Source organism: Pinus tabuliformis, chromosome J (genome assembly GCF_031772625.1).
Source record: "Pinus tabuliformis cultivar Carrire ecotype Pingquan chromosome J, CPIR1, whole genome shotgun sequence".
Taxonomy (NCBI): Eukaryota; Viridiplantae; Streptophyta; class Pinopsida; order Pinales; family Pinaceae; genus Pinus; species Pinus tabuliformis.
In genome coordinates this window covers 761,527,339-761,671,517 of record NC_142295.1, presented here as the reverse complement: position 1 = coordinate 761,671,517, position 144,179 = coordinate 761,527,339, and the positions used below count along the sequence as shown (strand labels likewise).

At 36.6% G+C, this 144,179-nt stretch overlaps 1 protein-coding gene across 1 annotated transcript; it reads left to right on the top strand.

The window, feature by feature from the left end:
• Nucleotides 1-52,034: 52,034 nt before the first annotated feature.
• LOC149228951 (wax ester synthase/diacylglycerol acyltransferase 11-like) lies at nucleotides 52,035-130,538 on the top strand. Its single transcript, XM_089380915.1, has 12 exons — nucleotides 52,035-52,208; nucleotides 53,057-53,377; nucleotides 59,758-59,973; nucleotides 60,190-60,263; nucleotides 60,381-60,456; nucleotides 62,222-62,431; nucleotides 62,515-62,652; nucleotides 62,792-62,938; nucleotides 125,914-125,936; nucleotides 126,042-126,129; nucleotides 130,391-130,413; nucleotides 130,472-130,538. Exons 1-12 carry the CDS (start codon nucleotides 52,035-52,037, stop codon nucleotides 130,536-130,538), a joined length of 1,557 nt encoding a protein of 518 aa, XP_089237041.1.
• The last annotated feature ends 13,641 nt before the right edge of the window (nucleotides 130,539-144,179 follow it).

The following is a 144,179-nucleotide window of genomic DNA, read 5'->3' as shown; positions in this document are numbered from 1 at the left end:
TGCTCAGGGACAGATTAGCTTCAATACATCCCTTCAAAACTTTTTCAAGATTCGTTAATGCATGCTCAAATGAATCACCATACACTGAAAAATCATCCATGTAAACTTCAACACAATCATGAACTAAATCAGCAAAAATAGCTAATACAGCTCTCTGAAATGTAGCTGGAGCATTAAAAAGTCCAAATGGCAAAACATTATAAGCATAAGTGCCCCAGGGACAACTAAAAGTGGTTTTGTCTTGGTCCTCTAAGGCTATCCTGATCTGGTTGTAGCCACTGAAACCATCAAGAAAAGAGAATGATGATTTCCCAACTAATGTGTCTAGAACTTGGTCAATAAATGGTAGTGGGAATAGTCTTTGAGCGTTGCTTTGTTCAATTGTCAGTAATCAACACAAATCCACCACTTGCCATTTTTCTTGGGCACGACTACCAATGGTGATACCCACTGACTGTCAGAGATAGGATAGATAAAATTGACTTTCAACAGTTTTTGTAATTCCTCTCTAACAATATCCTGAAGCATGGGATTCATTCGTCTCTGCGATTGCCTCACTGGTTTGATATTACTATCGGTATAAATATGGTGAGTGCATGTTTCAGGGTGAATCCCGTGCATATCGGTGTAGTCCCAAGCAAATGCTTTCTGGTATTTTCTCAATAATTGAATCAATTTCTCTTCCTGAGATGAGTCTACGTGAGTGCCAATATTCAAAGTTTTTCCTGGACTACTCTCTATGGTCTTACTTTGTGTGTTTGTGATGGATTGGATAGGAAAAATGTTGTGAAATGTTGTTTGCAAGGAATGAATGGTGCATGTTTCCTGAAAATTTTGTGTCAAAAGTTCATCTGCAACATGGTATTGGTCATTTCTCAATTCTTCATAAACATTAGGTTGAGAAAGGAACAATTCTATCAAATCATCATTATTATGTTCTTGAAAATCATAGATTTGATTAATGCTGAAAACAAATTGAACTTCTTCCTTATCATTGTATTTATTGTCAAGCCATAAATTGTGTGCTACTACTGGTGATTGTGCTGATGGGTAAAGAGTGAGTTTTTTTCTTTCAGTTCCTCGTGAAATAATCATATTACCTGATCTACATCCTATGAATGCATCAGCAATTGCTAACCATGGTCTACCAAGGATGATGGGGTGTCCTCCTAAATTGGATTTTGGCTGAAGAACTAAAAACTCCACTGGATACTCCCAAGAGTCCAGTGAAACAATTATGTCCTCCAAAATCCCTTCAGGAATCACTTTAGACCTATCAGCAAGTTCTAGAACAATTGTTGTGTGCTGCAAGTTTGTGAGCTGGAATGTTTTCATGGTTTCAAGAGTCGTCACATTTATTGCGGCCCCAAGATCAATTAAGGTGTTTGGAATATGTATGTTGTTAATGATTGTAGTGACTCTGGTAATACCAGGATCAACATACTTTTCCATTGAGATGGTGTTTGTCATAAGGCCAGCTAAATGTCCGATAACATGAATGGTTTGTGGATCAACCCTTTTCCTAGTAGGCGTCTTAAGGCACAGTTCTTTGATGGCTTTAGTATATATGGGAATGTCTTTTATGGCTTGTAGTAGTGGAATTTTTATATAGAGATTCTTTAGCTCATCTAAAACATCAAACTGTGGTATAGACATGGGAAGTTTTGTTTGGACCAATCAGTCTGGAAAAGGTGGTGGATGCAACGGTTGCATTTGTTTATTTTTGATGTCATCATTTTGTTTCTTTTGAATTGGAGTTTCACTTTCATTTTCTTCGTTTTCTTCTTATTTATCAGCTGCTGGAAATTCTTTATGAAGTATCTTTCCAGACCTCAAATTGATATTTTGCAAGGGTAATGTGGGATATGAGGTTCCCTAATCTACATTGTAGGCTGGTCTCTCTGCTCTGTTATTTGGATTTGGTACAGGTTGAGCAGGGATTTGAGTAGGTCTAGGAGGTTGTGGGTTAGATGGAAGTTGTAATTGTGGTGGATTTATTGGTGGAGGAGCAGGCAATGCTTGTTGAGTGGGTTGGGGTTGATGTGGGTAAACAACTTGCTGCTGAGGATATTGTTGATATGATTGAGGATATGGCGAATATGGCTGATGGTATTGTTGATATGGCTGTGAATATGGTTGGTATGGTTGAGGGTATGGTTGATATTGTTGATAGTATTGCTGAGATGGTCTCCATTGATGTTGTGGGTAATTTTGGTGCTTCCATGGCATGGGTACATTCCATGAATTCTGAGCATACATCTGATCATGTGCAGGAAATTGCAAATTCTGGTTTGGGAACATACCTTGAGGTGCAGGTTTTGGCTGCCATGGTCTCTTTGCACCCATGAAATACACATTTTCCATATCTTTGTTAGCTGCCACATTACAATTCTGCAAAATATTGACTTTAGAGCAATGAAATATATCATGATTTTCAGTACAAAAGGCACAAACTTGAATGTTTTCTAATGGGCAGTCTTTTAAGGAATGTTTCTTCTGGCATTTTGGACAAAAGATAGCCATCATTTGATCTTCCTCTTCTTGTATTTTCTTAGCTTTGAGAGTGTTAATTTGAGTTCCTAAGGTACTCAATAGATCTGTTTTGAATTCTTCTAACAGGTTTCCTATTTCAGCTCTTGTGACACTTGCTGAAGCAGATTTTGTGGCTTTGGATGATATGGTTCTTTTTCCAATTTTGGCTTTGCTCCTAGAATACTTTTCACATAACTCAGCAATTTCTTCAAAAGGTAAAGTGGAAATATCACCTTTGCCCATCAAATTAAGAACATCTAAGTATTCCTCTCAAATGCCCTTCAAAAATATTGTTCGAATCAGATCAAGAGGCATGGTTCTGTGTTTTGATTTTTGTAAATTGTAAACAAACCGCTCTAAGTACTCCTCTAAATTTTCATCCTCTTGTTGGTTCATCCTAAAGATATCATCTTTGGAATCTTTTGATCTACAATAAGGTTGGTATTTCTTTAGGAATATTCTTCTCATGCCATCCCAATCAGTTATCGCATGTTCACCAAGCCCCATGAACCATCTTAATGCTGATGCTTTTAATGTTGTTGGGAAGAGTCTAAGCCTATGGGCATCATCTGTGTAACCATATGTTTGACATACAATGTCAAACTCAAACAAGAATGAATCTGGGTCTTCTGAATCCATGCCATAAAAGTTTGGTAGCATAGATGGAGGTATGTTTTTCATTTTTATTTCGTCATCCTCTTCTAGTTCTTGGATAGGAAATTTAAAGGTTGACTCTTCCTTCTGACCTTGATTTGGTGGTCCTCTTTCTGATCCATGTCCTTCTTCAGCCATTTTGATAGGTTCCTCTGTTGATTTAATTTCTTGTTCAGTGTCACTTGTTTCAAAGAGAAGTTCAAGGAAAGATTGTTGAGTTACGGTGCTACTTTCTCCTTTTGTAGAGGATTCAGGGAAATGTTTCTTTTGTGATTTATGTGCTAATAGAATTTGCCTCTCGATGAGTGTGAGTATTTGCCCTGATTTCTGTTTATCCTATAATTTTTGTATGGTGACTTCCTCAGCTGATGTTGTGTGTTCAACGTTTCCTAAAGGGTCTGCTCCTGATGGTAGGTTAGTTTTTGGATGGGGGGTTTTTATGAAGCTACCTTTATTATCTCTAGATCTAGGCATAAGCAAGCATGACTTCTAAAATGATAATTAAAATTAAATCTGTTTTTGCTTGTTTTTTTTATTTTTATTTTTTATATTTTGATTTTTTTCGAAATCCTCTAACTACGCCTCCCCGGCAACAGCGCCAAAATGTAGTGGCCAATCTAGGGTGCTAGATTAGACTAGATTTATTATCAACCAGGGTAAGTAAACTTTGAGGCATGTGTCTAAATTCTATAGACATAAAGGATTCCTAACTAAGTGTTTATTGTGATAGGCTACAGTACTCTTTTACAGAAGGTTAAGATATGTTTCCTTTCACCTTAACACTCAGATCACCTAACTTATTTAACTGTCCTAAGGATACAGCGTATTACTAGACTGAGATTTTAATCCTCTTACAAGGATGCTATGCACAAAAGCTCTGTCTAGTTAACACTTAAGCATTCATGAAAAATCAAAAGCACACTAAAGTTTAAATGCATGAAAACAGAGTCTATGGAGATGCTTTAAAATATAACGATGGATCAAATCTCTTACAAGATATGGTTCAATGATCTAACGATAAAATCTTCATGCTATCACCATAAATACCATTTGTGAGAATTTCTAATCAAATCGACAAAGTCATAAACATGGAAATAACACTAAACACTATGTGTTCTATTCAAATTCAAAAACTGCTAAGGAAATGAAATTAACAGTATACCAATCCACGCAGGGCCCGTCCACGTTTCAATGGTACACTGAAGTAAACTCAAGCAACGAGAGTATTAATGCATAAACACTGCTGGAGTAAAACTGTGACTATATTTAAGTGTTGAAGATTGCAATCACATACAAGAGTTCTGTTCTCAAACAATGCACAGAGATAATAATCGTAACTGTTCTTGAAAACAAAATAATACGCAGTCTTTATCTTCTTGTTCCTATCTGAATCGAATGTACATTCATTAAGCATATGTTTCTGCTTTTACAATGGAATGATTTTTGGTCATTTCTAATCTAAACCGATTTCCAAAGAAACAAAACGAAATCGGTTTGGGAAACCATGGCTTTTACTGCCTTTGTAACCAAAAGGCTGGGGTTTGACTAGCGTGAACCGCATAACCAGGAGCTTTTGATTTGCTGTAGAATCGATTTTTCACCATGCATGTACATTCCAAGTCTCGTTCCTATCCATTGCTTTGGCTTGCCTATCATTCCACGTGTCAGATGATAAACCATTTACAGGATGTTATGACTTCCTGTAATATTTTTATTGAAAATTCCTAATTTCTAACATAAAAATTCATAAATTAACTTTAATGCAAACTAACAACTATAATGCTATTAATTAATCAATTTCGATGGATATAAGGGGTCTATGGAGGAAAAAGGTAGACAAATGATGGTGTTTCTAAAGAAAAATATGGTAATGGAATGGTACCAATAGAGCTTGAAACATGCGAATGTCGAAGCTAAGGAGATAGTGAATTTTGAGTTTGGCACCAAAGACTTCAATCTATATGATCCCCACAGTATTTTCAAGGACCACTATGCGAAGGTGTACTATCCATGGATCCACAGGACATGTCATTGGACAGAGGAGGACCCTTGGAGGTATTTTTAAAACTACTCCAAGCTCAATGAACTAGTCAATATGGCCAAAACATGGAAATATTCTCTATAGGAAGCAACACCACAGGAAGAAACAACAACAACAGTTATAAGCAGCAAACCAATGTAGCACAAGGGTAAGAGGAAGATTTTCGAGAACCCAGAGGCTAAGCAAAGCTATAAGTTCAAAAAAGTTCCTATCACTAAGAAAGCAGTTTTGGTAGTGGAGGCAAAGAGGGAGTGGCGGCTAAAGAGAGTAGAGAGAAGGAAGAGAGAAAATCAAAGGTTGGAGGAAGTAGAAAGAAAGTTGAAGGAAATAGAGAAGAAGTTGAAATAAGAACAGGGGCTAAAAAGGAAAGAGAGGGAAGAGAAGAAGAAACAGGAACAAGAAGAAGGGCAAGGGATGCTGACAGAGTAAAATGTGCCTATACAAGTTGAGGAGTCAAAACAACCAGCAGAGGAAGAATAGGGTGAGAAAATGCAGGATTGATAGCTTGCTCAGCAGATTGAGAAAATGGTTGAAGTCTCTACATCTGAATTGAGCAGAACACATGTAGAGACTTCTAGAGCTTTTTCCATCATCTATAAATATGTATTTTTGCTCAACTTGAGAAACCCAAGCAAGACAAGGCCTGAAGCGTAATGAAAATCTTGTGATTTCTTCTCCATTGTTGCTTTTTCTCTCTGTTTTGTGTTCTTCCCATTTTTGTGTGTTCAGTTGTCTCTGATTAGATTTGAATCCTTTGATTCCATCAACTAGTATTAGAGTCAGGCCAAGGCCATCTAGCTTCTCCTGACCGTGTAAAGAACATGTGAGGGATTCTCTTTACTGCTAGGACTTCCCCATGGCTTTGTACATTCTCCCGTAATCAGAATACTTCCCCGTGGCCTTCTACATGTTCCTGTAATGATCTTTTCCCAAAAGTCTCTAGTTGCTAACACTGCCAACTGCATGCTTGGGTTGTTTCGTATTTATGGAAGTTTGATGATGCTCAAGCTACTAAGCACCTCCGCGATTATGTCGAAGGCTAATAATAAGATCAAATGGCGATGTTGGTGTAGAGAAGAAGTGTGAGGGCATGTTTTTATGGAACACTTCAGGACTCCACAGTTGATAGAGACGCCAATTTAAAATTAAACCTGCATTTTTTAAATGTTAAGCCGTTTTTAGTGTTAGAAAGAAGATTGGAGTGTTTTTTATCATAATCGTTCTCCTTATATTATCATGAAACATGTATAATTATATGTGTTTTATAATTACCATGAAATATGTTAAGTTTGGTATTCTTTTAATTAATTAAAAAATAAAAAGAGGAAGGTCATCATTAGTTTTTTATATGTGAAGGATAACAAATTTTTTTAAAGGAGGTTGATTTTTGGCACTTTATTTTTAAAAAAAGGTATCATAATTAAAGCTTTATTTTGTAAGTGTAATTTTGATTTTTGGGGTGTGAATTTTATTGAGAGTGGAGAAAACAACATTAACTGACAAGGAGAAGTTGAGCGGGGCTAATTTTTCCCTATGGAGATCACAGTTGGAGGATGTACTGATTTCAAAAGATTAGAAATTTTTGATTAAGGATATAGAAAAGAAACCCTAATTGATGACGAATGGAGAATGGATTAAGCTCTATAGGAAGGTTATTGCAACAATCCGACAATATCTCGCAAAGAATGTGTATTTCAATGTGTCTAGAGAAAAGATGATAGAAGGATTATGGAAGAAGCTCCATGATCTATATGAGAATAAGACAACATCAAAGAAAGTGTTCTTGATGAATAACATTTATAATCCCAAGATAAAGGAGGGTTCTTCAGTTGTTGAGCACTTGAATGAATTTAAGATTATTACTAGTCAACGTGCCTCTGTTAAAACCATTCTAGATGATGAAATTAGAGTTATCTTGTTAATGTGTTCTATGCCAGTCAACCAGGAAAAATTAATTGTAGCTATGAGCACTTCAACATCTTTAGGGACCCTAAATTTTGGTGATGTCAGCAACGTTTAATGAATGAGGAGTTGCAATGCAAGTCCATTTCATAAAACTAGGGAGAAGAAGCTCTAGCTATAGTTGATTATGGTAGGAGATTGATCGAGGCTGACAAGGGTGTTCAAGATCAAGAGGTTGGTCGAAATCAAGGAGGGTAAGGCTCACTTTTTTCATTGTGGTAAAATGGGTCACATAAAGAAAGAGTGTCAAGTTTGGAAGAAAGGAAAAAAGGATCAGAAACCGACCAATAAAAATCACAAGTCATCCAACACAGATGAAGGTGAGAATATTGTTGTAGTCATATATGGCAATGTGTTATTTATTGTTTCAGTAGAGGATGCATGTTTATACACATCTAGCAGTAGCTTTGATTGGATCCTTGACTCTAGGGCATCTCACCATGTAACCCCATGCAAAAATAGTTTTGTTGCATATAATCCTGGTGATTGTGGTAGAGTGCATTTGGGGAACAATAATTTTTGCAGTATTGTTGGAGTGGGAGATGTACAGATCAAGATGAAGAATGGACAAGAAATATTTTTGAAACAAGTTAGGCATGTATCAGAAATGTGCATGAGTTTGATCTTTGTGGGACGGCTGGATGATGGAGGCTATTACACAAGCTTTAGAAAAGGAGGTTGGAAAATTAGCAAAGGAGCATTGGTCATAGCTAGAGGACCTAAGACAAGAACATTATATACATTAAAGGCAATGATAGGAAAATCAAATTTGGTTGTTGTCACAAAAGAAGGAAATTCAGTAGATCTTAGCAAAAGCGCTTAGGTAAATTGAGCGAGAAGGGCTTAAAAATCCTTGTTGGTAAAAATTTACTGCTAGGTTTGAAATCCTATCATCTTGATATTTGTGAGCATTATATATATGGTAGAAAAAAAATGGTTTCATGCCTTAAAGGTGGCCATGATAGAAAGAAAAATTTGTTAGAATTGATACACTCATATGTGTTTGGGCCTATTAACATTAAGTCATTAGGAGGAGCATCATATTTTGTAACATTTATATATTATGCATATAGGAAGGTTTGGGCCTACCCTATGAAAAGTAAAATTCAAGTGTTTGAAATATTTCAAAAAATCCATGTTGTTGTTGAAAGAGAGGCTAAGAAATTGCTCAAGTGTTTAAGAACAGATATGATGGAGAATATTTCTCAAAAGCATTCAAAGAATATTGTAGTAAGTTTGGCATAAAGCATGAGAAGACTGTGCTTGGTACTCCTCAACATAATGGTGTTATAGAAAGGATGAATTTCATCATTATGGAGAAAGTGAGTATGTTGTCAAATTCTAGTTTGGAGGAGCATTTTTGGGTAGAAGTAGTAAGGACAAGTCATTATCTTATAAATTGATCTCCTACTACAACCTTGGATGGTGGCCTTCTTGAAGAAGTTTGGATTAGTAAGAAGTTGAATAATTTTCATTTGAAAATCTTTAGATGTGAAGCATTTGTACATATTCCCAAATAAAATAGAACTAAGCTAGATGATAAATCTATGAAATGCATATTTCTGGGATATGCGAATAAAGAATTTGGTTATTGTCCATAGGGTCCAGTCAAACATAAAATTATTAGAAGTAGGGATGTTATATTTAATGAGTCAAAAATGTTTAAGAGGTTAGTAGATGATTTGGCGATAAATAAAGTTATTGGCATGTTTGAATAACAACAAGAAAACATCCCACCAACACAAGAAAATGGATAACAAATTCAAGAGCAGGAAAGACAACAAGTGGAAAATGATGAACATCAAGAAGAAAGAATCTTATAGGAACCTTTACAGTAGATTCAACCCAATAATGCACCACCACAGTTGGTTCATAGATCTTCTAGACCTCACAAGCCTTCACAAAGGTATCCTCCTTCAAACTATATCCTATTAACTAATGAAGGTGAGCCTAATTGTTTTCAAGAGGCTTGTAAATTTTAGCACAGTAAAGAATGGAAGAAAGAAATGGAGGAAGAAATGAACTCTTTGCTGGAAAATAAAAATTGGTAATTGGTAAAGCTCCCAAAAGGTATAAAGGCCTTACAAAACAAATGGGTATATAGGATTAAGCATGAAGGTGAAGAAAAGAATGAGAGGTATAAAGCAAGGATAGTAGTGAAGGGATTTTCCCAAAAAGAAGGTATTGACTTCACTAAAATATTCTCACCCATTGTCAAAATGTCATCCATCAGAGTCATTCTTGGTCTTGTTGCTGCTATAGACTTAGAATGTGAACAATTAGATGTAAAAATGTCTTTCCTTCATGGTGAATTAGAGGGAGAAATGTATATGTAGCACCCAGAAGGCTTCATAGAAAAAGGAAAAGAAGACCTAGTTCATAGGTTGAAGAAGAGCCTCTACCGGTTGAAACAGACACCTCGGCAATGGTATAAGAAATTTGATTCATTCATGTTGAAACATGGTTTTCATAGGTTGGAAGCCCACCATTGTGTCTATATCAAGAGGTATGATCAAGGAAAGTATATACTATTATTGTTATATGTCGATGTCATGCTGATTGTTTGGCATGATAAGAATAGATCAATAGGTTGAAGCAAAATTTGGGTAGCGAATTTGCAAAGAAGTATTTGGGTCCAGCACAACAAATATTGGGCATGAGGATTATGTGTGATAGGAAAAACAAAAGGTTGTGGTTGTGACAAGAAAAATATATCAAGAAGGTGCTTGACAAGTTTAATATGAAGGATGCTAAGACAATTGGTACACCCCTTGAAACCCACTTAAAGTTGAGTACTGATCTATGTCCTAATGATGACAAAGAGAAGGAAGAAATGAGCAAGATTCCTTATGCTTCAATAGTTGGCAACTTGATGTATGCCACGGTATGTACATGACTTGACGTTGCATATTCAGTGGGAGTAGTGAGCAGGTTCCTTGCCAATCCAAGCAAACAACATTGGAAAGCAGTAAAATGGATTTTGAAGTATCTCAAGGATAATAGCCATTATTGTTTATGTTTTGGTCATAATGATATTGTGCTTGAAGTGTTTAGATATGCAAATATGGTTAGAGATATGGACACAAAAAATTCCACTACAGGTTATTTGTATTACAGGTGCAACAATATCTTGGGTGTTAAGGCTACAAAGAATAATAGTTATCTCTACAACAGAGGTGAAGTACATAACTACAACAACATATTATAAATAGATGTTGTGGATGCAATGATTCCTAGGAGAGATATGAACAAAGCAAGAAAAGTATGCGATATATTGTGATAGTCAAGGTGCCATTCACTTGGTGAAAAATCGTTCATTTGACTCAAAAAACAAGCACATTTACCTAAGGTAGCATTAGATTTGACATGTGTTGGAGGAAGGAAAATTATCCTTGGAAAATATCCCTACAAATAAGAACCTTGCTGATATTCTCACTAAGATTCTACCAAGAAATAAACATGCGTTATGTAGAGGCATGGTAATTCTTGGTGTGACTTGATTCATGATTCTTCATTTGGAATCAAGTGGGAGAACCAACCATGTCAGCTACTGCCAACAATCCATCATCCATTAACTTCTAATTTCATTGTGCAATCATTAAATACACATGCAGAGAATTCTAGAGCTTTTTCCATCATCTATAAATATGTATTTTGCCTCATCTTGAGCAACCCAAGCAAGGCAAGGCTTGTAGTGTAATGAAAAGCTTTTGATTTCTTCTCCATTGTTGCTTTTTCTCTTTGTCTTGTCTTCTTCCCATTTATGTTAAATTCAATTGTCTTTGATTATAATTGAATCCTATTATTCCATTATTATAGGCATTTAATGCCAGGGTTTTTGGTCAGTGAATGACTAGGTTCTCAAAATTAGGCTCAAAACTAAAATTGGAAGAATCTTGATAAACTCGGCTACAGATCTAAGTGCTCATCATCTTGATTCCAATGGTGTGAATGAAACTCGAATCCGAGCTCATATGAAGAAATTAGAGAAATTCAAAGTTCAAGTTTGACTTGGACACATGGCACGAGTGGATGACATGGTAGGACCCTTCAGTGAATGGGGAAGTGCCAAGTGGCAGGCCACCATTGGCCCTGCATTTCACAAATCGCATGTCGCAGGTGGGTCGACGTTAAAGAATTGGCCCTAGAACAAGCCAAGGTGTGATGTGATGAATTGGCCCCCAACGTACCCGGGTTGCGATGTAATAATCGCAATCGCACATCAAAGAAGTGTAGAGTCCCATATATCTGTTACCCCCCTGACTCCACCAATTGTGAATTGCGATGGATCCTAGATGTGATAATATTATGGATTCCAGTTAATAGTTCTGTCGAGTCTGTCATATCACAATCCCGCATTGCCCCGTCACGTTCACAGACCATAAGACCATCGGTTCTCTGCCAATTGCAGTTTGCAATGGAACAGTCAGTGCCAATAGATTATGGACCACTAAGCGGCGAAATTTTCACCCAATTAGCGCAATTTTGGAGCGAAATTGTAGGTTCATGCCAAAAATGGTGCAATTTGTGGAGCGAATATTTTGAGAACCAGGAGAGGTCATAACTTCTTCAGTTTTCCACCAAATTGGTGAAAAATGAGGCTAGATAGCCATTTTTGGACATGTTGGACTCATTGGAGAAGGTTTCAAAAGCATTTGAGCATTGTAAACACATCTTTTTACATTTTTGAGCATAAAAAATCATCATTTCACTTGCAAAAATTCATGAATCCTTAAGCACAATGAAAACATTTTGTTTCTAATCTGAGGAGGATATTAGCATAGCAATCTAATATTCTAAATCATATAATTTTGGTATCAGAGCACTAGATTTTCTTTGTGAATGAAGGATTTAATTGTTTTCAAGTTTATGCCATGCTTACAAGGTTAAAACTCAAAAGATGAGAAGGGAAGTTTGTTGGAAGCCCTGAAGTTAGATCAAGGGGAAGGAGAACAAGGTTGCCACAATCTCCAACACCAGTTCAGCCTCAAGTTGCAGTTGACAGTCCAAAGATCATGTCTCATGAAGGAGAACCTACAAACATGGTAGAAGATGAGAATACCTTTAGAAACGCTTTCTTTGATATGACATATTGGTAAAGGTCCTCTATGAAGAGAGGAATACCAAGTTGCAAGGGGAAGTTCCAAACCTCCCAAAGGAGAAGGCTCTTCAGGAGGAGTAATGGAAAAGGAGGTAATGGAAATGGAGACAAACCTCCACCATCTCCACTATCTTCTTCATCTTCTTCTTCACAAGCATCTTCACCCTCTTCCACTAACACAACCCTTACTCATACTCGTCAACGTACTTCAAAAGGAACTAAAACTTGATGTTAAATTTGAGCTGCCCATGTATAATGGTGAAGTGAATGTAGAGAAGCTTGATAATTGGATTCGTTAGTTGAAGGTCTATTTCAGGATTCAAAACCTTCAAGAGTATGACATAAAGATTCAGTTAACTTCCTTGAGAATGGAGGGTGCAACACTGGTATGGTGGGAATCAAAGACCGAAGAGGAGATTAAAAAACATGGTAAGATGTAAATTTCTTGGAATGATTTCATTGTTGCAATCAAAAGACAATTCTACCCTCTAGCTTATATGCAGGAATCCATCATGAATTGGAAAAACTTTAGACAGCTTAAAGGTCAAAATGTGCAAGATTACACCCAAGAATGTAGGAAAAAAGGTCTTTGATGTTAGGTGTAGATTTGCAATCACAGGACACATTGTTGAAGTACATAGGGGGTTTACAAAATTACCTTAGGCATACTATCTTAATGTTTAATCCCAATAATCTAGATGATGTGTGTGTGCAAGCCACTCATCTTGAGGCAAGAGGGAAAAACACCCCAGAAGAAGGTAGTAAAAAGCCATTTAAGAGTAAAGGAAAGGAAAAGGCTTTCAAAGGGAAGGTAAATAAAAATGTGTCTATCAAAAATAAGGAGAGAAAAATACATGCAAAAATTGGTCAAAGAGGGTCATGTTGAAGCTCATTGTTGGAAGCTTCATCCTGAAATGAGACCAAAGAAAAACAACAACAAGGGAAAACAAAAGACAGCTGCAACCACTCAACAAGATTTGAGATCTGATTCGTGTGATGAAACTAAAATCACGACCATGGGGTTAAAAGGAAAAGAATCCATTGCTAGCACTAGTTCTTCAAACTCTCAAAATGAAACTCCAAACGAAAAGAAGAGAATATAACTTTTTTCACATAAGGGTGATCTCAAAAAATAACAAGATTGATATGATTTTCGATAGTGGCTCTCAATCCAATCTTATTTATAAAAACATTGTCAAAATTTTAAACTTGGAAAGTGTTCCACATCATAAAGCATATCCACTTGGATGGGTGTGTGAAAATGCGCAATTACAGGTTACTAGAAAGTGTAAACTAAAATTCGCCATTACTACAAATTTCATAGATGAAGTGGAGCTTGATGTTGTGTCGTTAGATATCTGTGGCATAGTTTTGGGCAACCCATACCTTTATGACAGAAAAGCTATCTTCCATAGACATGAAAACAAATATCATTTATTCAAAGATGGAGTAGAATATATTGTGAGAGATCATAGCAAGAAAACATATATTTCACTTCTTAATGTAGGTCAGATGAAAATACTAGTGAATTCGAGCAAGAATTTTGTACTTCTAATGATCAAACCAAAAAATGATGTTGATAATGACGCTTTTAAATGTTGTGATTCAAATTTGAAATCTAAATTGGTTAATGTAGTTAACCAATATGACAAGATGTCTCAGGAACCAAAGGGATTACCTCCCAAGAGAGGAATCCAACATGAGATATAGTTGTAGAAATATTGTCCTCTTCCTAACATTGGCACGTACAGGATGTCAGTGATAAAAAGAGCAGAAATTAAGAAGCAAATTCAAGAGTTGTTGAATAAATGGATCATCAGACCATCTTCCTTGCCATGTGGTTCACCTATTGTCTTGGTGCCAAAGAAGGATGGAACATGGCGCATGTGTGTGGACTTCCGTGCATTGAACATAATTACAGTAAAGAACTGTTACCCACTGCCTAGAATAGATGATTTAATGGATCAATTGAAAGATGTAAAGTATTTGACGAAGCTAGACTTAAGAAGTGGCTACCATAAAATTAGAATAGTTGAAGGAGACATTTGGAAGACAACATTCAAAACAAAACAAGGTTGGTTTGAATGGCTAGTTATGTCGTTTGGTTTATGTAATGCTCCCACTACATTCATGTGTATGATGAATGATGTGTTGAGGCCATTTCTTGATGAGTTGGTTATAGTCTACTTAGATGGCATCGTAATTTTTAGTAAATCTTGTGATGAATATGTCATGCATGTAAGAAAATTACTTGATGTATTGAAAAAAGAACCGTTACCCATTGCCTAGAATAGATTATTTAATTAATCAATTGAAAGATGCAAAGTATTTTACTAAGCTGGACTTAAGAAGTGGCTACCATCAAATTAGAATAGTTGAAGGATACATTTGGAAGACAGCATTCAAAGCAAAAAAAAGGTTTGTTTGAATGGCTAGTTATGTCGTTTGGTTTATGTAATGCTCCTGCTACATTCGTGTGTATGATGAATAATGTGTTGATGTCATTTCTTGATGAGTTTTTCATAGTCTACTTAGATGAAATCTTAATTTTTAGTAAGTCTTGTGATGAACATGTCATGCATGTAAGAAAAGCACTTGATGTATTGAAAAAAGAACAATTGTTTCTTAAGATATCATAGTGCGAGTTTGGAAAAACTTCTTTAGTTTACTTTGGTCATATTGTTGGAGGAGGTGAGTTGAAAATATATCCCTCCAAGGTTGATGTCATTATGAATTGGACAAGGCCTAGGAAATTTACTAAGGTAAGAAGTTTTTGGGGAGCAACCCAATATTGGAGAAAATTAATTCCTAATTTTTCTCTTATAGTTGCTCATTTGCATGCGTTGACAAGTGTGAAAAAGGTTTTTCAGTGGGGAGGAAAACAGCAAAAGGCCTTTGGTGCATTGAAGGAAAAGATCAGTACAGCTCCAGTAATTGCACTTCCCAACTTGAGACAGTCATTTGAGAGTTAGACTGATGCTAGTGACTATGCTATGGGTGCAATCCTCATGAAACATGGTAAGCCTATCTATTTTCATTCGAAAACTTTTAATGGTGCAGGTTTAACTATTCTACATATGACAAGGAATTGTATGCATTGGTGCAAAGTGTGAAAAAATGGAAGCACACTACTTGATGGGTAAGGAAACCATCATTCAGATTGATCATCAACCATTTGAATACTTGCAATTGTTATAGACAATTTTGTGCCTTACAGCAACAGGCATGAATTGTCAATAATCCAAGGGATCCAAAGTTCCCTAAACATGATGTTCCTACCCCTAGAGGAACAAGGTCAGCAAACCAACAGCTCTCAGATCAGTTCTCCACCTGAAAACACTCAAAAACAAGCAATCCTGAAATCAAAGCAGGTGCTCCACTAGGCTTCTGCGCTGAAACTCAGATCCTCCATGGTGTACCTGCGTTGCAAAGCAAGTGGAACAAAGGCCACCTGCGCTGAGCGAGATGGGACAAGTGGCACACTGAGTCATTGTTCCAAAAATGACACTTGGATCAGGGATTTCGCCTTGTGATGAGTCAGAGGCTCTGTTTCTCCAAGTGGAAGCAAGGTTCTCCAAGTGGACTCAAGAACTGAAGATCAACTAAAGATTAACTGAAGAGAGAGAGGACACAAGGCAGCTACACATCAGTTGCAAGCTGACTCATCCTTTCTCAATTCATCTATATATTGAGCTCTCTCCTATGAGCTCAGAAGGCTAGAATTTTGTGCAAAGTAATGCTATGTTGTTGGTTTCACTATAGAGCTATTGGGTGATTGCTTGAGGGAGGTGAAGAGGAGAAATTCTTTCTGCTGGGAGGTGTTGCTGGATTAGGACCTTCAATGGTTGTAACACTCTCAGAACCTTTACTTCTTCATTAATAAAAGCTATTGAGGTTCTTCTATATGCATTTGTTCCAATGATGTTTTGTGATAATTGTATATTTGGTTTATGCTAATCCGTGAATCAGTTATGATTGCATGCCTCTTGTAGTCTCCTTCTTTGTCATTTTGCAGGATCTCATTGTAGCTGGGCCGGCAAAAGAGCAAAGAGCTGGGAGCAAGCGGCCATAGAGAAGAGTTTGGATTCGACATTAAGCGCAAGGCAACGGTTAGTGCATTTATCCACTCTCTTTTGCTTTCATAAAGAAGTAAACCTTAAGTAGTTTTCTTTACAGTTGTTGCCGAGGTACTATCACCCTTAGAGTGGGATAGGGTCATCCGAGTCGGATACTTTTCCCTACAACAAACTGGCGACTCCGCTGGGGATCATATCTGTTTGATTGTTTGTAGTATTTTGCTATTCATTTCCTGAACAAAAGAGTACCAAATCGAAAAGCTTTTGACTATATCAAAAGCGAAGTAGAGGGCAACTACTCTAGCTCATTTCTGAGCATGTTCATGATTTGAAGAGCTGATCTACAAGGATCCTTGTAAGCTCTTAGTGATAGCTTTTCATCCTCCTAATCATCCCTTTGAGTGTGCTTGACTGATTGCTTCTGATTTGAGCAAAAACTGTGCATTTTTCAGAAAATTATGACCCGGAAACTGTGAAAACGCAACTTTCGTTTTCCAAAGCAGGTAGTACACAGGCTACCTGCTTTGCAACGCAGGTCCCGAAGGGGCTACCTGCGCTGAGAGCCAGACTGGCTGTGCAGCACCTGCGTTGGCCCAATTTTGCCTAGTGCTGTTGGGGTTTCCTCCTTTTCTCTTGCCTGTTTTCACTATAGATTTGGCAGCCAGTTACCAGTCTTGTACCTGTTCTGAAACCAACCTTACTTGCCATCATTCCACCTCTGTTATATAACGAAATTGTACTTGTTCTTTGTATTTCTTACTCATTTACAATTTCCCATAACGAAGAGTAAACTAGTCTTGCTTTTGGCCTCTTAGATCTGAACCTGTGTTAGGCATTTTGCTGGTCTAAAGAGTTAGCTTGTTTGCTGTCCATAGTTGATTAGTCATTTTACTTTCATCATTATGGTTTGATTTCATGCATTTCCAGTGATTAAGCAAGTAAATCTTAAGGTGTCTTTTGATTTTGGACAAGCTTGTTTGTTTTCACTTTAAATCGAAATCAAAGTTATATAACAACTTTCTTTTTGTAACCCATCTACATTAAGAAAGGGAAAAGAAAATACATGCATTGTGCATTTTGCATTTGACTGTTTGCTTGACGATTTAGGAAAAATTTGCATTTAGTGTGTGCTCTATGATCTGTGTGAAAAGATTTTCCTTTCTTTTCCCTCAGTAGTTAAGGTTTTCAAAGTTGAAAGATTGAAAAGTTTGTTTCTCATCTTAGACTGCATTCAGGAATTTGTTACATACATCTCGTGGTGATCCTTAAAGGCAAACTGCTAAGCAAGATCAACATTAAAATAAATTCAATTTACATAACAACGCTTTGAAACATAACGCAAACACATAGAGGTCTAGGTAGAGACGTGTTCCGGCGTCGTTAAACATAGTGACTGTCGATCTCTACGAAGGTGGGTGATTCCTCCTGAGAGTCGGTGGCACTAATACGGACTTGTGCTCCCACGTACCGTCGCGTATATATTGGGAGACCCCTATAGGAAATTATCCTTTATCCATAGGAAGTCGTGTCGGCCGCCCTACTGATCGCGATGCAGTGAACACAGCATTCACGAAGATCGACCACCCGTACCGTAAAACGTATTCTGTGGTTTCGCGAAAAGTTTGGCACACCCTCTGCCTAGAACTCCAGAGAAGTTTCTTTTGGCCTTTTTCAAACTCTATAACTGAAAAAGTCCATCCGAGCATTTGTCACTTCGGGCTCGTTAAAACATCGAAGGCGACTAGAGTCATCTTTAGCTTTTTCTCGACTCTTAAAACATGAAAAAGCAAGTTTGTGTCTAAAAGCGTCGTTAATAAAACTTATTTTAAACGGAACATAATCACCTGTTATTCCCACGTCGATCTTTCAGTTGAAAAGTATGGAGCCCACCAACCAAGGAAGTAACCTTGGCGGAAGTCCAAATCCCTTCTCCTCTTGGGGAGATGTTGGTGCGCCTCATATGGCCACATTGTCACTTCCAGGATTGACAATTGGCCTACCTGTATGGCTCTTTTCAACTAATGTAGTTCAGATCGCCACTAATACTGAGCAGTCGAATCAACAGTCAGACCAGTCTAGAACTACCCAACAGCCTTCCACTTCTTATAATTCTCCCTCTGATCCTTCATCTTCACAAGGTAGAGCCGGCAAAAGTCAGCCTCCCATGGAGAAGAAGGAAAAGAAGAAGAGAGAAAAGAAGCAGAAGGGGCCTATGGCGAAGGCGACTGGGGGCAAGCAAAAGACAGCTGACAAAAACCCACACACTGCACCGACCGGGCCTAAATCGCCATGTGTCATTTGCAAAGGGGCCCACTTCCATCGTGATTGTCCTTGTATTCCCCGGATACTAAGGGACTGGTCCCCAAGGTTGCACAATCCGGTAGCATCAACCTCTGGTAGTCATGTTGATTGCAGTCCGTCAACTAGCGAGAGTGAAGGACGAAGAGGGAGACCAAGATCACCCTGTATGCTGTGTGAAGGCGATCACGCCATCCACCGATGTCCATTCTTAGATGAGGCGAAGAGAGTTTTGGAAGATCGTCCGGTATCACCGTTACGACTTCCTCCTGGATACCAAAAACTCGTGCCTAATCCCTCGATAGTTGAAAATCCAGCTGGCCCGCTCAAGTGGTCAGCTGAAGTGTCGGTCATTGAGAATGAACCTACTGAATCCAGACCAGACGAAAGTCTAAAGGTCAAAACGGCAGTTGACCCGGTTCTTCCTTCAGAGGTTTCATCCTCAAATGACACCGTCATTGAAGATTCATCTTCAAATGACACTCTCACTGAAGAGGATAAGGATGACACCGTCCATATTTTTTCATCAACACAGACTCTGATGAGCATCAGGGCAATGCGCCCATTCCTTTATCGCAGGAAGGAACATCGTCAGGGTCGTATCCGGCCATATATTCGGTCCCACCACCAAGCAACCTAGTTGTATCCTTTGATTGGAATCAACTAGGCAGACCCCGGTTACCAGCCAGTATCCCATTCAGAATCATCGTCCAAATCTACAGAATGGTGATGGCTGGAACTATCATTGATGAAGGGGCATCTGTGAGTATCCTTTCCTCTATTGCTTGGAAAGCACTGGGTTCCCCGGCGCTTTTACCTAAGATAAGAAATCTATCAGGTTTTGATAAAGGAACCAGTCACCCGTTAGGGATTCTCCCCAATGTTCCAGTTACATTGAAAGGGAAGACAGTTCATATGAACATCATGGTCGTCCAGGGACCCTTGGTTTATAACTTACTCCTTGGACGAGACTATATATATTGCATGGAGGCAATAGTGTCCTCGCTCTTTAGAGTCATGTGTTTTCCGCACGAAGGAAGAATGGTCAAGCTCGTAGACCAACTTTCATTTCCAGGATTACGCATCGCAAATAGTCAAATACCATCCCTTAACGGTTTATTCACTCAAGGAATGCCACCACCCCCGGTTCTACTTCTCGATGAATGCGAGTGATTCGGAAAGAAAGAACTGGGACCCAGGGGGCATACACCCTGGCCTGCCTTGGGCAGAGAAAACCTTGGGTATAAAGTTAATTTCCGCAGAAGAATAGACTAGTCCGTACCCCGTCCGAAAAAGGAAGAGAGGGTTGTTCTAGGATCAAATTCTTTTGTCAAAGTTATGTGAGCGAAAAGGATCGTCTCCCTTTGTCTAAAAAAGTAGGCTCTCCTAAGGAGGAGATCCATTTGTGGCAGCAAGTAGCCACCATCTTTGAATGTCAAGCCTCACCCATTAAAACAATATGTTTTGAAGGATAAGTAGGGGCAGTCTCCAAAGAAAGAGATGAAATTGCTGAAACAAGTAGTCACCATCCTTAGCAACCTAATGATAGACACCGCCGAAAAGAGAGTTTAGTCTGCGGCAGCAAACAAAACCATTTTTCGGATAATAAGTAAGAGGGCCTCCCTCCGTAACACCAATGTTTTATCTGTTGCGATCTTGCAAAATCAAAAAGTGAACTGATGGGAAGACAAGTACCGTCGGCACCGAAAAATAACGAGAAGACAAGTATCGTTAAAAATATAGCAAGACGACAATTAGAAAAACAGAGGTGGGACAGGGGAGGGGCAGCCTTGAAATTATACTTTATACCTGGGGGCATGCAATCCTTTTGGAGTGCAAGCACGGGACGACTATTTATTTTTTAAATTTTTAGGTCCTCCCTTTAAACCTGTAGGTCTAACCCGTTAAACTCGTAGGATTAGCCATTTCCAGCTTGCATAAAGAAAGGATGAAGGGCAAAAGTTAAAACCTACCAAATTGGAGTAATTAGTGAGGTATCGCTCCTTAAATAAGATTACCTCACCTAAGGCATTCCTTGTATTAAGACTGGTAAATCGAGCAGTTTTAGCAATGTTCATGCTCGTTAAAAAAATAAACGCAAGAATTCGAGCAGTTTTTGTACAGAGTTCATGCTCGTTAAAAAATAAACATAAATTGTGAGCAATCTTTCCCTACAGTTCAAGCTCATCCAGAAAAATGAACCGGTAAATAACCTTGAGAAATGTAACCGTTGATAGCCATATTAAAAGCCCTTGGTCGTGTTTATATGCCATCACCTCCATCCGTTCATTTGGCAAATCGTTCATCTCCATATGTTTGTTTACCCATTTTGAGGAACAGTTGCGAAGAGTGATTTCACTTAGCCATCCTTGTGACACTGCCGTGATTGGAAAATTCCAACCTGTACCTGGAATCTGTTGCTATCCCTGTTTATCACTCGTTCCTCAAAAGACGAGTCTTCTTTGAGCTCTTTTCACTGACTCGTAAAATATGAAAAGTTTGCCGAGTTTTGGCCTTCCAGCTCGTTAAAAGGACCGGAAGAGCTATCCCTCCTCTAGATTTTAATCTTTTTGGACCTGAGGGATTATTGCACAAAAAGATCGAGCGCTTGTTTTGTTCGGCTCGTTAAAGAAATCGAAAATTCATCCCTTTTGTATTGTTTTATACTTTTTCGGACTTAAGGGATTAGATGACGAAAAAGGAATTTTGGAGTTAACTTTCCGTACCTTTTCAGGCTCTCTAAAAATGAAAAGGACCGAGTTTTCCTTGTCATTAGACTCGTTAAAATGATTAAATAGCGACAAACTTGTCTTTAGACGAGAACGAGTTTCCCTATCGCTAGGCTCGTTAAAACATAGCGATGGGCTTGCCCGAAGGGCAGGTTATAGAACAAGCATATGTTATCCTCCTCAAGCTTGACAAAAATAAAGAGGTACTGGTCAGCAATGACTGGGGAAAAATTGGGAGAACCTCACAGCATTAATGGTAGCAAGTCGCTCTTGAACATGACACTTTGTCCTCCGTATCACATCGGGTTGGGTTGTTTCATTCACCGGTCTCATAACCATGGTCCTCGCCACACCATCCACAATTGGGGTAATGCTACCAATCCATCACATCAGTGTCGTTATATGTTCAAGAGATGTGGTTCTGCAAAGAGTCAACCGTGTCCCATCCACTGCCATACATTATCCTTCATCCACTTCATGGCCGCCACCCTGAATCATACAGTTTGTTTTCACCTCATCACAATCACTAGCTCCGTTCCGTGTCACTGATGTGGGATTCATTAAGGCCCTCCTTTGACGGATCGCTCCTTGTTGACATCAGCTCATTATCCAAGGAGTTGATCTAGGAACAACCCCTTCAGTACTTTGAAGCTTGCATGCCTCAATGGCAAGTTTCTCACTTCCGGCGACAGGTATACATCAATGACCTTCGACCAGAAGATTTTGCATGGTGGTCGACGCCAAGTCCTTTATTCCCACCATGTGAATTGTACTGCCGTACCTTGAGGGTCATCATCCTTATCGGTGATTCCTCTCGCGCTTGTTAACGGTTTACATCATTGACCGGTAATCAAGCGATGTCTTTCCATGTTCGACTTCAAGAAATTCTCACATGGATCGACTTGTACATCGAGTGAAGATCGGAAGAGATTGAAGACCCCGGATCTAGTTTCATCCATCCGGGCTGCGATATATATTCAGGACATAAAGACATTTGATATGTACATCATTACAGCAGATGATCATCCTTCTCAAAGGATGATAATTTCAGCAGAGAATTATCAGTCTACAATCAGACGATCGTCTGTTCTATGTACGAAAATGTATTTATAAATCTGAGCATGGGAATGCCCGCCTCAGCTAGATCATGAAAATGTATGAAAAATAATGTATTGTATTGTATCTTATTACAGGACACTTCTCAGCAGATTGAATGAACTTCGGATCCTCTCAATAAAGCATTTCACCCGATAAACGACCTCATACTTTAGGGGGCATCTGTTATAGACAATTTTGTGCCTTACAGCAACAGGCATGAATTGTCAATAATCCAAGGGATCCAAAGTTCCCTAAACATGATGTTCCTACCCCTAGAGGAACAAGGTCAGCAAACCAACAGCTCTCAGATCAGCTCTCCACCTGAAAACACTCAAAAACAAGCAATCCTGAAATCAAAGCAGGTGCTCCACTAGGCTTCTGCGCTGAAACTCAGATCCTCCATGGTGTACCTGCGTTGCAAAGCAAGTGGAACAAAGGCCACCTGCGCTGAGCGAGATGGGACAAGTGGCACACTGAGTCATTGTTCCAAAAATGACACTTGGATCAGGGATTTCGCCTTGTGATGAGTCAGAGGCTCTGTTTCTCCAAGTGGAAGCAAGGTTCTCCAAGTGGACTCAAGAACTGAAGATCAACTAAAGATTAACTGAAGAGAGAGAGGACACAAGGCAGCTACACATCAGTTGCAAGCTGACTCATCCTTTCTCAATTCATCTATATATTGAGCTCTCTCCTATGAGCTCAGAAGGCTGGAATTTTGTGCAAAGTAATGCTATGCTGTTGGTTTCACTATAGAGCTATTGGGTGATTGCTTGAGGGAGGTGAAGAGGAGAAATTCTTTCTGCTGGGAGGTGTTGCTGGATTAGGACCTTCAATGGTTGTAACATTCTCAGAACCTTTACTTCTTCATTAATAAAAGCTATTGAGGTTCTTCTATATGCATTTGTTCCAATGATGTTTTGTGATAATTGTATATTTGGTTTATGCTAATCCGTGAATCAGTTATGATTGCATGCCTCTTGTAGTCTCCTTCTTTGTCATTTTGCAGGATCTCATTGTAGCTGGGCCGACAAAAGAGCAAAGAGCTGGGAGCAAGCGGCCATAGAGAAGAGTTTGGATTCGACATTAAGCGCAAGGCAACAGTTAGTGCATTTATCCACTCTCTTTTGCTTTCATAAAGAAGTAAACCTTAAGTAGTTTTCTTTACAGTTGTTGCCGAGGTACTATCACCCTTAGAGTGGGATAGGGTCATCCGAGTCGGATACTTTTCCCTACAACAGCAATCTAAATCAAAGTTGCAGCAATCAAGGCACTTCCGATGGATGGGTTTTCTTCAACAATTCACTTGGTAATCAAGTATAAGAAAGGTATCTACAATAAAGTTGTTGATATGCTTTCTAGGCCTATTGTTAGTGCAACTACTTTACTCAAGCATAATTCAGTTTTACATGAAAGTTATATTGAGAAATATGCATTAGATAATGACTTTCAAAATGTTTATGCAAGATTGAGTCAAGGTAACCAAGTAAAGGAATTGGATTACCATTTGCATGATAACTTGTTGTACCATCTTGGCAAGTTGTGTATTCCATAGAGAGAAAGAGTTAGCATCATAAGAGAGGCACATACTTCTCTTATTGTTGGTCATTTCGGTGTAAGTAAGATGATGGCATATCTACAGAGGTATTGTTATTGGCCTTGTATGCTTGAAAGTGTGTCTCATTTTATTAAAGGAAATTCATTATGTGCAATCAATAAGCCTAGAAATAGGAAGTTAGGATTGTACACACCACTTCCAGTTCCTTCACGACCATGGGAGAGTGTTTCTATGGATTTTGTAGGAGGTCTTCCATTGTCAAAAAGAGGTCATGATTATTTGTATGTAGTTGTGGATAGGTTCAGCAAAATGTGTATTTTGATGCCATGTAAAAAGAAAGTTACAGCTGAACAAATTGCTCAGTTATTCTTTCAGAATGTTTGGGTGCATTTTGGATTGCCCACATCCATTGTTAGTGATCGAGATTCTCACTTTGTTGGGAATTTTTGGTCAAGCTTGTGGGGATTCATGGACACCAAATTGAAAAAGAGTACAGCTTTCATCCACAAATAGATGGTCAAACAGAAGTGGTGAACAGAACAATGATACATCTTCTTCATGGGTATTGCAGCAAGCATCCTAAGTTGTGGGATGAACATTTGCACTATATTCAACATGCTTACAACCGAGCCAAGTGTTGAGTCTTGAAAATTTCATTCATTTCCATTACACTTTCACTATTATGTCCATTATATCACCTCCATTTCACTACTATGTCACCACATTCATTATCATTGGGCCACATTTATGTTTTTCCAATCTTTATTAATTCTAAGCCTTTTAAGTGAATTTGTGGTTAAAAATTAGAAAATAATGTGCATATGCCTATACCTAACAAATGGGTTGAGATTGTTGACATGTGTAGGTTGAAAGGAGACTTCTAGAAGACCCTTATGTGGCACTCTAAAGCCAAATTCGAATTTGAGTGGAAAGAATCATGGGATCATGAGGATATGTGTCACATCTCCTAATTGTATTGTAACTCTAAGAAGACATGTGTCTTATCAGTTCCTATTTTGATTAGGACTCTAGAGGTAGAGGGAGAGATTCATGGACTCCCATTAATGAGATGGCTTCTCATCTTTTTGTATAAATAGGAGATCTCTCTCCTTCATTTATTAGCTTAGGGTTTGGAGTTCTTAAGTCTTTTTAGCTTGTGAGTTTGTAGTTATTCCTTGATGGCTTTTGAAAGCTTTGGAAAGCTTTGTTGTACTTTGTAATTTTGAAGAATTTGAATAAATCTTTGATGTTCTCAACATGGAAGGAGATGTGAAGTAGATGTCATGGAGCATATTAGAATGTAAGGTAGAGTAGATTTCATTTTGTAAATTTTGCTTTGATTTCATTATGTCATTTGATTGCTTTCAAGTTTGATACATTAGATTTTTCATTCATGCAATTTTAATTCATGCAAGTGTGTTCATCCGGTTGATTGTAGATTAGTAATGCATATAGCTTTTTAATGACTAATGACATGATGGAATCATCTTGTCCTTCTGCTGATTTATTTTCTGAGTTCTAATTCCAGCATTGTTATTTCTTTCAGTTTTGTTTTGTTCATTTACTTTCATGCAATTTTAGATATCATATTACTCCATTTGTTTATGATTACCTTCCTATAGCCAAGCGAATCAAATAGTGAGGAATCAGAATATTATTTGATGTAGTATGATTTAGTTTCATTTTATGTAATTTCATTTCATGCGATTTAGATATCATATTACTCCATTTGTTTATGATTACCTTCCTATAGCCAAGCGACTCAAATAGTGAGGAATCAGAATATTATTTGATGTAATATGATTTAGTTTACTTTTCTGCAAGTTAGTGATTAGATTACTCATGTCGTTTTTGGTTACCTCCTATAGCCAGAGCGAGTCGAAAGGTGAGGGATTGAAGTATGAATGCGTAGTTTGATCTTAGTTTCATTTTATGCAATTTAGATATCAGATTACTCAATTTGTTTATGATTGCCTCCTATAGCCAGAGCGAGTCGAAAGGTGAGGGGTCAGAATATGGGTTGATGTAATATGATTTAGTTTACTTTGCTTACAGTTTTTGAATTGCTTTAAGTTCAATTTTATTTTTATACAGCAGCAAGGATACTGGGTTTCATAGTCACTAGCTCATTGATTGGTTGTTGCATTCCATTTTGATTGAAGTAGCTGCATATTTACACTTTTGTTTAAGTACTAATTCCATCAATAAAATGTTTTGAGATCTTTTGAAGTGTTAAGTTTTGGAAGTTAAGATTAGGGACATAGGCCTTGTCTTGAAATCTTTATCCATACTTGTCATTTAAAAGTATTCTTAAGACCTTAGAATAGGATTTCCATTTGCATTAGACACTTTAGGAAACCAACAAAAACAAAACCCCAAAACAAAATAAAATCTATAAAACAACAAAGTAAGAAAAATGTTAACTAAGCACATATGGTGCACCACACTTCATCAGTTTACGATACCTGGATTGATAATTTATGTAGAGCAATTTAAGACATTAAATTGACTAGACATTTTGGCGCTGTTGCCAGGGAAGTGTAATTAGGAGACCTTATTTCTTACATCTAAAAAAAAAAAAAATTAATAATTCTTGAGTATGGTCTCCTCCTGCACTTTGTGTGATTTGGAGGATCAAAAAAATGATTGTTATGTAAAAAAAAAAATTAATAATTATTGAGTATGCTCTCCTCCTGCACTTTGTGTGATCTGGAGGATCAGAAAAAAGAATTGTTATGTAAAAAGAAAAAAAAAAAAGAGACAAAATAAACTTCATCATTTCATTTGATTCAAAAAAAAAAAAATGGAATTCAACTGCTTTAATAGGTTCAAATTGTCCAAAATTGACTGGTTATGGTTTGTAGTGGTCCTTAAAACACTGTATCCTGTTTTAATAAGGTTTTGCAACTTAGCTGCGGAAAGTGCCCTGATTTCGCAGCTAGTTGAGAATTCCGCAGTTGTTTCAAGGTTTAGCAGGTTACAAATGTCCAATGAAAAAACTGACCACATGGGCATCTCTAGAATTGTCCCGACATGGATCCTATCCTAGTCACCCAACTCAGATCGATGAAAAACCAACCTAAGACCTCAGTTAAAGTCCTGTTTTTAGCATGTTTTTCTTGAAGTCTTTGCTGTCTGAAATTAAAAATCATTAATCCTTATTATAAAAACTTACAATTTCAGAGAAAAAAAATAAAAATTAAAAAATAAAAATAAATAAATAAATAAAACCTATGGCTATCTTGAATCCTAGCTTTCATTGTGGCTTCAACAAGAAGATTTGCCTCCCTGTTCAAGCTTTGGCCTGAAACAAACCTGCAACATAAATAAATAAATAAAAAATGCACTGTATATATGAAAAAAAACCAAGGGATCGAATGTTAAACAATTAGGTAACAATGAGGAGGTGAATGCAAATTTGTAGAATCCATGTTAACTCCATCAAGGGGCCTTGGCATTTCTTTTTAGAGGCTGAAATTTATTTCAGTGTTGAACTCCTTGTTTGAGGACCGAATCGTGCATTTTTGGAGATAACGCTCCAGGTGTGTCACTTCCTCTAAAGCTAAGTTCCATGCCCTGTCTCTCTTCAGCGTGCACCTCAAAGCGCCCTTTCTAATCCATAATCAAATCTGCAGGCGAGGTACATCAACATCCAAAGTAATCCATCTGAGAGAGAAATAGAGAAAGAAAAAGCTCTTCGAGGGAGGGGTAGCTTGTTGGATGGGAGACTATCGTGTCTGCTTCCGCTGGCCCTGTAATCCTATCAATTAAGCCAATCAATCCTGTTTGTCCTTCCTGCCCATGCCATGCCATTTATCAATACGCAACAAGATGTGTGTATTGTTCTATGCATTCATTTTTTTTTAGACTGTCAGCATAATCAATTTGTGGAATGTTCACTCCTGCTCGGTGAAGGTGGACCACCATTAGTGACAAGCACAACTAAGGAAATTACGCAGAAAATCAAACCAAAAGGCCGAATGCAACAATTCGTAATAATGCAGAACAGTAAAAAATGTTAACTCAGGAAAAACGCAAAACATTGAAAAACGTCAAATTTAAAAGGTGTGATTTTCCCAAACGGAGGTGAATTTGAAGAAAAAAAAACATGGGTTTTTTCGCCAACTGGGTCAATTAGATAATCCAGAAACTGTTTGAAGAAATTTGTGGCGGTCTGGGAGAAATCCTCAGTTCTTTGGAGCCCATTTTTGCCTGCCGCGTGTAAAAAAACGGAATTCCAATTAAATGAACAGACTGTGTTAATTCGGCGTGCCTGAGAAAGGGGAATTCTAATTTGGTTATGTGCTGGCACCTACTCTACTACATCTTCCACCCTTTGCCACCACGTCTCCTGCCTTTTTATTGCCACCCGTTGACAACAATCCTAATTGAATACGGCTCTCCATTACGTGAACCAGTCCAAACTGATCTGGAAATTTCAATCGAACTTCACTACTCTGCTCCATTCCTGCCACTTGTTCTTTGTTTCTCCATTTACCATCACCGGATTTTTCTCCATAAAACCATGTTAATTCCCCGTTAACACACAATGAATTTTCTTCATCCATCATTCACGCAGACGAATTGTTAGAACAAGAAGGAAAGAATGGGTCTGTTGTTGAGGGCAGAACCGGAAGGGCCCAAGTTTATGGAAGGGCCTAATGGTTATGGTTATAGGCTGTTTATCAAACTATAGTTGAAGTTTTGTAGCTCAGAAGTCTGATATAACTGCTACAACAGTGTAATTTTCGAAGTTTGGTCCTGAAAATAAATCCTCATACACTCAAAGGCTCAATAAGTATTATCTTGTTTGTTTTTCAAGTGAGATTTTGGGATTGTTTGCATGCTAATTGTGGGCTGATATGAATCATATCAAAGTCTGGTGCATTATAATGGTATTCTTGAAATCATTGGTTTTCGTTTGACCTTGAAAATAATCTATCATTTCTGCATACTAGCTCTTTCATATTTGCACTCTTGCATAAGCATCTTTTTGATAGTCGAAGTGCTCTAAAATTGTTCCCATGCCTAATTGCTAAGTAACCAAAAGATTAAATTCATCTTCAAGGTTTATGATTCAGAAGGCAGTAGGAAAATGACACTTCAGGTATATTTAAAAAAAAAATGAGCAGCATAAGAGTAGGTACCCTAGTATTCCATTTTCATCGCTAAAACTGCTTTGCTCCATATGCCATTACCATTCACAGAGTTCCTACATGCAGGCAATGAAGAAAGTAATTTAAATCAAAAAATTGATGATTCAACTTTTTGCAACTGATTCAACTTTCCGCAGCTGTTTTGTTAAACTCTAGGTTGCAGGTGTCATCAAGCAAAACAAGCCACATGGGTAGCTGGGGGAATGTCAGTACATGGATGGTGTCCTATTCATTTGGTCAAATTTGATGAAAAAGACCCCGGTCAAAGGGAAGTCAAGTTGAGTGTTATCATAAGGTCGCCACACTAAGTCGCTGCATGTCAAGAAAAAAATAATAATTTTGAATCAATGAAATGAATAAGTTATTTGCTCACTTTTCTGAAGGTATTGATTAATTTTGGACTGATGATGAAAGATGAATGGCTAACTTTGTATCCAAGATTTTTAGCTACAGAATCGTGCACACTCCGCAGCTAAAGTCCAATTCCGCAGCCAGAAAAACCTCATTGTTCAAATCAGCCTATCTTTCTCATACAAAATCAGATTTTGATGAATTAAGTATCGTTGGAAAGATCCCAACAAGATCTACACAATGAGAAATCTATCATTAGAGTTTGAAATGGCAAATAATGAAATAAATTGCTGAAAAGAAGCAACATTCAACTTTGGGCACTAATTCCAAAGCAGATATAAATTCTTTTGATTTTTCCTTTGAGAACTTGTTTCATTAATACAAATTTTTTGTTTTGTGTGTAAATATCATAACTAGAGAGATTGATCACCTCTCTCCTTTGATAATCTTACATTCCATTGCAGAAGAAGTATTAGTTTTTTTTTTACAGGTTCCAGGAGGAAGGACAAATGACTACAAGAGAATGGTGTCTCTCTGAGAGACCAATTTGTTTCATAAGAGGATGATCAACAACAAAGAGGAAATATGTTGATGCAAAATCAGATCCAAACACTTGAAAAACTTTCAGATATTATTGTCTCTATCACATCCATACTTCATAATAAACTATTCATCTCATTTTCCTCCATAGTTTCCATTTACATTCACATACACTTTCCATCTCTTTTTCTCCATTCATAACCCACAAATAAAAGCAAGAGGCTCATTCATATGCTTATTTCCCATTGCCATTTCTACTCTCCATTGCCATTTTCCATTTTCATCTTCCATTCCTTGTCATTTTCATTCCGCAAATAATCCCTGCTTCAATGCAAATTATTGAGTCCATAGTCCTTTGAGTCTAAGTTCTTTGTAAAAACACCTTGAGACTTGCATGCCTTAATGGCAATTCCTCATGCTGACAAACAATGGGAATACATTAACGTCCCTTGTTTGTCAGATCTTCTAGGTGACTCGACTTCGGCAAATTCATTCATACCTAGCAAGATGTGTTTGGGCATCTTGACTCTCATTGTCATCAATGGGGAGAGTTCTCGTGTTGACTAGTGGCATCCATTAATGGTCACTACGCCAACAATTTCCTACTATGTTCGACATCAGAACATCTTTTCACATAGTAGGAATTGTGCCAATGAGTTTTGAAGACATGAAGACTATTATTTTCAGCATTTTGGAGCAGATTCAGCAAGTTTTAGTAGAAACAATAAAAAGTCATCTTATCTCTCTATCCATGACTCCTCTTGTTCAGCCACTTGAAGAAGAATATGATCAGAAATTTTCAGCCACTACACATACAACTCATCCATTCCAAAGGGTAAGTGAAGGTACGTCATTTTCTAACTTTTGACCATAAAATTCCATAAAAAGCTAGAATGATAATTGTTGGAAAAACATTTCTCTTCCTCATTTCATAAAATTGCCAATACCATCAGTTGGGGGGCGGGAATACATTCATATTCATATCTTGCCATGTCCATATCATATTCAGGAGCCCACATACTTCCAACATATATTAATTATTACATTGCTATTATGAGCATACAATGGCTTTTGAAAAAGTGCTTAAAGGATAAATTGGATACAAACAAAATCATGGTTGTCACACAAGAACCAACCATCATGCAATCCAATAAAGATATACTTTGCAACAATAATCAAAATATCATTATGCAAAGTTCAAAGATCAAAATAGAAGGCAACAAAAAAAAAATGGTTGTAACACATGAACCATCCATGTTGCAATTCAAGTGAAACACTTTGCAAAAATATGAAGTTATCAAATGATATCATGCAAAGTTAAGCCAAAGCTCAAGGATCAAAAGAGTTAATGTAATATATATTGCATGAGGACATGCAATAGCTTTAGTTGGGGGGTATGTTGAGTCTTGAAAATGTCATTTATTTCCATTACACTTTCACTATTATGTCCATTATATTACCTCCATTTCGCTACTATGTCACCACATTCATTATCATTGGGCCACATTTATGTTTTTCCAATCTTTATTAATTCTAAGCCTTTTAAGTGAATTTGTGGTTAAAAATTAGAAAATAATGTGCATATGCTTATACCTAACAAATGGGTTGATATTGTTGACATGTGTAAGTTGAAAGGAGGCTTCTAGAAGACCCTTATGTGGCACTCTAAGGCCAAATTCGAATTTGAGTGGAAAGAATCATGGGATCATGAGGATATGTGTCACATCTCCTAATTGTATTGTAACTCTAAGAAGACATGTGTCTTATCAGTTCCTATTTTGATTAGGACTCTAGAGGTAAAGGGAGAGATTCATGGACTCTCATTAATGAGATGGCTTCTCATCTTTTTGTATAAATAGGAGATCTCTCTCCTTCATTTGTTAGCTTAGAGTTTGGAGTTCTTAAGTCTTTTTAGCTTGTGAGTTTGTAGTTCTTCCTTGATGGCTTTTGAAAGCTTTGGAGAGCTTTGTTGTACTTTGTAATTTTGAAGAATTTGAATAAAGCTTTGATGTTCTCAACATGGAAGGAGATGTGAAGTAGATGTCATGGAGCATATTAGAATGTAAGGTAGAGTAGATTTCATTTTGTAAATTTTGCTTTGATTTCATTATGTCATTTGATTGCTTTCAAGTTTGATAGATTAGATTTTTCATTCATGCAATTTTAATTCATGCAAGTGTGTTCAACCGGTTGATTGTAGATTACTAATGCATATAGCTTTTTAATGACTAATGACATGATGGAATCATCTTGTCCTTCTGCTGATTTATTTTCTGAGTTCTAATTCCAGCATTGTTATTTCTTTCAGTTTTGTTTTGCTCATTTACTTTCATGCAAATTTAGATATCATATTACTCCATTTGTTTATGATTACCTTCCTATAGCCAAGCGACTCAAATAGTGAGGAATCAGAATATTATTTGATGTAGTATGATTTAGTTTCATTTTATGCAATTTCATTTCATGCAATTTAGATATCATATTACTCCATTTGTTTATGATTACCTTCCTATAGCCAAGCGACTCAAATAGTGAAGAATCAGAATATTATTTGATGTAATATGATTTAGTTTACTTTTCTGCAAGTTAGTGATTAGATTACTCATGTCATTTTCGGTTACCTCCTATAGCCAGAGCGAGTCGAAAGGTGAGGGATTGAAGTATGAATGCGTAGTTTGATCTTAGTTTCATTTTATGCAATTTAGATATCAGATTACTCAATTTGTTTATGATTGCCTCCTATAGCCAGAGCGAGTCAAAAGGTGAGGGGTCAGAATATGGGTTGATGTAATATGGTTTAGTTTACTTTGCTTACAGTTTTTGAATTGCTTTAAGTTCAGTTTTCTTTTTATACAGCAGCAAGGATATTGGGTTTCATAGTCACTAGCTCATTAATTGGTTGTTGCATTCCATTTTGATTGAAGTAGCTGCATATTTACACTTTTGTTTAAGTACTAATTCCATCAATAACATGTTTTGAGATCTTTTGAAGTGCTAAGTTTTGGAAGTTACCATTAGGGACATAGGCATTGTCTTGAAATATTTATCCATACTTGTCCTTTAAAAGTATTCTTAAGACCTTAGAATAGGATTTCCATTTGCATTAGACACTTTAGGAAACCAACAAAAACAAAACCCCAAAACAAAATAAAATCTATAAACAACGAAGTAAGAAAAAGGTTAACTAAGCACATATGGTGCATCACACTTCATCAGTTTACGATACCCGGATTGATAATTTATGTAGAGAAATTTAAGACATTAAATTGACTAGACACCAAGCACTCTTCAACTCAAACTTCACCATTTGAGGCATGCATGGGATACTTGCCTAAATCTCCTTTGGATTTTATTTTTGGAAAATATGTTGCTATTGTAGGTCATAGTGACATAGACAAAGTAAGAAAGTTCATTGAACAAATCTAATTAGTACACCAAAAGGTTCAAGAACAGCTTTAGAAAAGCCAAGGAAAGTACAAAGCAAGGCACGACAAGAAACGTCAAGATCACAAGTTCCAAGTTGGTGATAAAGTTTGGCTTCACATTAACAAAGAGAGGCTCCAAGGAGAAGGTAAAAGGCTAAAACCAATTAGATATGGTACATTCAGAATTTGGAAAAGATTGGTAACAGTGCCTTCAGGTTGGATTTCCTTCATATATGCAAATTTATGTTGTTGTTAATGTTGAGAATTTAAGGTTGTATGAGCCTCCTTTGATTGAAGATCAATGAGAGAATATTCAAATTCCATATATTGAAGACTTTTCTCCAGAATTCCTTGATGAGCTTCAGCAAGACACTATACTTGACAGAAGAATAAGGACATCAAAAATGGGAAGTATTGATTATATTCGAGTGGGGCTCAAGGGTACAAATCCTTTAAAATCCAAATGGATAGAGGTTGGAAAGGTGAGATAATTGTACCCTCCCCTTCTAGACAATTGAAAGTGATCATTTTGGGGTCCAAAAGGCTTCTAGTGGGGAGGAGTGATTAGGTGCTCAAAATTAGGCTCAAAAATTAAGGTGAAAGAATCTCGAAAAAACTCAACTTCATATCGAAGTTCTCATCATCCTGACTCCAACGGTGTGAATGGAACTCGAATCCGAGCTCATATGAGGAAGTTAGAGAAAGTCAAAGTTCAGGTTTGACTTGGACACATGGCAAGAGTGGATGACATGGCAGGACCCTTCAGCGAATGGGGAAGCGCCAAGTGGCAGGCTGCCATTGGCCTCGCATTTCACAAATCGCATGTCGCAGGTGGGTCAGTGTTAAAGAATAGGCCCCAGAACAAGCCAGGGTGTGATGCGATGAATCGGCTCCCACTGTAGCCGGATTGCGATGCGATGAATCATCTCCCAGCATACCCGGGTTGTGATGTGATTATCGCAATCGCATATCAAAGAAGTGCAGAGTCCCATATATCTGTTACCCCCTGACTCCGTCTATTGCGAATTACAATGGATCTCAGATGTGATAAGATCATGGGTTCCACTTAATAGTTTCGTCGGGTCTGCCGTATCGCAATCGCACATCGCCCTGCCGCGTTCACAGACCATAAGATTGTCGGTTCTCCGCCAATTGCGATTTGTGATGAAGATAAGTAATGGACCACCGCGCAGTGAAATTTTCGCCTTGTTAGCACAATTTTGGAGCGAAATTGTAGGTTCATGCCGAAAGTGGTGCAATTTGTGGAGCGAATATTGGGAGAACTGGGAGAGGTCATAAATTCTTCAGTTTTCCACCAAATTGGATGCAAAAAGAGGCTAGATAGCCATTTTTGGACATATTGGACTCATTGGAGCAGGTTTCAGAAGAATTTGAACATTGTAAACACACCTTTTTACATTTTTGAACATAATATAGAGGCCCAAGCCATTAGAAGCTAGACCAAGGAGACATAGCCCAAGACCAGTGAAATCCTTTATCATGTTCCTATTGTAATGTGTTTTTTAATGATGTTCTGTACATGTTTATGTTGTTGTTAAATCTCTTATTTATGATAAATTGCTCATAAAATTAACATAAAAACTCATCATTTCACTTGCAAAAATTCATGAAGCCTTAAGCACAATGAAAGCATTTTGTTTCTAATCTGAGGAGAATCTTAGCACAGCAATATAATATTCTAAATCAGATCAGTGGAATAGCTCTATGATTGACCTTCTCATTAAGCTCTCGCGGAAATCTGATGTGTTGTAGCCACACACAATTTCTAGATCTAGTGGTATGCTGCCTCGGTTTACAAAAGTAGGGTTAACACTAGGAAACACAACCAACAAAGTGGAAATATTTCACGACACCAAAAAAACTATAGCTGACGTATCCATGGAGCATGAGCTCAAGATTGAAACCATGATCCACTATCAGATCAAAGAAATTATCAGCAATAAGCCTCAACAATATGATATAAAAAAAAATACTCCCAACCCCAATTGTGGCAAATTCTTTATTAAACTTGCATATCTCTTTCTATACAATAAAAAGAATTTCGATTAATAAAATAAAATGTCACAGATCAGGGATGTGCAAACCCTCAACTGCCAACAACTTCGCTCAAGAAGTAGGCTATAGGATTCCACCATGATTTGCAACAGATCTGACCATCATTAAAAGGAAGATCTACATATTGCCTTGTTGTGATCTGAAACAAAACCACAAATCCATGACTGTAACAAGAATGCATTCAAGATCCACATTAGATTGAAACCATTATCACTCAAACATATCTATAGATCTCAAAAGAAATTTGGAGACCTCCCTAAAACAGAAACGACATTCAGATCATAAAAAAAAATATTAAACTCAAAAAATAATTCGAGAGGGATGGAATCGCCCGCTCTGATACCCTGAAAGAGTATTCTGTTACTCACAAATGTCATGTAAAAGTACATAGAAGGCCTCCATTATATAGCAATGGAGGAGGCCCAATGTCGATTAAGGATAATTATGACAAGTGGGCAGATGCAAGTCCCTATGTGAACTTACAACCCACCATACTTAGCTCATACGGAAATGAAGCAATTGAAAAGCCAACTCTAACAGTTTTTGATTGATTTCTTAAATAAAATCATTGAGTTCACTTCATTGCTTTACATCATTTTTTCATTCTAGATATTTTGGTGGACTTTTAATATATGTAATTAAATTTAATATTACTATTATATAATATTTAAATGATAAGTTAAAAAGAAATCAAATTGATTATTAATTTTAATAATAATAATATTTTTTTATTATTATTAAAAATCCCTGGGGTTAGCTCAGTTGGTCGAGCTTCCTTTGCTAAGTACCTTGCGAGTTAGGAGGTCATGGGTCAAATCTCCTTGGCACCCTTGGGGTTAGGTTGTGGATGTAGAGCCACCCAATATCCGTGAATGACCACTAAAATAATATTATAAAATAAACTTATTAAATTCATTTCATTTCTTTACTATTATTATTATTATAAAAAAATTCATCTCCACACACTACTAAAATTTAAGAAAACAATATATATATTCTACCTCCTATAATTAAATATATAGAATTTGATATATATATATATATATATATATATATATATAAAATCAAATTATATATATATATTCTAAATTATATTCTAAATTTTTAGACTTGCTCAATATATATAGCAATATATTCCATTGCATCATCTAAACTTTCCTAACTATAGTCAAAATAAAAACCTAGTATCAACTCGACATATCGCTATATATTCCATTGCATCATCTAAATGTTCCTAACTATAGTAAAAATTAGAACCAGTATCAACTCGACATATCCTGCGACATAAAGGAGAATAAGACGTATTAGTTAATGTACCATATCTTTAAAAAAGTAGCAATTAATTAGTTTTAAACTGGAAACAAATAACAAATTGGTTGATCACGGCGGAAATACTTTTGTTTCAAACGCACACAATTTGGTTGTGCAATTAATCCATAATGATAAATTTCTGGATAATTACATTTATAAATGTGTTTATATTAGAAATCTTTACACACGGATTCTCAGAAACCTAACAATTAATGGGACAAACGCTAAACCTCATTCTCCTCGTTTATTATTATCGTGAAATTAAGGTCTCATTTATTGTTGCGTAAAAAAAAATCGAAAAAATTCAGGCCCCGGACTGTTACTATTAACAGAACATAATGGATCTATTTTCTGTACATGCCGGCTGGTCACATACATGTACACCCTTTTATTATTTCATTTTCCACCTCTGAAACCAACTTAACCTCTGAATTTTGGGTGGTATGTTTCCATCAAATTGTACTGTGACTGCTTTTTGCCAGAGAATGGTAACTTGGAATCTGGATTGTCGGTCCGGTTTCGAATCCGTTAAAGTCCTTTGTGAACCCAAAATAAATTGCCAGCAAATTATTCGGTTGATCAAATTGCAATTGATGTGCAAAGCCCACCCTGCGATGAATTCCGACGTGAACGCTTGAGGATGTGACGTTTCCAATCAACATAAATCCATCCACTCTACATCGAACTTAACTCGAGCTTTGTTCATCGTATGATCGTCATGGGTGATGATGGAGAACCCGTGAGCCCTGCAACCTGTTTTCTGAACACTCGTGTGGTGTCTCTGTGTGTCCATGGTATCTTCGAATTCGAACGGCCAATCGACGTCTCCCATGCCAAAAAAGCCACGGTTCTCATGCATCATTGTGAGCAAGCTAACTGGTCTGCTTTTTCAGGAATTTCACTAATTGGCTCCTGCCGCAACTTCGAATTCTGTGTTTTATTTTTTTAATGTCGTTGTACTAGCTACTTCTATGTGGATGAATCAACTAGATAATTGGGTAATCTCAATGTAGATTGCTATTCCCCAGTGGGAATGATTATTGATGGATATGGTAGTGGTCAATTATTTGATCGCCTCATATTGTTTAGATTTTGGAATATTGTTTAGATTTTGGAATATTTTGGGAATCATAAACTCAAGAGATAAGTAGGTATTATATTAATTATCACCTAAATAATTAGGTTATAAATAAAAATGTTATTTTATAAAAATTGTTTTTTTTAAGAATTTTACTAATGGGTTTTTGTCAATTTTCTAATTCTGTATTTTTTAAATATGATTTATTTTTATTTTGATAAATAAAGGTAAATAATTAGGTATTGTACTAGCTAGTTCTATTTCGAGAAATCATGATAGATAATTGGGTTACAAACAAAGGTGTCATGAGATGACAAGTCTATTTTTTCAATTTTTTCAAGAATCTCACTCTGCCACAACTTCTAATTCTGTGTTTTTTTAAATGTGATTTATTGTATAAATCTAATACTAAACCTGTCCTCGGATGAGTTTAGAACTTCGGTGGGGAAGAAGACAACAGACCGTTCCACCACGCAACCCACAATTGCTTGACAACTTCTAATTCTGTTCTTGATTTTGGGAACTGGTGTAGGCTGAAGACGCTAAGGGTGCGGTGCGCTGGAAGAAAACCGAGGTGAAAATCGACGATCACATAACGATTCCTCAATTTCCGGGTGACCAAGATGAATGCGATGAGTTGGTGAATGAGTATATATGCAATGTTCACCTTATGCCCCTCGCTCACTCTCGGCCTCCTTGGCAATTCCATTTGCTCAATTATAAGACCAGCAAGGCCGCAGCAGTACTGATTATAAGCCTCCACCATACTCTCGGAGACAGTATTTCTCTCATGTCTTTATTGTTGTCGTGCGTCACCCGAGCTGATAATCGCGACCTCCTTCCCACTTTTCCAGTTTCTTCCAAATCTCACCTATTCCCCTGTGCACAAATTACCTTGGGGTTTACACAGTTACCTTGGGCATACTATCTTAATGTTTAATCCAATAATCTAGATGATGTGTGTGTGCAAGAAACTCATCTTGAGGCAAGAGGGAAAAAAACCCCAGAAGAAGGTAGTAAAAAGCCATTTAAGAGTAATGGAAAGGAAAAGGCTTTCAAAGGGAAGGAAAATAAAAATGTGTCTATCAAAAAAGGAGAGAAAATTACATGAAAAAATTGGTCAGAGAGGGTCATGATGAAGCTCATTGTTGGAAGCTTCATCCTGAATGAGACCAAAGCAAAACAACAACAAGGGAAAACAAAAGACAACTGCAACCACTCAACAAGATTTGAGATCCGATTTGGGTAATGAAACTAAAATCACAACCATGGGGTTAAAATGAAAAGAATCCATTTCTAGCACTAGTTCTTCAAACTCACAAAATGAAACTCCAAACGAAAAGAGGAGAATAGAAATTTTTCACATAAGGGTGATCTCAAAAAATAACAAGATTGATACGATTTTCGATAGTGGCTCTCAAGCCAATCTTATTTATAAAAACATTATCAGAATTTTAAACTTGGAAAGCGTTCCACATCATAAACCATATCCACTTGGATGGGCGTGTGACAATGCACAATTACAGGTTACTAGAAAGTGTAAACTGAAATTTGCCATTACTAAAAATATCATAGATGAAGTGGAGCTTGATGCTGTGTCGTTAGATATCTGTGGCATAGTTTTGGGTAGCCTATACCTTTATGACAGAAAAGCTATCTTCCATAGACATGAAAACAAATATCGTTTATTCAAAGATGGAGTAGAATATACTGTGAGAGATAATAGCAAGAAAACATATATTTCACTTCTTAATGCAGGTCAGATGAAAAGACTAGTGAATTCGAGCAAGAATTTTGTACTTCTAATGATCAAACCCAAAAATGATGTTGATAATGACACTTTTAAATGTTGTGATTCAAATTTGAAATCTGAATTGGTTAACGTAATTAACCAATATGACAAGATGTTTAAGGAACCAAAAGGATTACCTCCCAAGAGAGGAATCCAACATGAGATATAGTTGTAGCAAGATTGTCCTCTTCCTAACATTGGCATGTACTGGATGTCAGTGATAAAAAGTGCAAAAATTAAGAAGAAAATTCGAGAGTTGTTGAATAAATGAATCATCAGACCATCTTCCTTTCCATGTGGTTCACCTATTGTCTTGGTGCCAAAGAAGGATGGAACATGGCGCATGTGTGTGGACTTTCGTGCATTGAACAAAATTATGGTAAAGAACTGTTACCCACTTCCTAGAATAGATGATTTAATTGATCAATTGAAAGATGCAAAGTATTTGACTAAGCTAGACTTAAGAAGTGGCTACCATAAAATTAGAATAGTTGAAGGAGACATTTGGAAGACAACATTCAAAACAAAACAAGGTTTGTTTGAATGGCTAGTTATGTCGTTTGGTTTATGTAAGCTCCCGCTACATTCATGTGTATGATGAATGATGTGTTGAGGCCATTTCTTGATGAGTTTGTTATAGTCTACTTAGATGGCATCTTAATTTTTAGTAAATCTTGTGATGAACATGTCATGCATGTAACAAAATTACTTGATGTATTGAAAAAAGAACCGTTACCCACTGCCTAGAATAGATTTTTAATTAATCAATTGAAAGATGCAAAGTATTTTACTAAGCTGGACTTAAGAAGTGGCTACCATCAAATTAGAATAGTTGAAGGATACATTTGGAAGAGAGCATTCAAAGCAAAACAAGGTTTGTTTGAATGGCTAGTTATGTCGTTTGGTTTATGTAATGCTCTCGCTACATTCATGTGTATGATGAATAATGTGTTGATGTCATTTCTTGATGAGTTTTTCATAGTCTACTTAGATGAAATCTTAATTTTTAGTAAATCTTGTGATGACCATGTCATGCATGTAAGAAAAGCACTTGATGTATTGAAAAAAAGAACAGTTGTATCTTAAGATATCAAAGTGCGAGTTTGGAAAAACTTCTTTAGTTTACTTGGGTCAAATTGTTGGAGGAGGTGAGTTGAAAATAGATCCCTCCAAGGTTGATGTCATTGTGAATTGGACAAGGCCTAGGAAATTTACTGAGGTAAGAAACTTTTTGGGAGCAACCCAATATTGGAGAAAATTAATTCCTAATTTTTCTCTTATAGTCGCTCCTTTGCATGCGTTGACAAGTGTGAAAAAGGTTTTTCAGTGGGGAGGAAAGCAGAAAAAGGCCTTTGATGCATTGAAGGAAAAGATCAGTACAGCTCCAGTGCTTGCACTTCCCGACTTGAGACAGTCATTTGAGATTTAGACTGATGCTAGTGACTACACTATGGGTGAAATCCTCATGAAACATGGTAAGCTTATCTATTTTCATTCGAAAACTTTTAATGGTGCAGTGATTAACTATCCTACATATGACAAGGAATTCTATGCATTGGTGAAAAGTGTGAAAAAATTGAAGCACACTACTTGATTGGTAAGGAAACCATCATTCACACTGATCATCAACCATTTGAATACTTGCAATCTAAATCAAAGTTGCAGCAATCAAGGCACTTCCGATGGATGGGTTTTCTTCAACAATTCACTTGGTAATCAGGTATAAGAAAGGTATCTACAATAAAGTTGTTGATATTCTTTCTAGGCCTATTGTTAGTGCAACTACTTTACTCAAGCATAATTCAGTTTTACATGAAATTTATATTGAGCAATATGCATTAGATAATGACTTTCAAAATGTTTATGCAAGATTGAGTCAAGGTAACCAAGTAGAGGAATTATATTACCATTTGCATGATAACTTGTTGTAACATCTTGGCAAGTTGTGTATTCCACACGGAGAAAGAGTTAGCATCATAAGAGAGGCACATACTTCTCTTATTGTTGGTCATTTCAGTGCAAGTAAGATGATGGCATATCTACAGAGGTATTGTTATTGGCCTCATATGCTTGAAAGTGTGTCTCATTTTATTAAAGGAAATTCATTATGTGCAATCAATAAGCCTAGAAATAGGAAGTTAGGATTGTACACACCACTTCCAGTTCCTTCACAAACATGGGAGAGTGTTTCTATGGATTTTGTAGGAGGTCTTCCATTGTCAAAAATAGGTCATGATTATTTGTATGTAGTTGTGGATAGGTTCAGAAAAATGTGTATTTTGATGCCATGTAAAAAGCAAGTTACAACTGAACAAACTGCTCAGTTCTTCTTTGAGAATGTTTGGGTGCATTTTGGATTGCCCACATCGATTGTTAGTGTCAGGCCAGGTTAGCTCAGAAATTAATGAGCGCAAGAAACAACTGAATGATTTTATTCATTAGACTATTATTATTTATACATATACAAAACGAATCAGTTCATCTTCTAGATGGTTGTCCAGCTTCACCTCATCCGTTTCGGATTAGGTGTCAACATTCCCCCCCTTAATCTGAAGGGATGTTGGTGAGTCCAAGCATCGTTCTGAATCTTTCAAGCTTTTCTCTTCCAAGCGCTTTGGTGGAGATGTCTGCAATTTGCTCGTTTGTGGAACAATGATGGAGATGGATTGTTTTGGCCTCAACATGATGTCGGATCAGATGATATTTAGTATTGATGTGCTTAGTACGATCATGGAACTTTGGGTTCTTGGCCAACTTTATTGCAGAGGTGTTATCAATCATGAGTGGAGTAGATTGTATTTGTTTTACTTGCAAATCTTCAAGAATTTTCCTAAGCCACACAATTTCTTTCGTTGCTTCAGCTGCTGCCACGTATTCTGCTTCTGTTGTGGAATCTGCTGGTACTGATTGTTTGCGTGATCTCCAGGAGACAGCTCCCGATCCAAGACTCATAGCATATCCTGAAGTAGATACCCCAGTTTCTTTGTCTCCATCGAAGTCTGAATCAGAGTATCCAATCAAGTTGAAGTCGTCCACCTGTGTATACTTGATTCCAAGGTCTTGAGTTCCCTTCAAGTACCTTAGAACTCTTTTTGCAGCAGACCAATGTCCCTCACAAGGCTTTTGCATAAACCTGGAGAGGATTCCAACAGCAAATGAAATGTCTGGTCTGGTAGTAGTGAGGTAGATGAGACTTCCTACAAGCTGTCTATACTTTGTTGCATCCTCAAATTCCTTTCCTTCAATAGATGTGAGCTTCAAGTTTTGTTCCATTGGAGTAGAAAGGGGATTGCACTCTGTCATGCCAAATATGTTTAACAAATCTCCAATGTATTTCTTTTGAGAAAGAAATATGGACTTTGGATGTTGGGTTACTTCAATGCCAAGATAGTAATGAACATAGCCCAAATCAGTCATTTCAAAAAATTTTCCTAATTCTTTCTTTATGGATGCAATATAGCTTTCATTGTTCCCTGTCATTAAAAGATCATCTACATATACCACAAGATATACAACTGTTTTGCCAACTTTCTTGACAAATAAAGTTGCATCATCAAGATCAAAATGTTTGAAGTTGAGTTTCAGAAGATGCTCAGTTAGTTTTTCATACCAGGCTCGTGGTGCTTGTTTGAGGCCATACAAGGACTTCACAAGTTTGCATACTTTGTGTTCATGTCCTTTCACAGCAAATCCTTCAGGTTGGGACATAAAAACATTCTCTTTTAGATCTCCATTCAAGAATGCAGTTTTTACATCCATTTGATGGACTTTCCAACCGTTCTGAGCAGCTAGTGCAAAGAGTGTCCGGATGGTGGCCCATTTTGCTGTGGGAGCAAAAGTTTCCTCATAATCGACCCCTTCCTTCTGTGCAAAACCTTTTGCCACAAGCCTAGCTTTGTGCTTGTCAAGTGAGCCATCAGCTTTGTACTTGTTCTTGTAGACCCACTTGCAGCCAATTGGTTTGGTTCCAAATGGAGGATCAACCAGCTTCCAAGTGCCATTCTTTATGAGGGCATCATACTCCTTCTGCATCGCTTCTTTCCATTCATCATGAGAACCAGCTTCTTTGAAGGAAGTTGGTTCAAAATCTGTAGACAAGTTCAATTCACAATCATAAGTAACATCCATATCAACAGGTGAATTAGAGTTATCTACATGACCTCCATATTGTCGGTTTGAATTTCTGGTTCCTGTTTTTCCAATTTCATCAGGATGAACACTTTCAAGTGTCTTTGTCAGCCACTTTTGGGGACCTTTCTGAGATGGTCCAGGCTGTTCTGTTGATTGAGTTGGGTCTGAATCAAGATTGAGTCTCCCAATTCTATCAATTACATCACTTAAAGCATCATCCGTTGTTGGAGTGTCATGCAGGGGAGATTGTTCTTCAGAAGAAGATTCCACATGTTGATCTAGTATAGGAATCCCCCCTTCAAGATGTGGAATCTGATTATCAAACTCTTGAAATGATTTCGGTTTTGTGAATCTATCCAAGCGATCAAGTTGCCGCTCAACAACACTGTCAGATTTGGATGATTCAAGAAAAATGACATCTCTAGATAAAACAAACTTTTTATTTACTTCATCATAAAGGCGGTATGCTTTAGATGTGTTTGAATACCCCAGGAAGATACACTTACGACTTCTAGCACCAAGTTTGTTTTGATGTACCTTTGGTATTAAAGCATAACAGGTGGAACCAAATATCCTGAGATGTTTTACCGAAGGAACATGTCCATACCACAATTCATAAGGAGTCTTGTTTCTTATAGCACTAGATGGACATCTATTCTTTATATATGCAGCACATAGAACAGCATCAGCCCAAAACATTGTCTTTACATTTTTGAAGAAAAGCATGGATCGTACCATATTCAAAATTGTTCTGTTCATTCTTTCAGCTACACCATTCTGTTGAGGATTATAAGGCACAGTTGTTTGATGTTTAATCCCATGTTGGCAAAGATAGTGTTCAAATTCATTTGATGTATATTCTTTTCCATTATCAGTGCGAATAGACCCAATATGAGATTGTGCATCATTTTCAATCCACTTATGAAAATTCTTGAATGTTTGAAAAGCATCAGATTTGTTCTTCAATAAATAAACCCAACACATTCTGGTGTAATCATCAATAAATGTCATGATATACTTATTTCCATTTGCAGAAGGAACAGGCATTGGACCACATAAATCTGAATGAATAAGTTCAAGCTTCCTATGTGCTCTTGAATGTGAATCATGAAAAGACTGTTTGCTATGCTTTCCTAGAATGCAAGCATCACATTGTTTATGTTTTCTAGGAATTGTAGGCAAACCAGCAACACCATTTTTCTTCAACAAGCGGAGACTATCATAGTTTAAATGTCCAAATCTAGCATGCCATAATAGACTTGATGGAAGTGTACCTTCATCATGATGAGAGATATATGAAAAATGTTGTGCATGAGCAGAGGTTCCTTGCAGTTTAAGAAGTCTTTCTTCTTCTATACCCCTCATGACAAGTGAATGGTCAGATGCCTTTCTTACCTCAAGCTTTCCATCAAACATATGAATGGAGTGACCTTGTTGGCGGATGTGGACCAGGGACAGCAAGTTTCTCTTGAGCTGTGGGAGATATAGAACATGATCCAGAAGAAAGTCTGGAAGACCAGGCAGTTTAAGCCTGACTGTGCCAAGCCCTGATGGCTTGATTTTTGACTGATCTGCAAAGTATACTGCTCCATCAACATTATCAGTGAAATCTTCAAAAAAATCTTTCCTATGAGTCATATGACAGGTTGCTCCTGAATCAAGCAACCAATCATTTTTCGAAGAAGTAAGTGAAGCATTAAACAGATCTTCATTTACTCCAATGTTACATTGTGCCTCAATATAGTGAGCGGATTCAGGTGCTTTACCTTTGTCTGTGTCATCAGTTTTACCTTTCTGCTGATTTCTTCTTTGCTCAATCTTATCCCATGGTAGCTTGCATGTAGAAGCATCATGAGATCCTTTTTGTTTGCAGCGAATGCAATGTAAGTCTGCCTTTTCTGCTTGAGAATGTCTACCCCCCCTGCCTCTGAAGTATCTTCTTCTTTCTCTTGAAGGCATACTGTAACAAAAAACTTCTGCTGATAGAAAAAAATTTCTGCTGAGAAAAAAAACTTTATGCCACTGCCTTATGCACTTTATTTTCTTCTAACATTTGCATCAGCATTCCTTATATCAGCATTTCTTATATGAGTAATATTACTATGTTTTGAGAGAAAAAAAATTCTCAAGGATCACTTCAATATATATCACTATATCATGCAATACTACACATGCTTTGATACTCTGACTGATATAAACACTCTGATCGATATATAAACACTCTGACTGCTTTTGAAAACTGCAAAATGTGAAACTCTTCAGGCCAGGTTGAACCTCAGTCATACCCACATCCACATCAACATGCAACAGCAACTTTGCATGCGATGACCTGACCTTGTTTTGACATGCCGAGGGTTATATAGACAGAAACGGAGATCAACTGAATGGATATAGCACGTATATTGATTACCATATAAAACTCAAACCGCCAGCACAAAACTGATTGCTATACAATACTCAAACCGTGGTCAATATAACCACTGCGTTAATGCGCATATACCCACAGCTTAATGCGTATATAACGATGGTCAACAGGGCTTGGCTTGAATATAACGCAGTCTTCATTAAAATAAGGACGCAACCACCATTACAAAAATGCAGTCACCTTTACAAAAAACGCAGTCTTCATGTCATCAATACAACGCAATCTTCATGTACAGGCTTCAGTCATTTTTCAAAAAGAAATGCATCAACGCAGTCTTCAATACCATAAAACGCAGGCAATAAAGCATACAAAAAATCGCATTACTCCGCATCTCCACAAACAGGCCCGTTCTACAGAAGTTTTCGGACAGTTGTAGGTTATGCCACCATTACAAAAACGCAGAATAAAAAACGCAGTCACCATACAACGCTTCAATAAAAAACGCAGGCCTCAATACACTACAACGCAGGCCTCAACACAATACAACGCAGCTTCAATACAACGCTGATGTATAAACATTTGTATATACGGATGACAATACTCTGCTCATACAGCAATTCCATGCAAAACGCAGCGATACCAATAGAGCGATACCACAGTGCAGCGTAACCACAGTTCTTACAAAAATAGAGCGATACCACAGTGCAGCGTAACGCAGTCTATACCACAGTCTTTACAAAAAAAACAATACCTCAGTTTTCAACGCAGCCACCATTGCAGTTGCCATTAAAAAACGCAGTCATGGTTCGACAGCAGAGCTTCAATGCAGCGTTCCAGGGAATACATGAACGCATCAGGCTCAGAAACGCATCAACGCTCAGGTAAGAAAAACGCACATCAATTACTCCTGGTCAGAGGGCGCAGTCTCCAGAGGCGCTCAGGACAGAGGTTTCATGAGGCAGCAGAAACCTGGCAGAGGCAGGAGTTATTTCTGGGACCTGTGCTCTGATACCATGTCAGGCCAGGTTAGCTCAGAAACTAATGAGCGCAAGAAACAACTGGATGATTTTATTCATTAGACTATTATTATTTATACATATACAAAACGGATCAGTTCATCTTCTAGATGACTGTCCAGCTTCACCTCATCCGTTTCGGATTAGGTGTCAACAGTTAGTGATCGAGATTCTCACTTTGTTGGGAATTTTTGGTCAAGCTTGTGGGGATTCATGGACACCAAATTGAAAAAGAGTACAGCGTTCATCCACAAATAGATGGTAAAACAAAAGTGGTGAACAGAACAGTGATACATCTTCTTCGTGGGTATTGCAGCAAGCATCCTAAGTTGTGGGATGAACATTTGCACTATATTCAACATGCTTACAACTAAGCCAAGCACTCTTCAACTCAAACTTCGCCATTTGAGGCATGCTTGGGATACTTGCCTAAATCTCCTTTGGATTTTATTTTTGGAAAATATGTTGTTATTGAAGGTCATAGCGACATAGACAAAGTAAGAAAGTTCATTGAACAAATCCAATTAGTACACCAAAAGGTTCAAGAACAGCTTGAGAAAAGCCAAGGAATGTACAAAGCAAGGCATGACAAGAAAGATCACAAGTTCCAAGTTGGTGATAAAGTTTGGCTTCACATTAACAAAGAGAGGCTCCAAGGAGAAGGTAAAATGTTAAAACCAATTAGATATGGTACATTCAAAATTTGGAAAAACTTGGTAACAATGCCTTCAAGTTGGATTTTCATTCATATATGCAAATTTATGTTGTTGTTAATGTTGAAAATTTAAGGTTGTATGAGCCTCCTTTGATTGAAGATCAATGAGAGAATATTCAAATTCCATATATTGAAGACTTTTCTCCAGAATTCCTTGATGAGCTTTAGCAAGACACTATACTTGACAGAAGAATAAGGACATCAAAAAGGGGAAGTATTGATTATATTTGAGTGGGGCTCAAGGGTACAAATCCTTTAAAATCCAAATGGATAGAGGTTTGAAAGGTGAGATAATTGTACCCTCCCCTTCTGGACAATTGAAAGTGATCTTTTTGGGGTCCAAAAGGCTTCCAGTGGGGAGGAGTGATCAGGTGCTCAAAATTAGGCTCGCAAATTAAAGTGGAAGAATCTCGAAAAACTCAACTTCATATCGAAGTGCTCATCACCCTGATTCCAACGGTGTGAACGGAACTCGAATCTGAGCTCATATGAAGAAGTTAGAGAAAGTCAAAGTTCAGGTTTGACTTAGACACATGGCAAGAGTGGATGACATGGCAGGACCCTTCAGCGAATGGGGAAGCGCCAAGTGGCAGGCCACCATTGGCCTCGCATTTCACAAATCGCATGTCGCAGGTGGGTCGGTGTTAAAGAATAGGCCCCAGAACAAGCCAGGGTGTGATGCGATGAATCGGCTCCCACCGTACCCGGGTTGCGATGTGATGAATTGTGTCCTAGTGTACCCAGGGTGCGATGCGATTATCGCAATCGCATATCGCAGAAGTGCAGAGTCCCATATATCTATTACCCCCTAACTTCGTCGATTGCGAATTGCAATGGATCTCGGATGCGATAAGATTATGGGTTCCAGTTAATAGTTTTGTCGGGTTTTCCGTATCGCAATCGCACATCACCCTGCCGCGTTCACAGACCATAAGATTGTCGGTTCTCCGCCAATTGCGATTTGTGATGAAATAGTCAGTGCCAATAAGTTATGGACCACCGCGCGATGAAATTTTCGCCCAATTAGCACAATTTTGGAGCGAAATTGTAGGTTCATGCCGAAAATGGTGTAATTTGTGGAGCGAATATTGGGAGAACTAGGAGAGGTCATAAATTCTTCAGTTTTCCACCAAATTGGATGCAAAAAGAGGCTAGATAGCCATTTTTGGACATATTGGACTCATTGGAGCAGTTTTCAGAAGCATTTGAGCATTGTAAACACACCTTTTTACATTTTTAAACATAATAGAGAGGTCCAAGCCATTAGAAGCTGGACCAAGGAGACATAGCCCAGGACCGGTGAAATCCTTTATCATGTTCCTATTATAATGTGTTTTTTAATGATGTTCTGTACATGTTTATGTTGTTGTTTAATCTCTTATTTATGATAAATTTCTCATAAAATTAACATAAAAACTCATCATTTCACTTGCAAAAATTCATGAAGCCTTAACCACAATGAAAGCATTTTGTTTCTAATCTGAGGAGGATCTTAGCATAGCAATATAATATTCTAAATCAGATCAATGGAATAGCTCTATGATCGAGCTTCTCGTTAAGCTCTCGCAGAAATCTGATGTGTTGCAACCACACACAATTTCTAGATCTAGTGGTATGCTGCCTCGGTTTACAAAAGTAGGGTTAACACTAGGAAACACAACCAACAAAGTGGAAATATTTCACGACACCAAAAAAACTAGAGCTGACGTATCCATGGAGCATGAGCTCGAGATTGAAACCATGATCCACTATCAGATCAAAAAAATTATCAGCAGTAAGCCTCAACAATATGATGTAAAAAAAAAAAATACTCCCAACCCCAATTGTGTCAGATTCTTCATTAAACTTGCATATCTCTTTCTATACAATAAAAAGAAGTTCGATCAATAGAATAAAATGTCACAGATCAGGGATGTGCAAACCCTCAACTACCAACAACTTTGCTCAAGAAGTAGGCTGTAGGATTCCACCATGATTTGCAACAGATCCGACCGTCACTAAAAGGAAGATCTACATATTTCCTTGTTGTGATCTAAAACAAAACCACAAATCCATGACAGTAGTGAGAATGCATTCAAGATCCACATTAGATCGAAACCATTATCACTCAATCATATCTATAGATCTCAAAAGAAATTTGGAGACCTCCCTAAAACAGAAACGACATTCAGATCATAAAAAAATTATTAAGCTCAAAAAATAATTCAAGAGGGATGGAATCGCCTGCTCTGATACCCTGAAAGAGTATTGTATTACTCACAAATTTTATGTAAAAGTACATAGAAGGCCTCCATTATATAGCAATGGAGGAGGCCCAATGTCGGTTAAGGATAATTATGACAAGTGGGCAGATGCAGGTCCCTATGTGAACTTACAACCCACCATACTTAGCTCATACGGAAATGAAACAATTGAAAAGCCAACTCTAACAGTTCCCTATGTGAACTTACAACCCGCCATACTTAGCTCATACGGAAATGAAGCAATTGAAAAGCCAACTCTAACAGTTTCTGATTGATTTCTTAAATAAAATCATTGAGTTCACTTCATTGCTTTACATCTTTTTTTCATTCTAGATATTTTGGTGGGCTTTTAATATATGTAATTAAATTTAATATTACTATTATATAATATTTAAATGATAAGTTAAAAAGAAATGAAATTGATTATTAATTTTATTAATAATAATATTTTTATTATTAAGTACCTTGCGAATTAGAAGGTCAGCCACCCAGTATCCATGCACCACCACTAAAATAACATTATAAAATAAACTTATTAAATTCATTTCATTTCTTTACTATTATTATTATAAAAAAATTCATCTCCACACACTACTAAAATTTAAGAAACAATATATATATTTTACCTCCTATAATTAAATATATAAAATTTGATATATATATATATATATATATATATATATATATATATATAATTTAAATCAAATTTTATATATATAAAATCAAATTATATATATATATATATATATAATCAAATTTTATATATATAAAATAAAATTATATATATATATATATATATATATATATATATATATATATATATAATTTAAATCTATATATATATATTCTAAATTATTAGACTTGCTCAAAATATATAACAATATATTCCATTGCATCATCTAAACTTTCCTAACTATAGTCAAAATAAGAACCTAGTATCAACTCGACATATCGCTATATATTCCATTGCATCATCTAAATTTTCCTAACTATAGTAAAAATTAGAACCAGTATCAACTCGACATATCCTGCGATATAAAGGAGAATAAGACGTATTAGTTAATGTACCATATCTTTAAAAAATAGCAATTAATTAGTTTTAAGCCGGAAACAAATAACAAATTGGCAATGGAAATACTTTTGTTTCACTTTCCCTTACAATTAGAGAAACACACACAATTTGGTTGTGCAATTAATCCATAATGATAAATTTCTGCATAATTACATTAATAAATGTGTTTATATTAGAAATCTTTACACCCGGATTCTCAGAAACCTAACAATTAATGGGACAAACGCTAAACCTCATTCTCCTCGTTTATTATTATCGTGAAATTAAGGTCTCATTTATTGTTGCGTAAAAAAGATCGAAAAATTTCAGGCCCCGTGACTGTTACTATTAACAGAACATAATGGATCTATTTTCTGTACATGCCGACTGGTCACATACATGTACACCCTTTTTATTATTTCATTTTCCATATCTGAAACCAACTTAACCTCTAAGTTTTGGGTGGTATGTTTCCATCAAATTGTACTGTGACTGCTTTTTGCCAGAGAATGGTAACTTGGAATCTGGGTTGTCGGTCCGGTTTCGAATCCGTTAAAGTCCTTTGTGAACCCAAAATGAAACGCCAGCAAATTATTCGGTTGATCAAATGGCAATTGATGTGCAAAGCCCACCGATGAATTCCGACGTGAACACTTGAGGATGTGACGTTTCCAATCAACATAAATCCATCCACTCTACATCGAACTTAGCTCCAGCTTTCTTCATCGTATGATCGTCATGGGTATTGATGGAGAACCCGTGAGCCCTGCAACCTGTTTTCTGAACACTCGTGTGGTGTCTCTGTGTGTCCATGGTATCTTCGAATTCGAACGGCCAATCGACGTCTCCCATGCCAAAAAAGCCCTCAGCGAAATTCTCTTGCCTCGAATACCACGGTTCTCATGCATCATTGTGAGCGAGCTAACTGGTCTGCTTTTTCAGGAATTTCACTAATTGGCTCCTGCCGCAACTTCGAATTCTGTGTTTTATTTTTTTAATGCCGTTGTACTAGCTACTTCTATGTGATGAATCAACTAGATAATTGGGGAATCTCAATGGAGATTGCTATTCCCCAATAGGAATGATGGACCTATGATGGATATGGTCGTGGTTAATTATTTGATTGCCCTCATATGGTTTGATTTTGGGAATCAGTATAAAGTCAACAGATAATTAGGTATTATATTATTTATCAAGTAAATAATTAGGTTATAAATAAAAATGTCATTTTATAAAACTGGAAGTTTGTTTTTTAAAAACCTTACTAATGGGCTCTTGCCAATTTTCTAATTTTGTATTTTTTAAAATGTGATTTATTTCTATTTTGATAAATAAAGGTAAATAATTAGGTATTGTATTAGCTACTTCTATTTGGAGAAATTGGGTTACAAACAAAAGTGTAATGAGATGACAAGTCTATTTTTTCAATTTTTTCAAGAATCTCTCTCTGCCACATCTTCTAATTCTGTGTTTTTTTTAAGATGAGAAGTCCATTTTTTTCGAGAATCTCACTATGCCACAACTTCTAATTATGTGTTTTTTAAGATGAGAAGTCTATTTTTTCAAGAATCTCACTCTGCCACAACTTCTAATTCTGTGTTTTTTAAATGTGATTTATTGTATAAATCTAATACCAAGCCTGTCCTGGGATGAGATTAGAACTTCGGTGGGGAAGAAGGCAACAGGCCGTTCCACCATGCAACCCACCACAATTGCTTGACAACTTCTAATTCTGTTCTTGATTTTGGGAACTGGTGTAGGCTGAAGACGCTAAGGGCGCGGCGCGCTGGAAGAAAACCGAGGTGAAAATCGACGATCACATAACGATTCCTCAATTTCCGGGTGACCAAGATGAATACGATGAGTTGGTGAATGAGTATATATGCAATGTTCACCTTACGCCCCTCGCTCACTGTCGGCCTCCTTGGCAATTCCATTTGCTCAATTATAAGACCAGCAAGGCCGCAGCAGTACTGATTATAAGCCTCCACCATACTCTCGGAGACGGTATTTCTCTCATGTCTTTACTGCTGTCGTGCATCACCCGAGCTGATAATCCCGACCTCCTTCCCACTTTTCCAGTTTCTTCCAAATCTTGCCTATTCTGTTGAAATCTAATTTCAACGCAGCTGCCAGAAACCGGTCAATAAACCTCGCCGGAAAGCTCTCGGGTTGATTTCAGGCAGAAGGGATTTTCCGATGATCGAACCCAATTTTGGAGTCGACACGTGGTTCAGCCCTGACGTAACGCAACGTAAGAATCTCGGGAGTTAATGTTCAGCATATGTTGGCCTTCCGATATTGTTCTCCACCGTTGGATTTGCTCCCGTGTTCTCCGTCGTTGATCGATTGAACCTGCATACGACTAGCATCAAATCAAATTAAATTCATGGCGTGGAGTAAATCTAAGTTTTGTTGACCATACGTTTAATTAATGAAATGTCATAGTGGTAGGTAGTATATTGAAGTTTTCATATATTGCACGTAAGTTTTTTTTAATCGGAGGTATGGGCGCATATGCTCATTAAGTAAATTTCGTATGGGGTATTGGTACTTGGTAATTTTTTTATATTTTTGTAGTTGACTTTTTTGTAATAGAGAGAGCTCGTGAGGCCGAAAAAAAAAAAACAATGTGTGGTATGTATTGAACGCACAGCAGTGCGAGAAAATATAGGAAGAACAGAGTGGTAATGTTTTGAGGGGCATTTTTGTAAAACACAGGTGTAAGAAAAACCATGTGTGGTTTTTGCACAGCAGTGCATAAAGAAAATGGTGGAGCGAATTTTGTAAGCCTGTGTAAGTTTTGCTTTTACAGCAGTATGTAAAATTGTTTTACACCAGTAAATGTGAATGGAGGTTTTACAGCAGTAAATGTTAATGGGAATTTTTCCAGCAGTGTAAATTCTCATATGGAGACAGAGTGAATGTTTTTTTTGTTTTAATGAATAGAAATATTTTATGGTGAAATACTCTGTTCCTCAGTGAAATTTTTTTTGTCTTCCTCTGCACAAAAAGATCCTGGAGTAAAGTGAAACAGAGCATTGCCTCTGTGTTTTATTTTCTTGGTTTTTGGTATTTTCCCCATTGAAAAATACCCAACAGTGGTATCAGAGCAGGCTCAGGCTCTTTAAAGAAGTTAAAGAAGCTGAAGGGAGAAGGTTGTTGCTGCAGCAAAACTTCTCAGGCAGACAGAAGACTCAGACATCAAAGGATTCAGGTATTTCAAAAGTTTTTTTTGTGTTGCTGAAGAAACAGTCAGTTGTTTTTAAACATACACAGTCAAGGAATGGCCAGCACAAGCACTGGTATGGGTATGTTTAATACCCAGCTCCCACAGTTTAATGGGAAGAACTATGACTACTGGTCAATAACTATGAAAGCCTTGCTTGCTTCCCAAGACTTATGGGAAATAGTTGAAGATGGTTTTGAAGAACCAGCAGATGAAACTGAGTTCAATGCATTAACTCAGGGAGAGAAGGATCTGTTGAAGAGCAATAGGAAGAAGGATTCAAAAGCCCGTGTGTTGTTGTATCTAGCAGTAGACCAGAGTATATTTCCAAGGTTAGCAGCAGCTAAGACATCCAATGAAGCATGGGAAACCCTTAAGACAGCCTATCAAGGCATGGAGAGAGTGAAGACAGCAAAACTACAATTGCTGAGAAAGGATTTTGAGAATCTGTGCATGAAGGAGTCAGATAACATTGACTCATTCTTCACTCATGTGATTGGTGTAATCACACAAATGAGAACTCATGGAGAAACCATTGAAGACAGAAGGATTGTGGAGAAAATATTGAGGGTCTTACCCTCAAAGTTTGATGCCATAGTCACCACCATTGAAGAGACAAAGGATCTCTCAAACTACTCAGTTGATGAGCTACATGCATCACTGATAACACATGAGCAGAGGTTGAGTAGGAATGAAAACTCATCTCTTGAGCAAGCCTTCAAGACCCAGATGTCCTTTGGAAGAGGAAGGGGTCAAGGAAGAGGAAACCAAAGAGGAAGAGGCAGAAGCCAGAACAGAGGTGGAAGGAACAGCCCATCAAATGCACAAGGAAGAGGCAGCAATCCAAATCAGAACCAAGGCCAAGGCAGCAGCCAACAAGGAGGACAACATCATGCTCAAGGACAAAGGTATGATAAATCTAATGTTCAATGCTATTATTGCAAAAAGTATGGACATTATGCTAGTGATTGTAGAAAGAAACAGCATGATATGAACAGTAGACAAAATGCAAATGTTACAAGAGAAAACAGCAGTCAAAATAATGTCCTGTTAGCTTGTAACATGGCTGAAACACATAGTGAAGACATATGGTTTTTAGACTCAGGTTGCAGCAACCATATGACAGGGAATATAGCCCTCTTTTCAGCCTTAAATCAGAATTTGAAATCAGAGGTCACACTAGGAACTGATTGTAAAGTATCTGTTATGGGAAAAGGGGAGATAAAAATATTTACAAAACAAGGAGAAAGGAAAACCATAGCAGATGTCTACTATGTCCCCGGAATGAGATGTAACCTATTGAGTGTTGGACAGCTTATCCAAAAGGGTTACAATGTTTACTTTGTAAATGATGAGTGCACCATCATGGATATACCACCCAGCAAAAGATGCATTGCTGAAGTGAAGATGACAAGGAACAGGATGTTCCCTCTCCGGATCAGGGCAGACATGAAGAACAAAAGGGAAATGGCAGCAGTCACCCAAGAGGCCTTTCAAAGCGTGCCAAAGGATGAGAACTGGTTATGGCACTTGAGATTCGGGCATCTAAATTTTGGAGGTCTAAACTTATTGAGCAGAAAAGGAATGGTAAAGGGATTACCATTGATAGAGAAGCCGGACAGCCTTTGTGAAGGTTGTATATTGGGCAAACAACATAGAGAAAGTTTTCCATCAGGGAAAAGCATAAGGGAAAAGACACCCTTAGAGATTATCCACTCAGATTTGTGTGGACCAATGCAAGCTCCATCATTAGCTGGCAGCCTATATTTCTTAACATTCATTGATGACTATACAAGAAAGACTTGGATATATTTCCTTAAAAACAAAAGTGAAGTGTTTGAGAAATTCCAAAATTTCAAGGCATTTGTTGAAAACCAAAGCGGGCTGCACATTAAAGTTTTGAGAACTGATAGAGGAGGTGAGTATATCTCCAAGGAATTCCTAAGATTTTGTAGAGAAAATGGAATTCATAAACAGTTTACAGCAAGGTACACTCCGCAGCAAAATGGAGTTGCTGAAAGGAAGAACAGGACCATCATGGATATGGCAAGGAGCATGCTGAAGGCAAAGCATTTGCCAAATGAGTATTGGGTTGAAGCTGTACATTGTGCAGTTTATATATTGAACAGGTGTCCTACAAAAGCAGTCTTGAACAAAGTGCCAGAAGAGGCATGGAGTGGGAGAAAGCAAGGAGTCACCCACATGAGAGTTTTTGGGTGTGTGGCCTATGCACACATTCCAGATCAGCTAAGGAGGAAGTTGGACAGTAAAGGGGAGAAATGCATCTTCATTGGATACAGTGATGAATCCAAAGCCTACAGGCTGTACATTCCATCTACCAAGAAGTTCTTTGTCAGCAGGGATGTTCAATTCATTGAAGAGGAAGCTTGGGATGGAAGCATAGAGAAAACAGTGAATGTCAAGAACTGTTTGTCTCATGATGAAGATGAAGAGGAGGTGGCTGAAATGCATCCCCAAACAGCAGCGCCAACACAAGGACAGCAAGGGACACCATTGAGGATAAATGAGAGTGCTTCTCCAAGCACACCACAAGGAGGAAATTCAAGTGCGTCTTCAAGCACTTGCACACCAAGTGAAAGAGGTAAGAAATTTAGAAATCTAAGTGACATTTATGATGAAGGAATGAATTCCTTATTTGCCTTGTATTGTCATGTTGATGATCCTATTCATTTCGAGGATGCAATTAAAGATAGGAAATGGATAGAAGCTATGGATGAGGAGATGAATGCCATAGAGAGAAACAAAACATGGGATTTGGTTGAGTTACCAAAAGGCAAAGAAGTCATTGGTGTGAAATGGGTCTATAAGACCAAGAGCAATGCTGAAGGCAAGATAGAAAGGCACAAGGCAAGGCTGGTTGTCAAAGGCTACAAGCAGCAGTATGGAAGAGATTATGAGGAGACTTTCGCCCCGGTTGCAAGAATGGAAACCGTGAGAGCAGTGCTGTCCATAGCAGCACAAAACAAATGGAAAGTCTACCAAATGGATGTGAAATCAGCATTCCTAAATGGAGTGTTAATGGAAGAGGTCTATGTGGAACAGCCTCTCGGATATGAGAAGAAAGGTGAAGAGCACAAAGTGTGCAAATTGAAGAAAGCTCTTTATGGGTTGAAGCAAGCGCCAAGAGCATGGTACAGCAGAATAGATTCATATCTATTGGATAATGAATTTGACAAGTGTGAAGGAGAGCCCACAGTCTACATCAAGGAAAAGGATGGTAAAATTTTAATTGTTGTCTTGTATGTAGATGATGTTATTTTCACTGGAAATGATATTTATCTTATTGAGAATTTTAAATCAGTCATGAAGGATGAATTTGAAATGACTGACATGGGTTTGTTGAGATACTTCTTAGGCATAGAAGTAGATCAAAATGAAAAAGGAATTTTTATATCTCAAGCAAGATATGTAAATCAAGTTTTGGGCAGATTTAAGATGGAAGAATGCAAGGCAGCCATCACTCCCACAGTGATGGGATTAAAACTCAGCAGAGAGGACAGCAGCAAGGATTTTGATCCTAGTTTATACAAGAGTATTGTAGGCAGCCTTATGTATTTAACAGCAACTAGGCCTGATTTAATGTATGCTGTTAGTTTAATTTCCATATTCATGGAGAGGCCAAAGGAGGCACATTGGCAAGCAGCAAAGAGGATTTTGAGGTATGTCAAAGGCACCAAAATGTTTGGAATTTTATATCATGCCTCAGAACATTCAGATTTGGTTGGATACACAGACAGCGATTGGGCTGGAAGTGTAGATGATCGGAAGAGCACTTCCGGTTATGTTTTTCATATGGGTTCAGGAGCCATCTCATGGGCTTCTAAGAAGCAGTCCATTGTAGCATTGTCTACAGCAGAGGCTGAATATGTGGCAGCTACAGCAGCAGCATGTCAAGCAGTGTGGATGAGAAGAATGTTGAGAAGCTTAGGCCAAGAGCAGGCAAAAGCGACAGTGATTTTTTGTGACAATAGCTCAGCTATTGCATTGTCAAAGAATTCAGTGTTTCATAAGAGAACGAAACACATTGATACCAGGTTTCACTACATCAGAGAATTGGTGAACAATGGAGAAATTGTCTTAGAACATTGCAGGACTCAAGAACAGGTTGCAGACATCTTGACAAAGCCACTGGATCAGAAGAGCTTTGAATTTTTGAGAAAGTGTCTGGGTATGACCGAATGCCCAGCTGTTGAAATTAAAGGGGAGTGTTGAAATCTAATTTCAACGCAGCTGCCAGAAACCGGTCAATAAACCTCGCCGGAAAGCTCTCGGGTTGATTTCAGGCAGAAGGGATTTTCCGATGATCGAACCCGAGAAATTTTGGAGCCGACACGTGGTTCAGCCCTAACGTAACACAACGTAAGAATCTCGGGAGTTAATGTTCAGCATATGTTGGCCTTCCGATATTGTTCTCCACCGTTGGATTTGCTCCCGTGTTCTCCGTCGTTGATCGATTGAACCTGCATACGACTAGCATCAAATCAAATTAAATTCATGGCGTGGAGTAAATCTAAGTTTTGTTGACCATACGTTTAATTAATGAAATGTCATAGTGGTAGGTAGTATATTGAAGTTTTCATATATTGCACGTAAGTTTTTTTTAATCGGAGGTATGGGCGCATATGCTCATTAAGTAAATTTCGTATGGGGTATTGGTACTTGGTAATTTTTTTATATTTTTGTAGTTGACTTTTTTGTAATAGAGAGAGCTCGTGAGGCCGAAAAAAAAAAACAATGTGTGGTATGTATTGAACGCACAGCAGTGCGAGAAAATATAGGAAGAACAGAGTGGTAATGTTTTGAGGGGCATTTTTTTGTAAAACACAGGTGTAAGAAAAACCGTGTGGTTTTTGCACAGCAGTGCATAAAGAAAATGGTGGAGCGAATTTTGTAAGCGTGTGTAAGTTTTGCTTTTACAGCAGTATGTAAAATTGTTTTACACCAGTAAATGTGAATGGAAGTTTTACAGCGGTAAATGTTAATGGGAATTTCTCATATGGAGACAGATTGAATGTTTTTTTTGTTTTAATGAATAGAAATATTTTATGGTGAAATACTCTGTTCCTCAGTGAAATTTTTTTTGTCTTCCTTTGCACAAAAAGATCTTGGAGTAAAGTGAAACAGAGCATTCCCTCTGTGTTTTATTTTCTTGGTTTTTGGTATTTTCACCATTGAAAAATACCCAACATATTCCCCTGTGCACAAATTAAGGCCCCCCGCCGATTTCTATACAAATTGTGGCACCTCTTATCGATAGCGTGGTATACAGGGTGTGAGTTGATTAGTAGTTTAGTGCAGCTGAAATGGATTGAGGATAGCGAGCTGCCTATTCGAGGACCCCCTGGAGTGGAACTCCTGCCGAGAGTGATGTCTCATGTCACTTTCAAACTCGACGAGATTAGACAGATCAAGAAGCACGTAGGAGGAGTAAGTTAATGGTCGTTCATTAAATGGAATATTTCAGAATCTATGAATAATACATTTTATTCAAATTTGATAAATAGTAATGAAATTAATCGTTTCATTTTGCAGTGAAGTTAACGGTTTCACTTTACACTGGTTTATTAGTTTTTTAAAATATTCCAAAATCTATAAACATCTGGCAAACATACCCTTATGGTCACTGATATTATTTGATTGCAGACTGTGAACGATGTCGTAACGGGCATAATTTTTTATGGGTTTCACCGATACTTGTTCACTATTCTATCTGGTATGCATGTAATTAATATTCAGTGCGCATCGATTTGGTTTTTCTTCATAATTTCGGAGATGTCATGAAATTTTATGGGACTGCTTTCAGGCAAAATGAATTCTGAATCAAACGACGCCAGCGTTCTGGACCAAATGGAGAACTTAAGAGTCACAGCGTTGGCTCTGATAAACACGAGATTGCTCTCTGGAATTCAGGTGCACCGTCCACTCGCCCACAGAAATTTGCCTTATTTTTACACGCAGAATGTTGATGATAGCCTTATTTTTAGACGCACAGTATTAGTGATACGGTTGTATGGTGATAATTATTTTGATGGTAAATTTTGAAATATTTTTAAAAATGGAGAAATTTTGTTGGCAAAACTGTGACACTCCATTCATGGTTAGGAACCTGAAAATTAAATCATCATACAGTTCTTTCAATATGAATTTCTCTCACTAAACACTCTCATATTTCAGTTCTGTACAAATATACACTCTCATATTTCAAAAATTATTATAAAGAGATCATTTTAATTGTTTCATTTTTAAAATTTTAAAATATTTTCATAATTTACAATAAAATAAAACAGGAATTTTAGAATTTTCATAATTGTTTTTGGTTAAGGGTTAGTTTTATATATTAATTTTAAAATATGTGAAAATATTAATTATAATTATTATTATTATTAATTATATAATTAAAAAAACAATAATAGAATATATTATAATCTAAAAACTTTATTACAAAATATATAGGATTTGTTTATATTGAACTTATTTAGTTATATAAATAAAATGTTTTTAAGTTAAATTTTTATTTTTTTATTAAATTAAATGATATAATTTTTAACGAAATTATTATTTTTTAATATGTTTTTGAATATAAATAAATTCTGGTTAAAGGCTCTAAATTTGTAAATAATTAGTTTTTTTAGTTTATATGAGTTCAAGTTTTTAAAGACATTTTGTAATTGGGTTTTTGGATTTTAGCTTGAGTGGTTTGGTGAACAATTTGTTTTCCCAACTATATGGGTTCAAGTCTCTGAAGACATGTTGTAGTTGGCCTTTTGTGACATTTATGAAATAGTTATTAAGCCAAGAGACTCATTGATATGTAATTAGAAGTAAAAAAATGTGAGAGTAAGATGTTAACTAATTTATGTAGATATTTCAAGTGGTCTTAGTATTTTACGCTTCCGTCATTTTTAGGTATATGTTTTTTTAGAAATCCAAGAAAAAAAATTTGGACTTACAAGTTTAAGTTATGTACTCTATATAGCATTCAATAATACAATATAAATAATGAAAAATTACACATTGTATTTTTCATCTAAATTTCTTTTATTCCTCTCATGTTAAGATGGATCTACATTGGTATCAAGATGTGATTGAAGTTTCTCATTCTCTAAAAATTCTCAATTCTGAATTGTAAAACACCCTTCAAATATTCCATTTGCACTAATTTAAAAACTCGATTTTTTCATTTCAATAAATTAAACTCCATTCACAAATTTAACAACCCAATTATTTCATTTCAATCAATTTTGATTCCATTTCTAGTAAAGTTCATGACAAAATATATGGACAAAGAGCATTACATTTATTATCAATCACTATATAATTTCAAGAGTTTTTTTTTTGGTTTAGCTCAATTTAAACGTTAAATCTCATAATTTACATAATACTTCATAATACAATAAAATTATATTTAATATAAATTCAGTGATCAGCTATCACTAAATAAACTACCCAACTTTAATAATAATCATTTTACTTGTAAATACAAATCTAATCATAAAAAAATTGATGTAGTGTAAATTAATTATGATGCCAAATAATTTTGAATACATAAATATTACTTAATAACTATTTTTTAATCCCAAGTTAACAAAACTGAAAAACACAATAATAAAATTAAAAAAAAAAAAAAAACCATCTTTGACCACTTTTTGAAAATATTTTCATTATACTTGTGCAGAACATAGAAGAGATGCTAAAACTCCACAGTGAAACTCCGTGGGGCAACCATTTCGAATTTTTACAGTCCAGAATACCGCTGGGGAAGTACGATAATCCTTTGGAATTTGTGCAAAGAGCAAAAAATATCCTAGAGAGGAAGAAAATGTCCCGAGCAGTCTTCCTTACAAGCAAAATGCTGTCCTATCTAACAAGATCCAAAGGAGCAAAGGTAGAATTATATATGGACAATCGGTATAATTTTATTTGTTCAGTCGACCAATTTTCATATGCTAATCCCATCTAAATAATCAGGCTTCTGCTAAAATTATATACAATATGGGTGCCAAAACGACCCTGGCAATATCGAATATGGTTGGACCGTTGGAGAAGGTGGCCATGGCTGGAAACCCGGTCAAGGATTTCTTTTTCTCTTTATCTGGCGCTCCTCAGGTGTGTCTGTAACTTAATTTTCTTATTGTGTTTGAATTTAATTGAAGAAATAATTCGTTCTGCAATGTATGCCAATTAGAACATGAGAAAAATCATTCAAAAGTTTTTGATAAATATTATAAATTTGGATGGTGTGCAGACTCTCTTTGTGGGAATTTTGAGCTACGCGGGCAGACTGAGGGTGCAAGCCATAGGCACCAAAGGTTACATAGAGGCAGATATACTTTCTAAGTGTTTTGCTGAGGCTTTTGAAGAAATCAAAGAGGCTTCTGTTCCATTGCATCAGGTAGCCGAGAGGTCAATACAAATATGAGCAATAAACTTGCATTTTTAAATCATAACAGTATGTTAGCAAATAATTTAACAAGGAATATTCTGAAATAGAATTTCATTGAACTTCCATTTTAATTAGGCAACATATAATATGTAAAACAATGTTATGAAGTTTGAAGCACATAATAATAATATAATAGTTTTTTTTAAGTATAATAAAATTATTTTGAATTTTAAATCTTCTATAAAAAAAATTGGTAATAACACTGTATTTTTTTATATTTAAAATATATTTTTAATATATAAATAAATTCAATACTAAAAAATTAATAACATTTACATTTTAATTATACAAATTTCGCAACCTAGCTTTCAGATTTAAAATAAAAATGACCCTACCCAAAAAGAGATTTAGAATACCACTTATATCAGTGCAGTTATATCCATTGCTAGATATCAAAGTTTTATCATTTTTATGGGAGTCTTCACTACATTTTAATTATACAAATTTCGCAACTTAGCTTTCAAATTTAAAATAAAAATGACCCGACTACCACTTATATCACTGCAGTTATATTCATTGCAATATATCAAAGTTTTATCATTTTTATGGGAGAGTCTTCACTACATCAAAATATCAATGTTGGCTTTATTGCGCTTCCATATCTCGCCTTAGTAGAGAATGCTCTTTTGTATTTATAGCACCCTCTCTTCCATAAGAGAGATCCAAATTTTATTTCTCTTCTTCCACTTCAAAATATTAAACTAAGTATAGCATTTATTAAAAAAAAAAATTTGTTAAAATATAATGTGATGATTATGATAATTAAAATGCACTAAAATTTATATAATTTATTAAATTTTAAGAATGTAAGAGATTAATTATAAATTTTTAATATTTTATTTTTATCTTTAAAAAGAAAGTGAGAAAAGTGCTTTAGTTTCACTGAGTTAAAAGGACAAGTAAGAAGATTGATAGTGTGACAAGTAATTTGACAATTAGATAGAATGTGAATAAAAGATGGATAATTTTAGAGAAAGTGTTTTTCATTTTCAACCCTCATAAAATGGCACAAGCTACAAATTCATTCATTATATGGTGTTTTGAGAATTAACCAATACCCCATATATATATATATATATATATATTATTGTCAGGCATTCCAACTCAATATGGCAAAGATGTTGTAAGGTTATGTTATCTAAACATTTTGACCAGTAGAATTAAATAACAATAATAATACAAATAAAATATAAAAATAAAATTAATAATTATAATTATTAACTAAAACATTATGACTAGGTCAAATTACATAAAAATGAAAATAAAATAATATAAAATAAAATTATCAATTAATAATAATTAAACCAGCATATATCCATCTTAACTGGATCAAGTATCTTGATGTGTAAGCATCTTTCCAAATGAAAAGGGATTTGATCCCTCTCCGCCCTTGGTAGATCAGAGTTAAGTTGGATCTAGATTCTTTAATTAATAATTTGATTATAATAAATTTTATATTTTTTCAATACAAATAAATAAATAAATAACATAATGGCATAATCTAACTTATAGACAAAATGGCCTTTTTTCACGACATTTTTTTCTGATTAATTTTAATCGAAATCCGACAGAGATTTTTTTAAAAATGAGTTTAAGTTGTTTAAAGACAAAGTTGTGATAGCACAATTTGGGCCTCCTTCCAAAATAGAGCAGCAAGATGATAATAAAAAAGAGGCAACAAACTCTTCAACAAGAAATCGGGAAGCAAGGTCAGTATGGGAAAACAAGGACAAAGACTCAAATGTGAGTCTTGCATGTCAAAATAAATAGCAATCAAGTCATACCTAGGTTTCCTTAAGATTAGTTTGTTGGAACTACAGAGGTTACCCATGGAGACGAGGACCTGGGTTAGGTCCTATTGCGAAAGAGAGAGACATAATTTGCCTCATAGAAACACATGAGCATGAAGGGTGCAAGACACCTCTGTTTGAAGGATACTAGAAGATGGCAGTGTGGAACAAGGCAACAGGGAATGGCAAAGGGCATGGGAGTATCATGGTTTTAGTGAGGGAGAAAGAAGTTCGTCTCATTTAGTTAGAAAAAGAAGACTCAAATAAGAAATTCATTTGGTTTAAAATATCAGAAAATGGAAACCACATCAGAATTGCAGTATGCTATTTTGCGCCGCAAGTTTCAAAAATCTACAAAGGTAGATGGCTTGACCACAAAGATCCATTTGCAGCCTTAAAAGCAGATATCGCAACATATTCTTAGCTAGGTGAAGTCCTTATAGTGGGTGATTTCAATGCTAGGACTGCAAGTGAGCAAGCTAGCATTCTTTGTTGTAAAGAAGATTACGACCCTATTTGGCTTACAGAAGAGAGTAATCATCAGTGGGAAAGAATTTCAGAGGACAAGGGTTGCAATCTCTTTGGTGAACAATTGCTTACTCTATGTGGGGCCTTTGATTTAGTCATTTGTAATGGCTTGACTAGATGAGAAAAGTTTAGTAATTTCACTTGCCATACTTACAATTGAGCAAGTGTAGTAGATTATGTAATTTTCTAGCATGGTTTGTGTGAGAAAATGGAGGAATTTTTTATTGGAGATCAGCTGTGGAACTTATAATCAGATCACAAACCAATTTATTTAAGTCTCTCTTGGACTGGAGAGAAACAAATAGAGTCAAAAATTCATCATGTCCAACAAAATCTCCCACGGGGCAGAATTCTTTTGACTCCATAAAATTGTAATAGCTTCAAAATGATGCTAGAGAGGCTCTTCGAGAAGGAGAAAATCAAAATTCACGACCTTCATAGTCACGAATTAACACATTTAATTCAATTGCACTTGCAAACTGCAAAAGAGAAAAAACTAATAAGTCTTAAACAAATTGCTTTCTGGTTAATGCTTGGTTTGACGATGAATGCAAAAAGGCAAGGAGAATGTGGAAAGATTCAAACAAGGATAACATAAAGCTCAAATCTTACAAGTAGTTATTAAGCAAGAAAAAGGCCAATTTTATGGTTTCAAGGAGGGAAGAGCTAATCTTCCTTGGGAAAAATAATCCCAAATTATTTTGGAAGGAGCTCCAACCAAGAAAGATACAAACTAGAAATAGTATTACAGCTTCTTAATGGTTTGACTCTGTAAGACAACTCTATGAGCAAGATCCCAAGGTTGACCCTCCCCACTTGGTCAACACTGATACTAAACTCTTCACGGTGCAAGAGGTAGAGATGGGTATCAAGAAGGGTGTTGAAAAAGAAAAATACTTAGTTGAACTCCAAGCAAAATATCTAAAGTGGGGCTCAAAGATCCTTGCACCTCACATTACAAAAATTTTCAACAACATCATACAACAGGGGATCCCCACAAATTGGACAACTAGTCTGGAAATACCTCTTTTCAAGAGCGGTGACGTCAATTTTCCCTCCAATTATAGGACCATCATGATAAACCCTTTGTTTAAAAAGTTATTTGGAAGCATGTTAGAAAATAAAATTAGCAAGTGGGCAGAAGAAAGAGATAAGCGTGCTAAAGGGAAAGCAGGTTTTAGACCTAAACATTCCACGGTTTATCATTATATAACTTTAAGGCGCATCATTGAAAATTTTTGGGATAAAAATGAAGAAGTCTTTTGTTGCTTTGTTGATTTCAGAAAAGTGTTTAACACGGTCCCTAGGGATAAGCATTGTCACACAATGGAGGAACTTGGGGTTCCTAAACATTTGAGAGCGGTTGTGCATAAGTTGTATGAAGAAGTGAAAGTCAAAATTAGAACTTCAGTAGGCATTTCTGAAAGTTTTAGAAGCGATATCGGGGTCAAGCAAGGTTTCCAACTTTCTCCTACGCTTTTTGGTTTATATATCGACAAGCTTGAGGAGTGGTTAAATTCGCAAGGACATGATGGTATCTATTTGGTCAAGTTTGTTATAAGGTTTATTTTGTATGCAACTAACCTTATTCTGATTGCTAAATCGGCTCTTGATTTGCAAGAGAACTTACTATCCCTTTAGCATTTTTGTAGAAATGTGGGGATGCAAGTCAATATCATCAAAACGAAAGTAGTGGTTTTCTCTAAAAAAAGAAAACATAACCAGCATAAGTTCTACTTTGAAGGAAACATTCTGGAAGAAGTTGAAGATTACAAATACCTCGGAATTGACTTCAACAAAAATCCAAGTTGGGATGGTTGTAGAAAGAAAAGAACTCTGGGGGGTTAGAAATCATTTTATGCTTTTCAAAATAGGTGTAGAGAGGCAGAGTTATGGGACTGGAAAACCACTCAAACTCGTTTTGGTCTTCTAGTGATTCTGGTGATTCTCTATCGTTGTGAACTATGGACCAGCAATATATCCGACATGCAGTGGAGACAAATTGAGAACATTTAGAAGTGTTTGATTACAAACAAATTCAAGATTAAAAGTACAGTTCATTATGCTATCTTGTTAAGTGAAACAGGGGCTGCTCCTATTGAAGCAATTGCTATGGTGCGAGTCATAAGATATTTAAAAAAAAATTGAACAAATGGAAGAGGGTAGATGGCCTAAGGTTGTCTTTAATGACAAGTTGTGCAACAAAAAAAAAAAACCTTGGATGCACCAAAATAACAAATGGTTTAGTGAATGGGGTATTTGCTTGAACACGTGTCCCATAAACAGCAAAGAGATGAAAGCTTTTGTTATGGATAAATTCCACAAGCGTACTTGGTACAAGGAGCTAGGAAGAAAGAAAAAAATACTATATTGAAGTGTTTAATCTTGCTCATAGTCATCAACCAAAAGCATACATAGAGGCCAATATCTCTTGGAGACCCAAATTTCTTATTGCTCAGTTAAGGACTAATTTTCATCAACTTTGTTGTGAAACAGGGTGCTGGAAAAGGAAAAAAGAAGTGTGGGAGGAAAGAGTATGCATTTTTTGTTCTTCCGGAAAAGTGGAAACAGAAAAGCATTTCATTTTAGAATGTGAGGTCTTCAAAGACAACAAGGAAATTTATGCAGATATGTTGGCCACTAGCTCTTGGGCTTATTTATTTAGCAAGGGGTTTGTCGAGAAGTTGGGAGCATTTATTGTGAAACTTCACAGAAAAAGGGTTGAATACATCAAGCAGATGAAGAAGCAATCTATCCCATATGTTATCTTTAGTCTCGTGGATGTCAAAACAATTTCTTTCTTTCTTTCTTTCTATCATATTCTTTCTTGAAATTGTTTTGTGGGATTCCCGTGAAAAAAAACTATTTCGTCTATAAGTTAGACTACGCCTAACATCATAAAATTTTTACCATATTATTAAAAAAGTAATTTAAAAACATTCATTAAAAATATAATTCTATTTAAAATAATAATAATAATAATATAAAACAATAAACACAATGATTATAAGTTATGTTAAAATAATATTTTTATATTTGACAATGTAGAATCTAATGTGTTATATTTATCTTTAGGAATGTGGAGATTGAAAATGTTGTTTCAAATTATAATGTTTTTATTGTTGGTTTGATCCACTGAGATTTGAATTTTGAATTTCATGTTTTACACAATACTTCATAACACAACAATCACCAATTGAGTTGTTATTTTACTATTAATTTTTTTGGGAAATATTAATATTTTTATGAATTTCTGATATTTATTTTCTATGAATGTGGAGATTAAAAATGTTGTTTTGAATTATAATGTTATATTATTTTAATATTATTTTTTTGGGAAATATTAATATTTTTATGAATTTGTGATATTTATTTTCTTAATAATGTACATCTTTTGGACATGTAGCCTTGATTCTTTAAAATTATGAATTGAAAATATTGTTTTAAAAGTAATATAGCAACAACAAAAAATTGGAATATTGATTGCACTCATGTCTGCAACAACTAGGGTTTTCCCTAGCTTCGTGTGTGCCTCCTCCCTTGGCATCAAGCTTCCAAAATCACCTCCAATTATAGCACCTCTCCTATTGTCCCTCTCCTCGTAGCAGTACTCTTATCCTTCGTGGATGCCCTCCATTTCTTCTTCCTATACAAACCTTATTAGGCCTGCACCTCCATTTGGCATGCCTCCTCATGTTTGGTTGATGCCTAATCTCATGTCTCCTCATGATTTTCCTAGACTATATCTAATCATGGGCTCTCCTAGAGTTATCACTTTCAAGAATGTTGTGCTTCAACAATTTTCTGCATGTTATTCCTAAATTTTGGTTCACAAAGCTCCCTCCATTTTCATCCCCATTGGCTCAAAAGTTTACAAGGAAGAAATTTTCATTAGATATGGTAGTTTGATCTTTTTTTCTTTCAGTTTTGGCTAAGGCTTGCAGATCTTCAAGCCTAGCTTGTGAAAATTGGTGCTCTATGTTTAAGCAATACATTTTCATCCACCCTTGCGTAAAGGGATTTTTTTGTTATCGAGTTTGAAAGTGCTAAAGACAGGGATTTGATCTTTAACTCAAATCTTTGGATTTGGGGTAAATCGGCCTATTCTTTAAGCCTTGGTCTCCCTCTTTCAATCCATTGACAGAAGTACTAACTTAAACTCTTGTTTGGGTGTGGCTTCCAAATTTACCACTGCATCTATGGGGTTTTCCCTCTCTCCATGTCATTGGATCTAGTTTAAGAAAGCTCCATTTTGTCTCTCATGAAAATCAATAGAGAAGTATCACTGCTTATGCTAAAATCTATGTAGAAATGGACTTTAGTCTCGAGTTCCCAACAGACATTATTTTGACTGGAAAATATGTTTTGTATACTCAAAAAATAGATTATGAGAGTGTCTTCTTGAGGTGTAGGGCTTGTTTTGATACAGATCGTATAGCTTCTCATTATCCAAATGGGTCAAATAACTGTAAAAAGAAGCAACGAAAATCATTCTAGTCGGTATGTTCCTTTGAGGATCATCAACTAGTTCTATGAGATAAATCTCATCTAACTCCTCCACCTCAAGTGACTCCAGTATCTCAAGAAAAACAATAAGATTAGGTTTCTCAAAGTCATTAAAAAGCATATCAAATCCCATAGGACCAGGGCCATGAACGTAAGTCATGCCCTTGGACAACAAAAAGTTGGGCATATCAAGCTAATAAAGACGAATCTTGAGAACTAGAAGAATCCTAAACAAAAGACACTCTGGGTCTAAATGAACTATAAAGCACTCCACCTACTTCAAAACAATTTTGGACAAAAAAGGAAAGAAGAAGAAACCTCCAGTAGAATCCCACCCAATGGTCATAAGAAGTCATATCCAAAAACTAGATTAATCATGTATTTATTTTGTCTATTATTATGTAATCGATTTGTGAGAATATATTAATGTGAGAAATGTTAGACTATAAACCTCTTAAGTATTTGGAAAATTAATTCAACCACGTTCTTCTTAGGCATGTTGACAATATCTAAATTGAACTTTCATACATCAAAATTGTGTTAAGATATAAATTTTTAGTGTAACGTTATTAAACTTCGTAGATTTTTCTCAATAGAATTCTACACCCCCACAACCCCCCTCCCCCAAAAAGTAATATGGTAACCATATAAATGAAAAGGGATAAAGTTCTTTGGAATCCTAATTATAATTATCATGTTACTTGGAGTTAATCGAGTTTATCCTCCTAATAATGCTAGAACTTGTGGTCGTGATTTTGATAAATTAAAAAACTTGAACTTATCATGTTTAGTGGAGTATAATTTTCACAAGATATTATGCCATTTTAAGTTTAAGTAATGTAATTTTCATCATTTTTTTAACTAATTTGTTGATATATTATAAGGGTGGCAGGTTGGGGGGGTGGGGTTGTTAGTGCACCCTAATGGACAAATTGAATTATCCTTTTCCTAGAGCTCAGGACAAACCACCAATAACTAGATAGAGGTGCATACCCTCTTTCAAGGTATGCACTAATAAATTCCACTTAAATATTAATAAATTGATCATTGTGGGGGACTTCATGGTCATAATTCATCATCTCCACCTAGGATATTCCTTGCTAAACCTTAATCTTACAATTCTTTTCAAAAGGATTAAAACCATGTTGAGTTCTATGATTGAAGTCAAATGGATCCATGCTATTTGATAAAACAACATTATTATTGATCAATTAGCAAACAACACAACACATATGGAAATTTGCACCCTTTAAGTGAATGATCAGGTTAGTCACTTCCCCATACCATGATTTAATGACAAGTGTAGGTGGGTGATTATTTGGTCTAAGGGAAGAATTAATTATTTTTATGCAATCTATAAATGTTGGCATGTCGATCCATGTGACTTCAACATTGAAACTTGTGGGAATTGTGACTCACATCACCATGAAAATCCTGGACTAATATGGTTTACCATGCAAGTAGTTATGGATTGATACGATTGGAAGGACATTATGGAATCATCCCACACTATTGGGAATGAGATTAGCTCCCATTGAAGACAAAATCAAAAGAATGAATGTTGACAACTAGTTTCCCATTCAAATTAGGGATGACAGATGAGCTCGGAAGTATATGTTGCAAAATTTGTGAAAGAACTCGGGTCTACATGGTAGTCTTTTCTTAATAGGTTGGAATTTTGTCAATTCTTTGGAGTGTTGGGATGATTTGTTTCTCTTCAACTCCCTTAATATGATACCTTATGGATTGGATCTTACATAGGGATTGCATGTTGATCCTGGGAGGGAAATAAGAATTTGCATACATAGATTAGGTTTTTAGGCAAGACTAGTTGATTCTTCTCAATGCAAAGTGGAATTTTGGAGATGTTGACTAAGATTGTGGCAGAATTCAAAGGGAGTATTCCTGTTGCGGAAATAGGGGAGCATGCCTTCATAGAAATTACAAAAATAAAGAGTAATATCTTTGTAATGGAACAAGAAATCAAGGAGCTTCAGGAAGCCATACTTCAATCAAGCTTTACTATAACCACTTGGTGCCAGAATTTACTACCGCTATAAACATTCTCTTTGATCATTAGATGAAGATTCAATGGGCTAAGGATGAGATAGGTTACATCAAAGGAAAATTTGATGCATTACAATAGGTCTCTTCTTAGGATACTCAATATTCTCTCTCTCTTCATCTCTTTCTATTAGTGCTTCTAGTTACCTTGTTCCATATTTGAATGTAATAACTCTAGTTGTGGAGCAAGAGGAATTTCAGGAGAAGAGAATTATAGTAACATGAGTTAGGTTTATATGGAATTCAATTTTTTCTTTATATTAGTATTTTTTTGACATGTCTATACTAATAGGACATATAGTATAGTAGTTTTGTTGCTAAAATTTTCTTATGACATTAGGAAACTTGAATATATGGAAGTTGTTAACCTACATACTTGACTTATTGTATATATGACGCAACGTTGCATACCCAGATATATATATTTTTTTAATATAATATTTCCACTATAGCTAAAATAAAAAAAATATATATATAAAAAAAAAAAATATATATATATATATATATATATTGTAGATTGTAGGGTATATGATCATTGAATAAAATGAACAAAATAGATGTTGAAGGACCTCACTACACCCTTTCCTGGTGTGTGATCAGGTCTAGGAACTCACTACACTCTTTCTGGTGTGTGATTAGGTCCAAATACTAACAAGCCTCTCCACACCCTATCTTGGTATGTGATTGGGTCCCGAACTTAGTCAACCCTTCATGGTGAGTAATCGAGTCTCCTCCAAGAGGGACTCACTCAACCCTACCTGGTGAGGACTCTGGGCCTCTCAAACCATTCTTCCCTTCAGGAGAATGTCCATCCATGTTGTTATCAAGTTAGAACTCTCTCTCAATGAGAGAGGTAATCTCCACAAGCCTCAGCTTGTATCTGAAGTACATGAACTTCTCTTTGGGCAACGACTTTGTCATAACATCAATTGTATTCTCATTGGTGGAGATGTACTTAAGCCTTATCGTTCTCCTTTGTACCATGTCACAAATATAGTGGTACATGATCTCGATATGCTTCAACCTATCATGGAACACGGGATTCTATGAAATCTTCATGTAGCTTTGATTATCACAATATATCACAGTCAGTTCCAACTCTTAGTTAAAGAATCCTACAAACAACTTTCAAAGCCACATTGCTTTTGTACATGCTTCATTTGCTGCAATATATTACTTCTGCAATGTTGAGTGTGACAAATATCTACTTCTTTCTCATCCAAGATATCATAGTGGATCCCATGCTGAAGCATACCCCTGAAGTGTTCTTCCTATCATCAACACTTCCTGCCCAATTATCATATGTATACCCCTAAAGTTATACATCCTTGTTCACAACATATCTCAAACCATAGTTTACATTACGACATAGTTATCTCATAATGTGCTTTGCTATAGTCCAATGCTCATGTCTCGGTTCACAAAATAGATGTTCGGACCAGTGTTAACCAAATACATCAACGACCCAATCAATCGTCAGTACATCGATGTATCTACCAAACTGGATTCAGAGCCTCTTAACTTCTTCAAGATAGTCACCATGGGAGTAGCCATGGATTTATACCATTATACCAAACTTTTGAAGGATCTCAATAATATACTTTCCTTGACCAAGGAAGACATCGTTAGGTTTCTGCCATACTTCCATCCCCAAATAATAATACATCAGCCCAAATCCTTCATATAAAATTCAAAATCCAACTACTTCTTACATTTAATGATGAGAGGCTCATCACCTTTCAGAAAAATTCATCAACTCATAATAAAAGTGTCACAAGTGAATTCTTCACAACCTTAAAATAAAGGTTTGGATCGGCATCACTCTTGGTAAATCCCAATCTCTTCAAATAGTTGGCAATACAAGCATACCAAGCTATTGAAGCTTACTTGAATCCATACAAGACCTTATTTAACCTGCAAACATGAGATTCCTTTCCATGCACCTCAAAACATTGAGGTTTCTCTATGTACACATATTCCTCAATCACACCATTGAGGAAAGTTGTCTTCACATCCATCTAATGTAAGTTCCATCCCAATGAAGTAGCAAGAGAAATTATGGATAACATGGAGGTGTAATTGGAAACTGGAGAAAAAGTCTCATCATAATATTCTCCCTCTTTCTGGGAGTTCTCTAGCCACAAATCACGCCTTGTACTTGTCAATACTTTCATTTTCAGCATGCTTGATCTTGTATTTCCACTTGGAATTCACCATTGACTTCCCTTCTCGCCTAGGAACAATCTCCCAAATATCATTCTTCATGATCGATTAATATTCTTCATTCATGACCTCCTTCTGCAGTTGCTGGCTAGCTTCTTCTTCACAAGTGGAAGGCTCCATGTTAATCAGGTTAGTCATGAGAGTTGCATAGCTAGAAAACCTCTTAGGTTTCTTAATTTCTTTGGATTTTCCATCAGTAGCTACATGCCCTTCTACTTCTTCCAATGTAAATCTAAGCCATGTAGGTATTTTTCTATTCTCTTGAGCAACAATTGTTTCCACTAGTTCACGAGGCCCTTCTAGCTCTACAAGACCTTCTGTAGAACTTGAATGCTCATCCTCATGCTTTAATTCATCATAGGAATCCAGGGAAACTTCCTTGGACTTACAATATGCCACTTTCTCATCAAAAGTGACATCCTCGTTGACTTCAATCCTTCACTTCTCTAGAATGTAGACTCTATATGCCTTTGATGATTCATTGTAACCAACAAATATGCCTTTCTTTCCTAAAGGTTCAAGCTTGTTTTTCATATGCTTAGGAACATGAATGTAGATAAGAAAACCAAAGATTCTCATGTGTCCAACCTCTGGCTTCCTTCTAAATAATGCTTCTTCAAGATTCATATCTTCCAGAATTTGATGAGGACTTATATTTTGAATATATACAACTTCCAATGATGTTTATCCCTATAAGAACAACAACAAATCCTTGATCATGCATCATACCCTTGAAATATTCTTCAATGGGCCTGTTATTTCATTCTATTATGCCATTATGTTGTGGATTATAGGGGACAATCAAATCCTTCTTAATCCAAGCTTTCTTATAGAAAGTAACAAGTTCTTTTTGGGTGTACTTTCGTCCATTGTCAGGTCTCAAAATCTTGATCTTCTTACCTATCAATTTCTCCACTTTAGCCTTGAATTCCTAAAATCTTGTGAAGACTTCGTCCTTTTTCTTCATGAGATAAGTCCATGTCTTGCGAGAGAATTCATTGATAAATGTCACACAATACAATGAACATCCAAACAATCTTACAGGCATTGGACCACATACATCAAAATGAATCAAATCTAAAACTTCTTTAGATATATTATCACTACTTGGAAATGGTTTCTTGATGTTCTTTCCAAGAGCACAACCTTTGCATACACCTTCATGTTCTATCTAAAATTTAGGAACACCTTAAACTATTTGGTTCAATTCAGGTAATGATCTATAATGAAGCTGACCATAGCTTCCATGCCATAACTTACTTGGATTGATTTCATCATGTACTAGGGCTTGAGTTGATTGAATCATGAGTCTATACAATCTTCCTTCATGAATCTCAATAACCCTAGCATCATCTATACTAGAGCCCTTGGACCATACAAGTATTTTTCCATCAACAAAAGCTACACTATCTCCTTTATCTTCTAAAATATGAACTAGAGACTATATTATTTTTCAAACATGGTACATATAGAGCATTGCTACGATGCACATTGTTACCAAATTCGAGCTCTATGGATGCCTTTCCAACTACTTTCACTGCATAGTTGTGGTTGTCTCCAAGCTGTACCCTTTGGGACAACCTCTTTTCCATAATTCTAGAGAGACTGCCATGATCTTTGGTCATATGTCTTTAGGCATGCCTATCTACTAACCATTGGTCATTATCATCTTCAATAGAACGTGTTAGAGCAAAAAAGTAAAAGGAGTCTTTGTCACCTTTGAGATTCTTTGGGTGTTCATCTTCAACATTAGCTTTGGAAGCATGTTGTTTTCCTTTTCTCTTCTCATTATTTCTCATCTCAGGACAACCCCAATTAAAATGCCCAAATTTCTGACAACCATAAAATTGAACCTTTGACATGTCCTTCTTCTTTAACTTCTTGTGTTGAGAGCCAGTCTTCTTCTTTCATTTGTTTTTGAAGCGAGTGCAAGTGCTTTATAAGCATATTCTTTCTTTTCTCTTGACATAAGCCTTTATTTGTCTTGAGCACAAGAGGTCCATAGTTGTTTAAATGAAAGGGATTCCTTCCAATTGCTTATACCCACTGCAAATGCATCCCATGATCCAGGTAGACCATTGAGTCTTGTAGTCACAAGTTTGTTCTCCGAGAAAGTTTCTCCAATTGCTTAAATTTGGTCCTTTATTTGAGAAATCCTTATGAAATAGGAAGTTACATTGTCATCATTCGTCACATCACAAAGTTCATTCTTCAAACTCATGGCTTGACCAACATTCTTGATAATGAATAAATTGGGTAGGGCATCATTTATCTTCTTGGAAGTATCAAGCTTTGAAATGTAAGGAACAATATGATCTCTAGTGGAGTCCACAATAAGAATCATAACAGTAATTTCATCCTCCTTAAACTTCTCCTTTCCTATTGTGTCTTCTAGTTCTACCACTTTTCCTGTCACGATATCCAAAACTTTGCTCTTTGCAAGAATAAGATCAATTCTAAGCTTCCAAGCTCTAAAGTTTGAGGCTCCTTCCAACTTGTTCTCAGATTTAATAGATGAATCCATGGATGTGAATCAACATGAATGACTTCAAAAATAGAATCTCAAAGTATGGTTTCTTCAAAGGTGATCCCAATGTTTTCTCCTTCACCAAGGCTCTGATACCATGTTGATTTTCTAAGTGCAATATAGACTAGCACATTGTTTATGAAACATTGATGATTACTTTTGATGTTGATCTTCTTATAAATTATTCTAATATATCATTCACAAATTATACTTCAAAAATTAAACCATACAAGAACAGTAGAATAGTAGAGATCACAATGCACAAAGACAAGACAAGACTTACCCTAGGAAAACCCATCAACCTTTTCAATAGATAAATTATTTTGTTCAACAAGAGACACACCTGGACCTATGGTAAAACTTGGCCAACCCATCCAATTAAAGTCTCCTAATCTAATCCATAATTACACTCTACCAGATCTTACCCATAATTTTGGCCCTCCTGCAGCTTCCAGTTACCCCAGAATTTCAACCCCTGCAATTACTTAGAATTTCAGCCCCCTACAATAAAACTACCCAGAAAAAATGTGAACCAAAGAGAGAGATTCTATCCACAAGTGTGAGCTTGAGAAAGAAAGAAAGAGATGTAATTCATCTTCTTTTTTTATCCTCCTTATCCTTCTTGATCTTTGTTGAGATGCCTAGAAAATGTCTCCTTGAGGAAGTGTGAATTGGTGCCAAGAGAATGAGTTCAAGCTACCTTTATATAGTGGTATGTTGGGTCGAATGGGTGTTTCCTTTGCCCTGGGCCAACTTGAATTGGAGGGAGGATGACTTGAAAATTTTGGAGCCAAAAGTTACAATTTCAAAATTGAAATTTCTTCTTTTAAAAGTTGCAATGGGACTTTGACTCAAAATAAATTTTCTTTTGACTCTAGCATTTAAAACATGCTTTACAATAATCAATATAAGTACATCAAGTGGAAAAATATGCATTATGAAGACCAACCATAGTTACAAATTCAACAACTTTCATGTTTCATTTGAAATAAATAATTTTATTTATTATCTATTTCACTAACTATTTGTCCCTTTTGACTTAATTAAATGTCAACTTTTTAACCAATATTTTCTTTAAAATAAAAATGTTATATTGATTCTTATTATTGTTATTTCCCAAATAAAACATGGGGTCTTATTGGAGGCTTCACCCCTCCCAATGTATTGTTTTATTTTCTATTAATAAACTTGGATAACCTAAGTTTTTAGGCCACATATGATTCCTTTAATTTTCGTATGGATATGCTAGATACATACACTTCATATTATATGTTGGATGCATTTCATATTATTTTGGCTAACCTAAATTTTTAGGCCACATATGATTCCTTTAACCTTCATATGAATATGCTAGATATATATAGTTCAAGATACATTTCATATTATTTTTTATTTACCATGTTGCCACACTTGTCCTCTATTGTCACACGACACCCCACCATGTAACACACTATTTTAGTTACCCCCTCTATAAATATTTTTATGTACTCTTGTAAATAATTATGAATATAAAAATGATTAGACTTGGAGAGGACACAGATTTACAATTATGGGAGGAGAAGTTGTTTGGGAATTGCTTGGGGAGATAGCCAAGCTCAAAAGTGGCATTTAGTTGGCCACCTATCTCCTTGATGAATGAAGGAAAAGATGGTACATGCATTAAAAATGTGTATGGGTAAGAGGACAAGCCAATCCTCTCTCGAGAGACGTGTTGGACTTAGTCAGAATGCAACAAAAAAGATGGAAAAAGAGAGTATGTTGGGTAGATGGGGAGCCCAACAGAGGGTTAAGAGGAGATGGGAAGCTCGACAGAGTAGCAAGAGGAGTGTTGGTACCATTCCTTGACCTCATTTTTCCTCTTGAAACACATCGTTTGCCTACCTTTTTCCTTCATACATCTCTTAGACCCCTTGAAATTGATTAGTTAACAGTATTATAGTTGTTAAATGCATTAGAATTGATTTATGAGTTTTATGTTAAAGAATTAGGGATTTTTGATAAAAAGACTACAGGAAGTTGCAACATCCTGTAATTGGTTTATTGTTTGACATATGGCATGACAGCTAAGCTAGAGCAAAGGGTAGAGATGAAAAATAGAATGTACAAGCATGGACAAACACCTATCCTACAGCAGAACCAACACTCCCGAATGCGCGGTCAATGATGGTCAAAGCACAGCATGTTGGCGACAAAAGCAACAACAGCATAGGGTTCTAAACCAATTTAGTTTTGTTCCTTTTTGAAATCGGTTCAGAATGGAAACAACTTAAAAACTATGCCATAACAAAAGCGGCAACAGCCGCATAATGAATGTACATTCGTTCCGAAATGTAAACGTTGTAAAACATATGTAAACACAATTATGTGTTGTTAGTTAAGGGTTATCATTGTATCGTTTTGAAAATAGAGCTTTTGAACTTAATACCAAAAACACGGTTGCAGTCACGATTTCATTGTTGTGTTGATTCTATAGTTGCTTGAGCACAGTCCAGTATACCTTTGAAACGCGGACGGGCCCTGCGTGGAATGGGTATACTGTCATTTCATTTCATTTGCAACTTCTGAATATTCAATAGTATGCACAGTGATTAGAGTTTGGTTTATGCTTTCATTGATTTAATTAGAAATTTGTATGAGTAATGTTTATGATGGTAGCTTGAAGGATTCATCACTGAGATCGTTGAATTGTATCCTGTAAGGGATCTGATCTTTTCGTTATTTTTAAAAGCATCTTCATGAACCCTGTTTCTCATATATTTGAATTTTAAGTGTGCTTATGATTTTAGTATGTTTCAATCTTTCATGAATGATAAACATTGAATGTTGAGTGTTCACTGAACAGGGGTTTTATGCACAGCATCCTCGTAAGGGGATTGAAATCTTGGTTTAAGCAATACACAGTGTTCTTAGAACAGGTAGATGAATTGAGTGACCTGAGTGTCCAGGCGATAGGGAGCATACCTCAACCTTCCGTAAGGAAGTTCTGTAACCTACCATCACAAACACTTAGTTAGGAATCCTTTATGTCTATAGATTGTAGACGCATGATTGTTTTATCTCAGAGGGACCTGGTTAAAAACATTATGCAGGGGGACCTGTTATGTCCAGAAGACCATGTTACCAACACCAGCAGTAATGGGACCTGTTTAAGATACATAAAAGGGACCTGTTAAGAGACTGTTACTTCAAGATTACTTCAACAAAGCTTCATCAAGTTTCAACAAGGATCCACAGGTTGCTGGGCACCAAGACTTCATCAAATACCAAAGATCAAGGAACCTGTATACATATAATTCTTTTTCCGGATTTCAAAGAAGCTGCATGAACATTTTCAAGATCTCAGAGGGACCTGTTGCATTCGAATCTATCTCAGGGGACCTGTTATGAACAGCAAAGAATAGTCAAAAGAGACTAGTCCTACCTAGCATGCCAATGCAACGCTTGAACAACCAACAAAAGTGTAATGTATTCCTTATTCTTAACATTTAAATTCTTAGATTAATTTTTAATGTTAAATTTAATAACTGTGACTGCTACAATCAATTTCAGAGACACCTCCATACCTATCACTCCTTATCCTATTGTTAATCCCTATCATCTTCCAATACTCCAACCCATCTCATACTTATATGATTTTGTTAATCCCCTCTCATATCACCTTTTCAATCTCTGTTACCAACCAATTAGACCCTACAACCATCCCAACATTTCTATTTGGCCGGGTACCAACAGAAGCAGGACACGTGGTGAATTGTTTGGAAACAAAATGTTATGCGGGCTTGTTCATTATGTTTGAAACGGCCGAATTATGATTTAACCACCCGACGAAGCCAAATGATGCAAACGACTACCTGAAATCATATCCCAGTACTTCATATATGCTTCTAGCGCTTCTATGATGGCATCCATACTACCAGTACAACCATTCCTCTGTTTCAAAAGATGAATATGCTATGAATTGAGTTAAGCCGGTTATTTCATTATCATTTTCAGTTGTTCTATGTTAGCATTCGACTCCTGTGACTTCAACAGTAAAGACTGAAAGTAGCAAGCGCCACGAAAGGAAAATGTAGTTAATTGGGTTCGACCTCCATTACAAGACAGTCAATCGAGCATCGCTCGGGTTACTAAAGGAGCTAGTGTTAAAGAGCCGAGGACGCCACCAGGTCAGCAGTATTGGGGCGGAAGACAAAAGGTAACAAATCAAAACTTCTTTGTTGAATTTTCAAAACATAAACAAAGAAGAGTTAGAGCACAACTCTCTGCCAAAATGACCAATAGGGTCGAACCAAGCATATTCGACAGTTCCCAGTATCACGAAGATTGCATTTCAATTCTTAAAGAAATACAGTGGCTGCCCTTTTTAGAGAAATTTCGTGGAAGTAATGAAGAGGTCACCAAACAGTTCGCTTTTACATTCAACGGAGAGAAAGCTCTGATAGGTAATTTTTCATTCAGAGTTTCGGAAGACACCATAGCTCAGTCCCTAGGGATCAGCCCAGAAGGGGAGAAGTACTTCAAGACAAAGCAATTTAAAGAGAAATCATGGACTCAATTTATGTCCAGATCCAGGGTTTCATCCGTTAATTGGAAGAAAGGCGTCCCAAGGAGTTGGCTGGTGCATCCCTGGGACGAGATGGTCTATATCATCCAAAAGTTTGTGACTTGTGAAGGCCACTACAGTATTGTTTACTTGTACCATATCAAGTTACTATTACATTAGAAAGGGCAGTGTGTTATCAGTCTGCCATAATTCCTCTTGCAAATCCTAACCAAAATGTCGAAGACCATCCAAAAGCAGAAAGGTAACGAAGACAAGAGCTTATATCACTTTGGGATAATTAAAATTCTTATTGAGTATGAATTACAGAGAAGAGAGAAAACGTGAAAGGAGTTCTTGGCTACTAACCAAATTAAAGAAGAAGAGGACAAGGAAGAACCACAGGAAAACTCAGGATTTATGAATGATATCGATGAAGAGATTCCTATACACAAAGAAAGAAAGGTACCTCCACCTGTTAGCAGTATAAGGATGAGGAAAATGAGAAAAGAGGATGCTCGGAAAGCAGAGCAAGATAAAAATTTTACCACCTATTCAAGAAGAACCAGGAGAACATCAAAGGCCCAGCTACAAGAAGACCAGCCTGAATCAAATGCACCTATGCCGATGGATATTGAAAGTAGTGCCCACTCACAACCTGGACCAGGAGTTGAGATGGAGGTTGAAAGCAATAACAGGCAAGAGAAAGATTCACCACCTGCCATAAAGAAACAGAAGAAACTGGAGAAGCAAATTGAGAAGTTAAAGGAAGAACTAATGGAGGCCAATATGCTGGAAAAAGTTATCAAGAAAGAAAATGAAATGCTCAGAGCACAGAGTAAAGAGACTCAACAGAAAAATGAAAAGTTAAGGGAACAAATTAAGGAACTTGAAGCTGAACAAACAGATATTTGTAAGTGGGCCACTAAATGGTACAACCAAAAGAAGGTCCTCAAGGAGAAGTACAAGAGTTTAAACCATGAGCTCCATGGTCATAAAGATGCCCAGGTGAAGAAGAATGTGGATACATTGTTGAAGGCAGCAGAGGTATAGGCAAGGACAGAGTTCAGAGGAAGCACATCGGGGTTAGCATGAGGTCAAGCTAATTCATTAAGTCGGGGAGAGATGTTGGTACCATTCCTTAAACTCCTTTTTCCTCTTGAAACACATCGTTTGCCTACCTTTTTCCTTCATACATCTCTTAGACCCCTTGAAATTGATTAGTTAACAGTATTATAGTTGTTAAATGCATTAGAATTGATTTATGAGTTTTATGTTAAAGAATTAGGGATTTTTTGATAAAAAGACTACAAGAAGTTGCAACATCCTGTAATTGGTTTATTGTTTGACATATGGCATGACAGCTAAGGTAGAGCAAAGGGTAGAGATGAAAAATAGAATGTACAAGCATGGACGAACACCTATCCTACAGCAGAACCAACACTCCTGAATGCGCGGTCAATGATGGTCAAAGCACAGCATGTTGGCGACAAAAGCAGCAACAGCATAGGGTTCTAAACCAATTTAGTTTTGTTCCTTTTTTAAATCGGTTCATAATGGAAACAACTTAAAAACTATGCCATAACAAAAGCGGCAACAGCCGCATAACGAATGTACATTCGTTCCGAAATGTAAACGTTGTAAAACATATGTAAACACAGTTATGTGTTGTTAGTTAAGGGTTATCAATGTATCGTTTTGAAAACAGAGCTTTTGAACTTAATACCAAAAACACGGTTGCAGTCACGATTTCATTGTTGCGTTGATTCTATAGTTGCTTGAGCACAGTCCAATATACCTTTGAAACGCAGACGGGCCCTACGTGGAACGGGTATACTGTCATTTCATTTCATTTGCAACTTCTGAATATTCAATAGTATGCACAGTGATTAGAGTTTGGTTTATGCTTTCATTGATTTAATTAGAAATTTGTATGAGTAATGTTTATGATGGTAGCTTGAAGGATTCATCGCTGAGATCGTTGAATTGTATCCTGTAAGGGATCTGATCTTTTCGTTATTTTTAAAAGCATCTTCATGGACCCTGTTTCTCATATATTTGAATTTTAAGTGTGCTTATGATTTTAGTATGTTTCAATCTTTCATGAATGATAAAAATTGAATGCTGAGTGTTCACTGAACAGGGGTTTTATGCACAGCATCCTCGTAAGGGGATTGAAATCTTGGTTTAAGTAATACACAGTGTGCTTAGAACAGGTAGATGAATTGAGTGACCTGAGTGTCCAGGCGATAGGGAGCATACCTCAACCTTCCGTAAGGAAGTTCTGTAACCTACCATCACAAACACTTAGTTAGGAATCCTTTATGTCTATAGATTGTAGACGCATTATTGTTTTATCTTAGAGGGACCTGGTTAAAAACATTATGCAGGGGGACCTGTTCTGTCCAGAAGACCATGTTATCAACACCAGCAGTAATGGGACCTGTTTAAGATACATAAAAGGGACCTGTTAAGAGACTGTTACTTCAAGATTACTTCAACAAAGCTTCATCAAGTTTCAACAAGGATCCACAGGTTGTTGGGCACCAAGACTTCATCAAATACCAAAGATCAAGGAACCTGTATACATATAATTATTTTTCCGGATTTCAAAGAAGCTGCATGAACATTTTGAAGATCTCAGAGGGACCTGTTGCATTCGAATCTATCTCAGGGGACCTGTTATGAATAGCAAAGAATAGTCAAAAGAGACTAGTCCTACCTAGCATGCCAATGCAACGCTTGAACAACCAACAAAAGTGTAATGTATTCCTTATTCTTAACATTTAAATTCTTAGATTAATTTTTAATGTTAAATTTAATAACTGTGACTGCTACGATCAATTTCAAAGACACCTCCATACCTATCACTCCTTATCCTATTGTTAATCCCTATCATCTTCCAATACTCCAACCCATCTCATACTTATATGATTTTGTTAATCCCCTCTCATATCACCTTTTCAATCTCTGTTACCAACCAATTAGACCCTACAGCCATTCCAACATTTCTATTTGGCCGGGTACCAACAGAAGCAGGACACGTGGTGAATTGTTTGGAAACCAAATGTTATGCGGGCTTGTTCATTATGTTTGAAACGGCCGAATTATGATTTAACCACCCGACGAAGCCAAATGATGCAAACGACTACCTGAAATCATATCCCAGTACTTCATATATGCTTCTAGCGCTTCTATGATGGCATCCATACGACCAGTACAGCCATTCCTCTGTTTCAAAAGATGAATATGTTATGAATTGAGTTAAGCCGGTTATTTCATTATCATTTTCAGTTGTTCTATGTTAGCATTCGACTCTTGTGACTTCAACAGTAAAGACTGAAAGTAGCAAGCGCCACGAAAGGAAAATGTAGTTAATTGGGTTCGACCTCCATTACAAGACAGTCAATCGAGCATCGCTTGGGTTACTAAAGGAGCTAGTGTTAAAGAGCCGAGGACGCCACCAGGTCAGCAGTATTGGGGCGGAAGACAAAAGGTAACAAATCAAAACTTCTTTGTTGAATTTGCAAAACATAAACAAAGAAGAGTTAGAGCACAACTCTCTGCCAAAATGACCAATAGGGTCGAACCAAGCATATTCGACAGTTCCCAGTATCATGAAGATTGCATTTCAATTCTTAAAGAAATACAATGGCTGCCCTTTTTGGAGAAATTTCGTGGAAGTAATGAAGAGGTCACCAAACAGTTCGCTTTTACATTCAACGGAGAGAAAGCTCTGATAGGTAATTTTTCATTCAGAGTTTCGGAAGACACCATAGCTCAGTCCCTAGGGATCAGCCCAGAAGGGGAGAAGTACTTCAAGACAAAGCAATTTAAAGAGAAATCATGGACTCAATTTATGTCCAGATCCAGGGTTTCATCCGTTAATTGGAAGAAAGGCGTCCCAAGGAGTTGGCTGGTGCATCCCTGGGACGAGATGGTCTATATCATCCAAAAGTTTGTGACTTGTGAAGGCCGCTACAGTATTGTTTACTTGTACCATATCAAGTTACTGTTACATTTGAAAGGGCAGTGTGTTATCAGTCTGCCATACTTCCTCTTGCAAAACCTAACCAAAATGTCGAAGACCATCCAAAAGCAGAAAGGTAACGAAGACAAGAGCTTATATCACTTTGGGCTAATTAAAATTCTTATTGAGTATGAATTACAGAGAAGAGGGAAAACGTGGAAGGAGTTCTTGGCTGCTAACCAAATTAAAGACGAAGAGGACAAGGAAGAACCACAGGAAAACTCAAGATTTATGAATGATATCGATGAAGAGATTCCTATACACAAAGCAAGCAAGGTACCTCCACCTGTTAGCAGTATAAGGACGAGGAAAATGAGAAAAGAGGATGCTCGGAAAGCAGAGCAAGATAAAAATTTTACCAACTATTCAAGAAGAACTAGGAGAACATCAAAGACCCAGCTACAAGAAGACCAGCCTAAATCAAATGCACCTATGTCGATGGATATTGAAAGTAGTGCCCACTCACAACCTGGACGAGGAGCTGAGATGGAGGTTGAAAGCAATAACAGGCAAGAAAAAGATTCACCACCTGCCATAAAGAAACAGAAGAAACTGGAGAAGCAAATTGAGAAGGTAAAGGAAGAACTAATGGAGGCCAATATGCTGGAAAAAGTTATCAAGAAAGAAAATGAAATGCTCAGAGCACAGAGTAAAGATACTCAACAGAAAAATGAAAAGTTAAGGGAACAAATTAAGGAACTTGAAGCTGAACAAACAGATATTTGTAAGTGGTCCACTAAATGGTACAACCAAAAGAAGGTCCTCAAGGAGAAGTACAAGAGTTTAAAGCATGAGCTCCATGGTCAGAAAGATGCCTAGGTGAAGAAGAATGTGGATACATTGTTGAAGGCAGCAAAGGTACAGGCAAGGACAGAGTTCAGAGGAAGCACACCGGGGTTAGCATGAGGTCATGCTAATTCATTAAGTCAGGGAGAGATGTCGGTACCATTCCTTGACCTCCTTTTTCCTCTTGAAACACATCATTTGCCTACCTTTTTCCTTCATACATCTCTTAGACCCCTTGAAATTGATTAGTTAACAGTATTATAGTTGTTAAATGCATTAAAATTGATTTATGAGTTTTATGTTAAAGAATTAGGGATTTTTTGATAAAAAGACTACAGGAAGTTGCAACATCCTGTAATTGGTTTATTGTTTGACATATGGCATGAAAGCTAAGCTAGAGCAAAGGGTAGAGATGAAAAATAGAATGTACAAGCATGGACGAACACCTATCCTACAGCAGAACCAACACTCCTGAATGCGCGGTCAATGATGGTCAAAGCACAGCATGTTGGCGACAAAAGCAGCAACAGCATAGGGTTCTAAACCGATTTAGTTTTGTTCCTTTTTGAAATCGGTTCAGAATGGAAACAACTTAAAAACTATGCCATAACAAAAGCGGCAACAGCCGCATAACGAATGTACATTCGTTCCGAAATGTAAACGTTGTAAAACATATGTAAACACAGTTATGTGTTGTTAGTTAAGGGTTATCATTGTATCGTTTTGAAAACAGAGCTTTTGAACTTAATACCAAAAACACGGTTGTAGTCACGATTTCATTGTTGCGTTGATTCTATAGTTGCTTGAGAACAGTCCAGTATACCTTTGAAATGCGGACGGGCCCTGCGTGGAACGGGTATACTGTCATTTCATTTCATTTGCAACTTCTGAATATTCAATAGTATGCACAGTGATTAGAGTTTGGTTTATGATTTCATTGATTTAATTAGAAATTTGTATGAGTAATGTTTATGATGGTAGCTTGAAGGATTCATCGCTGAGATCGTTGAATTGTATCCTGTAAGGGATCTGATCTTTTCGTTATTTTTAAAAGCATCTTCATGAACCCTGTTTCTCATATATTTGAATTTTAAGTGTGCTTATGATTTTAGTATGTTTCAATCTTTCATGAATGATAAACATTGAATGCTGAGTGTTCACTGAACAGGGGTTTTATGCACAGCATCCTCGTAAGGGGATTGAAATCTTGGTTTAAGTAATACACAGTGTTTTTAAAACAGGTAGATGAATTGAGTGACCTGAGTGTCCAGGCGATAGGGAGCATACCTCAACCTTCCGTAAGGAAGTTCTGTAACCTACCATCACGAACACTTAGTTAGGAATCCTTTATGTCTATAGATTGTAGACACATGCCTCGAAGTTTACTGACCATGGTCGATAATAAATATAGCCTAATCTAGCACCCTAGATAGGACACTACAAGGAGACAATGAGAAAAAAAACTCTCGCAAAGAAGAGCACTCAGAAAAGAAGATTTGTGTGTGTGGTTTCATAAGACACGTTGAAGAAGGAATGAGATACTCAAGTGCGGGATAGCACAACATTAAGAAATACTACATAGCAATAGTGCATGAGAAGTACTAGAATAACTTTGTGGGAGCTCAGGCTGAAGTGTGGTGTTGAGAAGGTAGAGTGACAATAGACATTAGACTCCTACTTAGCAGGTGGAGACACAAGGAACTTTGGGACTTTTATTCGTGTTTTATCAGGTGGAGACCCTAAAGGTGGACTTTGGATTCCCATGAAAACTATCAGGTGGAGGCATTGTGGGATCTAGATTCCTGTAGCATGAATTGGGTGGAGACACCATGGGCTCTGGATTCTTGTAAGTGAATATTAGGTGGAGACATGGTGTGCTCTAGAATCCTATCAGATTGTAGGTGGGGGCACTGTGTGCTCTAGATTTTTTGAAGTCAATATTGGGTAGAGACACAATGATCTCTAGACTCCTATCATATTGTAGGTGGTGGCACTGTGTGCTCTGATTCCCATGTGTTGCGAATTATTGGTGTGAATTTCTCTTGAGAACTTCACTCCTCATACTCTAAATCTAGCTTGGGGGTGGTTAGTTGCAAGAAAGGGTAGCAGTGCAATTGGACCACAGTTGGGAGGAGAGTTGAAGGCTCTCTCTTAGTTTCCAATCACATGAAGATAATAAGATAAGTTGTCTACTTTTGTTGCACTTGAATATCAAATGTTGTTGTTAGATAACAATGAGTGTATCAACATTTTTAATGAAGGAATGTGTGCTTCTATTTGTGGTGGAAATGAGATGTGTTGCATGATTTTCCTCGTGAAATGAGGGACTTGTAGCTCCCTATAATTGCTAATATACTTTATGATTTGTATAATTATTCACATAACTATTGATGATTATTTAAGAATATAGTTGAATTGCTATGGTGTGTGAAATTTAATGGTTTAGCTACTATAATTACTAAAGGATCTTTTTCTTTTAGAATTAGATAATTTTGTTGTTTAAACAACTATATGTGGCCTATTATGAATTGACATGGATCCTTATTGTGTCTAATGTATTGTTACTTTCCTTACTTTCAAATCAATGAATGAAATAATGCATTTACAAATGGATATGCCAAGGGTAACGATGGAATTATTAATGACCTATTCTAGATAGGTATGATATTATTGTAGTTAGAGTTACAAAGTAATGTAGCCATGGGTTTGGATTGATCATAATGCCTGAGTAGAAGGAAAACTTACATCATAATGAATGTGTTCTATTTATGTTCAACACTTGAAGTTCATCGTATTGATGTATGGGTGTGAATTCTAGTGGTTTTGCATGTTTGGGTAGAACCAAGCTCATCGGAGAACCTTGGCCTAATCCTTGAAATGATTGAACAAAACCTAGAAAGTCATTCTAGACTATCAAGGCATAAATCACCTTCTATTCAGATTTAGACTTGGGTTCGTCTGAACAAGTTTGGGAGTCTAAATGTTTGGGTGAAATGTTTGGCGATAAGCTATTGCAGGGCCAGATTACAAATGAGCCAAACATAATTCGATGTGGATGCTTAGTAAACTGAATAAGTCATGTCTGGAATGGGGCCCTTCTTGGGAAATACTATTATATAAGTTGGGGTCAGATCCCATATCAATTCATAATGCAATGAAGTCTGGGGTGTGACTTGCTAATGGAGAAGTGGCACAAGTCCAAGAGTCTCGATGTTGGAGAGTCTAGGAACATCCAGAGGTGTGGACGAAGTTGAAGTCTAGGAGACCCATACTGCATTATGGATCATGGTGGTCATAATAAATCAGGGAGTCTGGGATTCTAAAATTTTTTCCAAGAGAAAAGTGCTTGCACGCCTTGATATCCCTTGACATGGATATAAAGGGAAATTCATGAATGCACCCTAGAATTTGGGCCAAGTGGGACACAAGGGTGATGCTAATGTGGCAGTTGGCATGAAACAAGCTAACGAAGCCACGTAAGCGACGTAAGAGAAATGTAGTTGATGTAACCAAAACTCATAAGTTTTGTATGAGTGCCATGTGGCAAACCAACTGATGTGGCAGGAGTTAAATAACAAGTCTTCGATAGGCATAAATTTTGATTCGGGCATCAGATCGAGATAAAGTTTATATTGTTGAAAAGCTCTTGATGAGCTAAACACAATGGTGTTATCTAAATTTAATTCCACTAACTTTGGATAGGGAGGAATTTTGCAAACCCATTTCCATAATGAGACCATGGAGATCAGTTTAAAACAAAGTAACACCTCCCATTTGACATAGAAGGATTTAGGGAGTGGGAGGGAGCGTTACAAGGTGGTATTATAGTTGAAAGTTCAGTAGTGGACCTTTGGAGATAAAATTTGGTACTATGATGTAGAATTATAATATGTTAGTGTTTTGTTATTGAGTAATGATAGAGCATCTAGGTTGAACACTTGGGCTAGGTGGGCCTAGGAGGATGATTCTTAAAATCATGTTACAAAGTGTAGTATTTATTTGATTGTTTGTTGTGTGATTCCTATAGCACTTTATTGCGGATTGCATATTGTATGTTAGCATTGATTTTGATATGGTTATTATTTTCTAACAGGCATGCTAAGTTGAGATTTGGTGTTTTAGATAGCCATACATCAGCAAACTTATTGCAGTAGAGCCAAGGTGATGGTAAATATGGTTACTTATATTTTGATTGGTTAACAGTTGTATGTGTATGACAACACATAAAATGAAACTTAAGGTAGATACAAAGAGTAAAATGAATGAGTAGCGGAATGGTGTAGTATAGCACTAATAGATCTTAGCATGGTCATGAAGAGGATTCAATAGAGAAAAGGAGAGAGGAAAACTCCCCTGACTGGATGGACAATCTTAGATGTATAAGAACTAAATTAAGAAGTTGCAAGTATGACAATGAAAATATTGTTAGAGCTCAAGAAATGCGGGAAGAAGTGAATGTAGTTATAATTTCCTATCAAATCTACAAAGATAAAAGCAGAATTAGGATCCAACTACAAGTATATGCATAATTCATCACTTTGAAAGCAAGAATTAGGAAACGATGGTGCGAAAGGCAACAAGTATAAGAAGAGACATAGGCACACAAGTGAATATATGTGAGAGGTGGAACTCCTATAAGTACTCCAGAGAGGAGGACAGATAGTCATGAACAGTTTCTAGTGTTGCCACTAGAAGATATTATTAGCAGAAAAGGAAGGAGAAAGAATTCATGCCAGAAGAATTCTAGTAGGAAAATCCTCCTACGTTTGATGGAGAAGTGAAGAAGGTTAAGGAAGCATAGGAATGGATGTTGGGAATGAAGAATTACTTCCAAGTGCATAATTACTTTGAAAATTTGCAGGCAAGAGTAGCTATTTTCATCCTAAAGGGTAAGGCTAATTTTTGGTGGGAAGATCTAAAGAATGTAAAAGATATCAAAGATAAAGAATTGTCCTGGAGGATATTTGAAAAATGTTTCAGGGAAAAGAACCTATCCGAGAGGTACTATAACGGAAAGGCTAAGGATGTTTATGAGAACAAACTAGGGCAACTGACAGTTGATGAATATACAACTAGATTTTTGGAGCTACTAAGGTATGTACCCTATATTAAGGATAATAATGTGAAAATATAAAAGTACTTTAGTGGGTTTCCACAGGAATTCAAGGACAAAATAGAATTTGGTTAACCTAAAACATTGTAGGATTCCTTCAAGAAGATGAAGTACTACTACAAATAATCCAAGCATAAGTATGATTCCATGACTAGTTGGAGGGCAAAAGGAAAACCTAGTTTTAAAGGGAAAGGAAAGAAGTCTATAGGACATCGGCCATGAAGAGTAAATGTGAAGTTTACTACTATTTATGATAAGGAACTAATTACGAGGCCTGCAGGAGAGGAATCTGAGAGGTCTAGAGGACTGTTGATATGGCATTGGACTTGCGAAGAGAACTATAGGCAGAGGAATTTTCCCTAGAGACAACCAAGTGGTTTGAGGCTATACAATGTACAAGAAGCAGATATCATGAAGGATGTGGCTCAGAGCATGCCATGGATTTATGTTGCTTTGGATAACCGAAAGTGGATCACCAAGAATCCATGATTAATATGGAAGGTACGATCAATAACCAGGTTGTTTCAATTTTGATTGACCTCGGTTCAAATTTTAGCAATATGAGTCCTCAAATTGCAGAGAAGTGTGCATTATTGAATAAAGCACATGAGGAATTGCGGTTAGTCTAGTTAGACATGATGACTAATAAATGGGTCGAAATGTGGTGAATTCATGTCCATTTATAATAGAAAGCATGTCCACGTCACCTCATTTGAACCTACTACCATTAGGCTCATATGGTGTGCTAATCGACATTGACTGGTTGGCAAGGAATAGGACCAAAGTCGATTTCTTCAAAAATTCAATTGAATTTCTCAACAATATAGGGGAAAAGGTAACATTGCAAGTAAAATTAAATATCGTGACAGTTTGATGAATAACAATGCTATAGTTGAAGTAGTGTAGTCGAAGGGGATGTAATTTGTTCGTTGTCCAAGTGACCAACAACTCAAAAATTAGTGGAAACATCATGGAAGAGCACCGTGTTTTAAAACAATTTGAAGATGTGTTCCCTGAGGATATTCTAGGATTACTGCCAATAGGGAAATCAATATCTCCATAGAATTATTGCCACTGTCAGTGCCAGTTTTGAAGGCATCATACTGAATGAGTACACCAAAATTGATCAAGATTAAATTACAACTAAATGAGATGTTTGAAAAGGGATACATCAAACCCATCATATCACCCAGGGGAGCTCTAGTGTTGCTCATGAAGAAGAAGGATGGCACATTAAGGTCGTGCATTGATTATATGTAGCTCAATAAAGCCAAAATCAAGAACATATATCCTTTGTTAAGTATTGATGATTTACTTGACCAACTGAGGGGAGTTGTGGCATTCTTGAAGATCAACTTTATATTTGGGTACCATTAGGTACAAATCAAAGACGAGGATATTCACCAAACAACACTTAGTACCAAGTATAAACACTATGAGTATGTTGTCGTACTATTTGGATGCACAAACAACCTAGAGAATTTCATGTGTTCAATGAATAATGCACTTAGTTCATATTTGGACCAATTTGTACTAGTTTTTGTTGATGACATCATGATTTATTCAAAAATTGAGGAACACGAAAAAAAAAATTGGAAGTTGTATTACAATTGCTAAGAGAGCAAAAACTCTATGCAAAACTTAGCAAGTGTGACTTCTTCTAGTCATAGATTCACTTTTTTGGACACATTGTTTCCAAGGAAGGAGTGGCAGTATATCCAAAAAAGATCAAACCCAACATGGAGTGGCCTACTCCTCATAATGTGGAAAAATTTAGATCCTGTATGGGATTGGTTGGTTACTATTGCAGGTTTATTTGGAATTTCTCAAATATTGGGCACCAATCAGAAAGCTGCAAAAGAAAGGAATTAAATTTCAATGGACAACTAAGTGTGCAACTGGTTCTTAGAAACTAAAATATTTTCTCACACGTGCACCTATATTGAGGATAGCAGACCCAAAAATAATGCTTTGTGGTGTGCATATATTCTTACAAGGAAGGGCTTAGTGGAGTCCTAATGTAAGAAGGACAGATGATCTCCTACGAGTCAATAACGTTGAATGAGCATGAGTGAAATTACATCACTCGTGACTTGGAGTTAGCAGCAATAATGTATGCATTAAAAATGTGGAGGAATTACCTCCTCGGAAGGAATTTTATCTTGATGTCAAATCATGGAGGGTTGAGGTACCTAGTCAACCATCCCAAGCTGAATGCAAGACAGGAAAGGTAGCTACCCTTCATTCATGAGTCTGGTTTTGAAATCAGATACGTCAAAGTAAGGAAAACAAGGTAGCTGATGCACTTAGCAGAAGGCTACAAATAGCTCATGTAGCAACTATAAGTTCTTGTGAAGTTAACATCCAATAAAATATTAAATCAGAAATGCAACAGGATGAGCACTGCCAACAAATAAAAGAATGCTTGCAACAAGAACCAGGAGATGCACTAAGAAAAACTACTCTGTCATGGAGGATGGATTGTTAAATTCCAAAAACAAGTGTTCTGATGAGCTTCATAAAATACCATATTCAGGTCATCTAGATTGTAAAAACATGATAACAACTATGAAAAGGATATATTATTGGCCAGACATGAAAAAGGATGTAGCTGAATATATTGCTAAATGCTTGGAGTGCCAACAAGTATAAGTGGAATGTATACATTCAATGGAATTTCTCCAACCAAACCCCATTCCAAAATGTAAGTAGGAAGCTATTTCCGTGGATTTCATCACGTGGTTTCCGAGGACAACCATGCAACATGATGCCATAATGGTGGTGGTAGATAATTTGAGCAAGGTAATTAATTTTGTAGTCAAATCCACTCACCAAGCAAGCGCCATTGCTCATATTTTCATAAAGGAAATAGTAATATTACATGGTGTACCCAAGAACATCATCTTGGATAGAGATGCTAAGTTCAACTCTAGTTTTGGAAAGAGTTGTTTGTTGGTTTTGGGATAGAATTATATTTCAAGACAACTTACCATCCTCAAACAGATGGAAATACTGAAAGAGTCAACAAAGTGATGGAAGACATGCTCATAATGTATGTCATGCATCATCCTAATAGATGGGAAGAGTACCTACCTTTGGTAAAGTTTTCCAACAACAATGGGTACCAGGAATCATTAAATATGAGTCCATTTGAGGCTCTTTATGGAAGGAAACATAATACACCTATCAACTAGAATGATCTAATGAATAAGGTACATATTGCGCTAGATATGATGAAGGAAATGGAATAAGAAGTAATTTCCATCAAGCAATAATTGAAAACATCTTAGCACATGCAAAAGAGCTATGCAGGTCAGCAAAGGATGCACAAAGAGTTCCAAGTGAGGGAATACGTTTACCGCTGCATCAAACCAAGGGAAAGTTCATTAAATATTAGATCTTGTGCCAAGTTTTCACCAATGTTTTGTGGACCATTTCAAATCTTAGAGAGAGTGGGGTCAGTGGCCTATAAATTGGCCTTGTCACCTACAGTGAAATCACATGATGTTTTCCATATTTATTTTCTTAAAAGGTATGTGCATGATAATCATGGTGTTGATTGGTGATATAGGTGGAATCTGGGGGAGAATTCTAGCGAGAGCCATTGTGCATTCTAGAGAAAAGGCAGATCGAGCTCTGAAGTCGATTAATCGAGCAAGTCAAGGTGCAGTGGAAGAAATTTGGACTGGATGAAGCCGCTTGGGTAATTTCCAATCAAATGAGGGTATCATGCCCATTTTTTTTTGCTAGATGAGAAAATGTAATTGTACATGTAAAAGTAAAAGAGTTGTGTATATAAAGCTTGTTATAAATTTTGTGTTCATGTATTGAACACCAAGGATGATGTTCCTTTAAGGGGTTGGGATCTTTAACAATCCTTTTTTGTTAACCCCATTGTAAATATTTTTATGTACACTTATAAATAATTATAAATATAAAAATGACTTGACTGAGAGAGGGCACATATTCAAAGTTATCGAAGGAGAAGATGCTTGGGAATTTCTTGGGGAAATAACCAAGCTCAAAAGTGACATTTAATTGGCCACCTATCTCCTTGATGAATTGAAGGAAAATCTGGTACATGCATTAAAAATGTGTAGGAATAAGTGGACAATCAAATCTAATCTCAAAAGACACGTTGGCCTTAGTCAACATGCAACAGGAAAGATGGAAAACAAGAGTATGTTGGGCCAACAGGGATCCCAATAGAGGGTTAAGAAGATATGGGGATCCCAACAAAGGAATAAGAGGAGAAAACAAGAGAAACAATCTCGCAAAGAAGATCACTCAGACAAGAATATTTGTGAGTGTGCTATCAACAAACACATTAAAAAGGGAACGAAAGACTCAAGTGCATGATAGTATAGTAACAAGAAAGAATATGTAGCAACAATGTGTTAGAAGCACTAGAACAACTTAGTGGGATATCAGGCTGAAGTGTGGTGTTGATAATCTAGAGCAACAATGTACTCTAGACTCCTGCTAATCAGGTGGGGACACTAGGCACACTAGGAATTAACTTATTGTTTTTACAGATGGAGACCCTGAAGGGGGACTCTAGATTCCCATGAAAGCTATTAGGTGGAGGCATGGTATGTTGTGGATTTATGTCGGATTGCAAGTGGAGGCATTGTGTGATCTAGATTCCTAGAGTGTGAATTGGGTGGAGACACTGTGGGCTCTAGATTCCTATAAGTGATTGTTGGGTGGAGACATTGTGTGATCTAGGCTCCTGCCAAATTGCAGGTGGAGGCACTGTGTGCTTTGGATTCCCATAATTGACTATTAGGTGGAGACACTATGATCTCTAGACTCTTGCTATATTGCAAGTGGAAGCATTGTGTCCTTTGGATTCCCATGTGTTGTAAATGACTGGTGTGAATTTCCCTTGAGAAATTCACTCCTTAAAATTTGAATCTATTTCAATGGAGGTTAACTACAAGAAAGAATAGCAGGGATATTTGCCTAAAGTTGGGAGGAGAGTTGAAGTCCCTCTCTCAATTTCCAGACACTTGAAGATAATGAGATAAGTTGTCTACTTGTATACTTGTTGCACTTGAATATTTAATATTGTTTTTAGATAACAATGAGTGTATCAAATCTATTAATGAAGGAATGTGTATTCCTGTATGTGGTGGCAATGAGACACATCTCATTGGCATGAGGGACTTGTTGCTCCCTATATTTATTGAATACTTTTTTATTTGCAGAATTATTTGCATGATTATTGATGATTGTTTAAAAATCTAGTTGAACTACTATAGTGTGTGAAATTCCATGGTTTAATTACTATAATTCCTAGAGGATATTTATGTTTGAGCATTCAGGAGGTTTGTTGTTTAAATGATCGTATGTGGCTTATTATGAATTGACATGGATCCTTGTTGCATGTAATTGATTATTGTTTTCCTTACTTTCATATCAATGAATGAAATAGTTCATTTACGCATGGATATGCCAAGCGGCGCAATGGAATTATTCGTGACCAATTTTGGATAGGGTTTGGTATTACTGCAATTAGAGTTATATATTATCGTAGCCATGGGTTTGTCTTGATCTTAATACCTGAGTGCAAGGCATATAATTTTACAGTGTCGTGAATGTGTTCTATTTATGGTTAGCACTTGAAGTTCATTGTGTTGATGTACAAATGTGAACTTTGGTTGTTGTGCATGTTTGGGTAGAACAAATCTCATAGGTGAACCTTGGTCTAATCTCTAAAATGATTCAAGAAAAACAAGAAAGTCATAATGGACTGTTAAGGAAAAAAACACCTTGTATTCAGAGTCGGAATTGGGTTAGTCTGGACGTGATCAGATGCTCGAGAGAAATGGCCACCAATAAGTCGCTATAGGGTCAAATTCTGAATGGTCCCAACATAGTTTGATGTGGATGTTTAGTAAACCAGATAAGTCATGTCCGACATGGTGCCATTCTTGGGTGATAAGTTATAGAAGTCGGGGGTAGAACCCATCATAAGACAGAATGCAATGAAGTCCAAGGTGGGACTCACTAATGGAGAAGTGGTGCAAGTTCAATAGTCCAAATGTTCGGGAGTTTTGGGACATCCAGAGGTGTGAACAAAGTTGAGGTCTAGGAACCCTGAATGTGGGCCAAGATTAGACTAAATTATAGATTATGGTGGTTTGGATACATCTGTGATTCCAAGGGTCTAGAATTTTTGCCAAGCACAAAGATCTTACGCAACTGCATGTCCCTCTAACTGGATGTAAAGGGAACGTAAGGGGAATATCCCTTAAGTTAGATAATAGTACTATGATATAATGCTATTATTATTAATATAATAATAATAATAATATGATGATTATCATTATGATTATTAATATAATAAAAATAATATTATTATTATAAGAAAGGGAGGGAATAAAGAAGAGAAAAAGGAAGGGATATGGAAGAAAGGGGAGGGGGCCAATTTGTTTGAAAAGGGGAAATGGGGGAGAATACCAAAGTCAGAGAAAAGGGGATTGGAGGAGAGGAGAATATGAGGGGTACAAAGTGGAATAGGGGAGTAAAGGGCAAGAGGCATAAAAGTGAGATATCTTAAGAAGGTTGATAAAGGGGACCTAGTTGTCACTGACCTCTAATCCATTGTCCCTATTTAGATTGTTAGGGTTTTTGATAACTCTAGAGCTTCCCTAAAGCGTATTTTAAAGTAATGTCTTTTTTTGGCAATAATTTCAATGTTCTCAAGACCTATATGATGTTTGGTTTTGAGGGAGTGTTCAGTAAAGGCAGAAGAGTGTATGCTCTCATGTCTTATATCAGTTGCATGTTCCTTAATCCTAGTTTTAAATGGTCTACCAGTTTCTCGAATGTAGCATTTTCCACAAGAACAAGTTATTTTATAGATTCCTTTGTGTTGTTGTGGATTTATGTCATCCTTGACAGGCCTCATTTCCTGAGGATGAAGTCTATCAAGGATGACATAAACCCACAACAACACAAAGGAATCTATAAAATAACTTGTTCTTATGGAAAATGCTAAATAGAAGAAACCAGTAGGTTATTTAAAACTAGGATGAAGGAACACGGTGTTTATATAAGCAATGAGCAGATACACTCTTCTTCATGTTATCACTCTATAATTTCCCTTGCATGTGGAGAGAAACACAGAGGTAACCACAAAACCACTTACAAAGCTGGGATCTAACCCTTCCAGCTTCAGAGAGGGATCTCTCTATCTTATTTAAATTCTGTCTTAAGGTATTAAGCTAGTTATTGAGTTCTAAGGTTGGTTTTTCAAATATTTGGTTGAAAATTGTAGGTAAAGTACATTGGGAATGGATTCATGAGTCTTTGGGTGATCAAATACAAAAATGACAAAGTAGTTGTAACAGGGCAGGATAGGCAAGCTTTTTGATCTTTTAAAGTATTTGGTGGAGTGAATAGGGTGAATATGATTTAGAGTCAATTAAATATAGAGCATGTTAAGATGAATTATATACTTAACATCAAATTGAAAACATTAATATTATTTGCAAACCAAAGAAAAATGTACTTAAACAAATTCGGCCCTTTATCTTCTTGAAACAATAGAGATAGAAAAAACATATGGAAAACTAAGGAAATAACAATTTCACATGAGAAGGAACATCACCAATTGCTTGACATGGGAATCCTGGAATCACTTCAATACAATGGCACAACTTACATCAAAATGTATGCCTTCTTCATACAAGTTCCAACCCATTCTAAGTCTTATTACAACATATTTATAGAATTTTTGCTAAACTAACTTCAGATTCCAAAAAGGAACTGATTACAAAATAATATCTCACAATTTTTGGAAAATATGAATAATAAACCAAAGATAAAATCAATCACTGGAAAACTGCAGGAAATCTAGAACTACTGGAAAATCTTCAGCCTTCAAATCAGGAAATTGGTTTTTAAATGTCGATCCTCTGCTTTGGAATCTGGAGAGGTTGAAGTTCTCTTCACAAAACTTGCTAGCTGCCCTCTCAACTCTGATTAACTTTTCCACCTGTATCAACTAGTTGTCCCTTTGACTATTATTTCTAAGCCAACAAATTTGAAAATAATTGCCTATTTGTTGATGTTTTCCACCTAGTTGATCAATAAATTATTTATATTTTGGAGTTAAACAAAATTTATGTGTCAAACATTCTTTTCCTAGTATTTGCCTTTGTAATAGCCCTAGTGAAAATTCCATGTAATAAATGTTAAAAACAATAACCATGGATGACTGGGACACTTATTCCAAGCTAAATGTTGGGCAAGACATACTAGGGGGTGTTCATTTGGTTGTTTATGGCTAAGGAAAATGGCAGAGCCAATGGCTAAGGCATTAAAATGCATTTTGGCACATTTATGTATAAAAATAATGGAAATTAGGAGAAAAAGGAGGTGAAAGGTCACAGATTTCATGTGAGGAGGAAATAAAGGAAAATAATGGAAAATGAAGAAATTAGAGGCCTTATTAATAAAAAGGCTTCTGAGGATCAATTGGTACCTTTTTTTCAATTTAGTGTTGGAGCTCTTTCTCATTATTCTCCCACTCATACTCTTGGATACTTAGACTTTTCTGGGAACACTATTGGAGGGTGTGGCATACTTGGATTCTTGGAGCAAGAAGGCAAAGGAAGAGCAGGACACCACAAGAAGGCATCGCCATTAGCAGCTACATCAAACTTGCTTGCAGGTATCGAGTTGCATATATGATTTCTTCACTAGTTTTCGCATGCATGGCATATGCATGTGGTTTCTTAGTTGTAATTTTTCATTGGCGTGGAGGATTGCCTAGATCGCTAATGCATTGCCTAGCCTTGCCATTTCTTGGATAGCCAAGGTGGTTGTGGGTTTACTTTCATTGCTTGTTTTTGGTTGGTTCTCGGGTTTCCTTAGCTTGGGTTAAGTTACTAGTCATGGAGCCTTGGTTGGAAAAACACTATGGAGCCCTTGGTGGGTTGAGTTACTAGTCCTGGAGCTTTGGTTGGACAAACTCTCTGGAGCCCGGTATAAGTTGTGGGTTGAGTTACTAGTCCTGGAGCCTTGGTTGAATAAACACTCTGGAGCCCGATATAAGATGCGGGTTGAGTTACTAGTCCTGGAGCCTTGGTTGGACAAACACTCTAGAGCCCTGGAAGGCTTGGATAGAGACTGATCTAATGATGGTTTTGTGATGTCTGACCATGAGGTGGAATCATTGTTTGATGGGTTGAGGTGGATGGCCTCTGGAAGCCCTGGATGAGTTTTGATTGATGTGTTTTATGAGATCCCACATTCATGCTTGGAATATGGCATGAGGGTGAACGGCTGAAGAGAGATTTGGCTCAACCATTCTAGGGTTTGGTTGAACGTGGTAATCCCATCTCTGGTTGGTTCATTGCATTCATTAATGAGAAATCCATTCCCTTGATTTTCATGTGTAAAGGTACTTATGTATTTATGGATTTGATGGCTGATATGTTTATTGTATTTATGTTCCTATTATGCTGGTTATATGCACATTTTATTGCAGCAGCTATTTATGGCTCTCAGCATGTTTTTACTTGTATATGAATGGAGAATATTTCTGTGAACTAATAGAGGATAACGCAGCAAATGGCATGAGGGAACAATGGTTCATAGCGTTTTTTAGATAAGTATGAGATACCTACACTTAACTTTGTAATTTACACCTATATATTACATGTCGATGATATATTTTACGAAATGTCTATCATGGCTAGTAGGGATCTAGTCAAGGTCTTGAACAAGTACTTGCTCTAGTACTTTCATTTACATGATACTTTACTGATTTGAAGAGATGGATCAATTATGGTCAGTATCCTGGGCTCTGGGGCTGAAAAATTGGCTCAAATCTCAGATTCGTTGGCACAACACTGGCAATTTTGATCCACAGTCACTAGCAGGTAGGCTTGTGAGAGTGACTTTAGGATTTTGGTCACTCCCTTTCCCATAGCATGAGAATGACTATGGCCCAAGAGACCTAAAACAACAGTGGGACCCAGGGACAGGTTGTCTGAGTGGCTGACTTTTCTTCTGAGGGTTTTGTTGATGATGTTGGATGTTTGTATGGTGTGTTTCCATCGGTTCCACTTCCTTAAGGTGACTTAGGAGGTTGAATCATATCATAGTGGCCTCTCGTCGCATGTTTACCCTAGCTGGTTAGTTGCTTGGGTAGATGTCGTAGGAGGGTGTTAGAGAGTGGTATCAGAGGATGGTTCACCCCTTGGACTGGATGGGCTATGTGTTGGTCATGCATGCATGTCAATTACAGGAAGATAAAACTAATGGTGCATACGATAGTAGGTCGCATGGTGGTCATCGATCAAATAGAGATGTTACAGATAGAGATGGAAGATTGTTGGACAGTCCAGAGAGGAGAAGGAATAGACACATGTATGATTCTAGTTCTGACTCAGATAGACACTATGATCGTCATGAGTATCATCCTTACAGGAGGAATGATAGGGGGTATTTTCCAGATGAATTTAAGAAGGAAAATCCACCTAATTTTGATGGAGAGATAAAGAGATCATGGGATGCAGAGGCATGGTTGCTTGGCATGAAGAAATTCTTTAGGTTGCATGACTACTCGAAGAACATGAAAGCTAGAGTGGCTACTTTCAGTCTTAAAGGTAAAGCAGACATCTGGTGGGAAGATGTGAATAATGTTGGGGACATAAATGAGGAAGATATGACTTGGAGTGACTTTGAGCAACTATTCAAGAAGAAGTTTTTGTCATAGAGATACTTTGATGATAGGAAAAAATAATTCTATGACCTAAATATGGGATCCATGACAGATGATGAGTACACTAGTAAGTTCTTGGAACTGTTGAGATATGTGCCTTACCTCAAGGAGGAGAAGCATAATATTCAGAGATTCATTAGTGGGTTACTGATTGCACTCAAAGATAAGATTGAATTCAATGAGCCTAGATCATTGGAGGAGGCCATTCGAAAGCTAAAGCATTGCTATGAACAATCGAAGTGCAAAACCGATACTAAGTCAAACTGGAGAGGTGATGTAAAGAACAAAGGAAAATGGTATAAAATGTGAGAAAGGCCACAAAGTACAGATAACAATGATAATTTTGCACCGCCTAAGAAGTTCAATACATCAGATAGAGGACAGAGACATTAGCCTCAAGAGAAAAGTAAGGAGCCCGTGTGTTGTAGGACTTGTGGCAAAGACCACCTTAGGAGAGATTGTTCGCAACATCAGAGTATTCCCCGTATATATGCAGTCATGGACAACAGCCAGGTCGAACATTAGGCATCTATCATTGAGATGGACGGTAAGCTCTGTGATCAAGTTATTTCTATTTTGATTGACCTTGGATCTAATTATAGCTATGTTAGTCCTGATTTGGTGGATAAGTGTGGACAACAGGCAGGTCGAACATCAGGCATCTATCATTGAGATGGACGGTAAGCTCTGTGATCAAGTTATTTCTATTTTAATTGACCTTGGATCTAATTATAGCTATGTTAGTCCTGAATAAGTAGTTGCATGCAGAGTCTTGGTTAGTGCAGTTGGCTATAGGTACAAAGAAGCAAGTTCATCATTGGGTAAGAGCTTGCGCATTTGACTTAAATGGTATTCCTACGACAGCAAATTTGAATATATTACTGTAGGGTTCATATAGTATGTTATTGGGCATGGATTGGTTGTATTTACATAGAACCAAGGTTGAATTCTATGACAAAGCTATTGAGTGTATTGATGAAAATGGAGAACCAAGAGTCTTGCAAGGTAAGAAGAAAGCCACAACAGTTAGGATAGTGAAAGTTATGCAAGCAAAGTGTAGCAGCAGGAAAGGGTGCAAGTTATATGCAATACATATTTCTAGTGATAAGGGTAAGGAGGTTGAGGCAGATGTGTTGAACAAGTACCCAATGTTGCAGCAGTTCAAGGGTATATTTCCTAAGGACATTACAGAGTTTCCACCTCATAGGGAGGTAGACTTTTCTATTGAGTTAGTGCCAGGGGTAGCTCCAACATCTAAAGCACCTTACAGGATGAGCACACCTGAATTGGTTGAGTTAAAGTTGCAGCTGAAAGAAATGTTGGACAACGGGTACATTAGGCTAAGTGTATCACCTTGGGGCGCACAAGTCTTGTTTGAGAAGAAGAAAGATTGTACCCTCAGATTATGCATTGATTACAGGTAATTGAACAAAGTGACTATCAAGGACAGATATCCTTTGTCGAGGATTAATGACTTGTTCAATCAGTTGAAGGGAGTAGTAGTGTTCTTGAAGATTGATTTGAGATTTGGATACCATTAGGTACGCATCAAAGATGAGGAAATTTACAAGGTTGTGTTCAGGACCAGGTATGGGCATTATGAGTTTGTTGTTGCTCCATTTGGGATAACGAATGCTCCAGCTACATTCATGTGTTTGATGAATAGTGTGTTGCGTCCATATTTGGATAAGTTTGTTATTGTGGTTATTGGTGATATACTGGTATATTCTACGAATGAGGAAAAGCATGTCGATCACTTAACAGTAGTGTTGAGGTTGTTGAGAGAGCATCAGTTGTATGCTAAGCTCATCAAATGTAGTTTCTCTCATATGGAGGTACACTACTTGGGACATGTTGGCTCCAAGGAGGGCATTACAGTGGATCCAGAGAAGATAAGGGCCATCATGGAGTGGGTAGCTCCTTAGTGTGTGGATGAGGTGAGATCTTTCATGGGTCTGGCAGGCTATTATAGGAGGCTCATGAGGAACTTATCACATATTTCTTACCCCATCACATCATTGCAGAGGAAAGGTAAGAAGTTCAAATGGACTGAAGAGTGTGAGACTAACTTTGAGTAGCTTAAGCAGTTGCTAACACATGCACCAGTACTACAAATTGCAGATCCAGATGAATATTTTGTGGTATGTACATATGCTTGCAAGAGAGGGTTTGGTGGAGTCCTTATGCAGGAAGGACAAGTGGTGTGTTATGAGTCCCATAAAATAAATGAGCACGACCAGAACTATCCCATGTGTGATATCGAGTTGGCGGTGATTATACATGCACTGAAGATGTGGAGGCACTATCTTCTTGGCAGGTAGTTTGTGCTTATGAGTGATCACATTGGGTTGAGATATTTGTTTGACCAGTCGAATCTGAATGCCAGGCAAGCTAGATGGTTGGCCATGATCAACGAGTTTGATTTCGAGATCAGGTACATCAAAGGCAAGGAGAACAGAGTGGCAGATGCTCTTAGCAGGCGGGTATAAGTGAATCACTTAGCAGTTATGAGCTCTTATGGGACATATTTACAGGACAAGATCTTGCAGGCAAGACATCAGGATGTGAGATATATGGAGATTGTGCACAAGTTGCACCAGAGTAGAGGTACGGGTACAGGAAGTGGTACATGTATAGGTACATTTAGTGGTACAGGTACAGATACAGGTAGTGGTACAAGTACAAGTGTAGGTGCACAGGACTTGTACTATCATCTTACAGCAGATGAATTAGTCAGCTTCTGAGACAAGATATATGTGTCAGATGATAGTGATCTCAAGAAGGAGATCTTGAGGGAGTTTCATGTGAAACCTATTCAGGTCACCTAGGTTACCAGAAGACACTCACAGTGGTGAAGCGATATTACTATTGGTTGAATCTGAAGAGGGATGTAGCAGAGTTTGTGGCTAGATGTTTCTACCGTCAGTGAATGAAAGTAGAGTGCAAACATCCAGGGGGACTGCTACAGTCGATCGATATTCCCGAGTAGAAATGGGAGGTCATTTCCATGAATTTCATCACAGAGTTTTCGAAGACAGTGAAGTAGCATGATTCCATCATGATCATTATGGACAGGTTAACAAAGGTTGCACACTTTGTTCCGGTAAAGTCTACATTCTCAGCTAGTGATGTGACAGAGGTATTTATTAGAGATGTGGTTAGACTACATGGTGTCCCAAAGAAGATTGTGTCCTACAGGGATGAGAAGTTCACTTCCAAATTTTGGAAGGAATTATTTACATGTTTGGACACAGAGTTGGCCTTCAACACATCTTATCATTCGCAGATGGATGGGCAGACATAGATGGTCAACAAGATATTAGAGGACATGTTGAGGATGTATGTGATGCATCAACAGCGCAAATGGAAAGAGTATCTCCCTTTGGTTGAGTTTGCATAAAACAATGGTTATCAGGAGTCACTGAGGATAAGTCCCTTTGAGGCATTGTATGGGCAGAGTTGTAACACTGCCATTAGTTGGAGTGATCTAGTTAGCAGGGTATTGATTGGACCAGATATGTTGCCAGACATGGAACAGGAGATGCAGGTGATCAAGAAGAATCTCAAGGCAACACAGTATAGGCAGAAGAGTTATGCAGACAAGAATAGGTTGTTCAAGGAGTTTCAAGTTGGGGAACAGGTGTACTTGTGCATCAAACATAAGAAGAGCTCCTTGCAAATTGGCTCATGTGCCACGCTGGCACCACAGTTTTATGGACCCTTTAGTATCATTAAGAGGATTCATCTAGTAGCCTATCGACTTACATTTCCTCCAACAGTGAAAGTCCACAATGTTTTCCATGTATCTTTGCTTAAGAAGTATGTTAAGGATGTTGATCATGTGATTGACTGGTTTGTATTATAGGTGGAACCAGATGGAGAATTCCAATCGAAGCCTCATTGTATGTTGTAGAAAAAGGTTCTCATGCTTCGGAATCGAGCAATAGAGCAAGCTAAAGTGAAATGGAAGCACTTTGGACCCAATGAAGCTACATGGAAGATGGTGGATCATATGTGGGTTATGTATCCTTCCTTGTTTTCTGATTGAGGCAAAGAAACTTTATATGGTGGTTTCATGATTTCTTATGGTGGTTTAGCATTTGCTTTATGTTGGTTTAGTATATGCTTCAAGGTGATTGATATATGCTTTATGATGGTTGATACATGATATATCATGTTTTGATATATGCTATATGATGTTTTGATATATGATATATGATGTTTTGATATATGCTTAGATATGATGTTAGTATATGTTTGATATATGTTTGATATATGTTTTGATATATGATTTGGCATGTGTTTTGGTATATATATTTTGATGATGTTATATTTACACCCATGTATTGATGTAAATACTATAACAAGCTATGTTATAAGGCTCCACTATGCAGTATGGGTGTTATGTGATTATGTTATCATGATGTTATGATGTCATATGAGTTGGCACTCAACAGGATGATCATTGTAAAAACCATAATGAGTTGTGTTATAAACCTCCAATATGCGGTATGTTGTCATATTGTCATGATGTTCTTTTGTCTTGAGCAGATATCTCATTGTAAATATTGCATCGAGTTGTGTTATAAAGATCCATAAGCAGTATGTTTTCTTTCAGCAAGCTATTAAGGTATATGTGTGATTGAACACCGAGGACGGTGCCCCCCAAAGGGGAAGGCTCTGTAACAGCCCTGGTGAAAATTCCATGTAATAAATGTTAAAAACAATAACCACAAATGATTGGGACACTTATTCCAATCTAAATGTTGGGCAAGACATCCTAGGGGGTTTTCATTTGGTTGTTTATGGCTAAGGAAATTGGCAAAGGCAATGGCTAAGGCATTTTCGCACATTTATTTATGAAAATAATGAAAATTAGGAGAAAAAGGAGATGAAAGGTCACAGGTTGCATGTGAGGAGGAAATTAAAGGAAAATAATGGAAAATGAAGAAATTAGAGGCCTCACTAATAAAAAGGATTATGAGGATTAGTTTGTAACCTTTTGTCAGTTCAGTGTTGGAGCTCTCTCTCTCATTATTCTCTCTCTCGTACTCTTGGATACTTCGATTTTTCTGGGAGCACTCTTGGAGGGTGTGTCATACTTGAATTCTTGGAGCAAGAAAGCAGAGGAAGAGTAGGAAAGTGCAAGAAGGCACCGGCATTAGCAACTACATCAGATTTTCTTGCAGGTACCGAGTTGCATGTATGATTTCTTCACTAGTTTTGGCATGCATGGCATTTGCATGTGGTTTCTTGGTTGTCATCTATCGTTGGCATGGAGGATTTCCTAGATCGGCAGTGGATTACCTAGCCTTTCCATTTCCTAGATAGCCATGGTGATTATAGATTTACTTTATTGCTTCTTTTTTTGTTGGTTCTCGTGTTTCCTTAGCTTGGGTTGAGTTACCAGTCTTGGAGCCTTGGTTGGACAAATGCTTTGGAGCCCTGTACCAGCTTGGGTTGAGTTACTAGCCATGAAGCTTTGGTTTGACAAACGCTCTGGATCCCTTGGTGGGTTGAGTTACTATTCCTAGAGTCTTGGTTGGACAAACTCTCTAGAGCCCGGTATAAGTTGTGGGTTGAGTTACTAGTCTTGGAGCCTTGGTTGGACAAATGCTCTGGAGCCCTAGAAGGTTTGGATAGAGACCGATCTAACCATGGTTTTGTGATGTTTGATCATGAGGTGGAATCATTGTTTGATGGGTTGAGGTGGACAGCCTCTGGAATCCCTAGATGAGTTTCGATTGATGTGTTTTATGAGATCCCACATTCATGCTTGGAATATGGCACAGGGGTGAATGGTTGAAAAGACATTTGGCTCAACCATTCTACGGTCGGGTGGAACAGGGTAGTCCCATCTTTGGTTGGTTCATTGCATTCATTAGTGAGAAATCCATTCCCTTGATTTTCATGTATAAAGTTACTGACGTATTTATGGATTTGATGGCTGATGTTTTTATTGTATTTTTGTTCCTATTATGTTGGTTATATGCACATTTTATGACAGTAGATATGTATGGCTCTTGGCATGCTTTTACTTGTATATGAATGGATAATGTGTATATGACCTATTATAGGATAATGTAGAAAATGGCAAGAGGGAACAATGGTTCATAGTGATTCTCATATAAGTATGAGATCCCTACACTTAACTCTGTCTTTACACCTGTAGATTACATGTCAATGATATGTTTGACGAAATGCCTGTCATGGCTAGTAGGGATCCAGTCAAGGTCTTGAAAAATTATTTGCTTTAGTACTTTCATTTCCATGTTACTTTACTTATTTGAAGAGATGGATCAATTATGGGCAGTGTCCTAGTCTCTGGGCCTGAAAAAGTGGCTCAAATCTCAGAGTCACTAGCATAGCACTAACAATTTTGGTCTACAGTCACTGGCAGGCAGGCCTATGAGAGCGACTTTAGGTTGATGTTCGCTCCCTTTCCCATAGAATGAGATTGACTATGGCCCAAGAGACCTAAAACAATAGTGGGACCCAGGGACAGGTTTTTTGAGTGGCTAACTTGTCTTCTGAGGGTTCTGTTGATGATGTTGGATGTCTGTATGGTGTGTTTCCGTCAGTTCCACTTCCTTAACGTGACTTAGGAGGTCAAATCATATCATAGTGGCCTCTCATCGCATGTTTACCCTGACTGGTCGGTTGCTTGGGTAGATGTGGGAGGAGGGTGTTACAGCCTTTCATCATTATTAAATAGTTCATCACTGTCCCAAAATATTTGGGAAGAAAGTATTTTGAATAATATTTCAAAATATTTTTCTTAAACCTGTAAATGAATTTCAAAAAATAAATTTTCAAAATATTTCTTTGAATTATTTCCTAAACCATCCTCTTATTTTTCAATCCATGTCTTGTTTTTCCTTCCCATGGATTCTAAAAACCATGTCATGTTTCTCCTTCCCATGGATTCTAAAAACCATGCCTTGTTTCTCCTTCCCATGGATTTTAAAAACCATGTCCTGTTTTGCCATGGTTGGTAAAGTATTTTTACTTTCCCCTTTTACTCCTATAAAAAAATTGGATAAGTATTTGTCCAAATTTCATTTTCCGTTCCTTTCTCTTCTTTATACCATAGCAAAAAACATATATTTCTTCTCTATAAAAATTTTGCTTTTTTTCAACATCCTTTTACTTTCACCTATACATTAGTTTCATAAGTATATGACCTGTAAAAATCACCTTTCACCTCCCTCAATCCCATTTTACTCAGCCTCCTTTTGCTTTCACTTGTAGCATCATTTCATAAATATATCACCATAAAAGTCTCCTTTTATTTTCACCTGTAAATTCATTTCATAAATATATCCAAGCTTCAGAGAATTCAATTAATCAAATGGCATAAATGACCTTCCTGCCATATATCATAAATGACCTTCCGACCATATATCATGATATTTAAATCATCATAAATAATGGTTTTTGGGGGGATCCCAAATGAAGTAGAAGCTCACAATTGTAAAACACAGTTTGGGGGGCTCCCAAATGAAGTAGAAGCTGACAGTTGACAGTTGTAAAACACAGTTGGGGGGTCCCAAATGAAGTAGAAGCTGACAGTTGTAAAACATAGTAAAGTTGAAACCACTATGCATCAATAACCGTCGATGTAAATATTCACATATCTCAACGCATTTCACATTAGGGAAGTTTAATGTGTGAAGTGTGGGGTGAGGCCATAACCTCGTTTGAATTTTTTATTTTGACTTCAAAATTTATTATTGAGTGATGCATGAAATTAAATGTGGTTCTAATGTTTTAGAGATTGGTTTGCTAAGTTATTTTTTGAATTAATTTTAATAATTCAAATAAATAATTTCACACTTAGGCATTTTTTTTGTTTTGTCGTTTTGAGGAGCAGACTTTAACTTGCTCTATCTTTTGATCTGGATGTCAGTTTGAAGCACCAGATATATTGTTGGAAAGATGCTTATGAGCACTTTACCATGAAAACACCTGCAACATGATATGACATAGAATTTATATATAAAAAGACTTCCAAACATTCCAGACTTGTCTTCACCGAAGGACTTCAAGAACTAGATGGCTCCTTGGACAAGAAAACCTTTAGGCTCTAACACCTAGTGATTCATGGTGTCGGCAGGATAAATCGTTCTTGCAGACAAGACCGATCTCCCTAGTATCTACAGATATCTAGCGACAAGCAAGACAAGCAAATTCTACCTTTCTCTAAATATTGCGATTTATAAATAAAAGCCAAGAGATGTTTTAGACCCTACCTCAAGTCCAACGCTAGTTTGTGGCAGCCACGCTCCGACCATCCAAATGAGTTTCCTTTTAAAGAACCTGCAAACACAAACAAGCACACATCAAATAACACCTGCATAGCCAATATAATAAATCATATTTATCATGATGATCAAGGAATTCATGAAATAAACCATAGAAGATAGCTTATTGAGAAAAATGAACTTGATTGTATTAACTTTAAACAAAGAAGAACTTTACAACCTTGGTGCCTTGATGTTGTACAAGCTCCTCCCAGGGTCCAGCAAGAATCTCCTCTACTTTGACAAGCTTCACACTCTTCCCAAAGAGATAAAAAGGTATGTAATCTCTCCTCTCAAGCTCAATTAGGAAGTCAAATTCCAACAGCATTTATCCTCAAAAATATTCAGCTTTCAACCTCCCTAGCAACCAGCCCAATGCCTCATTTTATAATGCAGAGGAAGGAAGTTACCAGGTCCACCTTCAAAGGGATAGAGTCCTCCTTCAAAGGGATAAGCTCCCCACATCAAGGGGTTATCTCCTTTAGTTATGGGATGCATGAACCACCTAGGAGCGAACTTGCCACCTCAAGATTCCTTCTAGAAGCGTCCAGAATTAACCCAAAGTGAGTTTTTAATAATAAACTTGCGCCTTTTTGAATTTTACAGGGGTCCGCACCCTTTCCTTTAGAGACAAAGCGGGCAGGTCCGCAGGGAACATGACCAAGGGGTGCGGGACCGTAGGTAATGCTAAGAGAAAGTGCGGAACCAGAGTTTTAGAGATTTTCAAGGACTTTCTCTCATTTTTAAGGCTTGACATGAAGAGCTAAGGTTTAAGACTTGCATAGGAGGACAGTATGAGTGGTGATAGACTCACACTGATTGCAGAATGTCATGGTGACAATATTTTGTGCAACACATGGGCTAAACTAACACTGCCCTTGCTAAACATTCTACCAAAACGAAACACAATGTAAGTCTAAAGAACATCAAAATTATTGTTAAAGAAAACCATTACTTTAAAAGACACTTTAAGGAAGCTCTAGAGATGATCAAGAACCATGAAAATCTAAATATGCACAATGGCCTGGAGGTCAGCAAAAGTTGGATCCTCTTATCAACCTTCTTAAGAAATCTTAATTTTTTTCCTCTTTCCCTTTACTCCACTAATTCACTTTGTAGCCCTCATATTCTGTAATGTTGTACTTGTTCCTCTCATGCTAATTTTGCTAGTGTTTAATTAACATGAAAATATTGACTTATAATTATTAAGTAATATTGGTATATACCCACACTTGTGAATCTGTAATTTCATTTGTTAAGATATTCCGACACATAGGAAATAGTTAAGTATAACTTGGTCTAGTGTAGAGTTAGGTAAAGTGTGTTTCTTTACTATGTACTTTTGTAACTTACAATCCGACAGTCACGATATGTTCTAGACATGAAGTTATCCGACAGTTCATTCTCTCCTCGGTATTACCGACACTTGATCTGTGGCTTAACACATGATTGGTCCATGATGTCTATTTAAAGAGCATGGAGGGTCATTTGTAAGTTGATCGTTCATGACAGAAGCTTATGTAAATTTTCTTTCTTTTACATTAATAAATTGCCTGAAGTGATCGCGTTGGCTCAAGCCGTGGATTGTTTCCCTCTTTGAGGATTTTAACCACGTCAAGAATACTGGTGTATTGATCTGTGATTTGTTTGTGAGTGGTGACCTTTGGTGTTCTATCTGAGGAACTTACCTATTAAATTCTTACATGGTATCAGAGCTATTTGAGGGCCGCATCCGTTGGTGATCCAAATCCAAATATGGTACAACTGCATCCGATTGTCTTTTCCTAGATCTACTATTTCTGACCACTTTTGGGCCGATAGGACTGCTTTATTGTGTTAGGAGCATCTGTTCTAGTGAGGAACCCCTTTCGTTTCACGCGAAAAGGTTTCAGGTAGCCCTAGCTACATCATTTTTAAGATATGGAGGTATACAATCTTTATTTGCAATTTTAGTTATTTATCTCTCTATTTATTTTGGTTTATTTATCTCTCTGTTTTTTATTACCAAATCCATACCTTTCATTTCTACGTATGCTCTTTGCCTCGCGACTCCATACGATCTGGGCAAGTCAGAGACAGAAAGGAAGGATTTTTCTCATGCGTATGATATTTTCTGTCGCACCTTAGTGTGATCTCAGAAAATCAGAAACATTGAGGAAAATACTTAGTTTTCAGCGAAATCTAACTTCAAGATGTAAGGTTTGGTTTTCTTTGCATGTCCGTTTTAGGTTGTGTGGTTTTTTGTTTTGTAAGAAAAAAGGGCTTTCTCAAGTAAGCAGACACTCCAAAGCTTGAGTGGCTAAAAGAAAAAAAAACCTTCCTCTTTTCCACAAATTACTAACATTTTAAACTAGCTCAGTTGGTCCAAAGTTATTTTATGAGAATAGAGATCTTGAGTTCAAGTCTTTCTTTTTGTTGAGTTACTTTTTCAAAAAGCACATGTAACTTATGTTTTAAATATAATTTATGTAAAAGTGTTCTCACCCATTATAAAAAGTGAGTCGCTTATAATTCTAAAGTCTATTTATCTTTTATTTAAGTTACAATTTAGTGGGTAGCTCATAAAGTACCATTGTAAAACTGACTTTCACTTATTTATAAAAGTGGGTCACATAAAATATAAAATTAAAAGTCAACTTATTATATTAAGTTTGGAAAGAGGGGGGGGGCTTTTTTTAAATCTAACATTATCATTCACTTCTGCACATTCACGTACTTCATCGGCATCTTCGACAACTTTTCTTCAAAAAGTCATAACTTCTTCATCCGGAAGTCGTTTCTTTTTAATCAGCCTGATTTTTCGAGATATTTTTATTGGAACACTTAGTTTTAGCATCTACAGTATTTGTTTCTGTTAAAACGGAAATTTCATGCCAAGTTATTCTTGAAAACACCAACTACTTCCAATGGGTGTCCTACATGGAGGATTTAATTAGAAGTAAAGGTCTTTATAGAATAGCCTCAGGCAAAGAGTCTAAACCTAAAGATGAAGATAAGTAAGCCAAATGGGAAAATAATCAAGATCAAGCATGTGGGTTGATAGGGATGTTTATTTCTCGATACCTTAGATTCCGTATCGCAGAACTTGATACCCCTGATGAAGCAATGAAACTGCTCAATAAAGTTTTTGGAATTAAAAATGAAATTAGAGCCCATCAACTCGAAAACGAGTTGCTTACGTTGGACCCTAATAATTTTTCTTCCATTGAAGATTTTTTGTCCAAGTTCAAGACCCTTAGACTTCTCTTGGAAGGTGTTATGGTTAAGAAAGAATAATTTAGCCTTATCTATTCCATTCTTACTAAGTTAGGAACAGTCTACTTTGTGTTTGTTTCCACATTCCATTCTAATAGAGAAGCCTTTATTTCTCAAGGACAAGACTACAAGTCCCCCTCTTTTGATCCCTTTTGTGATTCTTTAATAAGAGAACAAGAAAAACTCTTACTTCTTGGTCTTCTTAATCTTGGAAACTCTCCAAAAAAATCCTTAGCCGCCCAGCAGCAACCAAGTTCAAAGAATCCTAAGAAGCAGCATCCTAAAAAGAATGTTCCTAAACCATCCAAGGGTCCTAAACACTTTCAGTCTCAAAATGAAAAATCAATTCAACAAAATGATAAGGCAAATAAAAACAAAGGGAAGAAGACTGATATACATTGCAACTTTTGTAATCGAGATGGCCACTTAGAATCCAAAAGCTTTAAGAAGATGGAAGCCTTGGAAGTAGCAATGAAGAAGCATAGAATCCATTTGGAGCACTCTTCAACTTCAACTTCATCTTCAGGAATAACACTTTCTGCATGTGGTTGTCAAGCATCTCAGTCTGGTTATGCAATAAATGTATCTTCTTCTTCTCATTCTCATGAGTGGCTCATTGATTATGGAGCTTCTTATAACATGGCCAAAAACAAAACCGTGTTTTCTTCTTTAAATGATTGTAACACCAAAAATATATATGTTGGTGATGATAGATCTCTTAGTGTTGTAGGGACTAGAACTATTCATCTAGACAATGGTCAATTTAATGATGTATTATGTGTTCCAACCTTATCTTGCAATCTTTTATCTGTATATCAGATAACTCATTCAGGTGAAGGTAAAACCATTGAATTTTCACCTCATGATGTTGTAATTAAGGACCTAAGAGATCCTAGACAGATTTTAGTTACTGGAATTGTTGATGATTCTATAAGGTTGTATAAGTTTAACAACTTTGGGTCATCAACTCTTCCCTCGGTATTTGTTTCTCATAATGATGAAGTGAGCAAACTTTGGCATGAGCGATTTGGTCACTTAAACTATTGCTCCCTTCAAAATATTTGTAAAGAAAATATGGTGACAGTTCTTCCTATGGTATCTTGCAGAGATGGTGTTTGTTTCGGATGTGTACTCAGAAAACATCATCGAGATAGTTTTGAAAAACATGCCTCTTGGCACGCCTCAGCCCCTTTACAACATATGCATAGTGATTTATGTGGTCCACTTCCAGTTGTTTCATTCTCTGGCTACCAGTATTTCTTAAATTTCATTGATGATTTCTCTAGACGCACTTAGGTATACTTCTTAAAACTCAAGAGTGAAGTATTTAACATGTTCTTGGCCTTTAAGGCCTTTGTTGAGAAACAATCTGGACATCAAATTCTTAAGCTAAGATCTGATAATGGCGGAGAATATGTTAACAAATTCATCAACTTTTGCACTAAGCATGGAATTCAAATGCAACATATTGTTCCATATACTCCACAACAAAATGGTGTAGTTGAAAGCAAGAATCGCACTTTAAAGGAAATGGCTAATTGTATGCCTCAATCTAAAGGACTTAGTCTTACTTTTTGGGCAAAAGCAATTAATTGTGCAAATTACATAGTAAATCGCACACCTACTAAGGTTTTAAAGAATATCACTCCAGAAGAAGCACAGAGCTCAATTAAACCAGATGTAAGTCACTTTCGTGTTTTTGAAAGTGAAGCATGGGCCCATATTCCAGATGAGAAACATAAAGCCTTAGAACCTAAGAGTGAAAAATGTATTTTTGTTGTATATTCTGAAGATGTCAAAGGATATAGACTTCTTCCACCTAAATCCAAAAATGTTATCATTAGAAGAGATGTAAAGTTTTTTGAAAAATATATCGGCCTATGAGCCTAGTTCGATGGATGTGCCACCTCTCTCTATCCCTTCTACTTCTGAAAATATTTCTTCTTCAGATGATGACAGCGAGGATGAAAATCCTCCCCCACCTTCTCGGGATCCTCCTTCAACTCCTTAACTTCCAAAATGGGTCTGTGCTACTCGGGATGCAGCAGGTGATCCTACAGATCAGTGTCACACACGTTCTCAGTTTGATATAGCCTCTTCTTTACTAACTCAAGCTTCAACAAATTATGATCCTGACACCTTTGTAGAAGCTTCAGGCCATCTAGACTAGGACGCAACTATGAATGAAGAATATCGTTCACTATTGGCAAATGATACATAGGATCTTGTTCCTCTTCCAAAGGGACGAGAACTTGTTAGATGTAAATGGGTTTACAGAACCAAGTTTGGACCAAATGGAAAAATTGATAAACATAAAGCTCATCTTGTTGCTAAGGATTTTTCACAAGTTGCAGGCATTGACTATACTGAAACCTTCTCCCCTATTGCCAAAATGAACTCTATCTGTCTTGTTCTTTCCTTGTTGCCTCTTTCAAATGGGAAGTCCATCAAATGGATGTTAAAGTTGCCTTCTTGCATGGGGACTTGCATGAAGAAATCTATATGGAACAACCTCCTTGCTTTATAAAAACATACTCCAGCCTTGTATGTCGACTTAAGAAATCCCTTTATGGTCTCAAGCAAGCCCCTCGGGCTTGGTATGCCAAAATGGATAGCTTTCTTTTAGATACTAGCTTTTCTAGGTGTCATTCTGACAATATTGTCTACACCAAGAAAGTGGGTAAGTCCCTTATCATTCTTGTTCTTTATGTTGATGATCTTATCTTTACTGGTAGTGATCCCAACCTTATAAACCATGTGAAGTCCAGCCTTAAAAATTAGTTTGAAATGATAAACTTATGACACTTGCATTATTTTCTTGGTCTTCAAGTCTGACGCAGCGAAAACAATGGTGTTCTATAAACCCACACTTGGCTCTATAAAACCCAACAATCGCCCCTTTTTACACAAAATATGAGCCCTTTTTTTTCCTATCGGAATCCAAAAGCCTTTGAAAAGCTTAAAACAATGCTTTTTCCCTTTCAGGACCAAAATACCCTCGAAAATGTCAAAACAAGGTTTTTTCCCCTTTTAAACAGTTATATGAACTATTGCCGCAAATCCAGATCTGGCCGATCGAACGACTGAGATTGAATCGCAATATCGGCGATCGAGGTTCCAATGGTCCACACTATCGGCGCTAGTCCTCGGCGGGGGTCCGATGTGATATCGCTAATCGCTATCGGCGATTGCAATGGCTGCTTAACACTTTATAACTCCCGCTCCCGAAGTGCCGATGCGATATAAGTGTCAGACTCGATAGGATCCAAAACTCTTGTGCATAATATTTCAAGTCCGCTTTCTTGAATCCGCTAAGTGTTTAGTGTGATTCTCTGTGTAAATGGAATTTGGCGATAAACAATTAAATACACAGGGGCGATGCTATATGGGTTCCACGGACCCGATAGCGTTAAAACTTCTGCTTATAATGATTTGAAGTCTGGATTCTCAATCCGAAAGGGTTTTACGCCTGATACTTAGTGTATTTGGGTTTTCTTCTTGCGAAACCAGAACAATGGAATGCACTCGCCAAATAATCCTTTTAACACAAGGTTTCTATTATAAAATATGAAAAACACAGCGACAGCATCAATATCATCCGAATAATGAGAAAAACAAGCATTTGAAGGCCTCCACGGGCTGTTTATAACATTATGCACGCAACACTCATTTATTCACAATAAACAATAACAGAGTCTCGGCCTTAGGCCTGATTACACAGAAAAAGATCTCTGCCTCCCAAAAGGATGCAATCCACTCCTCTCTCTATGCACTCACTCTACTCATCTACTCCTCCCTCGCTCATTACATTTTCCTTCCTTTTATCCATCAACAAACACTCTAACCATATCTAACAACGAAATCTCTATTTTTTGATAGATCTAACAGCAAATCTCTAACCCCTAGCTCTATGCTAACAATCTTTATCTCTGAATCTAAAATAAGGCAGTCTCTAACTTATTACAATAATGAATTATAACTAATTTCTTGAGAGATCCAACCCTCTCAATAAAATTGGCTTTTTACCAATCAAGTCAATGAATTTCAGCTTGTTTAGCCACAACATGTGAACAAACTTTCACATTGTTGGCTAAGTCTGGATGCTCCTGCATCAAAGTCTTGCAATCCAAGGAAGGTATTTCCCTTTCCCAGTCCAAGTATGCTTGTGATCTTCTACACCACTTTCACACGGAAGACTGTAAGTTAGCCCCTTCTCCCTTTCATTTTGGAGCCAAAATTTCAATCACTTGTACTTCCCCTAAAGTTGATGCTACCTTATATCGTCAGCTTGTAGGAAAACTTTTGTATATGACCCATACCCATCCTGACCTTTCCTTTGATTTTGGCCTTATTGCTCGATTTATGCAAAACCTACATGAAAGTCATTGGAAAGAATCCAAAAGAATAATTCGCTATGTTTGAGGTACAGTTCAGTTTGGGATTCATTACAATGCAGAAACATATCCTCTATTGGTTGGTTTCACTGATTCCGATTGGGCTCATGACCTTGATGATCGGAAGTTTACTGCAGGTTATGTCTTCACTCTTAGTTTTGGACCTATTACATGGGCTTGCAAGAAACAAAGTTCCATTTCTCTTTCTTCAGCAGAAGCAGAGTATCGTGGCGTCGTAGAAGCGAGTAAGGAAGCCATGTGGCTTCGTTAGATCCTGTCAGAGTTTGGCTTTCAGCAGCAGCGTCCGACTACACTTTGGTGTGATAATCAAAGTTCAATTCAACTATGCAAAGATCCAATCCAACATCAACGCAATAAACACTTTTAACTACACATGCACTTCATCAAAAAGCTCATTCATGACCATGTTCTTGAAGTGCAATATTGTTTAACCGATGATCAAGCTGCAGATATCTTTACAAAGGCTCTCACAGAGGCGAAGTTTACTAAACTTCAATTTATGGTTGGAGTTGAGGAAGTTGTCACTAAGGGGGGATAGGCTCTAATGCCTCCTTCCTTCTCCTATTGTGTCATATTTGTACATCCTTCAATCCTATCCCAAGTTGTTCTTAAGGGGGGATGTTAGGATATTCCGACACATAGGAAATAGTTAAGTATAACTTGGTCTAGTGTAGAGTTAGGTAAAGTGTGTTTCTTTACTATGTACTTTTGTAACTTACAATTTGACGGTCACAATATGTTCTAGACATGAAGTGATCTGATGGTTCATTCTCTCCTCGGTATTACCGACACTTGATCCGTGGCTTAACACCTGATTGGTCCATGATCTCTATTTAAAGAGCATGGAGGTTCATTTGTAAGGTGACCATTCATGAGAGAAGCTTATGTAAATTTTCTTTCTTTTATATTAATAAATTGCCTGAAGTGGCCACATTGGCTCAGGCCGTGGACTGTTTCCCTCTTTGAGGGTTTTAACCACGTCAAGAATACCGGTGTATTGACCTATGATCTGTTTGTGAGCGGTGTCCTTTGGTGTTCTATCTGAGGAACTTACCCTGTAAATTCCTACATCATTTTACTAATATGACTTATTATTTGTTATTATTCAATTCCCGAGATGTCTTTTACTTTTGGATTAAATATGGCATTTTCCAATTTATTTCTAAATTAAATATCCATATTTCAATTCCCAAGGTGTCTTCTCAAATTTACTTTTGGATAAGATATGGTCTTCTCCAATTTATTTCTAAATTAAATATTCATATTTCAATTCCCAAGGTGTCTTCTCAAATTTACTCTTGGATAAGATATGGTCTTCTCCAATTTATTTCTAATTTAAATATCAATATTTCAATTCCCAAGGTTTTCCAAGTTGTCTTCTGCAATTTAATTCTAAATTAAATATTAATATTTCCATTCCCAAGGTGTCCTTTCAAATTTATTTTGGGGTGGTATTCATGGCATTGATGGTAGGTGGTTGAGGTGGATGAGAGGAAGAGACATAAAGGGAAGGAGGATGAGAAGAGAGGGGGGGATCCTTGTTCTTTATTTTGGAATTGGAGGATTTTATTTTGGGAGGAATGTGGAGAAGGAGAAGGGAGAGAAAAATGAGAGAACTCAAACTTTGATCTATTGGAGAATGTTGGTTTTAACTTTGACACGCTACATCTGGTTGGACATGGGCTCGGAGGGCTAGGGAACTTGTGGAGGTTCTTTGGGCTAGGAATTAATTCTTAGTTAGTTGGAAGGTAAATTCAGTCGGGTATCCCAGCAGGAGCATCCCAACCAAGCCGCTAGAACAAATATTCTTCCATTTATTGTTTTATTTATGTAAATTATTGCAAATGAAATTTCTTACATGTTTACTATGTTGTAAATCAAATTTTACTTGTATATTATTATCAAATAAGTGTTGAGTTATAAACATGTTATTTTCCTTCTTATTGTAATTAAATTAAATGATAAATTTGGCTTAATTAGAATACCTAGGTTAGGTCCTTGCATGTGGTATCAGAGCATGGTTCAAAACCTAGACCTTAAACCACCAAGTTCAAAATTTGAACCCTCTTGTAGAAGATCCTTCCATCTAAAAAAACAGGGGGGCAGTGTGTCCTACATCGTCTTCCGCGTATAGATTTGGTTCATACAATTGACCCATGAAGGTCTCTCTCATGTGTCTTACATTGTTATCCCCTAGAGTGACTCTTGGTCCCATTGGCATGGTAAATTCTATCCCTACTAGAGAGATTGGACAAGGACCCAATACAACAAGAGTGCCCTGTTGTTGGAGAGAATTTTTCTTTCTTGAAGAGGCACTACTTGTAGAAACGACCTTAACTTGGGAATTACTTAGTGCAAGGTTTAGGAGTATCATTGTTGCAAGGATTTCAGATGCCTCTTCACTCCCTTATGAGTTGGCACTGTGTCCCTCTCGTGTTTTAGTTGCCTCAATGAATTTTTCTTTGGAGGGCATTCTCTCAATTGTGGGCTTATCATCCTATACTTCTACTTTATGTTTTATACATGTAGATTATGCATTCACCACAACCCATATTTCGTTCTCTTCACATCACAATGATCATTTAGAGAACTACCTCTATCTTGGCTTTTCATATGACTAGTACTCGTGATTGTTTCTGTAATGCCAACATGAGTAATGTCTTGGCTCGGGGTCCCGAAAGAGTTTGATGCATGATAAAAACACAAAAAAACTGAGGGGAAAATAAACAAATAAATTTATGTGTAACATATAGATTAGATAAATAATTGTATAAATAATTTGTGTTCCGTACAAACATTTGGATCAAGCACAAATTGAATTATCTATGGTTTCTAGATTTGAGAATTTGAATTCTAGACCTGGAAATGGAGAAACAATTGATTCTGGCAATAATAATAATGCTAATAAGAATAACTTAAAAACCTTGATTATTAGTTGTATGATAGCTATAGGAGTCGAGTCTGGATGGGCTTTCCATCTCTTTCTTCTCACACCCTACATTCAGTAGAATCATCATTCTAATACTCGACGTGGTAATAGCCTCCATTTTTATATTAATGTTTGGAGGCAATATTTTGGCATTGGTCACTAAGACACAGTGATGATTTAGCATCAGGCTTGAAAATTGTGGTGATCCTTTACACACTTGGTAACAATTTGATCATTGCATTAAAAAAAAAAAAACTTCATGAGATTGATTTCTTGGTTTTTGAGTAGGAAAAGAAGTGGGCCTCATACGTATCTCTATGCTTATTAGGCACCCACATTGTAATTGTCACTACTATTTAGTGTAATGATGATCTAGTTGTCGCTACTATTGAGGGTAATATCAAGCAAAGAAGGGGCCTCAGATGTAACTATGTTTACTAGGAACCCACATTCTAATTATAGATACTGTTGAGGGTAATGGTCTAACCATAGTTAGAGCTGACGGTAATGGTGTATGGTAATGTTGATGAATGCATGACTACTTTTTAGTTTGTTTCTTCTCCTTTCTCATTTCCCTTTTCCGGGGCCTCAAATTTATGGTTCTTTTAGGAATTACTTGATCAAATTCATTACACCACTAGTTACTCTATCCATGGAATGGATGGATTGCAAAACCCCTTAAATCATGCCTCCATCCCTACTTTCCACAACCCCAGTGGAACCGCCTCAATTTGATTTTGATTCATTATTCAATGAAATACTAAGGCTAACTAACAAAGAAATTTTAGCAAATTATGCCTCTGCAAATTATCCTCAATGATATATAACAAAATGGGCGTTCTAATGGCATAAATAATTTGAAAAAAGAAATAAGAACAAGAAACTCATGATCCAATTTTGATACATTATCTTATCGAGCATATTCAACTCAACCAACTCGTGATCCAATATACCTATGAAATAGGATCTGGTTCTAGTTAAAACTTTCAAATATCCATAACTTCATTGCAACAGTTCAATAATCATATTGATAAGAGGCTAAAAGACCAAGAATTTTCTCTTGCATTGAAATGCTTATCTTTTGACTTTGTTGGGACATATTTGTATGCAATTTCTGAAGATCTCGACATTGTTCATATTCCTTCCTCCTGGAGGCCCATTTTGGAGTATGCATCGACCTTGAAATTATTTTATTTATTTATTTATTATGTTATTATGAAGTCTTCTCTATCAAAAGTGGTTATTGAGTGTCTCGTGCATCTTGCTTATGTTGGAAGTTATTTATTCTCAAATGATACAAAATAGTCAAAGTTTCTCACACACTTATGACTGGAACAAAAGAAATTTTTCAAACAGGGAAAGGCCTTGCTGATCATGACAATTTTCATGACTATCGCCATCTTCTTGGATATTTTAAGGTGAATTATCAACTATTTGAGCTTGTAAATATGGAAGGTTACAATGATTGGATATGATTGGTTGCAGAATTCACTTTGAGATCTTTGTAATCATGGTAGTGGGATAGTAGTAGTGCATATTACCTTTTAAGACTGTAGTCCAGACTAGTCACATATGTACCATAGCTGAAGAGTAGCATGCCAAGTCCCCTTGAAGAGATTTCGCCTAAATAATTGAGGGATTCATTACTTCATGGTTTGATTGTGTTCAATCCATATTACCAGATGACCTTTTATAGGATCCATAGATAATGTTGAAACTCTACTAGATCAGCTTGACAATTTTACATAAATTTGTCCATTTCAGAATGAGAGCAGCACTTAGTACATTGTGAAGATTTTAGAAATTTGTAATGAAGACTAGAAGAAGAAAATTCTTCATGCAATATCTGGCAAACCTAGAGAGCTTGTCAATCTATCACTCAATATCCAAGAACACATATAGTACAAAAGTTGATAGAAACACTTGTGACTCCAAACCGAGTTTCAATGGTTACTTCCTCTCTTATACTAGGTGGTATGGCATTGATAAAGCACCTTAATGATAATCATGTTGTCCAACATTATCGATAGTCCTTTGGAATTGACAACAACCAGTTAAAATTACTATTGGAAAATGTGCAAGCAGACATGGCAATGGTTGTGCCAATAAACATGAAAGTTACTTATTCTTGATGTCAATGGTTTTCTTGCGGAAACCCACTTTCAGTTTGTAAAACTTCATAGAGAGCATCCTAATTGATAATTTAATAAATGGGCATGCTTATCAACCAACAGAGAACTTGGCAAGATTTAAAACAATGTTCAATATTTTGATGTTATGATCGGAAAAAGGAAAGAAGATAGCTCACCTAAAGTAATTCATTAAACTAAATTGAAAAGCCAAAGATGTAAACCATTGAAGGATTTGTTAAGAAAAAAAATGTAGGAAAGCTTCAGACAATTCCCCAGATAGATATTTGATTGAAAGTGTATTTTTTTTTATTCTTTTCATATTGCTATTAGTGCATACATAGATCTAGGATGCTTAAGAAAATATGGGCATGGTTTGAAGATGTTTACCTTGCTCAAAAAAAAAGAGCCATAGTAAAACTGAAATTACATATATCGTGACAATTAACCACAACCTTCAATGAAATTGATAAGGTTTCCAATCCAATTGTTTTATTGGCCACATTCTTTAATGAACTCTATGAAGGTTTTGGAATTACTTTCTTGAGATCTTCCTCAAATGGTAGATACTTCTGAAATTGATAAGTATCGGTTGTTAGGGCTAGTCATTTTATTTTGAATTGATCAACAATAGTTCTGATCTCCCATCAGAGTAATTCCCTCTCAATCAAAGAAATTGAATTCAAAGGGGAAAGCTCTTTATTCAATTTGAAATGGGAAAGAACGCCTCAATTTCAAAATTGTGCCTTTATGAGAAGCTTCCAATTAGATATAATGAGACTTCGATATTAAATAATACTTAATTAGTTCTCATAGTTTTAATTACTTATAACTAGCAATTGCACCAAAAGTTGCAAAGGAAACGCCGTAAGGCATAAATTAGAGAAGCGTCATTGTACATTACCATGAAATTAATAGCCCAATGTCTACTATATATATATATATGTGTGTGTGTGTGTGTGTGTGTGTGTGTGTGTGTGTGTGTGTGTGTGTTCCACTTAAAATTTCTAAGACCATGAAATCCATATTCTAATTTTCAATCAAGAAAGCTAAAGGAAGAATGAGGTATGTATGCTTGTACTTGTATTTAATATTGTGATGTCATGACATATGGTTTCACATAACATGGATTAGGCATGATCAAAAGGAAAAAGGATCTCCCTATGAAGGAATCCCTAGATGTAAAGGAGGATACTTTCCGGGAAAGAAGGAATGACATGGAGGAAAGTGATGGATGGCTGAACCCTACATATGAAGAAATTGATGACATCGAGTTCTTGGATCATCAATCAACTAGGAGACCCTATAAAGTACTGATGATAGAGTCCCTTGGTAAGAGGGAGCTCTGGGAGGTTCCTATGAGTAAAGGAACTTGAGTAAGTTTCTAAGTAAAAAAAAACTTGGAACTCATCCCTGGTTAAGAGGGAGAGTTAGACACAACATTCTTGTCTTTAGTTTGGAAGAAAGAATGGAGGATTGTGTAGTCATCTAGCATTTGACACTCCTTGAGGATGTGCTAGGGTATCCAAGACAAGAGTGGGCAAGAGGGTCGATATTCTTGAGGGCTGGGAACCTAAGATGAGAATATTCCTAGTAGGGAATACTCAGAGAACAATCCGGTGGGTATGACCCTAAGAGAGGCAATGATGATTGATGCAGGAGCATCAAGGGCGCTTTTTTTATTTTGTAAATATGTTAAAAGGGGGTGTGGCAATTTTTAATATTTTAATAAATTAATTTGTTATTTTAAATAAAATAAGAGGAAGTGAGGATTTTTGTAGATATCTTTTTAATTAATAAAAGGATATGAGAGAATTTGGGTAGTTAAGGATATAAAGGGATAAGATTCTAGATAAGAGGATTTGTTGAGATATTTTAGTGATATTGAGATATTAAGGGGATTGAGCATTAAATTAGATCATTTTCAAAATTGTATAAATAGGAAGGGGTTTTGAGAGAAAAATACATTGAGATTGTGAGTACAGTGTAAGGTTTTCTACTTGGAAGCCTTAGGGCTTATGTAAAAAGGGCCATCGATTTGCATATCTGGCCAGGAAGAACAAGAATTGTAAGTATTTTTTTATGATAAATGTGTTTATAACTTTATTGGCGGAATTGTATTTATTTTCAGTGATTGGAATGAAACCGAAGTTCGGTGTAGGTTAAGATTTTAATGCCAGTTTGGAAAGGTCGATTTCACTGTTTGTACAACACATTGGCAGATTATATATATATGAATATCTGCAGTATTGAACAGAGGTATATTGAAGCCGTGAAAGTGTAGGACATGATGAACGTTGTTCTCATTTAATTTTAATGGCTTGATAATGTGTATGAAAATCGATTCTGGAGTTTTAATCGATTAATTGTGATTCTAACTTGTGAGGAGGTTTTAATTATTGGAAAGCGCTTCAGAAATTAAGAGTTGTTTGCGTTAAAAGGACCAATGAATAGCATCATTTGTTGGAACAGTGTCAGCTGGAACAAATGGCGCTGTTGTGAAATCGATTAAAAGGTAAATGCAGAGGGTAACCTATTCGCTGTAATGATTATTCTGAATTGAAATTGAATCCATAAGTTTGTATTGTCATCCTGAACGTTGTCATTAGAAGATACAATATTCACAATTCCGGAATGAATGCATTGGTTGAATTATTAAACTGAACGTTGTTTAGATGGTGGCTCGACTGCAATTGAAAGAAGGATTGCACGTTGTATAAAATTCAGAGGTAAAAGGTATGCAGAGCGTGTTAAAACAATAACCAATTGCGTAAATCATAGCACAATCGAGTTGTTGAAGTGTGGAACCAGAATTGAATCTGGTAATTGGAAACTGAAATTAATAAAAGAACGCAGAGTTCTGGTATTAAACGTAGAGTTCTATCCAATGACCGGACAATCTGTCCATTAGCAACGAAACAATGATGTATTGAAATGCAAAATGAAGAAATTATGATGGAAATTAACTTGCAGTAAATTTTGAAATTGATCTGTGGTATTGCAGCATAAATTGCTGCGTTGAACATTTTCTGATGGATGGAGCAGGCGAGGCGCATTCTAAATGAGAGGTAAGCGCATTTACAAAAATGTGTTAACATTATGGTTGGGCATCATTGCGTTTTGCAGATATGTGAATGAGTTGCTGAATGAAACGCAGTACTGTATATTTGAAGTTGTTTTGACAATGAGTTGAAGATTCATTTGCAAAGATGTGAAAGGCGCAGTAAGGACGCTGGCAATTTGATACAGAAGCGCAGAACAGTATGGTAGTAAGGGCATATCAAGGTGAAAGGCATCCAAGTAACCAGAAAAGCAATTGATGAATTCGACTACAGCTTGGCAAGTGGTAAGAATGTCTTCTGTTGTATTAAATAGAGATTGAAGACAGATTTTCAAAATCCGAATGACTGAATGTTTGAAAAGGGCGCATTTGAGTAAGAATTAGTCTAAGCATTCCATTGCTTAAAATAATGTCAAATTAATAATTGCACATTTGGTCATGTTTATTGGATTAATGAGCATGTACAAGATTTGACATTGGGATTGAAATGAAGTCTCTAAATTGGATTGAGAATGTAGACTGTAGTTGGATGATGTGTATAAACACATGAGCATGTTGATAATTATGGTTGAAGTTAAATGTGAAGAAAAGATTCCGCATAAATGGCATAGATGTGAATTTGCCAGGAATGTGAAATTACAAGCTTTTGCAAATCTAAATGGGAGAAAATTGCCGCGTGTACAAGTGAATTGGGCAATTATTTGAGGTGCATGCTTTATATGTTAAAGGGAGAAAGTTCCTGGGTAATGCAAGCTTCAGGCTTGCATAAATTTTTGGTATCAGAGCTTGGCTCTGTTGAATTAAAAAAATGTTTATTTTCTGAATGTGGACAAGAAGGTTTGTTGAACTGAAATGTATTTGTGAATGTGTGATGAATAATGAAGATCAGATTTTAAATCTGATATGCAACATATATAATTGCAAGTGAACAGAATGCAGGTAAAGGAGATCAGATTCTAATCCGAAATTCAAGAAACGAGAGTACAGCTGGGAGAATGAAGAAGAACAATTAAGTTCTTAGAGGTAGGGAAAACAGAATTAAGCAGAGATTGTAGAGACAGAAAGAATCCACAGCGATGTTGGGGAATGGAAATTCACTTGGATCGTGCAGGTATTGTGTTTTGTTAATTTTGATTTGAGTTTTACTGACAAAGAAATGGAATGAGGATTGATGGTTGCAGCAAAGAAGAAATTCAGCAAAGAAGGAATTGTTGCTGACAGCTAAAGTTTTCCAGATCAAGCCAGAAGATTGGAAGAAAGAATCAGATTTTAAAATATGATTGACAGTGGTTGAATATCGAGAATTTATGCAGAGGAAGCATAAAGATTTGTTGGAACAGATTTGCAGGAGTGATGAGATTCTGAAGGTAAATGAAGTGCAGATGAATGGGAGGACAAGATCAGGCGAGATCTTGGAGGTAAGATGATATGTTTTTGAAGAATAGAGTATTGTAGTCTTTTGCATTAAAGTATTATTGCAACTTCCAAAAGGAAATTGCTAACAGATAAAGGAAGCTGGTGAAAATTTCTAAGTGAAAACATAGAGGTGGCAGAACCTTGAGGAATTCCAATAGAGATTGGAAAAGGAGGACAGTTGTGTTCTTAGAACATGCAGATGAGTTGAAGCCTAGGAAGAGCAAAGAGAAGTGCTCAAAGGAGGTTCCAGAGATAGAGAACCAATTGCTTGCCAAAAGAATGAGTGAGGAGAGCTTGGTGAGGTAAGTGGCGGCAGGATAGGACTTGCTGCTGAAGAGGCTTTAATATTAAAGTGAGTAAGGAACTCATAGAGATGGAAAGGATGATGACTAGTGACAGTCGTAACAGAGGTTCTGAGATAAACCACAGCAGAAGACAAAAGGAGAAGGATGCCAAGGAAATTGGCATACAAAGACAGTTAAGCAAAGAGGAATATGAGAGGAGGAAGGCTGAGATAGCAGTTCAGCTTGAGGTGTTAATGGAGATGTTGCAAAGAAATGAGGAAGACCAGAAGCATGGTTATGTCATGAGAAAGAAGTTGAAGTGGCAGAGGCTAAAAGTAAAGTGGAATCATCAGGTAAATATGCAGTTGATAAAGGAACTAAGGGAACTTGAACAGGTTATTGATGCCAGACAGAGGATAGAGAAGCTCAAAAAAGTTGAGCTACAGCAAAAGGAAGATGCTGAAGAAGATGTTGAAGTTTCGATATGTTACCCAGAGAGTGGACCATTACTTTTTGAGAGTGATGAAGAGCTAGAGGAGTTGAATCATATGAATGATTCGAAGCAATCAGAAGATTTGATGACTGAAGCATCAAACAAGACCGTAAGGTCTTGTGATTTTAAAACTAACGATTTGTGTATGATTGCAGGTTTGGAAGAACATCTACTGAAGGATGTTAAGGAAGATTTAGCAGAAGAAAGACCATGTGAGGAAATGGAAGATCGTGTAAAATTTCCAGAGTCTACTCCAAGTAAAATCATTGAGTTATATAAAGAATTAGACTTTCAAAGGAGGAAATTGGAAGAACAGAGGATGAATGTCCGAGATAGATTGCTGAAGAAGGATGACAAAGCAGTTGTCATAAATGATAATCAAAAAGAAATTGCAGATGATGAGCAAAGGAATGTTGCAGAGGGAAAGGAAGTTTGGCAGGCCGCAACATTTATAGTAGCAGTAGCAGAAAAGGTGCAAAACAACAGTAAGGGAGAAAAGGAAGCAATCAAAACAAGTAAAGAACAAGTAAGAGTGAGATTTGAGCAATCAAGAGATGGAAACAATCAGCAGACAGAGGACATACTGGACAGAGAAATGGAGTTGATAAGGAGGTTAATGATAAAAACATCCCAGATAAAGACAGCCGAAAGAAAGAAAAGGAGCAATAACAAGAGAATGACAGTGAAAGATTGCAAGAGCAGAGCAAGTGGAGTATTACAGCACAAAATATGGAAACCTGGAAGACAACAACAGATGACAACAGTAGTAAAGCAATCGACAAGCACAGAAAGATTACAAAATAAAATTTGGGATCTAGGAGGAAATATCCAGACTTATGACCAGGTGGTCATGAATATTCTTACATGGGGAGTCTGATGCAGGAGCATCAAGGGCGTTTTTTTTATTTTGTAAATATGTTAAAAGGGGGTGTGACAATTTTTAATATTTTATTAAATTAATTTGTTATTTTAAACAAAATAGGAGGAAGTGAGGATTTTTGTAAATATCTTTTTAATTAATAAAAGGATATGAGAGAATTTGGGTAGTTAAGGATATAAAGGGATAAGATTCTAGATAAGAGGATTTGTTGAGATATTTTAGCGATATTGAGATATTAAGGGGATTGAGCATTAAATTAGATCATTTTCAAAATTGTATAAATAGGAAGGGGTTTTGAGAGAAAAATACATTGAGATTGTGAGTACAGTGTAAGGTTTTCTACTTGGAAGCCTTAGGGCTTATGTAAAAAGGGTCATCGATTTGCATATTTAGCCAGGAAGAACAAGAATTGTAAGTATTTTTTTATGATAAATGTGTTTATAACTTTATTGGCGGAATTGTATTTATTTTCAATGATTGGAATGAAACCGAAGTTCGGTGTAGGTTAAGATTTTAATGCGAGTTTGGAAAGGTCGATTTCACTGTTTGTACAACACATTGGCAAATTATATATATATGAATATCTGCAGTATTGAACAGAGGTATATTGAAGCCGTGAAAGTGTAGGACATGATGAACGTTGTTCTCATTTAATTTTAATGGCTTGATAATGTGTATGAAAATCGATTCTGGAGTTTTAATCGATTAATTGTGATTCTAACTTGTGAGGAGGTTTTAATTATTGGAAAGCGCTTCAGAAATTAAGAGTTGTTTGCGTTAAAAGGACCAATGAATAGCATCATTTGTTGGAACAGTGTCAGCTGGAACAAATGGCGCTGTTGTGAAATCGATTAAAAGGTAAATGCAGAGGGTAACCTATTCGCTGTAATGATTATTCCAAATTGAAATTGAATCCATAAGTTTGTATTGTCATCCTGAACGCTGTCATTAGAAGATACAATATTCACAATTCCGGAATGAATGCATTGGTTGAATTATTAAACTGAACGTTGTTTAGATGGTGGCTCGACTGCAATTGAAAGAAGGATTGCACGTGGTATAAAATTCAGAGGTAAAAGGTATGCGGAGCGTGTTAAAACAATAACCAATTGCGTAAATCATAGCACAATCGATTTGTTGAAGTGTGGAACCAGAATTGAATCTGGTAATTGGAAACTGAAATTAATAAAAAAACGCAGAGTTCTGGTATTAAACGCAGAGTTCTATCCAATGACCGGACAATCTGTCCATTAGCAACGAAACAATGATGTATTGAAATGCGAAATGAAGAAATTATGATGGAAATTAACTTGCAGTAAATTTTGAAATCGATCTGTGGTATTGCAACATAAATTGCTGTGTTGAACATTTTCTGATGGATGGAGCAGGCGAGGCGCATTCTAAATGAGAGGTAAGCGCATTTACAAACATGTGTTAGCATTATGGTTGGGCATCATTGCATTTTGCAGATATGTGAATGAGTTGCCGAATGAAACGCAGTACTGTATATTTGAAGCTGTTTTGACAATGAGTTGAAGATTCATTTGCAAAGATGTGAAAGGCGCAGTAAGGACGCTGGCAATTTGATACAGAAGCACAAAACAGTATGGTAGTAAGGGCATATGAAGGTGAAAGGCATCCAAGTAATCAGAAAAGCAATTGATGAATTCGACTACAGCTTGGCAAGTGGTAAGAATGTCTTCTGTTGTATTAAATAGAGATTGAAGACAGATTTTCAAAATCTGAATGACTGAATGTTTGAAAAGGGCGCATTTGAGTAAGAATTAGTCTAAGCATTCCATTGCTTAAAATAATGTCAAATTAATAATTGCGCATTTGGTCATGTTTATTGGATTAATGAGCATGTACAAGATTTGACATTGGGATTGAAATGAAGTCTCTAAATTGGATTGAGAATGTAGACTGTAGTTGGATGATGTGTATAAACACATGAGCATGTTGATAATTATGGTTGAAGTTAAATGTGAAGAAAAGATTCTGCATAAATGGCATAGATGTGAATTTGCCAGGAATGTGAAATTACAAGCTTCTGCAAATCTAAATGGGAGAAAATTGCCGCGTGTACAAGTGAATTGGGCAATTATTTGAGGTGCATGCTTTATATGTTAAAGGGAGAAAGTTCCTGGGTAATGCAAGCTTCAGGCTTGCATCAATGATGCGTGTCAGAAAGCCAAATACTACTTTGTGTTCTTGTTTGTTTTGTTTTGATAGCAGTTTGAATCACACACTAATAATAATATGATGATCAAGAACTTCACAAATTGTTATCATGAACAAGAAGAATCTCACTAATTCCTGAATGCCCTAGATTCTTCAACACACCCTTCATATTCTTGGGGTCAAGTGGGTCTTTTACAGATCTAAGGGAGCTCCGGATGGTATTTAAAGGCCTAAAGGTTGAAGCCCCCTTATGCTTCCTTAGGAGCCTCGCAATCTTTTCAGTTTAAGAAATCTTGTCAGTTTAAGATATTTCTGCAAAGTTTTAGATATTTGACATTTTTGTAACTTGGTATATTAATGATAATTGAGAAATTTGACTTAAAATGTCAGTAACACCTCCTATAACCCATAAAAACAAAAGTGATATGATAAGTAGTGTTACAAATTATATCCCTAGAATCCCATTGAAATTTGACTGCATTATTTTAATTAGTATAGTTTAACTATTAGACCTTCTTATCATTTTTTAGCAATCTAATCTACACAATCTAAGGGTTCAAAAATACAATTCAAATAACAAAAAAAACTTACAATCTCACCCAATATAGATATAACTTTGCATATATATACACCACTTTGATTTTTAATTTTTTAAATTCAAATGAATCAATTTATATAATAAATAATAGCCAATACTAAATTAAACTATCACTCTATCAATTAAGATATAATTTATTAAATTATCTATCAATCAATCAAGATATAGTTTAACCATATTGTAGTGTTACAAATTATATCCCTAAAACCCCATTGAAATTTGTTTTCTTAAATTTTGAAAAAAAAATAAAAACTTTTTATAATTAGTATAGTTTAACTATAAAAACTTTTTATACTAATTAGTATTTTAATTAGTATAGTTTAACTATTGAACATTTTTATCATTTTTTAGCTATCTAATCTACAAAATCTAAGGGTTCAAAAATACAATCAAAATAACAGAAAAAACATACAATCTCACCCAATATAAATATAACTTTGCATATATATATATATATATATGGCGATCAATCAATTAAGATATAATTTGACGATATTGTAGTGTTACAAATTATATCCCTAGAATCTCATTGAAATTTGTTTCTTAAATTTTGGAAAAAAATAAAAACTTGTTATAATTAGACTGCACTATTTTAATTAGTATAGTTTAACTATTGAACCTTTTTATCATTTTTTAGCTATCTAATATACACAATCTAAGGGTTCAAAAATACAATCCAAATAACAAAGAAAACTTACAATCTCACCCAATATAAATATAACTTTGCATATATATATATACACCACTCTGATTTTTAATTTTCTTAATTCAAATAAATCAATTTATATAATAATTAAAAGCCAATTTCTCCGCTTTTTACTAAATTGAATTATCAATCAATCAATTAAGATATAATTTAACAATATTGCAGTGTTACAAATTATATTCCTAGAATCTCATTGAAATTTGTCTTCTTAAATTTTGGAAAAAAATAAAAACTTGTTATAATTAGACTGCACTATTTTAATTAGTATAGTTTAACTATTGAACCTTTTTATCATTTTTTAGCTATCTAATATACACAATCTAAGGGTTCAAAAATACAATCCAAATAACAAAGAAAACTTACAATCTCACCCAATATAAATATAACTTTGCATATATATATATATACACCACTCTGATTTTTAATTTTCTTAATTCAAATAAATCAATTTATATAATAATTAAAAGCCAATTTCTCCGCTTTTTACTAAATTAAATTATCAATCAATCAATTAAGATATAATTTAACCATATTAAAAATCTACAAAATACTTGTAATATTAAACCAATAAAAATAATTGTTTAAAGTGTTGAACCTATTTATTTATTCAAAAATACAATTGAAATAACAAAAAAACATACCATCTCACTCAATATAAATACAATCTCATCAATATAAATACAATTTTACACATATATATACACCATTTTGATCTTTAATTTTCTTAATTCAAATAAATTAATTTATATAAAAATAAAAACCACATTCTCCACTTTTTATGAAATTAAATTATTAATTAATCAATTAAATTACACAGGTTTACCATCATGAAATTTTCACGTGGCTGGTAATGTGAAAGTGAACTTGGACTTCGAGTCATATATAAGTAAATACCGCCATCGACCAAAAAAATGTTTGCATTGGGTTTTTCTGTACATATTATTCCAGGGGCACATATTTATGCACTTAGTTATGTATGTTGTCGTGCACTATCATGTAACACGGTAAGGAGATTTTTGACTTTTCGTTAGAACCCTTCGGCATTATATTTCTGTTTAATCTTTTCATGTTGGTAACTCCAGCTTGACATTCGATTTCAGAAGCCGAACCAAACTAGAAGAGCTCCAAGCTATGAATGTTATATATATACAAACCAAAACTTCAGACCTTTTCGGGTAAGTAAATTAAAAATCAAACGCTCGGTGAAGTCGGAGCTACACAGGTTTATGCCATGGCACATTTTTGGAACCACTTATTTGCCCATTAAACAAAACCCTTGTTCAATCAAAATAACAAAAGTCAGAGTAAGTCTAGCTTGAAGCCTCGACTTAAATTTACATTTCCAGCCAGAAAAACCAGAATCTCATTCGATAGAATGATTACAAACATAGACACCTTGTTCCCGAAAGCATTCAAGCAAGATAGACCGCCCTAAAGTTTGGTAATGAGACCAACCTAGAAATCAGAAAGTGGCAACCCTGAGTAAGAGGACTCATCCAAACCCAGCACAACCATAAGGAAAGGACTTCTGCAAAGTCTGATACCTGTAGATGGATGAAGAATGAGTTAAAAGAAAATAAAAACTCTTTAATGATGAGCCTATGTATTACTCACAATATTTTCAAGATTACTCGAGATAAATAAGCTCTCGAATGTCGAAGACTGTCTGTACCAGAAACCCATGCATCAAGTTATTAGTGGCTCGAATCAGGTGAGATGGAATAACCCAAAATCAAATCCTGTCATGACAAATATTACCTCTTCAAACTCGATGGCCACCAGCATCATCCTCTTTTGGGCAAGTAGGCCAGCAGTAACCCGTACTCCCAGCACAGTGAACTGGATGGGCAGAGAAGCGTTTGCGTTTAGAAAATGGGCTGCGTCGATCGGGATGCTTTTCATAGATGAAGCAGTTGGAGCGGTGATGAGATCTAATGGTTAAAATTTTTTGAATCGACTAACAATTGATCAAAGGGTGCTAAAGGTGACAGAGTGGCATTTCGGGGGACTGTTCTCAGAGGGAAACGCACGCTTGGTGAAGTCGGAGCTACACAGGTTTATGCCATGGCACATTTTTGGAACCACTTAGTTGCCCATTAAACAAAACCCTTGTTCAATCAAAATAACAAAAGTCAGACTAAGTCTAGCTTGAAGCCTCGACTTAAATTTACATTTCCAGCCAGAAAAACCAGAATCTCATTCGATAGAATGATTACAAACATAGAAACCTTGTTCCCGAAAGCATTCAAGCAAGATAGACCGCCCTAAAGTTTGGTAATGAGATCAACCTAGAAATCAGAAAGTGGCAACCCTGAGTAAGAGGACTCATCCAAACCCAGCACAACCATAAGGAAAGGACTTCTGCAAAGTCTGATACCTGTAGATGCATGAAGAATGAGTTAAAAGAAAATAAAAACTCTTTAATGATGAGCCTATGTATTACTCACAATATTTTCAAGATTACTCGAGATAAATAAGCTCTCGAATGTCGAAGACTGTCTGTACCAGAAACCCATGCATCAAGTTATTAGTGGCTCGAATCAGGTGAGATGGAATAACCCAAAATCAAATCCTGTGATGACAAATATTACCTCTTCAAACTCGATGGCCACCAGCATCATCCTCTTTTGGGCAAGTAGGCCAGCAGTAACCCGTCTCCCAGCACAGTGAACTGGATGGGCAGAGAAGCGTTTGCGTTTAGAAAATGGGCTGCGTCGATCGGGATGCTTTTCATAGATGAAGCAGTTGGAGCGGTGATGAGATCCAATGGTTAAAATTTTTTGAATCGTCTAACAATTGATCAAAAGGTCCTAAAAGTGACAGAGTGGCATTTAGGAGGAGTGCTCTCAGAGGGAAACGCCTTACGGCGTAAATATGCTTTGAATGGTTTACACACGTCCTTATAAAAAAAATACGGACTTCAACTTAAATGAATGTATGATTATGACGTAAAATAGGTTTCAAATGGATTCTTTGTACACACTTTTCCTATATTTAGGTGGATTGACATATCGTGATAGCTATTATAAACATTTTAACATAAATTTAAATTAAATAATGTATAATAAAAAAAAGACAAGAAAGGGTTATAATTTTCAAAATTCAAGATTTGATTCCAATTGTGTGATTTTTGATGTTTCAACTCGTGAGCTTATGCTACCATAGTTTAAAAAAAGGTGTGTTCATTGGTTTCCAAATTATACATTTAATTTTAGTATTATAAAACTCGCCATCATAACTAGAGTCTTTAAATAGAAGCAATAAACATTGTATTCGTGAAAGTGCATTGTTTAGTTAATTCAGTGTATTATTTTTTTGTTGTGTATTATTTTTTTTTGGTTATTTTATTGATTTTGCATGACATACATTGCAAGTGAAATAAATTAGCATGGAATGCACAACCGCAAATGAATTCGATGAAAAGTATTACCACATTGAGCACATACATGTGCATTCTTATAGGGTTATACTAGAAAATATAAGATAGAATTATTAGTTACATAAAGTGTTTATATATAAATTTTGAAATTGACAAAGGATAAGAGTTTATACATAAGTTTTGAAATTGATAAAGGATTAGTAATTAATCATTTTTATTAATGTTAGGAGTTTTAATTAGTGATTAAATCTCTTACTATTAATTGTCAATCAGGACTCGTAAGCATGAGTTGTACTGCATTTTTGGTTCAAGTTATAAATGTAGAGTATATGATTCTCCTCTGATCATTAAATACAGAATGACTAATTAAGCACTCATCTCATTCCTAGAACACGTAAACAAGTTGAAAGGATTCTACTTAACTCAATCCACTTTGTGTTTATTCTAATTCTTTGAAATCAAATGATAACTTAATGAAACTGAAAGCTTAAATGAAATTCATTCCAACTGCAAATATTAAATGGGAATTCAAAACTATTGAAAGAAATCAAACACTTATTTTACTGGTAACGAAGCATGATAAAATACTAGTCTATGATTTTGAAATCATATCCTATTCTACTACCTTTAACTCATTTGAATCAAACTATTCTCCTTTGAAAATGAAACATCTCCTAAATTGTACGTTAAAAGACTACACAACTAATACTACAAGGAATGGAATCTCAATGAAAGTATCTAAGTCTAGCGTTTATCAAATCCTGAACTACTACATTAGAATGGAAACCTAGTCTATGATTGTATTCAATAACTCAAAGCAATGTAAAATGAATCATACTAAAAACATAAGTCACTCAATTCAACATTTGAAATCAACCTATAGACTTCATGAAAGAGAATGGAAATCAATCCTTAATATACGATAACGAAACTAAATTATCCTATGATAATTTAACTATTCCAATCAACGCTATGTAAAGAAATTCTTTTATGATCAATCGCACTTATGAAAATGTCTAAAAGAAATCAAACAATTTAATAATGGAAATGGACAATGCAATTCCTACTTATGACTAATTGAGATTCATTCAACGCACACCATCAATCAAACTCCCTATTCTACACAACGCAATCCACACGATTGGTCGTTTATCATAAACCTCATTACAAAGATGAACACACCGACTTAAGCATATAGAGATTGCGTTCAACGATTTCAAAATAAATTTGATTAACTCATCACAGGCATTCTGATCACAACGTAATTGAATGGGCTTTTATATGATAGAATAAAGCATGGCTGATATGAAATACGACTCTACGTTTGTGAAAAATAGATCATAACTCTGCATCAAGGATCTATGCACAGTCTCTGTGACACACAAGGATCTACACATTCAGAATTCTGAATTGAGGTGTCTAGAAATAAATGTGAGGTTATCACACTTAAAATCACTCCAAAGTTAATGAAATTCCTCACGCATTTGTATAAGAAACTTCAAAAAACTCAAACCAGAAGTGAATAAAAACACCTGTAATGAATCAACACGGAATGGTACTCCTACAAACTAACAATGAATCCTATTCACACATGATGGTGGGCCCTTCCACACCTAGGTAATCTTATACTACTTGCAGGAAAGGAAATCTTAAAACATTTAAATCAAAAACTCACAACAAACCAATAATCAAATTGATTCAAGCTCAAAACATGGCCATAACAGAGTCTTCAATTATCAATAATAATGTCTTTGAACAATACTTGATAACCAATAGTTTTGCAATAATAATATTCTCTCTAGATAACACTTAACTCATTACAATTCTAGCCTTTATAGGCATCAATTTGTGCTCAGAGAAACAACAAACCATACATGGGAAATTCAACGAATTGGCTAAATTAAACTTTAAGATCCGATCGCTGGAACGACCTTGTCCTTCTTAGCACAACGGATTCTAACAAATCCCAATATTGGCATAGACCTGTTTCAATGAGGATGTAGAAGATATTCGTCGGGGAAAACAACGAACTTCGCCTGATCATAATCTCCAGTTGTAGTATCCAAGGCTCTAGAAACACGAATTCTACTAAACCTCCATGGTGTTGAGTACAGATCCTGAATTGGGTTGTTAAGTACAAAAATAGCAAAACAAGGTTGTCGACAAGCACTCCCTCCATTGTGACCTATCCATGCTGCTGCAATTCTTCACACTTATCCATAATGATTAGTTAGATCATTAGGAATAACTTAAACTCACTCAAACCTAACCAAAAATAGTAAAATGACACTAATGAAATGCTTTTACCTCATGACAAGGTCTTGGAAGGTTTAGGATAGTGATAGTGATGGAAAGGTAGGTGTAGGAGTACTTTCTTTGACAAAAATGGCAAAAATAGAGGTGGAAAATGATCAAATTGGGGACAAAACAAGGCACCAACATCCCCCCATGACGTTTTGGATGCATGTCCTCATGCATCTAGTACAGTCCGCCAAAAAGAAGAGTGTTCCAAATAAGAGGAACTTTGGTCAAAGACTAGCGGTCTTGACCAGAACTTCGATCGCATGTTTAACCGATGTAGAACATTTCTTGAACTGAAGGGCCAATCCTTGTGCGCTCAACTTTTTAGTGGGCCTAAACCTTGATTGCCTTCCAATGCAACAACTACCTATTCTTCCTTTTCAGCTCGTCATTATGGGCATACAGTCTCAGATTAGAGTCCCTCACCTGGTGATTGACCTCTCTTACATAATGAAACAAGACCTTATATTTATTAGCTTTCTCTCGGAGTTTAACAATCTTCTTTTGCAGTTTGACAAGTCGAATCTTCAAGTTCTCTTCTTCATCAAAAGTTGGAGCCTTGGTAGGTGTTGTCGATTGCTGAGATGTGATGCCTTCAGGTGCATTACCAATGCTTCCTTTTTGTGAAGAAATACGTTGGCTTGCCTTAGTAACACTCCTACTCATTGATGGTCGAATGGGGGATAATGTTTCTAAGTCTTGTACAATATCCACAGGGATATCTGCTTTAGATGTGGGCATGTGTACATTTTCATAATACAACTCGAACTTCTTTGTATTAGAATCAAGGGATGAGAAAAAGTGGGCATGATCAGAATTTGTGACTCTATCTATGGACCGTTGGGTGTGAGCCATACTACGAGTTCTTTGACAACCCTGAGCAGAGGTCTTTGTTGTAGAAATCGAGGGTTTATTAATAGGTAAAAGAGCTCTTCTGCATTCTTTCTTTGGTTTTTCACACTCATGGGTTTTGAAAGGCTCTGATTGAGGTTCCACTGCTCTATCTTCCTCCATAAGACTTAGCTCAAGTCGGTCCAACTCAGCTCTATTTCTTTTACCTTTTGTTTCATGCCCACTTGGTTTTTCACAGAAATCAAATTTCCTCAAACTTTCGAAGAATGACCTGCTGCCTGGGGGGTTTCATGGGTAGGAACGGGAGAATGGGTAGGAGAGGCAGGTGTTGCTTGGGAGTTTAGGCATAGGAGTGGCATCTTTTTGTCTCAATGATCTTCCCAGGGAAGTTCCCTATTAAGAAATCCTCCCACGATCTCTTTCTCTTTCGAAGCTCAGCAACTATTAAAATTTTAATGAGGCTATGATGATACAACGATGTTTCAGGCTTCCTACTCTAAGACTGTACCCCTCTTGCCATTTTATGTAAGCTTAGCCTCAAGAAGTGCGGGATGTCTATCTGTTTGTCCTCAGTGAAATAAGTCAATAAGCGAATGTGATAAAGTAAAAAGACCGCATACCTTCCTTCACAGGTACGGAAGCATTGCAGCAACATGAGAAGCAAGTGCCATTGTTCTTCTATGCAGCTCTGTAATACCCCCTTCGCCCAACTGAGATATCTGTAAGCTGACTTCAAAAACATAGCGCAATTCGGGATATTCAATTGCCCACCCTTGAAGAACGGTTCACCCTCTGCGGGTAGTCCTATGGTTGTGCTCAACGATGCCTCAGTAACTCTGAAACTCAAATCCCCAACCTTAACATGTTCCCCATCGAAACTTTGAGCAAACGATAAAGCGACCCAATCATTATAGCCCTGGAATTTTTGTAGGAATGTTGTCCATCCTTTCCCCTCCACAATTTCTCTGCACTTGTGGTATTCAGGACTACGTGCAAACTGGCCAAACGTGGGCTCATGGCGATCAACTCCCATATCGATTGGCACCTTAATTCAATTATGATTGCACCCTTGCCAGATTCTTTGTTGCCTAATAATTTTGCAGTCTTGGAGTAAGTCGTTCCCCATACTTCAAAACTTGGTTGAATGACAGCATAGAGTCAATCATTACGATTAATAGGAAGCATGAGACTTGAGGCGTAATGATAAACACGACCCTCATGCAACTGATGTGGAATGATATCGTTAAGGCCGAATGAGAGTTGGCACAAACAATCATGATTACTCAGATATATCATGAGGTGATGGTGAGGAGAGGACACAGGAGCGTATAATTATGCAGGGTGGAAGGAATATAGGAAATGTAGGATTAGGGAATGGAAGGGTTATAGGAGTATAGGATAGGATTATGAGCATCATTTAAAATGAGGGATAGTTTAGAGGTGCATTCTCATACAGAGTACATTTTAACTATTAATGATCAAATTCAAGCAAATTTGAGTACATACCTGAGCCACTTACAATGATATAGGATAATGATTTGTAAAGATCACCCAGCTTTGATGTAGCGACCAGGTACTGAATAAAAATAATGTTGATAGGGATCACTATATTTTTGTAGGAGGTAAGAAGAGATCGAAGGATGGAGCTGGTTCATGAAAATGACCAGCCTCTTGCTCGTTCATCTGGTTAGTTTCTTTTATTTATGTGTGTGTGTGTGTATATATATATATATATGTGTGTGTGTGTGTGTGTGTGTGTGTGTGTGTGTGTGTATATATATATATATATAATGCTCAGTGGGCAGTCATTTTTATATGTCTTTAGGTGTTTCTCCCCACAACCCATGTAGAATAAAGGAGAAATCTGTCTTGGGTAGGTTTATTCCTTTAACCAGAATTGACATATTAATATGGAAAATGAGCCTTTTGGAGTCTTCTTTGGACGTTTTCAGACTCTCAAAAATTGAAACTCCCGAGCAGTAACTAATCTAGGCTCGTAAAATGACATGGGACAGTGGTAGCCTAAGGATTCCTTAAGTAGAGATTTATTCTTTTCCGTCCTTAAGGAAATGTTTACAGAAAATAAGCCCCTTGGAGTCTCCTTTGGGTGGTTCAGACTCTCTAAATATGACAACCTTAAGCAATAGCTACTTTAGGCTCATTAAAATAATAGAGTGGTAGTAGTTAGGGATCTATTGGGCATAGAATTATTCTCTTCTTGGCTCAGCAGAACATTTACAAAAAAGAAACCCCCCTAGAGCTTTCTTTCTGGTCATTTCAAGCTCTCTAAATAAGAAATGCCTCAGGCAGTCATCATCCCAAGCCTGGTTAAAAATCCATGGGATGATAAACATGTTTTATTTATCTTCTAAAGAGAAATAACCAGTATATTACATGGCATTGAGTAAAGGGATGTCTAAATTTTGTATTCTACACTCTGTATCTAGCAGTTTCTGTACTATACTATGTAAAAATTACAAGTCTGCTATTACATATGTATTCTGGAAACAACATTTTTGGGAGCATGATTTGTATTATGTTTCAATTGTATGAGGATTGCTTCACAACCAATATTAATTTCTGCCATCAGTCAAGGATGGTTATCTCCACAACTTAATGATTTGGATGGCACTATGCAAAGAAGATTTATAGGTTATGTACTCCACTTTTGTACTTAACCTTGAAAAATTAAAGGTTTTTCCATTAAAATTCGTTTCTAAAACAACAGTCGTAGAGCACAATTGCAGCTTCAACACCATGCCTATCAAAATTATTTTTATTCAGTACTTGGTCGCTACATCAAAGCTGGGTGATCTTCATAAATCATTATCCTATATCATTGTAAGTGGCTCAGGTATGTACTCAAATTTGTTTGAATTACATCATTAATAGTTAAAATGTACTCTGTATGACAATGCACCTCTAAACTATCCCTCATTTTAAATGATGCTCATAATCATATCCTGTACTCCTATAACCCTTCCATTCCCTAATCCTACATTTCCTATATTCCTTCCACCCTGCATAATTATATGCTCTTATGTCCTCTCCTCACCATCACCCCATGATATCTCTGAGTAATCATGATCATTTGTGCCAACTCTCATTTGGCCTTAACAATATCATTCCACATCAGTTGCATGAGGTTCGTGTTTATCATTGCGCCTCAAGTCTCATGCTTCCTATTAATAGTAATGATTGACTCTAAGTTGTCATTCAACCAAGTTTTGAAGTATGGGGAACGACTTACACCAAGACTGCAGAATTATTGGGCAACAAAGAAGCAACAAAGAATTTGGAAAGGGTGCAATCGTAATTGAATTAAGGTGCCAATCTATATGGGAGTTGATCGCCATGAGCCCACATTTGGCCAGTTTGCATGCAGTCCTGAATACCACAAGTGCGGAGAAATTGTGGAGGGGAAAGGATGGACAACATTCCTACAAAAATTCCAGGGCTATAATGATTGGGTCACTTTATCTTTTGCTCAAAGTTTCAACAGGGAACATGTTAAGGTTGTGGATTTGAGTTTCAGAGTTATTGAGGCATCGTTGAGCACAAACATAGGACTACCCGCAGAGGGCGAACCGTTCTTCAAGGGTGGGCAAATGAATATCCTGAATTGCACTATGTTTTTCAAGTCAGCTTACAGATATCTCAGTTGGGCAAAGGGGATATTATGAAGTTGCATAGAAGAACAGTGGCACCCACTTCTCACATTGTTGCAATGCTTCCTTACCTGTGAAGGAAGGTATGTGGTCATTTTCCTTTATCACTTTCGCTTATTGACTTATTTCACTGAGGAAAAATAATAGACATCCCGCACTTCTTGAGGCTAAGCTTACATAAAATGGCAAGAGGGGTACAGTCTCAGAGTAGGAAGCCTGACACATCATTGTATCATCATAGCCTCATTAAAATTTTAATAGTTGTTGAGCTTCGAAAGAGAAAGATATCATGGGAGGATTTCTTAATAGGGAACTTCCCTGGGGAGGAGACTCAGGTAAAAGGGCGACAATGATCAATGGGCAGATCGTTGAGATAAAAATATTCCACTCATGTGCCTAAACTCCCAAGCAACACTTGCCTCTGCTACCCATTCTCCCGTTCCTACCCATGAAACCCCCCAAGCAGCAGGTCATTCTGCGATTTCTGTGAAAAACCAAGTGGGCACGAAAAAAGGGTAAAATAAATAGAGCCGAGTTGGACCGACTTGAGCTAAGTCTTATGGAGGAAGACAGAGCAGTGGAACCCCAGACAGAGCCTTCTAAAACCCATGAGTGTGCCAAACCAAAAAAAATGCAGAAGAGCTATTTTCCCTATTAATAAACCCTCGATTTCTACAGCAGAGACCTCTGCTCAAGGTCGTCGAAGAACCCATAGTATGGCTCACACCCAACAGTCCATAGCTAGAGTCACAAATTCTAATCATGCCCACATTTCCTCATCCCCGAATTCTAATACAAAGAAGTTCGAATTGTTTTTTGAAAATGTACGCATGCCCACATCTGAAGCAGATATCCCTATGGATATTGCAAAAGACTTAGAAACATTATCCCCCATTCAGCCATCAATGAGTAGGAGTGCTACTAAGGCAAGCCAACGTATTTCTTCACCAAAAGGAAGCATTGGTAAAGCACCTGAAGGCAGCACATCTCAGCAATCGACAACACCTACCAAGGCTCCAACTTTTGATGAAGAAGAGAACTTGAAGATTCGACTTGTCAAACTGCAAAAGAAGATTGTTAAACTCTGACAGAAAGCTAATAAATATAAGGTCCTATTTCATTATGTAAGAGAGGTCAATCACCAAGTGAGGGACTCTAATCTAAGACTATATCCCCATAATGACGAGCTGGAAAGGAAGAATAGGCAGTTGTTGCATTGGAAGTAAATCAAGGTTTAGGCCCACTAAAAAGTTGAGTGCACAAGGATTGGCCCTTCAGTTCAAGAAATGTTCTACATCGGTTAAACATGTGATCGAAGTTCTGGTCAAGACTGCTAGTCTTTGACTGAAGTTCCTCTTATTTGGCACACTCTTCTTTTTAGCGGACTGTACTAGATGCATGAGGACATGCATCCAAATCGTCATGGGGGGATGTTGGTGCCTTGTTTTGTCCCCAATGTGACAATTTTCCACCTCTATTTTTTCCATTTTTG

Excerpts from the sequence above, each read along its gene's own strand:
- LOC149228951 (XM_089380915.1), top strand. The coding sequence starts at position 52,035 with ATGGGTATTGATGGAGAACCCGTGAGCCCTGCAACCTGTTTTCTGAAC. Across the intron at positions 52,209-53,056 it reads CACGGTTCTCATGCATCATT|GCTGAAGACGCTAAGGGCGC; the intron begins GTGAGCGAGCTA and ends GAACTGGTGTAG. Across the intron at positions 62,653-62,791 it reads CTTTATCTGGCGCTCCTCAG|ACTCTCTTTGTGGGAATTTT; the intron begins GTGTGTCTGTAA and ends GATGGTGTGCAG.